Below are 143,457 nucleotides of genomic sequence, written 5' to 3' on the forward strand. Positions count from 1 at the left end.
CAAATGAGAGGGAAGAGCTTCACCAAGAGGGACAGACAGGAGGCACTCAGAGAATAGAGGGACCAGCTTGTCCTGGCCCTAAACCTGAAAGTGCCATGGCTCTTCAACCCGTGGAAACCAGGACGGGGTGGGTCACTCTACTAGGGAAGCAGATGATATTTCGGCAGCAGCTGCGCCTCCTGCCTAGCGTGCTGATTCAACATTGGTGGCCCTGGCCCCTCTCCCCATGGCAGTCAGAGCTGGGAATGGGGGGCTCTGTCCACTTTTCCAGTTGAGGCTTCACTGTGACCTTGAGCATCTACCCCAGGGGAATGCTCTGTCCCTCCAGGGGCAGGCGGAGTTGGATGGCAGTACCAGCTACAATAGGCAGAAGCCCAGGGGAAAACCTGCCACCGAGCCTTAACTGCTAAGTTTGATCTGTGCCTGCAGCATGCAGAGCCACCGCCCGGCTGTAGGTTTGTCTTGTATATGGCGATGCGCTTTGGTTTTATTTTGTTTGGTTGATGAGCTTTTTCACTGCAGTCACCCAGTGACTGTGCTCCTCTGTGCTCCCACGTGGGGATGTGCCCCCTACGGACAGTCTGCAGACATGACAAGCTATTTCCTCCGATGGACAAGAATTCACAAGAGAACTTGATCAGCTCTAACAGACATTTCTGGGCTGATAGGGGACATGTGAATACAGACAGGCTGTTAGATGGCACCCATTGTGTTAGGTGTGACCATGGGGTGTGGTCAGAGAGGACAATGCCCTGATTTTTCGGAGATATGTACTGAAATATTTAGGGATACTTACCATATTATCTGTAATTTATAATAATTCTGCAAAAATCGGTAAAGTACTATAAAGGCAAAAGTGTCCAAAGGCATACCAATCAGAGCTCTGTGTGTTGGAGAGGGTCCCCCACCTGTAACGGGAAAGAGGATGAAGGTTGTAATGGTAATCTGGGAACATGAAGCAATGGCTCATGTTCGGCCTGTTTATAATGAAGGACCAGGAGAGTGTCTGATTTTTAATTTAACCTTTCATCCAAAAGGCAGTTTAGATGTTAAAGTCTTTACAATTGTTTGAAGCCCAAAGGCATATAAAGCTTGTCTATGCACAGTACCTTTTAGGGAACACAGGCCTGGGAGCAGGAGGGGGGCTGGGAGCCCAGGGCCATCATGCACCAGTGTGTGACCGTGAGCAGGTCACAGAACCTCGTGGCGACTCGGGCTTTTCCTCTGTGAAATGGAGTTAATAACGCCTTCGTTGCAAAGCTGTGAGGGGGAGATGCTGTGAATGGGGAGCTTGCCTGGGCACATTAGATGACCAATAAACAAAACAGCCTCCTGTGGAGGAGGAAGGAAATCTGATTTTGTTCAATGTCCAAAATTTCCAAACAAAGAGCCCCCAGAGAGACCTAACCAGCAAGTTTAGTATTGACCTTTCATGCCCATGCCCTTGGGATACACGCATTGACACATTGAATTCATAGTTATGGAAACCCAGAGCTGGCCTGGGCGTTCTGTGTCATAGGAAATAGTTCAGGGACTAGTTACCTTAGGAGAAAAATGGTGTGTAAAGGGAAATCAATATAAGCAGATTTCCATTGTTCAGTTAGTCCAACCTGTGGTCATATACAAAGGAAATTACACTTATAACTAATGTAAGTTGACATTCATGTTTCTCCCATTGTAATCTTTAGCCTTATAAAAGTGACTCCATTTATCAAACAGATACTATAGGCCAAGCAGAACAGATGTAATTAATTTTTATCTTCAGCACAGGCTAACGAAGTAGCTATTATTATTGAATTACCCCCACTTAACAAAAATAATAGCGATCAGAGGTGAAGTCTCGTGCTGGGAGGTGTCTCATTAAAGTCCCAACACGGCCTTTAATGAGAAGCTTTACAATCTTGCCACCACCAGCTTGTTCCCCTGCCCCCCCCCGGAAGCCCACAAGCCATAGGACAGGGACAGGGACTCCAGTCCTCCTGGGCACGTGGGAGGGATGATAGAAGCAAGCACACTGGATCCTGAGGATTAAATGAGCGAACGCGCTAATACGTGCAAAGTATTCAGAGCAGCTTCTGGCCAGTATTATATAACATAAGGCTGGCATGTTTAACTAGCTCAACCTAGCCGCTGACACTTCAGTGGCATCACTGTATCACTAGTGTCACTAGTGACACTGCGTCACTAGTGAATAAACTCAGCCAGTGGCCCCTCCCATTGCTCACTAGATGTCACTAGCAAGAGAGGGCCGGACATGGGCTTCTGGCCCTGAAGGCCGTCTCTCAGCCCCAGCATTGCTCCTGGGTGGCCTCCTCTCAAGCTTCTCTCTGCCCACCAGGATGCTCAGGACCTGCCACGTCCCTCTGTCTGGGCGCCACCTGCCAGGTTATCAGATCTGTGAAGCTTGTCAGGCCAGGAGTTCAAAACACTTATTTTCGGGATTGATGGTGTTTTGTGACCCAGAGAGTGGACTTTATCACCTGTGAGGAAGGCACTTCTGTGGCTGAGGATACTTTGCCAGGTGGAGTTCAGCCAGAAACTCCTGAGGATAAACCAGGGTGGACATGTTCCGCTGTAGGCAGAGAAATACACATCAGTCCCCTCCCACATACATGCCGGACATCCACAATGGACGGACTTCCGTTGGTTTAGGGTCTGTGTGTTTTTTTTAATGCTTGTTTATTTGCGCACGGCACCAGGATTTCAGGCTGCATTGGAATGTCACGTGTGAGGGTGGTTGTGCATTGCAATGTCACAAAACACGGAAGAGACAAAAAGAGAAAAGGGGGGCTTTGTTCTAACACAGGCATAAGAACACAGCTCGTCCATCATTCATTCACTTGCTCCTCTGTGCATTCAGCAAAAGTTCACAGGCTTCTACATTGCACCAGGCTCTGTGTGATGCGTGAGGATGGATGGATGAGCACGACGGGGTCCCTGCACTCTGGGAGTGGGGATGGTTGATCAGAGATCGTGCCTGACCTTGGGTGGGTACCACCTCCTTGTCCTGGACTCGCTTTTAACCCTGGCTGGATGGAATTGGGGCCTACCCTCGGGGCTTATAGTTATACATCCCTTGGAGCCGGTGAGGCAGCTGAGACCTTCCTGGGAGTAGACCGTCTCCCAGACTCCTGAAGTTCCACAACGCTCCCTCCCAGCTCCTCCTTGCTGACAGATACTCTGAGAAGTTGCAAGCCCAGCCACTCCAAGAAATTCACATTCTCACTCCTATTCTCTCTCTCTTCTCCTCCTCTCCCACTAAAGAATGAATGATGTATCCCATAGGTACATAGAATTACAGAGAGAACATTCAACCTAATATATCCTCGCTCTGTTATGTTTGCGCTTATTTACTCTCTGTGCTCATCACTTGCTATTAACACTCATATTCATTATAGCTTATTCCATGAAGAAGGGGGAGAAATATGAGTTGCTGTTGATAAGGGAAACATGGCCCTTTTACTTAGCTTGAAACACAATCACATAATGAGCATTCGTTGTGGGCCTGCTCTGAGCGCTCACCTGGATGCCGTGAAGGACGCAGATCAAAGTCGGCCCTGAGCTCCGGTCTCGCTGGCTGGCCCAGGACCCAGCCAGCAGCCCCAGGCTGAGGGATAATCTAGCCTTCAGTCAAAGCAGGTCCCCAGCAGGCTCTGCACCCACCCTTTCCATCCTGATCAATCCCCCCCCCCATCTCAGCTGCACTTTCTGATTGGTCCCTGGTCCAAAGCAGAACCCTGTAACACAGCGTGTGGGGTGGCTGTTTTGCCTTGGGGTGTGTTTATGACATAGTTCTATCAGTGACCGTGTCAAAAATGGAAAGTGATTGCCGTGCATTCCCAAGTATTATGCAAGGCACACATTTCCAGTCTTTCTTTCTTGTCCGTTCCCCGCCCCCTTCTGCTTCATCCTCCTTTGTCAGGAGGACAGTTTAGTTTTTTTCCTTTTCTGTATTGTCGAAACTGCTTTGGAAGCATGCTCTCTTACGGAGTGGTGTTTTCTACCAATCTAGAATAGGGTTTGTCTCTACAGATATAGTCTCTGCTTTGGGAAAGTCATTTTAAAGTAGGTTAACGCTATTAACGTGATTTATGTTCTGTGTACTATCGGGTAGTGAGAGAAGGGCCAGAAACTCATCTCAGCTGTCCCTCTGCAGTTGGAGGGGAGGGAAGTGGGGCTGCTGAGACGCCGAGCTGCTCCTGTCTGGGGGTGTGTGGGGGTGTGGTTTTTATTTTAGGCGGTCTGAGTTTGTAGGATGGCAGAAATTTCCAGCACTTACTGAGGTGTGGCCCTAACTTCTCTGAGCCTCGGTTCTCTTGTCTGTAGACTGGGCATGGCCATTCTTGCTGTAACCAGGAGACCTTAGCAGACAACGGGCAGGACACCAAGAGCTGTTTAAACTTGAGTGAGAAAAGCCTAAAAAGAAATTGGACTGCTCTGGGCTCAGCCTCCTTTCTCCTGGGTCAATGGTGTCCCACTGTGGTGTCACTTGAGGCTGGATAACTGAGAAGGGAGCATGCGTACTGTGGGAACATGGTCTTCGAGTCTCCCGGAGGCCGGAGGATTGGCCTGCACCCCTGTGGGTGGGGCTGAGGTTCCCGCTGTCAGTCATTTTGAAAAGAGGCCGGTCCAGGTGGGTCCAGGAATGAACACTCAGGAGATGAGGCTTAGACACAGCTAAAAGAGGGAAGGAAACCCCAACTTTTCATCTCCATCCACCCAGGACCCACTTTGGGACACTGGGGAGCTTCCAGTTGTCAGAGGGTTGGGGTTACCATGGAGAGGCAGACTGATGAGTTATTCTCTGTGCTGTAACCACGCCCCTCCCCACCCCGCCATTGCCCACAAACCTCCCCTGCATCTCCTGCCTGCTGCAAATGAGGAGTGTAATTGTGGGGAACCACAGGGAAGAGTGTTCTCCAACTACTGTCCCCCTGTGCCTCATTGAGCGCCCCCTTCCTTGTTCATTGTCAGCCACTTTCTTTTCTTTTTTTTAATTCATGGTTATAATATAATCCACTCTTAAAAGGTAGTTTCCATCACTTTCATTTAAACTGCCTCTCCCCGCCCACTTTTGAAGGTCAGTCTCATCCTCCTATGAGAACGCTTTATGTTGCTGGAGCAGGAGGGAAGACTCATTTCTCACTTGTACATAATACTCCCCCTTGCCCTAGGGTGGTGGTGGGGTGGGTGTGAGGGGGATTCGGGAGACTGGAGAAGAGACAGCCCCCTGAGTGACTGCCCCTGGGGTGGTGGCTCGCTCCTTCCTTTAATCATTTTGCTGATTTTGCTTGTGTCTCTTACCCCTAAATATTTTCATGCACATTTTCCCAGAACTAAGACATCCCCTTACCTGGCCAAAATGCAGTGATCAAACTCAAGATATATTTAACAGGGATCCAGTGTCATTACCAAACTCGAGTCCACATTCAGATTTCACCCATCGTCTCCAGTGTCTTTTCTCCTTCTGTCTACAACTGCCCTTCAGCTTCATGTACCACTGGACATCGACATTTTTGAAGAATACAGACCAATTATTTTGTAGGACATTCCTTGGGTTAGTTTGGTGTTCCCTCGTGATTAGATCCAGGTGATGCATTTTCAGCAGGACACTGCAGAAGTGCCCCTTGCTGCTCAGCACGTACCTGCCAGCTGTTTGTGAATACTGTCTATATGAATTTGGCCAAATGCTCTAAGAGTATATAAGCAGTAAGTCTTTCAAAAATATTTCCAGACTTCAGATTGACCCCAACACCCATTCTGAAAAATGCGTGTAAACCTTAGAGGCAGAGGAGAAGTTACAGCTATAAATGCAGAGTGTAATAATCATCGCGATAATGGTCACTTTGATTTTTGTTGTCTGTCTAAGGCAAGCACTTTATTTTCATTCGGTCTAGCCATTTGAGAGATTAGAATGTTCGCACTGGTGACGGACAGGAAAAGCGTCATTCGAGTGCTAAAGGCTGTTTAATTTCAAGGCACCTGCTGTCCGGAGCGGAGGAAGTGCCATGCTCTTCATTCTCTGTCTTTTCATCTCAGTTCCGAGGGGAAGTGTTTCCGTGAGCACCCTCGAGCGGCCGCTGGCCGACCCTCTGAGAGGCAGAGGACTTGTTCAGAGTTAGCAGCAAACCATGACAATCTCTTTCAATGAAACGATGTCCCTACTGCGAGATGTGACACCAGCAACCCCGACTGTTTCTGCCATTCTCCTGTTTCTCTTGTTGAAGGAACAGCTGACAACACAGGATCCGGGGCAGCTGAGCAACTGACAAATTGTGAGAAACGATACTTCTAATCAATCACTTGCCTCAAGTCATGAAAGCCATTATTTGGTTTATAGTTACCCAGACATAATACCATTGAGGAGCCTGCTTTCATCACAGGCATCCAGTAATGTCTATGTTTTTTCTTCTTATGTATAGTAAAAAAAAAAAAGTCTAAAAGTGATGCACTTTACACATAGAGACCCAGACGGGCTTAAAGAAAAAGGATAGAAAAAGATAACCAGGCAAAGCACGAGCCTAAGGAAGCAGGTGTGGCTACATTAATACCAGTCAAAATAAATTTCAAGGGAAAGCCTATAAGCAGAGACAAAAATAATAATAAAGGAACATTTTATAGTGATAAAAGTGTCCATTGATAAAGGCGTCCGTGGATCTGGATGGATAACAACACAAAATGTATATGGTCTTCAAAATCAGATCAAAATATATAGAGAATTTCAAAGTTTATGAAGAAAAAAAGTAAGTGTTAAAGAGAGAGCTACATATCTGTTGAAGATTTTTAACACCTTTCTCTCAGTAACTGACAGAAAAGTAGGCCAAAAATATCATGAGGATGTTGACGATCTGACATTCTCCACACACCTGACCTTCTTGGCATTTCCTGGACAATGGCAGACTACACATCCACTTTTCAAGAATACATGGAGCATGCACTAGAGAGACAATATGCTGAGCCACAAAGTATATCGGTAAATTTCAAAATATTGAAATCTTTAAAAATGTGTTATTGAATCACAGCGAGGTTCACTTGGAACAATAAGATATCTAGAAAGTCTCCAAATGTTTGGAAATCAAACAACACACTAATTTTTTTTAATCCTCACCTAAGGATATATTTATTGATTTTTAGAGAGAAAGGGGGAGAGAGAGAGCAAGAAGAGAGGAACATCAGTGTGAGAGAGAAACATGAACTGGTTGCTTCCGGTACACACCCAGATGGGGGATTGAACTCGAAACCTACATATGTTCCCTGACTGGGATCAAACCCACAACTTTTTTTGGTGTACAGGACAACATTCTCATCAACCGAGCCACCAGCCAGGGCAACAACACGGTTCTAAATGGTGTATAAGTCAGAGAAAAAATCCTAAGTGATAAGAAAACATTTGCAATAAAAACAAAGCAGAGAAATTTATTGCTGTAAATCTCAGATTGTTGATTAAAAATCTTCCTGTTGAACACAAGTTTCTACATTATGAAACTAGAAATATGTGGGTAAGTTAAAGCCAAAATATATAGAAAAGAAGAAAGAACTCAGGATCAGAGCCTGAATTGAAGAAGTAGAAATGGGATAGTAGAAAGTAGGATAATGGGGAAGATTAAGAAAGACAATAGCCAATTCTTTGAAGAAACTGGTAACATTGATAATCCCTTAGCAAGACTGATTTTATCAGTCGGGGTCAATCAGAGAATCCGAGCCAATATGAGTGATAGAGAATATGAAGTACAGAAATTTGACCTTATACAATTGGGGGGGTTGGTTAAACAGTCCACGTGAAGCAGTTGCTTCAGTGACAGGACTTCGGTTGGGAATGACAAGGGCAAACAAAATGGGAGAAACCAGGACGCACAAGAAGGACCAGCCAGAACGCAGGAGACTGCTCTGGGACCTGTGTTGGTCTTTCACCACCGCTAGCAGCCAGCTTCAGAGTCTCCAAGTTACGTGCTGGTGCACTTGCCAAGCAACCGCAAAAACACCTGGTCCTACAGGTCTGGCCACTGCCCCCTCCCGTAAGGGCAGCCCACAGAGCATGAGCGTACAGCCCCCCAGCAGCACCTGCCCACCCGCGAGCTGGGCAGCGCTTCCCTTCTGCTATCCAGCTCTCTTGTTCATTTTTGTTGGGCCCAACCAACAGGGAAGGAACTTCTGGGAAATGGAGTTTTGCTTGGGCAGGAAGATACAGGACGTATTCTCACTCACTGAGAAAGGAAAGCGAGAAGACACAAATTACCAGTACCAGGATTGAAGGAGGGGCTACTGCTACAGATCCGATAGGCATTTTTTAAACAGGCCAGGTTTCTTTGTTGCTTACCCTCACCATTTCTTGGTTGTGTGTGCTCCCAGGAAAAAGAGTTACTTTAGAAAAGAAAAAAAAAAGGCATAGAATTATCCACCCTTCCCAGTTCCTTGCTGAGTGAAATATTTCAATGTATTAAAGCAAAAAGATGTTCTCCAGATTAATTAAAGCATCAGGATTTACTTTGCAAAAGAATTATTCAGGCAGCAGAACATGGACTTGTTTCGTGGAAGATCATTTCATTGACAAGTTCAAGGGCAAGCACAAAGCAAGTGGAAATCGATTTAGCTGCTACACGTAAAGATGGGTGAGAAGTGGAAAGAAATTTTCTGAAAGGAAAATTGACAAGCAGAGCTGGGCATAACCTGAAGACCTATTTGTCACCCAAAGTGGGCATCTTGGTACATGTTCCACCTCCTTTGTTTTCTGATCATACTGATTCTAGGCTTTTCGAGGTCAGGAGTGTATGACAGGACATTGTTCACTATGCAGCTTTTTGAGAATAGTAGTGGAGCGGGGCTTGTGAACTGGGTTTCTGCTTCCTCTGCCCACACAGGGAGAACAGAACCCATAGGAGTTATTGGCTTTCCTAGAAGTAGAGGAGAACCCCAGCGGGACATTGGTTGCCTACAACTCAGCGTGTGCTGGAAGGTCGTGAGGGGAAGGGTGAGCAAAGACTTGATCCAGGTCCTACTGCCTCTGCCGCAGGTGAGAAAATGCATCTGATCGACCAGTTCACACTGGAATATGGAGGCGCCTGCTCGGAATTCTTACCTTTTAAAAAAGATACCTGGATTTGCCAGGAAATTCCATACTGTTTTCCACAGTGGCTGTACCAGTCTGCATTCCCACCAACAGTGCACTGGGGTTCCCTTTTCACCACAACCTCACCAGCACTTCTTGTTTGTTGATTTGTTTGTTGACATTTTTATGGTGGCTATTCTGACCAGTGAGAAGTGGTATCTCACTGTGGTTTTAATTTGCATCTCTCTGATGGCTAATGATGCTGAGGACAGCGTGCATGAATCTGGAGAGCATTATGCTAAGTGAAGTAAGCCAGGCGGTGAAAGACAAATACCATATAATCTCTCCTATAAGTGGAAACTAATCAATGAAACAAACAAACAAGCAAAATATAATCAGAGGCGTTGAAATAAAGAGCAAATTGACAGTAACCAGAGGGGAGGTGGGAGGAGATTGTGGGGGGAAAAGGGGAAGGATCGTCAAGGAACATGTATAAAGGACACAGGGACAAAGCCAAAGGGGGGTGGAAGGTGGGAGGTGGGGATGGCTGTGTGTGTGTGGTGGCGGGGGGGGGGGGGGAATGGAGACAACTGTCGAACCAAAATAAAAGAAAGGAGAAAGAAAATACAATATAATATAATAAAATAACATAAAAATAATTTGTGATAATTGCAACAAAAGAATAGAAAAGACACCTGGAGAAATCAACCAGAGTATGAATTTGTAATGGAGATATTTCAGCCCCCGGGGAGGCTGGGTTAGGAGAGATTTGGGCACCAAATCTCTCCCAACACAGAGAATTTTCAGACTAAATCCTTACTGTCTCCCTCCAGATTTGTGGAGTGAGGCTACTGAGTGCCAACTCTCTCGTGGGCAGGTGGGTTAAATCCTGTCCTGACTAGAAGCTTGGTAGCATTAGCTTCCTGGTTGTCGGTTGTTTTTTTTTTTTTATAATTTCCAACAAAAGCCACGGCTGCTGAGCCCAGATAGACCCAGGATGCCAGTGGCCAGCCCGACATCGTCTGCTAGTACATCTCCCGGCCTCGGGCAGAACTTGTGGGAGGGCATTGTTCAAACAGAGTTCTGAAGACGTCTCCCAAGGAAGGAGCTTCCCTGCGGTCACTGCAGCCTCAGGTCATCACCTTGAGAAGACAGTTTATCACAGATTGAAAGACGCTGGAGAGGGTCCCCGGAAGTACAGGCCAAGGAGAGATGGGTGAGGGTGTGAACACTACTGAGAACCCACCAGACAAGACCTTCAACTTTAAAGCCTGGCAGCTTGATTTTTTATTGAGACTTTTTATTCAGTGAAATCTACATTTCGGGGGTTTTACTTCATGCCGTTCCACTCACTGGTTTTGGTATCTACTTGTGCCAATTGCTACCACTATACCATTTAAAAAAAAAAAAAAAAGCTGTTCTACTAAAAGGATTGTATAATGTAAATGCATCTTATCTCATATCGTCTCATTTCTTCTGCGGAGATGGGCACCAGAGAAGAGGGAGACACAACTAGTCAGTGAAACCCAGCGATGCCCAGGCCGGAAGCGGATCTGAGCAGTGAGCTGGGGAGCATTATGAAGCTGGGGTGCACCTGGGGCCCTGTGTTTATTCTCATGCAGCCAGTGCTCGCTCAGCAGGCACCAAGCGCCGCCCCTTCCGGACTTTCCACAGTCTAGGCAGGATCTGCGGAGGGTCCGGGACAGCAGCCCCCAGCTTCCCAGAGACGGTGGAGCCGTCGTTCCCACTCGAAACTCTGTGCTTCTGCTGCTTTTACCAGACTCACAGTCATGACAACCTCGGGTGAACCATTATTTCCTGAAGTTCTTTCAGTAAATGCTGGTAACTATTACCATCTCCTCCACAGCATTCTATTCTGAAAATAATGGTCACAGAAAAGCATCAGATGCAAAATGAAGCAAAAACTGTTCTTACTAAATGTGATTAAAAGACTTGGGTGAAGAGCAAAGACTGTGTGCTCCGGTGGTTCTGCAGACCAAGCTGGCAGGGAAGCGCCTCTGATTTCTTGCCGTGCAGTGGGGCGAGTCCACCGTGTGCAAGCAAGGGCTGTTAAAACAAGAAAGGGATTTGAAATGGCTGTGCCCACTGGTCACCATCTGGATTTCGGGCCTCCAGGCCACTAGGTGGGGCTGTGTTGGGGGGTCCAGGGGGTGGGCAGACCCCAGAGCTCCAGTTCCCCACCCTGACTTCAAATAGATGGGGCTTGTTTCATTTGTGCTACGGATCTGAACCCCCCAGGGAATTCTGTAGATGAAAAGGACTCCATAACTTTGAAAGTAATTGAGAACCCCTCGCCCATGCCCACTCCAGCGTGCTGGAGAGCCTGGCCGATGAAGTCTTTTCTTTGGGGACAAAATAGTTTGAAATGGCAAACATTGTAACGAATAGCAAAGTAAGGCCTGGGTTGTGAACGACACTATTATTTTATGTTGATTCCTTCTTTCTAAAATCTTCAATCAAGGATATGTTTATTGATGAGAGAGAGAGGGAGAGAGACAGACAGACATTGATGTGAGACAGACACAGCAATTGGTCACCTTCCGTATACACCTTAACCAGGGATCGGACCCACAACCGAGGTATGTGCCCGGAGTGGGGATCTTACCCGCACACTTTCGGTGTAAAAGATGATGCTCCAACCACCTGAGCCACCTGGTCAGGGCTACGTTGGTTTCCTTTGTTCTGGTACCTGGTGCGGCTTCTCAGCCCCAGAGGGTTGTACAGAGGCAATGGGCCCCAGCAACAGGGGGAGGGCGATTCCTCCTTGCCTGTGATTCCTCCCCCTCTCCCACCCCACATGGTGTGCTGGGGAAGCTGAGCCAGCCACACCCAGCCAGCTGGAGATACTCTCAGACACTCTAGTCCACATTTCTATGCAGGACAGTAAGCTTAGCTCTGAAAAAGAGACACTCCTGGTTGGGTAGCACACTGCCGTTATTGCTGCCATAACCCAGGATTCAGGGGATGGAACCTCTCGACAATTTTGTTTCTCATTCTTTTTCTCAATTCATGAAACAGTAAAGGATGGTTTAGGGAAAAGTTGACAAGAATATGCATGGAATGGATATTGCAAAATATTTTCTTTATGAATAGATAAGGCCGTTTTGGGGCAGATCCCATAAAGCCATGATTCCTGGGTGTCTACCAGGATGGAGTGATGCCTAGGATTGAGAGATGGAGCTGCCCAACCCTCCAGAAGACACCGGGGCCTGTACAGAAATTGGGAACAAGCTGCCATTTACTGAATATTTAGCAAAAGACAGGGCTTCTGTAAATGGCATCTCTAATTCTCAAAAGAGTCTTTTAAGTTAAGTATTCTCATTTTACACACAGGAGGCTGAGGCTCAGTGAAGTTAATTTCCAAGCCCTTAAGCTTTCAAATCCAGATCTGCCCAACCTGTTCCTTTGCTGCTTCCCATACAGCTGTTTGCACACCCCCAGTAACAGGGAACTCACTGCCCCCCTTCAACACAGCTGTGCACTGGGCCACTCTGACAAATGAGAAACACTTGCTGAGCTCTTCTGCCCTCTTGTATTTATGCCTCTTTACCCGGAGCCTTACCTCCCTATTTTTCTACCATAAATGATTGCTTTATTTCAAAGTATATAAAAGAAAATTAGTAGAACGATCGAAGTTTCGGAGTAATCAGGTTGATGTATACCAAACGCATTTACTATGTAACCAAAGATGCCAGCCCTGGTGTGTCTTCTCCCTTCCCAGTTCTCAGACCTCTCAGAGAAACTCTCTGGAAGCAAACGTGTTTTATAGCTGAGATGGATGCCACTGTGGCTGGCATTGATTTTTGAAAGGCAGCCAGTTAGGAGCATCTTTAATGACCTTGTCCCAGGAGTTACATTTGAATTAACCAGGGTTTTGGTTTCTCTTCTGGGACACGTTTTCAGCTGATTTCTACTGATTATATGAGGCTCACTAGACAAATGTGCTTCTAAGCAATAACTGACGCATCTTTAGTGTAGAGGGTTCGATCAGAAGAGCATAAAATGTTTTCGTGGCCTGTACTGTTGACAGCAGTGGTTTACAGAAAGGATGGCTGTGTCGCAGGGGACATCTGGCAATGTCTGCAGGCATTTTTGGACATTTTCAGCTGTCACAATTGGGAAGGTGGGGTGCTCTTGGCATCTGACGGGTGGAGGCCGGGGATGATGTTAAACAGCCATAGTCCTCAGAAGAGGCCCCCGCAGAGAAACATCTGCCTTGATACGTGAGTAGAACCGAGGTTGGAAACCCCCAACCTGTAACAATAACCCCCAAAATGCAAACAGTAAGAGGAAAAAAATGGTTATTGCTTTCACAGTACAGAAAATAATTTATAGTAATTTCACATTGGTGCCCGCCTTCATATCCAGAATCACTTGAAATGAATGAATGGGTCATAACTTAATCAAAAACCACAACTTCAGCAGAATAGTCAGTATTCACTGGAAACATTTCCAGCCCTTTTTCTGTAGAAATTACGAACAATAACCCACTGTGCCGTGTTTCTGGGAGGCAGAGAGCTTAATTCTCAGATTTCTCAAAGGCAAATGGACAGACAAATTCAGGGGTAACATGGTTCATGTCTCCCTGGCATGAAGGTTTTACCAGGAGATTCATTATTATACATGAAAATAGACACCTCAAACAGACCTAAGAAAGTGCCCAATAATATTTAAACCCTTAATAACAAGCCCTAAAATAGTTATGCCACAGTCAATTCAATCCCAGATTTAGTCATTCTTTTCTAATCAAACATAATTATGTGAATTAAGCACTCTTAATAATCTCTGCAAATTAGATTGCGGTATTGCACCTGGGGCTTTCTCCGTTACCAGCAGAACAGCAACTCCGAGAAGCAGGATTGTCGAGTGAGTTCTGAAATGAGACTAGAGGAAATGAGAACAGGGATGGAGGAAAGAAAAATGGGCGAAACAGTCTCCCATGAACTAAAACCGAGTGGAAGAAAAGAGACATGTAGACCAAAATCTGGGGTAGAGTACTCCTCCCTTCGGTGGTGAGAGGAGACGACTTTTTCAGCGTTCAAAGGACAGCAAGGCAACCTTACTGAAAACAAACCTCTACTGAATAATTAGAGATAGGAGGGCAAGTAGTTTTTTTTTTTTTTAAAAAAGGCAGGCACAATGTCACCGAGAATTTCTCTGATAGATAATCGGATTTATTTTTCTGAGTTACGTGGAAGCAAGACCAGCTAGAACTCCATCCTTCTGTAAAACTAAGTTAAAAAATTACACACACACACACACACACACACACACACACACACGTACGTTTCAGAAGCAAGGGACCTCTCTGAATTTACGGTGTAAGGAGATACACTTTAAGAATTTAATACAATGCTGGTCCAGCAATGACTTCCCACATTGAATAAAATGAAACTCAAGGAAAAAATCACACCAAATTAATCTCGTTAGAGCACACATTTGATTTACTCCCTTTCTGCATCACAATGAATTCAAAAGCCAGCGCAGGCCCTCCACGAAGCTAAGGTCCACCCTCCCGTCCCACCCTGCCTGCTCCCCCCCACCTCTCGTCCGCTGGCCTATAGGTGCTGTCCTACGAAACTCTGTCCCTGAACTGTGGCCACGCTCGCTCTGGTCCTGCGCTTTCCTCTCCTGATAGATGCTCTTGAGGTTCTTCCGTCTGGATAGCCAGGAAGGCCAGCTGCTTCGAGCACCCCTAAAACACCACCCGAGGCCACTGGGTAAACCCAGGCTGGATGACAGTCCCCAGAGCACCAGAGTCCCCTTGCAGAAGTGGACTCACTCTCTCATACTGAGCCCAGGCCCTGGGCCCCCCACACGCCGCCACCCAGTGTCTTCCACCAGAAGGAAACAGGTAACATCTTGCCACACGTCTGGCCTCTAAACTCTCTCGGAAATGGAACATTGCAAAGGCAGCCAAGTCCCACAGGTGCCTCTTGTGTCTTTCCTCCCTGCCCTTCCTTAAAGGGACCCACTGTTCAGAAGTCAGGAAGAAAGATCTAGAAACTGGTTTTCCCTCGCTTACCCTGGGCTTTAATGTCTCCCTCTTCCTGGGCTCTTCATGGAGAGTGGCAGTGGGCCCTGTGGGCAGAGTCTTAATAGCAAAATACCCAAATCCACAGAGATGGAGAGTTGATGAATGGTTCCCAGGGATCAGGGGAAGGCGGTAGTGCAGAGTGACTGCTAATGGGGACAGAGCTTTTTTTGGGAGGATGAAAATGTCCTGGAGTTAGTGGCGATGCTTGCACATCTCAATACACTAAAACCCACTGAACCGTACACTTTAAAGGGCTGAGTCGTATGGCGTAAGAATTATTTAATAAAAATAGAAGATAGATATAGATGGTAGATAGATAGATGGTAGGTAGGTAGGTAGGTAGGTAGGTAGATAGATGACCATAGATACATAGATGATAGATAGATAGATAGATAGATAGATAGATAGATAGATAGATAGATGAAAAGCCCAAGCGGCTTTGCATGATGCAGCGGAACCAGAGAGTAACATGGTGCCTCCAAGTCGACTGTGTTCCTTCTCGCATGGTGGCTCTTGGCCACCTCTGCTCCTGGCCCTTCTCAGCGTTGCCTCGGTGACTCTCTCCTTCACGCAGGAGAGAAAAGTGAACATGCACGGCAGGGAGGGGTGTGTCACTGGAGAACCCAGCGTGGTGGCGCTGTTTCCGCTGGGTTGGCTTCCAACAGCGGGTGGTCGCTAATGGGAGAAAAAAGCATGCGGTAGTGGTTTCGAAACCAGAGAATGCAAAGGCAGACATTTGTTAATAATCACTCATCACGTACAGCTGGTACAGAGTGACAGACCAGTGTGAGGACTCACGCCATGGGGCAAACGTGAAGGACCCACAGAAAATGTCCAATGGGAAACTCCTTTAAATGTCAACAGAAAGATGTGGCCGGGGTCCCCAGAACTCAGAAGCTGAGTTCAGAGGTGACTTTGCACCTGTCTGGTTCTCTAATCGCACCTCTACAGGGCACTACAGACCTCGGTTCTTCCACCCATACAGTAGGTTTCTTGGTTGCCACGGACCCTTCCTGATGTTTTCATTAAAACCAGAGAGATGGTCATTAAGGACTGGGCTTGAATTGCCCACCAGTCGAGCTGGTGGGAGCTCAGAGATGACTACAGTCGATTTAGAAAAACACAACCACTGTGGCATCTCTTATGTGCCCGCATGTAGAGTAACATTCGTACCCACGACACATGCTTTGATTCCAACAGGACGGGCTTTCAGCTCCTGCCAGCTGAGGTCCCGAGGGCTGATGTCCCAGCCCCTTCCTTCCTCATCCTGGTTGACTCGGCTGACCAGCAGGTCCTGTGGGGAGGTCCATAAACCAAGCACAGGTCACTCTGGAGGATGCCTGCAGTGTTACAGGTATGCTCCGAATCAGAGGGGCAGGGTCGCCTGGGGCAGGGGACAAAGGTGGAAAGGTGACTGAGTTGCCCTGAGAATGGGTGACAGGAGGCAGAAAGCTGCCTTGCACACCGGCCCCCCAGGGCCTCTCTTTCACACTCTGGGAGGCCGGCTCAACTCCACGGTTTCTGGCTGCACCACGGACCAGGGTGCCCATCCGATGGGTTTATAGCCTGCCGCTCACTGCTCTGCCACACGTGCCATCCACGAACAGAAGGGAAAGTGCTTTAGCTGGGGAGAGGGGGGAGCTCAGCGTCTGTGGCAGGAAAAGCGGAAAGCAGTGGAGGAGAAAACTCCATTACGAACTGTCTGAGGAGCTGGCTCATCCATCTTCCTCTCCTGGCTGCCCATGAGCGACACCGGCCCACAGCGGCCACCTTCTCCGAAGGCAAAGCAAACACAGGGCACTCATTACCCTCTTTCAATCACAGAAGTAAGGGGGTGGGCGATAAAACACCGCCTCATGCTCACAACCTAACTTTCACTTTATCAGCGTCGTGTCCTCTGGGTGGGGGGGCTGGGGGAGGCGCAGTCCCCCCCAAGGCCTCGGCCCTGGTTGTAGGCCCTGTACTTCTCACAAACATGTCCGATCGCCCTGGCCAGCTTTCCATCATCAGCCTCGACACAGCCAGGCACTTTAGCGCTCCGGACTTCTCCACTGCCCAAATGTCGGCCATGGGCATCCTAAAACCCATGTGCTTTAAGTAGGGGATTTGATTTCGAGGTCAAAAGAGAAACAAGAAACACAATCCCAAGATAAGAACGAAGCCAGCGACAGTGTCTGGTTTTACTGCTGGCCGTCTGTGTTTATTTCCCCAGAGAGGGAGCACTGTGCGGGGACCCCCTTAAGCACGCTGTCCCGTCCACTGGTGAGTCACGGCAGATTGTGAGATGGGTCACAGGCAATTACTACCACTAATTAAAGTCTGTGAGTAAATCTCTTTTCTATTAAAATAGGATGTGTCCAAAGCACACTTGTAAGGAAGTTACTTTCCCTCGCTCACATTCTGACACACTCTCTCGAGTGGAAGAAAAAGAGGGTGAAGAGCAGACAGGGCTCCCAGAACCCGCCAACCACCTCGGCCCCATCTCTGCCCAGAGCACACCTGGACTGGTGCCCTGCTCAGCATTAAGACGGTTAGATATGGTTGTAGTAAAGACGTTCTGTAGGGTTTCCTGGAAATCTGGTTACACTCACGGGGCTGTATTTAGAATGTGACACCACCTGTCTCCTGTCTTAGGGACAGAAAGAGTTGGGCTCTGATCCCCGGTCTCCCGACTTGCTTTGCTCCCCAGAGGCACCAGCCTCTCTGTGTCTCAGTTTACACCCCCAAAACGACAGGACACATGGCCTCCCTCACAGGGTGCTCGCCAAAATGAAACGGACTACAGGAGAGTCTCAACTTGCCCAAGTTCAAATGATGGACATTCAAAACCAGCTTGAAATCCTGGGGCAGAATAGAAGGTTTTCTTCTCTGCTTCACACCAACAGATGGCGCTAGGTGCCACTGGCATGGAGGACAGAGGGTCCCGGAGCAGCCTTTGGCAACCTAAATGTTTGGAGCTCTTGGAGGAAAGTACCCCTTTGCGTGGGGAGAGTTCAAAGCCATGGCCAAGATGTATATAGCAGCCTGTCACCTGCATGGCTGGGCTGGCCGCTGGCATGAGCATGGTTTTGCCAGCGAACTCAGTAGTAGAGGTGCCGTTCACCCAAGGTTTGTGCTTGTCAAGGAATAATTGTCTCCTATCCCAGAGTCTTGGTCTATAGAAAAAATGTCTGGTCACCCTACTCAGTGGGGCACTGGAGAAGCCACTCATTTTGGAGTCAGCATGTGATGGCTGGTGCCAGGACTGCACTTTGCACTCTTGGCTAATCCCACACTGTGTCAGAGGGAGCAAAACAGCATGATTACTCTATCCTGACTTAGAGTCTGAGTGGCAGTTTATGCAGTACTGGGGATCTCAGACTCAGCACTGTCGACATCCAGGGCTGGGTAGTTCTTTGTCGGGTAAGATGCTTAGCAGCGTCCCTGGCCTCTATGCCCTAGATGCCCATAGCAACCTCCCCCTGCCCCTCCGCCTGACTTATCACAGCCAAAAATATCTCCAGAGATTGTCAAATGTCTATGGGAGGTAAAATTGCTTCTGTTTGAGAGCCACCGACATGGTACTTCTTGCAGAAGGATTTAGTGTACTGTATAGATAGATTCAGCCTCTGGCAGTCAGGGTACCTAAAATCGCACCGGAAATCAAGGGTTGAGAAACGTACCTTTAGGGTTTGGAAGAACATGGTGGTCACGAACTCAAAATTTAGAGTCAGAAACACTTGGATTTGCATGTGGCTCTGTCACTTATTTGCATAGCCTTGTGCACGTTGCTCAATCTTTCTGAGCCTGTCTTTCACCTGTAAAATGGGTAAAAAAATTATTCCTACCTCCCAAAACGGTTATGAGCATTGAGATAAGACATAGGAAGCATTTTAATGTGGCTGGAGTTGTAACAGGCACCCAGCAATAGTGTAACAGTGATGATGGTGGTTGATGGTGTCGCTGCTAGTTAGACTTTGGGCAGAACCACGTGGTGGCTGAACGGGCTGCTATGTTTCAAAAGTTACCGTGGGCGAGTCAAGTTGCTCCAGAACAGGCCTCTTGAAAAATCGTGGTGCATGGCCTACAAATATTTGGAGCTGTCCTACAGTTCTGCTGGCAGCCTGCCTCCCTGGTATCTAATTTGGCACACAAGTGGGCACATGTTGACTGTATCACAGATTCTTGAGAACTGTGGCGGTTTTTATGACTCCAGAGAGCCTGGCCTGACCTCTGTGGTACCACCCACCTCTCCTAATGTCTAACCTGAGCTCCACCCAGGGGGATAGATAGTCGCTGCCTGGCTTAGGAGCCCAGGACTAAAATGTGTCCACATGTTGTTACACACGATGCTGACCCATGTTCCCACGGACGGTCCCTTGGTGTCAAAGTCTCCTCCAGACTGTGAAATGCCAAGGGGACGTGAGCCGTCATGGTCCTGGGCTGTTCCCCGAAACTCGGTCTATAAGGACCAAGCAAGAGCTACACTTTTCTTCCAGAGGAGCTGGAATTAGTCTGTTGGGGCTGTGTGGGGAGGGACTGGGGGCGGAGATGTGGGAAGGGAAGAGAGGGCCAGAGAGAGGAGTGGAGGCAGGGCAGGGAGAGAAGTCAGTGAGGGGGCTGGGGAGTGAAGGAAGAGCCTGAGGACAGCCCCTGGGGGCGGATGACCGCTTTAGGGAAGCTTGATGTCAATTTTTGAGTTACCTTCCTTGTCACCCCCTGACTTTATCCGTCAAGTTGATTCTTAGTAACTGCCGTGCAAGTGGAGTTCAAGTGGAAAAAATAAAATGAAACAGGAACCGCTGTGTTCCAAACAGACAAGTGGGAAGATCAGTGCGTGGTCAGCAGGAACCCAGGGAAACATGGCCGCCTGGGCCCCCGGGCCCATCAGCGATTCTCAGTAATCGTGGGAAAGACTTTGGATCTGGGGACTCAGTGGTGATCTCATCTAAACCACAAGGGTGGCAAGGTCCCACCTGCCATCAGAATCACATGCCACAGCCACCCTGTCCCCCTACACCTCTTTACTGTCACTTTCGAGTGGACTCTCTAATCACTTTATTTACATGTGACAGAGAAGGGCCCCCGGGTGTGAATTATCTTCAGGGGTTACCCTCCATGACCCTCCCGCAGTCCAGCCGTCTCCCAGAGCGGAGCCGGGGCAGAGGCCCGGGAGAGGGCGCACTGAAGCCTGAGTGGGCGGTGATTTACGTCGGGTCGGTGGGAACTGCAGCACCAATGTGTGGTTGCACGCGGCTGCTGGGAGAGGGAAGTTGGGGAGAGACTAACGAGTTTTGGGGGGAAGGGGGCCAATGACATTCTTCTGGAAAGAGAAGATCTTTTTTTCTTAATGCACAGAAGTTTTCAGCTTGACTGTGTCCATGGCCGCACCAGAACCCGGCACTGTGGCCAGGAGGTGGAGCACGCTGATTGGCCGAGGCCTGAGTCACATACCCGCCCACTGCAGTCATTCTGGGGGGATACAGGCAGAGGGGGCTGGCAACCTCAGGCAAACCGCAGCAGCGAGATTGGGAGGGGAGTGGGTTGTGGGGGTTCCCGTGGAGGAATAAGAAGCTGGAGTGGGTATCAACCAAGCAAAAACAACACTCGTTGGGTTAACTAGCTTGAGTAAGTCTCTGTGCCTTCGTTCCCCATCTGTAAAATGAGCGTGATATTCATACACGTTTTCATCTGCCGTGGTTTCAGTTACCTGCAATCACCTGTGCTCAGAAAATAGTAAATGGAAAATTCCGGAAAGAAACAATTCATAACTTTTAAATTGCACGCTGTTCTTTCTGAGTAGCGTGATGGAATCGTGTGCTGTTTAGCTCCATCCCGCCTGGGACGTGAACCGACCCTGTGACCAGCATCTCCGGGCTGTGCATGCTCCCTGCTGTTAGTCACTTAGTGGCCATTTCCCTCTGGTTGCATTCAAACAACCCTTCTGTTACTTAATAAGGCCCCAAAGCAGAAATGCTGATGCTGGCAATTCAGATACACCAAAGAGAGGCGGTCAAGTGCTTTCTTTAAGTGAAAAGGTGTCTATATCTGGGAAATGACACAGTATATGTAGGGTTTGGTACTAACTGCCATTTCGGGCACCCACTGGGGGTCTGGGAACACCCCCTCCGTGGATGAGGGGCACTACCCCTGCCTTCCCAGGTGGTCGCAAGGATTACGTGAGTTACAGGATATAAACCCCTTAGAACCTAGCGAGCACGTGCAGTGTTGACTACCGTTATTGTTATTATTTGCAGCAGCATCTGTCCTTAGATTTCTATAATCGGCTTCTTCGGTTATTCACTTCCTCACCAGAGTGAATCCTTCTTTAATTGGCAGTGATTTTTGAACGCTCTTTAGCAGCCGTCAGTCAGCTCTTGCTTTCCTGCCTAACATGATGGTAAAGCAATTTGTAAACTTCCACAAATGATTGAAGTAATAATGACAGTAGCCCTAGTAATTGCTATAAGATTACTAGGATGGAGCGATACTCCCTGCCTGGCTTTCTTCTAAGTCTAAATTTCAGGCATTCTGGGGCTAAAGGGTTCTTGCCACCAGAATCCAGAACCACGTGGAAGGGAATATTTCTGATCGGACATCGAAGGGCCTAGATGCTGGCTGTCCCTGCCATCTCCTGGAGATTCATACTGTCCCTGAGAACAGGGGTCATTGGCGGTTCTCTCAGATACCAAAGCCCCTTCTCCCCAGTGGGTACTCATGCCAGAGAAAAAAGGCAGAGCTCCAGGTCTGTACATGTCACATTGTATTAGTGCTCATTTCTAGAGACAAATGGCTCTGATAAATACCCGGAAAGCCTTCTGATACCTAGACAGCCAGCCGAAAACATGTAAATTGAATTTCACATTCAGAGCAAAAATCCGTCTTTATAATGTGGTCCCAAAGGAATCCACACAATTTTGTGTGAATGGTCTCTGGGCTACGATTATGATTGCTTTGGTAGAAGGGGCGACGGGGAGGATGATTTTATTAGCTTTGTCAGCTTTGGCACAGGTGAGGTTATGACGGGAATTAGCAACCCTGTGGACTATGAAGGAAATAAGTAAATATTGTAATATAATATGGAAGACCTTTCAATAAGACCCAGCATGAATAATCCACTACTTTGATTATGATGTGCTTATGGTTGAAAGTCAAATCTCTGGAAAAAAATAGCCCTGCTTATTATTAAGAGAGAAAAACCTATGTATCAAATTTCCAAAGTCTGGTGTGTACGGGTGCGGCCAACCTCAAGACCCAGGCAGTATGGGGGCCTTCTCAGGCAGGTTCTGGGGGCTGGGGCAGAAGTGGCTTCCAGCTCCCCAGTCCTTACCCTCTGTCCAGATCTGCCATCTCTCCTAGTGGTGCAGGGAGGACAGGAGGCGAGGAACTCCCCATCTGTCAATGCCCTCATAGAGGTGTCGGGGAAGCTACGGCAGGGCTGGCAGAGAGGGGCATGTGGTTTGCACCACAGCGGGGCTGAGCGGGTCCTCAGCCTGCTGCCTCCATCACCCCTCACACACGGGGAGAGTGGGAGAGCGTCTCTAACCTGCTGCCAACTCCATCCCTAGCAAACTAGTTTACAGCTAGCGAACTCTATCCCTCACTTACTAGGGGACTTTGGGCAAGTTATGTTATTTTAGCGTAACAACTGAGACCCAGTTGCCTGTTCTGTAAAACTGGGATGCCTGCTCGTAAAGTGCGGTGAGGATGAAATGAAATGACAAACTTGAGCGCTGAGTACAGCTCCTAGCTCATGAGAATCACCCCCACCCCTCTCTTCCTTTCACACTTAGAAGGAAGAGATTCTCAATTCCTCTTTAAACAGCAATAACAAACTATCGAACACTACAAATTCTTATTTGTTGTGGGATTTATAATATGTGAGAAGAACAATTCATTTAAAGAGAACCACACTCAATTTTTCTTACCTCTGGTTTTCTGTGTGACCTTCAATAAGCCTCTCAGCTGGTCCGATTCCTGGTTGTCTGGACAGGTTGGTCCTCACAGTGGCTTCCAACTCCGTGGTTTGTTGAGTGACTTTCCCACACAACCGAGGCTATGGGGAGTGGACCTTTCAGAGATTGCTTGCCTGAATCCCTTCTTTTTCCAGAAATATCTCTGATGCAGACACCGTGTCATTATGGATGAAATGAGACACTCACACGGGCTACCGAGTCCGGTGGAGGAAAAGGGACAGCGTGGCTTTTCTCTCAAGGGGAGCAAAAGCCACTGCCCTTTATTGGGTTTCTCGGCACATTAACTGATGGTCCTCATTTACTATGCACAGGTTGCTTTAGGTGGTTACCTTTTACAGAAAACAAAGGAGCCCATGCTGCTAATCACATCACAGAAGAGGGATATTTGCAAATGAAAAGGCAAAAGTGGTCGAACTGGTCACACTGGTCCTTGGAAGGTTTAGCATGGATTTTAGGAAGTTACTTTGCAGTAAGTGTTTGCCACAAATTCTGCTGATGGAGTTTTTAGCAAAAAGCAGACTCAGAGAGGCTTAGGCATATTTCAGGATTAGGATTCCCCACAGGAGAACCTATCCGTGGGCGTGGGTCCTGTGCATCTCCAAGTGGGACCTGGGCCCATGCCACACAGAATAGTCTCCTACCTGTCTCCCCTGCCCATGTTATTACAGAGCCTGGCTACCACTGGCCAGAGGCAACTTTTCCAGGTGCTTGACCTGAATGACTGAATCAGAGTTTTTCTCCATGAGTTGTTTTGGAATTGGGAGACGATGATGAATAGCTCTCAAAAGCTTCTAGCAGGTATCTTGCCAACCATTTGGTGGAAGACAGACTATGAGGAGAAAAAGCCAATACACAGAGAGACCAGAGAACAAAGATTCAGGGAGAGTCTGGAGTCTAGTCCGCACTTTACTTTCTCATATCAGTTGTCTCTGGTGCCCACCTGCCCCCGTCTCCCCCCTGCAGCTTGGATGTTTCATCCCTTGGACTCCATGAGCCAACGAATTCTCTTTTTGCCAAAGCTAGTTTGAGTTGTGTTTCTGTCACTTGCAACCAAAAATCCTGACTTGGCGTACGATTTTTATTTGGTCCAAACATCCCTCATGTTTATTTGGAATGACATGGCTGTCTTTTATTATTATTATTATATGAACATTCAACATGTTACCTGTCCCCTGAACAAATTTTAAGTACACAATGCAGTTAACTATAGACAGAATGTTGTACAACTGATCTCTAGAACTTATCTTGCATAACTAAAACTTCATGCAACTCCCCATTTTCCTCGACCCCCAGTCCCTGATAATCAACATTCCACTTTCTGATTCTCTGAGTCTGACTATGTTAGGTTCCTCATAGAAGTAGAGTCAGGCAGTGTCTGTCCTTCTGTGACTCTCGTAAAGTTGCAGGATACAAAACTAACTCACGAAAATCAGTTGCATTTCTATACACTAACAACAAACTATGTGAAAAGACAATTAGAAAAGAAATTGCATTTATAATAGCACCAAAAGGAAGGAAATCCTGAGGAATAAATTTAACGAAGGATGTGAAAGTTTTGGTACACTGAAAACTACAAAATATTGATAAAAAAAATCAAAAAAGACACAAACAAATGAGAAGACGTCCCATATTCATGGATTGGAAGCATTAATACAGCTAAAATGTTCATACTGCTTTGAGCGATCTACAGAGTTAATGCAATTCCTATCAAAATCTTAATAGCATTTTTTAAAGGTTTTTTTTTTTTTTAAAGATTTTATTTATTTATCTTTAGAGGGGAAGGGAAGGAGAGAAGGCAAGAAATATCAATGTGTGGTTGCCTCTCATGTGTCCCCTGCTGGGAACTGGCCTGTAACCCAGGCATGTGCCCTGACTGGGAGTCGAACCTCGATCATCTGGTTCACAGGCCCATGCTCAATCCACTGAGCTACACCAGCCAGGAGCATTTTTTACAGAAATAGAAAGAAATTTACAATTCATATGGAACCATAAAGGATCCTGAATAGCCAAATCAGTCCCGAGAAAGAACAAAAATGGATCATCACACTTCCTGATTTCAAAATATATTGCAAAGCTACAGTAATTATAACAGTATATCTCAGGAATAAAGACATAGTTAGACAAGTAGAACAAGATAGAAGGGCCCAGAAGTAAATCTACACGTATATAGTCAACTGATCTTTGACAGGTTTGCCGAGAATATGCAATGGGTAGTCTCTTCGACAAGTGCTATTGAGAAGACTGGATACCCACATGCAAAACGACAGTGTACTCCTGTTTTATAGATACATAAATATTAATTCAAAATGGATTAGAGATTTAAGGCCCAAAAAGAGGTGGAAGGCCCCAAACTATAAAAATCTTAGAAAAGCATGGGCAGAAACCATCAAAACATTGGTCTTGGCAATTATTTTATGGATATGATACCAAAGCATAGGTGACAAAAGCTAAAATAGCCAAACAGAACTGTGTCAAACTAACAATCTTCTGTGCAGAAAAAGAAACAAACAACAGAGTGGAAAAAAAACACCTATGGAACAGGAGAAACTATTTGAAAACTGTATATCTAATCAAGGGTTAAGTTCCAAAATATATAAGGATCTCCTATAACTCAATAACAAAAATATTAATAACCTGATTTCAAAAATGCGCTAAAGACTCAACTAGACATTTCACCAAAGAAGGCATCCAAATGGCCAACCTGTGTATGGAAAGATGGTCAGCATTATTAATCATTGCAAGTCAAAATCACAACAAGATATCTCATACACAGTAGGAGGACTATTGCTGAAAAAAAAAAAAGGCAGCCAGCATTGTTGTAGACTGCCCTGCCTGGTTCTCATCCATGGCACATGGGGGCACCATGCGAAGAAAGTCGCCCCCACACAGCGATGCTGAGGGTGTGCAGAAATTGGAGTCCTTGGAACCCTTGTACACTGTTGGTGGGATGGCATGGTTTTGAATATTTTATTGAACATATTATTTTCCTACCCTTGAAATTCAGCTCTGTTGCAACATGCTGTTATCTCAGGGGAAAACTAGGAGCTCCTGATAGCATGTAATCTGGAAATTTCAGGCCCAGTAGACATTCTTTCCATGAGGGTCTGAAAGAGAAGGACCACATGAGAGAGCAAGTCATCACCAGCACAGCAGGGTGGAAGGATGGGCTGCCTGGAGTCCCTCGGAATTTGCTGTTTTCCGTTATTGTCCCCAAGGGTATAGTTTATTAGAGGGCAGAGGAAGAAGTCAGTGCTGACTTTGGGCTCCGGAGTTCCTCATTTTGCCATGGCTGGGCAGGGGTGGCTCAGCCCTGAGGTGGAAATTGAGTGTTTTCTGAAGCCTGGAAGACTCAACATTTCTCCAAAAAAAAAAGTACCAAGAGGAGTCTTGTTTCCCAGGCAACAGCTTTTAAATTGCTGTCTTCCAGCTGGCTCCTCACAAATTAACCATGAATATAAATAAATGAAAGTGCTCCTCCAGGTAAGTGTGGCTGTGGCTGTCCTGTTCTGCCCATTGGGACTACAGAGAAGAAATCAAAACCAGAATGCGGTCTTAAGAAAATCAATGGCACGACTCAATGCTAAGAGCCCCGACTATGGCTGACTGGTGGTCATTCTGGTCAAAACTCAGTCTGTCAAACTGGCTCTGCAGAAACACAACCTACCTACACAGGAGCCCGGTGCTTTCTGATAGAAGGCAGTGTGTGGCTCCCACTCTGGGTGCGGTCCTGACAGCGGGCCTGGACTGCTCACCAGCTCTTAACAGAGAACACCTTCAGGTACTGCTTGCAACAATATTTGTTATACTTTTGAAGTGTGTATTATGTTCAGTGTTGAAGCAAGTCAATTTGCATGCTTTAGGCTGCAGCAACAGAAAACCAGCTCAAATTGGATGAAACTAGAAACCCATTGCTCACAAAAGCAGAAGTCCAATGACAGGGAGGGCTTCGGGTTGGTCGATGTCATGGGGCTCTTGATATAACGGGGGTCCAGGCTTTTTCCGTGACTCTGCTCTGCTGTTTAGAGTCAACTGCATTTTCAAGCTGCTTTTCCTCCTGGCCATGGGGTAGCTTCTAGCAGCAATTAGGGCTACATCCCCCCTCATTCCCATTCAGCAAGAAAAAGGGAGAGTTACATCTGGAGGCCTTGCAGAGCAAGGGAAGACATTCGCAGAAATTTTCAGCAAAACACTTCTCATGTCCTATTAGCCAGAAGTGTATCTCATGTCAATTCCTGAACCAACCCCTGGCGAAGAGGAAAGGACCTCACCTGGACTGATTAAGGTCATGTCCAGAGCCAAGGGTGGTAAAGACAGAGACAACTTCTGTTGAGGTCTAAGAATCATTTGGGAAGAGGAAGATAGCGGAGTCAAGTCTGAGCTATTAGATGAGACACAGGGAAATCCATGGCTAAGCAGACAAGTATTTAGCTAATGTTAACCAGCTAAAAGTTTGATAGCCTCCTTTCCTATCTAGGTTGCATTTCCAACACTAATACTCTTCTAATTCAATTCTTCAACTTCCACATCTCTAACTACCATGGATGGAATATTTGTGTCCCCTCAAAATTCATATGTGAAATCCTAACCCCCAATTGGTTGGTATTAGGAGGTCAAGCCTCTGGGATATGACTGGGTCATGATTAGGTCTTGAGGGTGGAGTCCTCACAAATGGGGTTAGTGCCCATATGAGAAGAGACACTGGAGAGCTTGCCCACTTTCTGCTTTCAGCCCCATGAGCACACAGTGGGACAGCAACAATCCAGGACTTCTTCTCTCTAGAGATGACCTTGGCACTGCCCTTGCTGACTGCACAATTTGATAGTAGCAGCAACCGAATCTAAACCCCTCATAAGGGTTTAATAATCTGGCAGTAGGTTGACTGCACCATACTCTTCCCAGCATGGAAGGGCAGAGTTTTCCTTCTGTGTTAGGATTTGCACTCCTGCCTGTCCTGCTTTTGTTCGCACCAGCTTGCATGGCTAACCAGATGCATCGGGGTGGCCCCTAGAACATTACTTTTGTTCCAGGAGCTTCCTTCTTGGGGAAGTAAGTGTCCCTGGGAGACATGGCTCTTAGGAGCCTGTCATCCAATTACAACCCAGGGTTCCGCTAGTTTAGAGAGATCGCAGCTGGGAATGATATCAGGCTGAAACATAAGAAAATTATGATATTCAGCCATTTTCGACCTGCCTAAATGGCAATTTCACATGGTTCAACCCAGCCCCTGGTGGGGTTTTGGTATGCCTTTTCTACAAGTGTGCAGTACTGCCCTTTGGGTTATGAGAGGGACTAGAAGTGTTAGACAGGAGCTATTTTTTTTTAATGTGGAAGCAGGGGAGAAGCATTCAGGGGCACCCAGAGAACAGATCATTGTAGATAGTCACCATCGTTTACTGTCTAGCATCCAAACACGCTTTGTGTCAGGAATACCAACCTCACAACCAAGGACAGCCAAGCAGATGTTTCTGTCTGGGACTTCGAACCTCCAAAGAGTTAGACATTCAGAGAATTTTTTTCATGGTGGTTGTTGGGGGGCCCATGGGTGAGTCCAGAGCAGGGACCAGGATGTCCAGAGGTGGTGGCGGGGCCAGAAGCAAGGAGGGTCCAGCTGGGAGCAGTGCAGTGCTGAGCAGGTTCCTGGCATCGTCCTGGTTAAGCTTCATCTCCCTTTCATTTCCGTTCAAACATGACTTTCCATTCTTCCCGCTGAGTGTAAGTTTCCAAACACTATTAGAACAAACGCCTTTTCTGGTTAACTAGGGTAAGTTCTGTTGTTTGCAACTCAAAATGTTAGTAGGGACACTGTCTTTGACCAAAGGCCTTCCAGTAGTTTCTAGATAATAGTATTTGTCAGGTTCGGTATTTTCTTTGTGGGGTTTTTTTTTTTTTGGACAATAAAAGACTTCACTTGTAAAATAGTCCAGGTCAGCAGTGGGCAGGAAGGCAGAGAAGGGCATATATATTTCTTTGATTTAGTCCTCCTTTATTTTTTGTGTTTTTAGATCATTTTAAAATGTATTATTGTATCAATTTATATTTTTCAGAAAAAATCCATTTCATTTAGCTTTTCAAATTTATAATATACAAATATGTAGGATACATTAAATTTTTAAAAAATATTTTATTGCCTTAGCTCCATGTTTCTAATATTGTGGATTTAAAAAATATTTTTAAAAAAGATTTACTGGGGGATAATCTATATTGTAGTTTTGAAGAGAAGGGTGCTTTGAATTATTAACTGTACTCTTGTTTTCTGCTATTTTTCTCCTGCCTTCATTACATCCCTTTATTCAGTGGGATGAATTTATGTTTCTTTTCTAATGTCCTAGACAAAATGCTTGATTTGGTCCTTTTTCTTTTTTTGTATCCCTAAAAGCTTTTAAGGGAATTAATCTGGTTCAGTTCAATGAACACGTGTTCAGGGCCTGCTGGGTGACAGGCAGGGTGACAGACAGGCAGAAGAGGGCACAAGGTGTGTGAGACGTGCTTCTGTGTCCCCACACAGTCTGGAGAAGCAAATGGGCACAGTTAAAGGTGCTTTTAAGCAATATGAATGTCGTAGTTGTCTTTAGATGAGACTAATACTGACTTTTTGTCTCATACACTTTTGCATCTGCAATATTTCAATGACATATGTTAAATTTTACTCACAAACACGTATTACTCATATAATCAGAACACAGAAAATAAATGTTTTTTTTAAAGAAAAAAACATGACATAATAGAAGAAGTGCTTATTTAGCCTTGAATCTGGAGTTTTTTAGAAAGACCTCCCAGAACAGACACCAGATCTGAGTTTTAATGAAGAGGAAGAGCCAGACAAAGAAAGAAAGGAAAAAACAACCCAGGTACAGGAAACAGCACAAACAAAAGTGGGAGGAAAGAGGCTTTACCCCCACTGACTGATTCATTGCTGTAGCCTCAGAAATCCCCTGGGCAGGTGGACTCCAGCGGAGCCCCCAGCACGAGCCTAACTGGTGCTCTGTGAACGTGACATTGAGAATGAAGTTAGGGTGGAGGAGAAGGGCAGTAGTCAGGGGAGAGCACCATTGCCTGGAAGACAGATTTCAACCAGGTGGCCCTTCTCTGTGGTTTTAAAAGCATAAAGGGAAATTTCCACTGCACCTGACACGCTCTGTTCTAGAAAAATAGGTACAGTTCAGGGACAGACAATTTCCCCACAGTTTAAAAACTGATGTGTTATTACGACTTTCTTAAATCACTGACATTTGTAATGCGGTACCTACTATTATCTCCCGTTGTAGATTAATGGGCCCTAGTGCAAATTCTCCTGTACCAACGAAGCCCTGGCACGAACGTATTACCATGTGAAGACTGTTCGTATGGACCAAACAAAGCAGAGAAACAATGGGCCCCGCAATCATAGACACCACAAAGGTCTTTGATAATCGCAGCTCCACCGGCCCCCTCTGCCCTGGCTTTTAGCAGCGACACAGCTTCTACTTCCTGAGCCCCAGCGAGTGCTCAGCCAGGACACACAAGATGCCGAACAGGGACATTTTAACACCACTGCCATTTTACTGGATGGCACGTTATGGTAGGAACTAAAGTACTTTTTATATAAATTGCTTATTGGTGATTTTATATATTTATATACACATATAAATCATACACATTGTACATGTGATCAGAAATATGAATTTCCACTTACTGTACTGTTCTCAATAAACAACTTTGTTATTCAGCTCACCAAGTTTTATAGAATGTCCCTTTCTACAACTATGCAAGGATCCAAGTTTCCCTTTTAAAATATCTGATTCCTTCAGGGAATTAACTTTTATAACCACTATGTTCCGACATGAGGAAGACTAATGACTGTTTTCTTTCTCTACTTCTATTGCAATCCTTCATGCAAATGAGACAGATGTAAGGAACTTGGCACATAGCAAAGTCAGGAATGACTTTCTTAATTAATTTGGCTGGAAACCCCTGGGTATTAACTTCACCCTTAACAGAGCATCCTTCAGAGGTAGGAGCCAAATTCCCAGGAATCAGCTTATTTGGCAACTACAGACTAGATCTGGCTTGAATAGAGGCACGAGTCTGGTTGCAGCCCCTGGCCACCCAGAACAGCTTCCCAGGTGTGGGACTAAATGAATTGTAATGGACCAGACAAGGGGGACCAGACCAGGGTCCTGCCAGGGGCCATGTAGTTAGTGAGTACGGATTTTGTGAGATAGCTCTTGCTGCAGCCCAGGCCCCCGTGGGAATGGGAATAGGCCAGTGAGAGGAGGAGGAGGATCAGAGGAAAGGGGGCATGATGCCTCCCAGGCCTGGCACCGGGCTCAGCTTCAAATTTGGAATCACCTGGGGATTTCAGAAAGGGCTCCTTTTCTTCATCTTCTGTGGCCGACACCTGGCCTAGAGTCAGATGTGATTTGACTAATACAGGACATCACGATGTTGAATGGTGGTCTGGTAGGCAAGTGATGAAAGATGCTTTCACTGTATGAAAAGGGAATAGAGTGGGCAGTGCTTATTAGTCCATTAAAAATGTTAAATTTCTGTACTTCCAAAAAATTCACAAAATAAAGGGGAGATTAAATTAAGAAAATATTTGCAAATGCTTACATCTGATTATTGAGTGGGGAAGAGGAGAGTAAAAATAGTTCTTATAGTATGTCCTCAGTTTATAAAAAAATAAAACGTACATTTTTAAGAGGAAGACAGTCGTTTGGAAGATGGTAGAGGAGTAAATGGAAGCTATACTAACCTCCTCCCAGGATCAATCTGGAATTACAGCTAAATTGTAGGGAAGTCATCCTGAATGACCAACTGAGTGGTGTGTAAGCTGAGCTGCTGATTACAGACTGAGGCTATATTACTGGTTAGTTCAACAACTAATGCAGAAAATGCAAAGAAGCCGCCAAACCGGGAGGACCAAGGAACTGACCTCGAATGAAAGAACAAGAGAATTCTCCAGAAGAAGAAGTAGATGAAGTGTAAGCAAGCAACTTGTCAGGTAGTTTAGAGTAATGACTATAAGGATACTCAGCAGCATGAAAAAAGACATAGAAACTACAGAAAAGGATGAGTCAGAAATAAAGAATTGCAACAGCTGAAGTAAATAATACACTGAAAAAACACACAGTAGGTTAGATGAAGCAGAGGTGATTTGAACGAGTGATTCGGAAGACAAGGTAGGAAAAAAAAACACCCTGGCTGAGCAGCAAAAAGAAAAAAAGAATTTTAAAAAATGAGGAGAGCTTAAGAAATGTTTTAGACAACATGAAGTGTAACGACATCTGCATCATGGGAATACCAGAAGGAGAAAAGAGTGAGCAAGGAATTGAGAACCTATTTGAAGAAATAATGACCCAAAACTTCCATAATCTGGTGAAGTCAAAAGATACACAAGTCCAGGAAGCACGGAGAGTCCCAAACAAGTTGGAGCCAAACAGGCCCACACTGAAACACATCATAATTAAAATTACAAGACTTGCTCTGGCTGGTGTAGCTCAGTGGATTGAGTGTGGGCTGTTAACCAAAGGGTTGTTGGTTCAATTCCAGTCAGGGCACATGCCTGGGTTGTGGGCCAGGTCCCAAGTGGGGGCCACGTGAGGGGTAACCACACATTGATGTTTCTCTCTCTCTCCTTCTCCCTCTCTTCCCCTCTCTCTAAAAATAAAGAAAGCCTTTTAAAAAATGACAAGACTTAATGACAAGGAGAGAATATAAAAGCTACAAGAGAAAAGCAGGGAGTTAACTACAAGGGAGCATCAGTTAGACTGGCATCTGATTACTCAACAGAAACATTTCAGTCCAGAATGTAGTGGCGTGAAATATTCAAGGTGACGAAAAGCAAGGACCTACGGCCAAGGCTGCTTTACCCAACAAGGCTATCATTTAAAATCAAAGGAGAGTTAAGAAGCTCCCCAGACAAAAAAAACCCTAAAGGATTTGTTAGCAGCAAACTAGTACTGAAACAAGTGTTAAAGGACTTGCTTTAAGAAAAAGAAGAAAAAGAAAGAAAGAAAAAACAGAGGAAAATAGTCTTAAGAATAAAAGGTCACTAAATATGTATCTGTCAATAATCACCTTAAGTGTAAATGGCTTCCATGCTCCAAACAAGAGACATAGGGCGGCTGAATGGATAAGAAAACAAGACGCATATATGTGCTTCCCCAAGAGACCCATCTCAGATCAAAAGAAACACACAGACTAAAAGCAAAGGGATGGAAAAAGGTATTTCGTGCAAATGGAAAGGAAAGAAAGGTTGGGGTAGCAGTATTTATATTTGACAAAATATACTTTAAACCAAGGCTATAGTAAGAGACAAAGGACACTACATAGTGATAAAGGGAGTGATCCAAGAAGGTGATATAACCCTAGTAAACATTTATGCACCCAACATAGGAGCACCTAAATATGTGAAGCAAATCCTGATGGACATAAAGGGAGAGACTGACAGAAATGCAGTCATAGTTGGGGATTTTAACACCCATTGACTTCAGCGGATAGATCTTCCAGACAGAAAATCAACAAGGAGACAGTGGCCTTAACCGACACACTAGATCAAATGGATTTAATTGATGCCTTCAGAGCATTTCATCCCAAAGCACCAGAACATACGTACTTTTCAAGTGCACATGGAACATTTTATAGGAGAGACCATATGTTAGGACACAAAACAAATCTCAATAAATTTAAGAAGATTGAAATCATATCAAACATCTTCTTTGACCACAATGCTATGAAACTAGAAGTCAGTCGCAAGGCAAACACTGAAAAACATGCAAAGACATGGAAGCTAAATAACATGTTATTAAACAATGAATGGATCAACAAGAAGAAATAAATAGAAGAAGATACAAATGAGTGGAAGCATATACCGTGTTCATGGGTAGGAAGAATTAACATCATTAAAATGTTCATACTACCCAAAGCAATCTATAGATTCAATGCAATTCCTATCAAGATTCCAATGATGTATTTTACAGAACTGGAACAAATATTCTGAAAATTTATGTGGAACCACAAAAGGCCCTGCATAGCAACAGCAATCCTGAGAGACAAAGTTGGAGGAATCATGCTAATATCAAATTATACCATAATAATCAAAACAGCATGTTACTGGCATAAAAGCAGACACATAGATCAATGTAACAGAATAGACAGCCCCAAAATAAACCCACACCTTTATAGTCAATTAATATTTGATAGAGGAAGCAAGCACATACAATGGGGTAAAGAGAGTTTATTCAATAAACGGTGTTGGGAAAATTGAACAGATATATGCAAACAAATAAAACTACACCTTCTTACACCACACAGAATAAATTCAAAATGGATGAAAGACTTAAATGTTAGACCCAAAGCCATAAAAATCATAGAAGAACACATAGGCAGCAAAATCTTGGACATTTCTCATAGCAATTTTTTAAATCAGATATATCTCCCCAGGCAGGGAAACAAAAATAAATAAATACCTGAATGGAACTACATCAAACTAAAAAGGTTTTTGTGCATCATGGAGCAAGGAAATCATCAACAAAATAAAAAGACAATCCACACAATGGAAGAACATATTCACTGGTACATCTGATAAGGGGTTAATACCCAAAATTTATAAGGAACTTACAAAACTCAGCACCAAAGCACCAAACCACCCACATGAAAAATGGGTGAAGGACTGAATAGACACTTCTCCGAAGAGGACACACAGAAGGCCAATAGACATATGAAAAGATGCTCAATATCACTAATCATCAGAGAAATGCAAATTAAAACCACAATGAGATATCATCTCACACCTGTCAGAATGGCTATCATAAATAAATCAACACACAACAAGCGCTGATGAGGATGTGGAGAAAGGGGAACACTTTTGCACTCACTGTTGGTGGGAATGCAGATTGGTTCAGCCACTATGGAAAGCAGTGCGGAGGTACCTCAAAAAGGTAAAAATGGATCTGCCTTGTGACCCAGCGATCCCATTTCTGGGAGTATATCCAAAGGAACCCAAAACACTAATTTGAAAGAACATAAGCATCCCTGTGTTCATTGCAGCATTATTTACAATCTCCAAGATATGAAAACAGCCCTGATGTTTATCAGTAGATGAGTGGGTAAAACAACGGGACATTTACACAATGGAATACTACTTGGCCATAAAAAATAAGAAAATTTTTACCTTTTGTGACCTGGAGAACATTATACTAAGTGAAATGGGCCAGTCAGAGAAAGACAAGTACCATATAATTTCACTCATATGTGAAATCCAAGGAACAAGCTGAACTAACAATTAAAATGAGGACAGACTCATACACAGAGAGCAGAACGACAGCTGGGAGGAGGGAAGGGATGATGGATTGAACAAAAAGGAAAAAGGACTCACAGGCCTGGACAACAGTGTGGTGATTGTGGGGGGGAAGGGGTCATAGGGGGACTAAATGTTAACAGGAAAAAATGCAGTAAAAATTATATTTTAAAAAATAAAAGGAAGACAGTCATTTAAAAGAAGCCAATTTTACTACTCATCATGTAATTACATTTTTTTCTATTCATGCTTTTCTGAAACCTCCATATTTTCTGCAGTAAGCATTCATTTATTTTGTAATTTAAAAATTAATAAAAATAGTTATACTCCTGCAAATTAGTTTTAATAAATAATAGAATTAAAACCAACTATAAGCACAAGGACTTTACTATAGCTTTATCTTTGTTATTCAAAAAATTGAAATTAGCTTAAATATCGGGCAACAGTGGAATAGCTAAATAACATATATATTCCCTCTACCAAATATTATGAAGTCATTCAAATGATAATTATGATGACCATATAAATATTATAAATGTGATTATGATAGAATGTTCAAAGACAAGATGAACAAGATGTATGTGTGTTCTGCAGCTATATAAAATGTATCTTCATTTGGTAAGAACTGGGAGAAATGTATAACTATAAAAATAATTACATCAGCAAGTGAAGAGTATGGATAGACTTTTTAAATTCTTACATTATTCTACATATTTCTTTTTTTAAGTTTTAAAAAAAAATTTTAATCCCCACTTGAAAATATTTATTGATTTTGGAGAGAGAGAAACATTGATTGGTTCCCTCACATGTGCGCCCTGACTAGGGATTGAAACCAAAACCTAGGTTTGTGCCCTGATCAGAAATTGAACCAGCAACCTTTTAGTGTATAGGACGATGCTCCAACCAACTGAGCCACCAGGCTGAGCTCTTCATATTTCAAAAAAGTCAAATGAGGTGGTTCTGAGCTTGCACTTGGAGCATAGGTCAAGGGCACTGTGAGCTCCCTGCTTTGTCTTACGCTGGTGTCTGGGCCTCTGGATTCAGTCTGCCCACACTCAAACCTTGTTGTAGGGCAGGTCTGAATTACAAGCCAGTAATCTTGAATTATGTATTAAAAGCATGAGTCAGTCATCTACCCTAGGTAGAAACACAAGTACGGCACTCGGAGATTCAAAGTAACAGTGGAGAATTGGCATTTATTTTAATCACCACCACTGGTGGATCCTGTGAAAAACCAGACAGTGGAATCCTTAAACCTGTTAGTGTGTCTCACAGTCTCTTTCCATCAAAGTCTTGCTAAGAAAGAGAAGTCAATAGAATCATTCCTTCCCTATGACATCATGACCGCGCACCAAATATGACCTGGTTAGGTTCATCTAGTTTATGAAGTGCTGTCCATGGGTACAATAGGATGGCACTGTTTATTTGGACGAATAAAATTCTGAAGAAGAAACCGGATAAGAAAGTCCTCTAGTTTATTCCTCCTTGAGAAAACGGTAGTTGGAAAAGCACACACCGACAGAAGCTAAGTGGCCCTAGGAATGAGATACGCTGGCAGGCCAATTATGGGGGCCATCTGGAAAGAGAGAAAGGACCAGAATGGGTGACTGAGCGGTGAAGGGGCTGAGCTGACTCCTGGTCCTCAATACCCAGGACAACGACTGCACTGGAGAGTCTCACATGCCATGTTTTTATCCCCCAAATTTGTCCAAAGTCGCAGAGTTTGGGTGGCAGAGCCAGACCAGGACTCTTGCCTGCCTGTCCAATGGCAATGCCCTCACCATTTCTAGCAGCACCTAACTGTCTCTCTGCACACAGAGGGTATAAGTGGGGCACGCTCTTCACTAGCCCTGCTCTGGAGAAATCCACTTCATCATGGCTACTTTTCCTACGTCCTTTAGCCTAATAGACTTCAATTACTGTGTCGTAACCTGCAGTGACTGAACCATTGCAATATCATAATTACCTAAGATAAGGAGAGACATAGGAGTAGCCAATAATAACTCCAGCTGATGATTAGCTACAAGGAATAAGGTGTGGGCAGAAGGCGTTTAAGGACAAACCCATGGAAAGTTAAGTACATGCCAAGTCTAGGTTGTCCACCCAGGATTCCTTCAACGGTAACCCCCTGCACTGCCAGCTGCGCCTGACACATTTCTGGGTGCATTTCCTTTAAAATGTTTTGACTCCACGAAGCGTGCATCCTGATCCCCATTTCACCCCCTGTGGGAGTTCCCCAACCACTCCTCAGTCTCACATGAGAGAAGCCTTGTGTTCTGGACAGAGCCCTGGCTTTGGCGTGAGAAAAGGCACTGGAGGTTCCTCTCTGTCACTGGCTAGAAGTGTGATCTTGGCTAGTCACCCACCACTTCTGAGGTTGAATTCTTTCACCTAGAATGTGGGCTTAGCAGCGCCCCCCACTGGCAAAAAGAGGGTTTGGGTTGGACCTCAAATGCTGTTTACATCATCTAGGACTGACTAATTTAAAATACTGTGGTTATAAGGAAGCTTATCTAACAAGTGAGGCAAATATCTTGGTACATATTGATGCTGGAGGGGTGGGAGGCTGAGCAATCAACATCAGGACAAGGTTTTGGGTGAAGACACAGCCTGAGAAGCAAGGCTCAGGGACCCAAGCCTGGGAGCAACATGAGACCACACCGTCCTGAAAGGTGCAGCCCCTGTCCTTGAAACGCTGACCCTGCAGCCCCAGAGGTGAGCCCCACGCAGCTGCTGCTGAAATAAGCAGGATGCGACCGGGAGGGTGGCGGAGCCTGCCCACAGCTCCTTGGGGAGCACAGGTTGGGGCCTGCTTGGTTGGTAGTCAGACAGTCCGTGCTTTTGGCTGTGGGAGGACAGCCCAACTTTTTAAAAAAACATATTTTCTTGTTCATTGCATAGTTAAAACAGATATTTAAGCATACAGAGTGTTATAAGTTATTTTACCCTAGCAAAACAGCAAGTCTCAGGAATAAAATAATAACATCACTTCTATTCAGATGATAGGCTTTTACTGCTACATCAGACCAAGCAGGCAAGTTCAGTCCCATCACAGGTAGTTCATCTTTGGTTCACATTGAAAGATTCCTGTCTAGTAAAAGCACATCTCTCTGGCCACATAAGTCCTCTCGTGTTTCTTATTTTCTGTCAGAATCACAGCAGAGGTGTATTAATGCACAGTCTCTCCATCTGGTTGGAGAGACTTTGTTTCACAGTAAAGATGGGGAATGCTACAGCCGCTTCCTGCTTGGCTTCAGTAACACTGGTTATTTCTGGCACTATTGGTAGCTCTAAGTTGCAGTAAAATGCAGATAATTTCTCTAGGTCAAGCATCTTATTTTTGGAGAAATAAATTTCATGGTTCTTCTTTTAAAATTATAGTTGACATAGGACACTATGTTAGCTTCGGGTGTGCAACATGGCGATTCAACATTTATATTATGATGTGAGCCTCACTATAATTCTAATAACATCTGTCACCATACAAAGTTATTACGATACTGTTGACTATTTTCCCTAGGCTGTCTGTCACATCCCTGTAAAGTGAAGGGGAATAAGAGGTATAAACCTCCAGTTACTTAAAAAAAGAAAAGTCGGCCTGACTTTTTAGAAAGAGCTGAGTTAGCCTCTCCAGGACAAGCTCAGCACGGTGGGTCCAGAACTGTGACTCTCCAACCCTGCCTGGTGATCTGGTTGTAGCCCCTAACTTAAGCCTTTGTTTTAAAGCTGGTGCTGCAGTTTTAGTGTCTTGGTGACGGATGCAGCAAATTCAACTCCACTATTACCCAAATCCTCACCACTTCTTCTCCTGTAGGCCACACCTTAAAAAGGGAAGATCCTTCTTCATGTTCCAGATGGGATAGCTTAGAGAGGCCAGTGCCTTTTGTGAACATAGGAGCCACAGCTCTGCTGGTGAATAGTAAGGTATTGTAGTGCAGGAGCTCCAAACTATGAAGCTGCTTAAGTGTTCATGATACTCTCAAAAAATACCCCACCTGGTGGACTAGCTGATGTGGACATGCTCTCTATCATTCACTATACAGGAGAGTGCACCCATGGGGGGGGGTTGGCGTGCGAGAGAGAGAGAGAGAGAGAGAGAGATCACATCTCCTTCGGTCTGAGGACCTTATAAGGGGGTCCCAGACAAAGGGGGCAAGTGTCCTATGTGTGACTTCTAAACTACAGTACTTCAGCATGTATGTGTAGCAAGAAGCAGTCACAGGAGAAGAAGCTGCTCCCAAAAAGGAGATAAGGAGGGAGTTAAATCCATTTCTAAAACAATACACGTTCCTTCTGGCCAGTGGCCATGTGCATTGACCCCACAGGTATTTAGGAATCTAAGCGCTGTGTTAAGCTCTGCCTATAAATTGTCTAATGTAATGCATTTAATCCTCCAGACTGCTGTCCCAACCCCTGCTAGTCATCCATCATTGCCTTGAGTACTAAACATCCATGTCCTCAAGGTAGCTTTCAGATTTACACTGATTAATCCTTCTTCCTCCAAGGGGGTTAGATTCTGCCCTACTGCTTCCGTGAGCTTCTGTGCTGACTCTTCATTGTCACCTTATGCCTGATTGACCTCATTCTTATGGCCATTTAAAACTCCAACACTATCAGTCATTTCTGAGGACCAGAAGGGGCACTAGATGTTGGGGAGAAAGGAAGATTGGCCTTTTTTTTTCCCCCTGACAGAACTTCTAAGCCTCCTACAGTATTTATTCTCCTATATCACAGCTGCCTAAAAATGTGTTAGTTTCCCCTGCTAGACAGGCATCTCTTCAGATAACATAACAGCTGAACATAACAGATACTAATGTAGGGTATAAATATGGAAATAGCACGGAACAGCACAGGGGAGTGATTTCCCAGAGGTTATTACACCACACTTCCACTTACATCTCATTGGTCAGCATTTAGTCTCATGGCCTGATCTAGTTGCCAGAGAAACTGGGATATCTTTTCATTTAATGATGTGACAATGTACCCAGACACAAATTGTGGTTATGTTCTGATGAAGAAGGGGAGGATGAATTTGGGGAGCCAATTAACAATCATTGTCAAAAGAGACATCAAAGATTTTTAATAAGTGAGTGATAAATTTAGACCTGTGGATATGCACATCTCTAGTGGCCAGGAAAGCAACAGTTGGGAGGAATGTGGTGCCAGGAAGGTGGCACCACAAGGGCAGGGAAGCAGCAACAGTGTGAGGTTGCTAGAGAGCAAGTAAGGGCCAAAACGTGTCTATTGCCTTTAACAACTAGGTGGATATTGCAGATGATCTTTGAGAAAGCTGTTTCGTAAGAGCGATAAGGTGGACACAAAGACCTGGGGTGACAAAATTACCAACATTTTGTCCCTTTTGTTGATCGAGGAACTAAATGTATTAGAGGAGAAACACCTGCAGAAATCATTGTTGGAAAGCACGGGGAGGGAGGGATCGAGTCTGACTAAGCAGAGCTGCAGAGCAGAAACTTCAAAAGAAAACGATTCTAAGAGGCAAACGGGCCCTTGGTCTTGGGAACAACACTATCTTTTTTTCCCCAAGTATTTCCAAAACCGGGTATAGAGTGTACTCATACTGGAAAATCTTCACAGTCGAGCCATCAATCTCATTCGCTTTCTCCATTCCATCCAATTAATCCCGTTTATTTATATACTCTATGAAGTGAATGAGGACAGAGACTTGCCTCTTCTTCCTCGCGACACCCCCAGGCCAGCAACGGTATCTCGCATTGGCAGTTGCCCTAAGTTAATTAACTAAAGGGAGAAGGGCTAATAGAGACATTTTAGCACTTATTTTCAGGATTTCCAGCAAGGTACAGAGGCCTGCGCAGTGTCAGTCTGAAAGAAACAGACACGACTGGAGGGGAGCACGGGCCTGTATGCACTATGGCGGAGCCACCGGCGCGGCGGAACCCTGAAGGAGGAGGTACCGGGAGTAGAGAAACAAAGTCAGGGAAAATCACGAGCCGGGAACCTTGCATGCCGCGGAACCAAACAGCGGTGCGCACGGAGCCACCCGGACTGTGTTTGGAACGGAAGTGCAGTGGCCGCCGCTTCCGGATTGCCTGTCGGCTTAAAGGGTCGGGTTTAGCCGCAGCGATGTTGCCGTTCGCGGTGAACTGCAAGGTGTCGGCCCGCACCCTCACCGGGGCCCTCAACGCCCACAACAAGGCGGCGGTGGACTGGTGAGGGCGCCGGGCTGCGAGGCCGCCAGGGCTCGGCAGGAGTGTGCGAGGGGAAGGGGGAACAAGAGGTTTCACCCCCTGACTAGTGTGGCCTCGCCAAGACTGGGTGCCGCCCTCACGTTATAGAGATGTTCTTTTAAATACTGGGTTTTTGTTTTTGCTATAAAAGTAGTAAATACCTCGTGTGGGAACGTGCCGTGTGCCAATATATTTGCCCTCTTTCTCGCATCTTTGTTTCTCTGCTGATTTCCCTACACCTTCCTCAAACATCCTATTTCGTTCTCTGCCTCTCCAGGCTTCTCTCCCTCCACTGTTAGTGCCCGTGACCGCTCTGTCTTCCCCCTTCACTCTTACGTTTGTCCCTTACCTTGACTCATTCGACAGTGTGCCATCCTGTGCTAGGCACCTGTTCTCTCACCTTCATTTCACTTTTACCTCTTTCCTGTAAAATAATACTGCAGCTTTGGAAATTAATAATTAGACTGATGGAGAGCAGAAATCTATAGCTGTGGCTGCTGGGAATTTTGGTAAGCGGACTGGCGCCTCCTGCCCAGTGTTTGTCTTGTTACCTGGTTGGAAGGACCAGGGCTGATGGTAGACGTATGCAACATGATCTCAGGCACTTGGTGGATGCTCAGGAATCGAAGTTGAGCAATTCGAGGAGTAGGCCTTCAAAGACAAAGAGAGGACAGGAGATGTTTTATACTTTCTCAAGACTCTATATGCGTATCTCTTACAACCTTTTTGACCCAAATGAAAAGTGAATTTCGACAGGCATTTTTTTAGCTTAACTACACCCTTTATTGAAATAATTAAAATGCTGATCTTTGAGCTTAAGAGTAATTTTACTAGGTTTAAGAATAATTTTACTAGTGGTAGTACATATTAGGTAGATTTATCATTTATTTAGGATGCCTCTTGGCAAGAGGCCTCTTGGTTTGTTTTACTTAAATTTTAACATTGCTGTTTTGTTAGGGGCTGGCAAGGTTTAATTGCTTATGGATGTCATTCGCTCGTGGTAGTGATTGATCCCAGTACTGCCCAAACTCTTCAAGTTTTAGAAAAGCATAAAGCTGATGTTGTCAAGGTAAGTCAGATTCCACTTTGGCCCGATAATATATTGTCTGTTCTAAAGTAGCACTAGACTCTCATTAAGTCGTGTATAAATGTTGGGTAGCTTATAACAATATCTTTTTGGGGTTGACCTATTATTTTCATTCACACAACTTAACATAGATCCAGGATGAGTTATTAAGTGTTAGTTCGTAGGTTATTTTAAAGCTGATAAAAGAAACACCAATTCTATACTATTTGCTGGACCATTCATTCATTGTTAGTTTTGAGCACTTAGCATGTTCTGAAGAAAAAGAGTTGAAAGCTGTCAAGCAATTCATTGTCTAGTGAGGAAGAATGGAAACACAGATACAGTGTGGTAAGTGAGACTTGTGTAATGTGCCCTGAGAAGACAAAGGGGCGACCTGTTACCTAATTGTAGGGATCTGGGGAGGATCACAGAAGTTTTTGTTTTAGGAACTGGGAAACCGTAGGTAGCTAAATGAAAGATTGGGGAGAGCAGCACAGGAACAAGGAAGAAGACACACAAAGGTAAGCAGTACGTACAAGGCGGCTAAAAGACAGGATACACCTGCAGGGTGATAAAGGAGGAGGCAGCCAGAGACATTCACCTGCCATGAAAGTGTTGTAAGATTATGAAAAAATTGGTTTTTAGGTAGGAGATTGATAGGGTCATATCTGCATATTAGAAAAACTAGCATCAGTGCAGGATCCATTGGAGAAAGGCAATTCTAGGCAGTGAGAACATGCAGCAGATGTTTGCAGTAATTTTGGCAGGAAATTCTAAGGGCCCAAAATAAAGTTGAGGCATGAAGGAGTCTTATTTAGGAGCTGCTTAAAGAGATAAACTTGATAGCTTTACAGTAATCACTTTTAAGGGGAAGTCAGAGAATAGAATGGTTCCGAAGTTTCTGAGTTACAGTGATAAGCTGAGTGTGTGTAAAATCAGTGAATTTAAGTTTTTAACACAAAATCTGAGCTGCTTCAGGCAACTGAATTATAGTGATCTGAAATTTTAGGAGAGTGGAAATAGCTTTGGGGTCTTTATTTATTTATTTTTGATGACAGCTTTGACATATTCTTATCATAAAATTAACTCATTTAAAGGGTAGAATTCCATGGTTTTTAGTATTGTCACAGAGCTGTGTGGCCATCACTACAGTCTCCTAACTCCACAAAGAAACCTGAAACCTGTAACCTGTACCTATTAACAGTCATCGCCTTCTCCCTGCCACCCCAGCCTTTCCCCGTCCCCTTCATCTTTAGGCAACCACCAATCTACTTTTTGTCCTATAGACTCACCTGTTCTGCACATTTCATATAAATAAAATTATACAGTATGTGCCCAGCTCTTCCATGTTTTCAGGGTTTAGCCATGTGGTATCATGTGTCAGTACCTTGTTACTTTCTATTGTTGAATAATATTCCACTTTATGGGTAAACCACGTTTCTTTATTGATGGACTTTTTAGGTATTATGAATAGTGCTGTTTTGAATATTTCTGTATTTTTTTGTGTGTGAACCTGTGCTTTCATTTCTCTTGGGTGTAGAATTGCTGACTCATGTGGTAACTGTGTCTGACTTTTGAGGAACTGCTAGACTCTTTCCAAAGAGGCCTCACCATTTTACATTCCTGTTTGCTGTGTACCAAGATTCCAGTTTGTCTGTACCCTCACCAGCACTTGTCATGAACTATCCGGTTGGTTATAGCCATTCTAGTGCTCTGGTTTGCATTTTCTCGGATGCTAATGATGTTGAGCATCTTTTCATGTGCTTATTGGCCATTTGTATATCTTCTTTGAGAAATGTCAGTCCTTTGCCTATTTCTGAATTGCATTGTCTTTTTTATTATTGAGTTGTGAGGGTTCTTCATGTCTTCTGGATACAAGTTTCTTATCAGATATGTGGTTAGCAAATATTTTCTTTCACTCTGTGAGTTGTCTTTCACTTTTTTGAAGATGTCCTATGAAACATAAAAGTTTTTAGTTTTGATGTATTTCATTTTATCTATATTTTTTGCTATATTCAAGAAACCATTGCTTTTTACAATTTCAGAAAGATTTATACCTTTGTTTTCTTCTAAGAATTTTATAGTTTTAGTGCCTTCATTTAGGTTCCTGACCCATTCTGAGGATACACAAACAAACACACATATAATGAACTAAGGAAAAATACTATTGATTTTTGTATATTGACCTGTATCCTGTAATCCTGCTAAGATGATTAGATCTAGTAGTTTGGGGAGGAATTTTTGTGTATACAATCATGTGATCATCAGGTAACAGTTTCATTTTTTTTTTTATTGATAATCTGTGTCTTCTATTTTTTTTTCTTGCCATAGTGCATTGTTTAGGACCTCTACTGCAGTGACTAGGAATGGTGAGAGGATATTCGTGTCCTATTCCAGAACCTAGGAGGAAAACATTCAGTCTTTTCCTATTAAGTCTGATGTTAGGGTTAGGTTTTTTTGGGCTTTGTTTCCTTTTTTTTTTTAAGAAAATATCATATACTCTCTCTCTTGCTCCCTTTGTCCCTCCTTTATGTCTTTTTGGCATTTCTGGAGTTTTTATTTGTGTACATCCAAGTTTCAGTCTGGTAATACATTCCATATAAAAATATCCTTAAAGTTCTTGAGGTATATATCTAATATTGGTTGATTCTCTAAGCTTTTATGTGCCTGAAAATGTATTTCACTAATTGTTTTCTGTGTGGTACTTTAAAAATATACTCTGCTATCTTCAAGTTTGCATAATTTGTGATGAGAGATTCTTTCTTTGTTTCTCTGTATGTAGTGTATCTGTACTCATCTGCTGCCTTTAGGATTTTCTCCTGGTTTTTGGTTTTCAGCAGTTTGGTTATGATGTGTCTAGGTGATTTAAAAAAAAATATATATATATATATATACACACACTGCTTGGAGTTTAGCACTATTCAAGCACTATATGATTATATACATATGTAAATATATATATACAAAGGTGTAACATTGAAGAAGGCAGTGATTTCTTAAATACAGCAAAAAAAAAAAGAAAAAGAAAAAATAGATAAATTGGACTACATCAAAATTTAAAACTTCTGTGCTTCATAGGATACCCAAAAAGTGAGATATTGGAAATGTGCCCAAGGCCTGCACGATCCTGCCCCACGGAGCTTATAATTCATGGGTTAGTGATAGGTTAACACAAAGTAAATAAAATAATTACAGATTGTTGTGTGGTGAATGTTTTGAAGCGAACAAGCAGGATGCTGAGCAGGGGAGAGCAGAGGTTGTGGCCTGGGAAGGCCTTGGCTCAGGGCGTTTTATTCCCGACTCTGTATTTGATGCTTAGGGTTAACCTGATTTGCACTGGAATTTTTACGTTTTTTCTTTTGAGGATTCTGTTCTTATGATGTTGCTGAAGGTATAAAGCGTACTTTTTTTTTTTTAAGAGAAAAATAACATTGTTTCTAATTTTATGAAAGAGGGACAGCCAGAGTTTTTTGTTTGATTTTGTTTTTTCCTACTTTTCTCTCAGCAAGGTTTTTACAGCTCTTATTTGTCTCCTTTTAATTTAGAGAATAAAATACAGAAAATACTCTACTTAGCGATTTGGGACTTTAGATGTTCTGTCATAATTAGATTTCATTATTGTAACATTGGAATGATCACGTGTTAATACCAATGATCATTACCATTTCATGATATGGTACTCTGGGGCTTTTACCAGAATTTACTGGAATATTAAGGCTGTGCATCATTTCTCATATTTTAAAAGCAGGAACATAGTGATATTTTAAATATTTTCATTGCAACTTTAAAATCATAAATAATAAAAATGTCGAACTTTCAAGATGGAAACCATTTTCCTGTTTTTTAAAAAATATTTTTGTAATGTAAATATAGAATGTAGTATGGGTTTGGGTTGATGTTTTATGAAAATGATGGTCAATTTCATTCAGTACAAGTATTAACCTGATTTGATTTCTTCTCGTTATTAGGTTAAGTGGGCTAGAGAAAATTATCACCATAACCTTGGCTCACCATACTCCTTGCGCCTTGCTTCTGCTGATGTCAATGGCAAAATCATTGTTTGGGATGTGGCAGCAGGAATTGCTCAGTGTGAGATCCAGGAACATGCCAAGCCTATTCAGGGTGAGGACTGTCTGCTCTGCTGTTTGTTTGAATACATTTACTCTCAGAGTAGGTTTTTTCCCCTATTCATTTAATTTCATTGCTTCCCAGTTAACTCTTGATTCTGTTTAGCCTGTTCTACTGATCTGAATCTAGTTTTGTGTTTTTTTTAAAATCCTTATTAATGTACTTCTGGGCATATTTCCGCATTTCTCAGCTGACTTGAGTTTTGGTAAAATGCATTAATTTCAACATCAGCCTTGGTAAAGCTTGATGAGAAAAATTAAGCTGTTATAAACAATCTTGTAAATTAAGCTAAAATATAAGTAAACGTGGCCAAACTGCTATTTTGCATTAGCTCTCAGTGCTTACTCTACAGTAATTGAGATTGATCTTGATCATTTGTTTACATGTTTATTGACCTAAAACCAATACAATATTTTTGGACTCAAGGCTTTGACTGAGTGGCTATTTTGTATTAGTGAAGTTTTAAGATGACTGTTTAAAAAATATCTATTGAGTATTTACTATGTACTAGGCACTGAACTAGATGTTTATGCTCTTTATTGTTGTGAAATAAAATGAAATTACAAAGTCCCATTAGGTAATTCTATAAAAACACTGGGACAGTCTTTGACATAAAATTTTAAGTATTGATTACTGCAAATAGCCTTGTGTTTTCTTTCTCTTTATTTTATTTATCTTTAGAGGGAAGGGAGGGAAGGGCAGAGGAAGAGAAATATCCATGTGTGGTTGCCTCTCGAGCGCCCCCTACTAAGGACCTGGCTCACAACCCAGGCATGTGCCCTGGCTGGGAATCGAACCGGTAACTCTGGTTTGCAGGCCACACTCAATCCACTGAACCACACCAGCCAGCGTGCCTTGTATTTTCTTTGAAGTAATATTTTATATTTCTTGCAAATTTTGACTTTGAGATTCTAATGTCCACAGAGCTCATTTTTATATAAAATTAATTTCCTGTGCAATCGTGACACATATGTAACTTTGAGGGGAAAGAAACAGACTTTAAGGATTGTGTTAAAAAAAAAAGAGAGAGAGAAAAAGAAAACCCCCCAAACAACTAAATACCAAGGACGTGTTATCCAAGCCCCTCTGACGTGGATGGTCTCTGAACTCTGTCTCTGCTCTTGACAGACGTCCAGTGGTTGTGGAGTCAGGATGCTTCCCGGGACCTGCTGCTCGCCATCCACCCGCCAAATTACATCGTGCTCTGGAACGCAGACACGGGCACCAAGCTGTGGAAGAAGAGCTACGCGGACAACATCCTGTCTTTCTCTTTCGATCCTTTTGATCCTTCCCGTCTAACTTGTGAGTAATGGTTTCTTGTGGGACATGCGTTGAAGTAGTTATAATATAGTTAACTCTGTATACATAAGTTACACATACAGCATGTGTATCTGTAATGTTAAAACAACTGAGCGGAGTGGAGAGCTGCATCTTGAAGCTCCTAATTCAGCTCCTGCAGCTCCTAATACGATAATAAATCATAGCCCATAGCGTTGTCCAGTGTTCTGATGCTTAGACATTTGAACCAGCAAGCTGGGCCTTCACTGTGTTGAATTTGTGAGTAGAATTAGATCAGCCAGGGAGAGGGAGTTGCTGTGCTCTCCTAACTCAGACTTAATTAAATTTGGCTTTCTGGAACATCCAGACCACCCGAGTTAAGGGTTTCATTTAATCTGGCCAAACTCAGTTTTTCCTTTTTAAAGGAAAAGGCTCTAATTCATGCCATGTGTTTTGAGTGCCGCGACCAGATGCATGTGAGGGGCAGAAGAAGCCCAAGGGGGTTTTTTCCTTGCAGAGGCCGTTTCTGGCAGTGCACTTTTTTGATGCTTTACTGAGCTATTCATCTAAAAATTAGCTTTGTTTTTAGACAGATGTTTTTATGACTACATTGTTTAGAAAATACTTTTATTCAGTCATCCAACAGATGCTTCTTGAACTATTAGTGTATGTCGGGTGTGTTCAGGGACCTAGACTCCATCAGTGAAATAGGAAAAGGATCCCTGCCCTCGTCCCATGTGCATTCCCGTGACAGGGAGTCAGGCCCTGCTCGGAGCACAGCGAATGATAAGTTCTAGAATAGGAAGATGTTGCGAGTGGTATTAAGAAGGTGAAACGGTAAAGAAACGGGAGAAGGGGCGCGTGGGAGAGCGGGCAGGCGGTTGTGTTAGCAGGCCGCCGTGGGCGCGCCAGTGTGTCGTAGGTAGAGAGAACCCGACGTCCTGGGGTGCGGGCTGATGCTCAGGAAGGGAAAGGGAGTGCATGGCGACCGAGTAGCTCTTGCTAATCATAAAAAATTCATACCGTCAGCTCAAATGTTTGAACTTAGCTAAGTGTGATATGCAGAGCTTATATACATATGGGATTTTTTTCTTCTGTGAATTTCATATTCGGTAAAATATTTAGATTTTGAAGTTATGGAATATAATGAGGGAAGGTTTTTTCATGAAAGTCCGTGCACTGAATTATTTGGAAGAACAAACATTTGTTCTTTCTGCCAGTAACCTTCTGGTATCTTTTTAATATTAAACATTAATTTAGAAGGCTGAGCTAGAAGGCCTCTGATGAATTACAGTGGACCACCTGTTTCCCTTCAGTTCGGAGAACATTCCCATTATGTTACTACTGCGAAGCACTGCCAGTTTTATATTATCATTAAAAGTAGCATTACCTTGCTGTCAAAATTGTATCGGAAAAAACCGCTAAACTCGATTGAACTTTCATTAGCGGTTTGCTTCTCTCCATGTAGTACTCACCAGCGAGGGCATTGTGTTCATCTCAGACTTCTCCCCGTCCAAGCCTCCCTCGGGCCCGGGGAAGAAGGTCTACATATCCAGCCCACACTCGAGCCCCGCTCACAACAAGCTGGCCGCAGCCACGGGGGCAAAGAAGGCTCTTAATAAAGTCAGAGTCTTAATCACTCAGGAGAAACCTAGGTACGTACAAGTGTAAAGCTAACAACATTCGACTGTTTATCATCTGTTCTTGGGAAAAAATCAATTTCGAACCTGTGCTAAGATTGATTTTCTTCTTCTTCTCACCCTTTCTCATTTCTGCTTTCGAATTTAGAAATAGATTTCTGTCTTTTGACAAAAATGCCCTTTTTGTCACCTCCTGCAAAGGGAGACGTAGCATTTAGTGCGGCTCCTTCGTTTCCACTGATTGTGCCAAGCTCCCTGCACTGATTTTTTACAGATTAAAAATTTTGATTTTTGATTTTTACTTTTGAAAATATGAGATGAACATTCTAATATTGCGGCTACTGAATATATTCAGAATTTGAGGACAACATGTCGATTTTCATTTTAAATATGTACATTTACCTGACTTGGGTGCTGTGTAGTCCCTTTAGCTGTAAAATATGGGTATTTTTCGTATGCATGTAAAGATGTTTCTCATACTGGTAAGGGCAAGGGCTGCAGGGGATTCAGAAATTCTTTCCTCTTGCTCAGATTTCACTCCCCAGGCTCTAAAGTAGTGTGTGGAGGGATGTCACGGAGCCGCTGCAGCCTACGTGCTCACCGTAGTTGCTGGTGCTCGGTAAGCATTCGTTCTGTGAATGCTGGTGTCGTTCACATCAGAAGTTGCAACTTAAAATTTTATTGTAAGGAATTTTATGCTTTAGAAATAGATTTCTGTCTTTTTCCTAGAGACGTGATAGTTCTTAAATTTTTATTGCTTCGGCAGGTTTTTTTTTTTGGCATTTATTTTGAAAGAGCCATTGCTTTTAATATGCTAAGTTTATTTTATCTAGACTTGTGAGTAATTACCTGAAAAATATATGGTAAAATATAAATTGTCCTACAAATACATTTTTAATTTATATATAAATATTGTTTTTATATATTAACCATAGGGTGGTTAATATGTAAAACTTTTAATATATAAAAGTTCACTAATTTATTTCCCACCCCATGCCAAAATAATTTTAAGATTTCTCCTTAAATATCTTTTTTCCCTTTCTTTTTTGTTTATTTTTTAATTTTTTAAAAATGTAATCTTTATTGTATTTTTTTTTCCATTACCATGCTCCTTAAGTATCTTAAGAGTACTATTTATTTTTCATTGATTCTCTCATAAATAAATAATTATTTTGTGGTCTGAAGAGTTGTATACATTGTGATTTACATATGTTACATTTTCTCTCATGTGAATTGTGTGTTCACCTTGAGTTTGGGGGCAGTGAATTGTTAATCCCTCCAAACAGAACGACTCTGGGAGTTTTCACACACATCATCACAGTCCTCACGCTGCAGTCCCCGTTCTGTGAACGAGGAAGTTGTGCCCCGGGTTGTTTCCAATACCGCCCAGCTCCCCCAGACGGGAGACGGCAGGGGCGGGCTTTCAGTGCGGTCCACATCCCTCCCTCGTCCTCTGATGTCATTGTACTTTAAATTTCAAAACCTTTTAATAATATTATTATGTAAAAAATAGAACACAATTATATGTCCATTCCTATTGAAGTATATTATACAAAGGTTGTGACTAAATATTTGCAATAGTCACAAATTGCTGAAATGATTTTTGAGATTCTGGTAGTCTTTTTCAATTCTCATAGTTTAATATATTTTATTTACACAGAAGAAGATACTATGCTAAGTGAGTAAATGCCCTACTTTGTGTGGAAGGCGGTTTCAGACAGCTTGCAGGGAGACAGCCTGCAGGGAGATGAAGGCGGGCAGGGGAGGTGCCTTTCGCACAGCCCGCCCCGCGGTGCCCCACGCATCCTGAACGCTTTGTTTTAGCCCAGAGTCCTGATGTCACAGTCTGTTTAGCACTTCTAGGTGCAAAATAAAGGTAACATCACTATCTTACGAAGGGTCTAGCTTACCGTAGACTTGTCATTTTACCCGTCGTCTTACTCTTAACTATTTTACTTTAAATTTTTCAAAAACTTAGAAACACCATCTCACTCAACCTGTACTATATTATTGTCATAATTTAGGTTTTGGCATGTAGTAGAGGTCTAAGTTTGAAACAGTAGCCCTTGTAGATCATTTCATAAACAGTTACCATTCTCACTGACTTTTTATGCGGGAAGTATAAAACTCAAGTCTTTATTAGCTTTTTCTGATGTGAATAAAATCTTTGACTCATTTCTCAATACCTAAAGTAAATGTTTGCTTTTTTTCAGTGCTGAATTCGTAACTCTCAATGATTGCCTTCAGTTGGCATACTTGCCTTTCAAAAGGAATCACATGTTGCTACTCTATCCTCGAGAGATTTTGATCCTTGACCTTGAAGTGAATCAGACAGTGGGTGTGATTGCAATAGAGCGAACAGGAGTTCCATTTCTGCAGGTATGGACAGTTTATAAATTCCATCCCAGAAGTTAATTATGAATGTTTTAGGGAGAAAACTATAATCATGCAGAAGTCCTTAGTTCGACTTTCTCTTTTCTATTTATTTAAAAAGCAATGTTATTTTATATGTATATATAAAAAAATTTTTACACTCTTGTTTGGTTTGATTTACCCTAGAAATTCTGACTAACCTGGAGATACTTACGGAATTATTTAAGTTACATGGATAAAGACAAATTTTTTTTATTATAAATGGATTTTTAAGTGTTTATTTAGTTTTAAAACTTGGGTATTATGTGATATATTTGTTTTGTCCTTTTTGCCTATATTCTCTAAGTATGAGCTTATGAATTTCACAGTATATACTCTAATGTATTGTGTTTTAAAAAATAAATGAATCATCTATTTGAAGGTAATACCCTGCTTTCAACGTGATGGTTTGTTTTGCCTACATGAAAATGGTTGTATAACTTTACGTGTTCGAAGATCTTATAATAGTGTTTTCACCACTTCAAATGAGGAATTAGGTGAGTTTATATCTCACAATAATGTTCATTATATTTTCTTCAGGATTATTTTATAAAGCAAACACCAGCCAAATCATAGAGTCAGTGATAATCCTGGCCCTGAAAAAGTAGAATATGGTTATAATATGGGATATTAAGAAAAAAAAAACCACAAGCCCTAGAATAATCTCTTGGTGTTGTAATAGTGCCCCTCTTACATACAACAAAGAAAGTGATACATTGTAACTCCCTCTTGATTGTGTCCAGGGGCCGAGCAGTGCTACCTTTTGTGAATTTTCCTTTAGTGCGAGCCCAGCCTCATCATTACGCCTCCTTGACTCTTCCTCTGTGTTAGGGTTTCCACTGTTGAGTGACCTCGGCCAGTAAGTCTCCAGGTCATTCTGTCGTCAGTGTCAGTCTAACCCTGGAGAATACAAACAATGTTTTGGGAAATAAAATGTTGGTAGAGTTGAAAGTGGCTTTCACATCTTGGGTAAAGCACATTTGTTTTCAGGCTCACCGTAGACCGACCTCTGTGAACTGTGCTGTTCATTACTTAATTGTGCGTCACTGCTTAAAGCGTTTATTTTAGAAATGTTAAAAAAACAGGCTATCTTGAGTATATTCAATAGTTGTTATTTTGGAAATTAAACTTGGTGTAGACAATCACTGAAGTAATTATACTTTGAAGAAATTAGTGATAATTGTAGACAGGGAAGCCATTGTTGACAAATATTCCGTTGCTGAAGGAATGATCACCATTTCAGTTGAGGTTTTATTTAAAGAGGAAGAAATACTAGTGGTGTCGCTGCGGTTGCACCGATACTGAGGAAAACCAATGCTGTGTCCAGACCCAGATCCTGTCCAGGAGCTTACCTACGATTTACGAAGCCAGTGCGATGCCATCAGGGTGACGAAGACTGTCCGTCCCTTCAGCATGGTGTGCTGTCCTGTCAATGAGAACGCAGCTGCCCTCGTAGTGAGCGACGGAAGGGTCATGATCTGGGAACTGAAGTCTGCTGTTTGTCATCGAAGCTCACGGAACAGGTACGTCGGTCAGTGGGGTCGTCTGTGCGTGAGAATTCAGACCTCGGGTCACTGGAGGGTTGTGTCACCCTGCTGGAGCTGTCTCGCCTGCTGGTGGGGGAACAGCGTGCTGTGACCTGCAGTTAGGAGTTCGTCAGTCACTCTCGTGTGATGCGGATTTACGTGTGTCCTGTCTTTGCAGCAGCGCCGGGGTGTCACCGCTGTACTCTCCCGTGTCCTTCTGCGGGATCCCTGGAGGGGGGCTGCAGAAGAGACTCCCAGACCTGTCCTTGGACAGCATGATCGGTATGCGTGCCTTCTTTTCTCTGACTTTCATGGCAGGTCGTTGAAGGGCGAGGTCTGTAGAGTCGCCGATTTGCAGTCATTCTAAAGTCCACGTTAACACTTGAGAGAACTCAAGTGTAGAGAGCACAGAGCCTTGTACACTCTAGATACGCAGTACGTACTTACGAAGGAGTAATGCAGTCGCTGAGCAGTATTAGGGAGAAGCGTTTTAACTTTTTTTTTTAAGATTTTATTCATCTTTAGAGAGGAAGGGAAGGAAGAGAAGGAGAGAAACATCAATGTATGGTTGCCTCTCATGCGTCCCCTGCTGGGAACTGGCCTGCAACCCAGGCATGTGCCCTGACTGGGAATCAAACTGCGATCGTGTGGTTCGCAGGCCCATGCTCAATCCACTGAGCTGTGCCAGCCAGGGCGTGTTCTAACTTTTTGGCATGAATTGTCTTGTTTACATGTTGGCGATTCTTTCTTTCAACAGATAATAATTTGCAAATAAAATATTGCTTTCAACTCAATTATTATAGGGCCAGTGTATATTAAAGAAAGAATGAAGATTTGCAATTTCTAATATTATACAACTAGAAATTGTAAATATGCCAAGCAATTTTTATATCAAATTTTTTTGAAATTGTGGCTATGGTTTATAAAGAATTGTTCTGAATCATTATTTGTTCTTCCATAATGTAATTTAAAATTGATATTTTTAGTAAGTTATTTTGTTTAAATGGTTGATAGATGATATATAAGAAAGATATTAATCTTTTAAATCAGATGACATTATTGAGTGCTTATTACTATGTTAAGTGCTGAGCTAAATGCTTTGTATATTACCTCAAACAATCTTGCAAGATATATAATATTATTATTTCCACTTTGTGGGAACTGAGACCCAGAGAGATTTAAAAAAATACTTGCTCAAAACCACACAACCAGTAAATAGAAGAGCCAGAATGTGAATCCGTTCACCCAAGTCTGGAACCTGCCCTTGGCTATGGCCTCCAGTCCTGGCTACTCCTCCGGGGGCTTAGGCAAGACCTGACCTTGCCAGGCCTTGGTTTTCGCATGATCCCTGTAAGTTGTAAAATCCTTTTGCTCAATGACACTAACTTTTATATTTAAAATTATTTCTCTTTACCTTCCAGACATAAGTCCATATAAGGAAGTTTAGACACATACTTCTGCAAAATACATCTTATCAGTAACACAGTTATCTGAGTTAATTGACCTTGTCTGCACTTGATAAAAAAATGAAATTGAAAAGAATTACAAACACACACAAGCACAGAACTAATCAGTAATATGAAACGTTGAAATTTTATGCTTTTTAGGTATCTAAGTAAAATAAATTACATTTTAAAAAAGATTTTTAAAATTACTTTTAGAGAGGGGGGAGGGAGGGAGAAAGGGTGACAAATATTGATGTGTGAAACACCAGTTGAAACATTAATTGGTTGCCTCCTGCACGCTCCCAACCAGTGACCTGGCCTGCAGTCTAGGCACGAGCCCTGACCAGGAATTGAACCACTGACCTTTCGGTTCACAGGCCAGTGCTCAGTCCACTGAGCCACACCAGCCTGGGCTAAATTACATGGCAAAACAGTTTTTGAGAATGTAGTTGATTTAAAAGTATTATACAGATGGGGCTTTGTCATTTAAAAACATTTTAATTAAAACTTTTAATGAAACTTTTAATTTGAAATTTGCTATGTACTTAGTTGAAAGCAACTATGTGATAGTTGAAAGCAACTCAGTTAAATAAGAGTCCTTATTTATAACAGTATCCATTGGGTGAAAGCTGCTGTTTATTACGGCCTAACCGGCTCTACTTGTGAATGGCCTCTGTGGAAGACGCTTGAACCAAAACACGGCAGTTCTCAGGAATCAACTTTGAGACGCTGAGGGTTGGCAAACATGAGCCTACCTGTTGAACTTCCCGTTCCTTTAGACCCCATCTTTTATAACCAGAGATTGATATTAATTGTAGGATTGATCCTAAGGGGTCATTTTATTTGCATTAAATAGATGACCATTTTTTTCTGTATATCTTATGGATTTTAAAATAACTTTACAGCCTCAAAAGATTATAGTCAGAGTCCCATCACCCACTCTGGTAACTATTTATATTTTTCCCTTTGTACATTTGTATGCGGATACATTATATACACTCACATATAGTTTATTATGTATTTTTGACTGTTGAATCCCAGTAGTCAGAAGTGATTTATAGGAAGAAAAAATTGTATACCCTTATTAGTAAATGGTGTTGATTTTGTTGTATTTTTCATGTTTACATTTTGTTACATTGATTTTTACTGGAGTCATCTTTTTAGTTTGAGACTTGATAACCTAAGTATGAATATTATATCTGAAAGTTATGCCATTTAATACTTAACTCTCGACAGTTACAGGTTGTATTTGATATATAATTTTACATATTTATGTATAACACATTTAACTTTAAAGCTTAATTTTATAATTGTATAGACACAGTAAGATTTCTTATTAGAAATCTGAATGAGTCCTTGAACCTGTTGTTTGCAATTGCCAGTTCTGTGTGCACTTGACAAAGTGCACCAGTTGAAAGTGTGGTGTCACGCCCTGGTTGGTGTGGTTCAGTGGACTGAGCGCCGGCCTGTGAACCAAAGGGTTGCTGGTTCAATTGCGAGTCAGGGCATATGCCTGGGTTATGAGCCAGGTCCCCAGTAGGGGGTGCAGAAGAGGCAACCACACATCAATGTTTCTCTCCCTCTCTTTCCCCTTCCCTTCCCCTCTCAGTGAATGAATGAATGAATGAATGAATGAATGAAAGTAACGCTTTACAAAGTGCTGCAACGTCCCACTCCATGGAAACTGCCCGCTAACCCAAGTCCTCTGGTTTGTCTTTGGTGCCATAATACCAGGAACTTTGGCTGTGTGTGTCAGCTGAGGGTTGGCAAACATGAGCCTACCTGTTGAACTTCCCGTTCCTTTAGACCCCATCTTCCTGAGACAGGAAGTGTGTCTCAGAAGACAGAGGTTAGCAATTCTGGAGAGCAATATTCTGGAGTAATGTAACTTGTGAGATGTCAGACAGGCATGTAAGTCCCACAGCCAAGTACAGAGCCGTTGTGTAGCTGCAGCCCCACAGTGCTCCGCTCCACTGGCTTGACCCGAACATGCTTTCCCAGGCCTGAAAAGGATTCCCACCGAGAAGGTTTTTTAGATTTGAATATCAGCATACATTATAATGAATATATTGATGTTTCTGATTACCAATCAGGGCAGAGTGCCATTGCGGGAGAAGAGCACCCTCAGGACTCCCTCCTGCAGGAAGTGCACCTCAAGTTCCTGCTCACGGGGCTGCTGTCTGGACTGCCCGCACCGCAGTTCACTGTGCGCATGTGCCCGCCGCTGACCACCAAGAACATCAAGATGTACCAGCCGCTGCTTGCTGTTGGTGAGTGTCCCGCCTGGTTTGAAAAAATTCTTCACACGTGCCCTACATTTTGTAAGACTTGCAGCTTTGCAGTTGCTAGAAAGTTCTCTTTATCTTTAAGAAGAAAGAGGAAGAGGCTATGTTAAATCATGTAATACCCACCTTAAAATATTCTTCCTTTTTCTTCTGTCCTTTGAGTCCACCCATCTTTCTGTTTGTTTATTTTTAATCACAATGATAATTCGCCCACCGAGGCGGCACAGTGGAGACCCTGACGCCACAGGTCCTCTTCTGAAACGCCAGGGGACAGTCCTTGTGTGGTGCAGAATCTGGGCTCCTCGTCTTTCCTTGGACCGCCCAGGCTCTTTCTGCGCCAGTTCCTTTGCACTGGGTGTTTGCTGACTGGTAGCACAGTTGTAGTTCGTGGTTTAGTGACAGCAATGTTCGTTTGCTAAAATTGTATGTTAAAAATTGTTTAAAGTGTCTGGGGTCTCTGTCAGCTGAAATTTGCCTCTTAGGTTGACATTACATATTTTTATGTTGTAGATAGAAAAATAAGTCTGGGTTTTAACTTGCTGTCACATTAATTTTATAATAAGATGAGTAACCTGATTTCCTTTGTAGAAAAATTTAATTTGCTATTACATGTAGAGGTTAAAATTCATTTCTCAGAAATTTCAAAAAACAGTATCTTGCTTGAAATTGTCAACATTTTTAAAAAGATGCTGGTTTTTGGCTTCTGGCTTCCTCCCAGGGTTTATAAACATGTGACTTGTGATATTGTTTTTCTAAAATGAGAACTTAAGTTTGCTGCTGGCGTGTCTGAGTTATGCTAGTGTGTCAGCTCAGGGCGCACCTGTGAGCAGCCATGGCTCATTTGAACGTTATACACCAGGATTCTTTTTCCCCCAGGGCCTTATTTTATTACTATCTTCTGCAGGTGATTTGAATTTTAACATTCAATAGTCCAAGTGTACATACGGACTAAATAGTAATCATTATATGTCCAGATTTATATAAATCAAATACGTTTCATTTTTGCTACAGAATCTACTGATTCATATTAAACTTCTTAAGGAGATTTTAATTAGGATTTGTCAATGTACAATATCTGTACATGGTCAGTGTATTTAATTTGCCTATTAGGACTCTGTCAATTTCTTGGAGAAAATTATTTCTTGGGCCAGCTAGATAATAAGAACTAAGTCAGGGTCTGAGATTTCTGTTGTAGAATAAGCTATATTGTAGTGGTATGTAATGAATATCAAGTCATTTATTGTATTTAGTATAGTAACAGAGTACAACCAAGTAATGTAAAGTGTACCTCTGCGGAGTCACTAGTGAAGGGGAGCAGCGTCCGTCTGGGGGCTGCTGCTCCTCGGGGTCCTCCTAGATGTTAGGGGGACCTAACACCGGCTCAGCATCAGCAGATTGCAGAATGTGGAAATTATTTGGTCGTTATGAAGATCGGGTAGCCGAAGAGTTTTAGTAATTCTTTAGATACTTTCTCGGTGCTAGAAAAGTATTGTTGTGGCACAGATGATAAGTGGAAACAAGTGTAATGCTCTGTTTTCTCTAGAACAGTTTTACAGTGTTTCTGAAGCTTAATTCAACAAGTAAGCTAAAACTGAAATTTGCCTGCCATTTTTACTTCTATTATTATTATCATTATGTTTTATTGTTATTTCTACATTTATTGCTTTGTATGAATTCATTAATCACTTTAAGTCATGTGCAGTGAGAAAGTGATTGTTTGATGTGTTATACTGGTCACTTTTCTTGCTTAAGTTACAAAACAGTTTAAGGTTTGAAACATTACTTTCTCAAGAATGGCCATGTCCCTTCTAATTAAATTTTAGACACACTACCTGAGATCATAAGTGTTAGGCAAAATAATAACTATAAGCCATAATTACAGTAATAAGTGAAATAGTAATAATCATGTACTTTGTGCCAGGTACTGTACTAAGAGTCTATGTTCTCATTTCATCTCCAACAGATAGGTTTTCTGTTACACCCATGTTTAAAGGATAGGAATGACAGATTTAGCATGGTCAAGTTCGAGTTTAAGGGCAGAACCAGGGCTTGGACTCAAGCTTCTTTGACTGAAAAATCCAGTTAGTCATTATACTTGACTGTCTCTTTGTGATTTATTTAATATAAAAGACAAAACCAAACCACAGTCTTTGTAAAGAAAATAAAGAAAAACAGAAAAATCTGGTCAATGCGTTCTGCTAGGAGTCCTTTTTGAAGACTAGTTACAATCAACATTCCAGATTTCAAAAAGTGTAAACTCCCCTGTATGAAAAAGCCTAGGAAAGTGCTTCTTAAAATTGTGTGTGTTGTTAGGTTTTGAAATTTTTCTGTGAAAATCTATCTTTTGACTTACATATGATCTCAGAGCACATGAGATCAGGCTCATTTTTGGTAAAAGGAGAATTTGGTCTTTTTTATCACATAGCTTTGGTCCTTTTTATAAGAGACAAATGTTGTAAAATGATTAAAGTCTCGAGGTAAGACTTGTGTGGGGAAGATTGGGAACCCCCTTACACGTACTCCTCCGCCGTTTTCACAGGTACGAGTAACGGCTCCGTCCTGGTGTACCACCTCGCCAGCGGGCTGCTGCACAAGGAGTTAAGCATCCACTCGTGTGAAGTGAGGTGAGTATGTCACTGTGTCTCCGACATCAACGTCACAAACCCACGTGGCGTAGACTGTCCTCCACTGAACGCTCTGCAGTGGTGACTGTCCGACTGGAGACAGTAGTAAACATTCATGTCCAGCTGCCGGCTCCGCTGATCGAGGATGAGTGCTGACTGTCTGCCTCTTCTAAAGGGCACTATGCAGCGGAGAGTTTCTTCCTCCCTTTTATTGCTGCATCTTAATTGGTTTCTCCTAAGATTCAGGCTGTTTTCTTACTGGAAATCTTTGTTTCCTTGTTCAGGTTTGTTTGGTTTGTTTTTCATTTCTGTAAAGATCCCTCAGTAGGACCGCTTATCAAAATTGAATACAATCATTTTAATAATTAATCTCATTTATTTCTTTGTTTAAGCACCATCAGAAAAGGGCCAAGACTGCCTAGCATTCATTTTTTCATTTTCAGATGGGATCTTTGTTATGAATATGCAGACACACGTGAGGGAGGGCTAAAGTGACAGAGGAATGCCTCTTCCTCCCCATTGTCAAGTGCGCCCATGTCTTCCCAGGGCCTTATGTTGCTGTCTATGTGGCTCTTTCCTTTTATGCCTGAGCGAGGATGGACTGTGCAGTTACACATGTGTAATGTAAAGTCATTAAATGGCCACTACTTTTTGATGATAGGCCATTTTGTCCTCTGTACATTATATTAAGATAGGTCCCATGTATATGTTAGAATTCTTAGTGAACTTATAGGACACCTTCCCCTTGAGTAAATGCGTTGTCTGAACAGGCGAGGGTTAACCCTTTAAGGATCGCAGCTCCTGATTGGGGTGGGAGTCTCTGAGGGGTTACACGGCCTCGTGCCTTGCGGTGCATGGCCTTGTGGTGCGTCGTTGTGCCTGCAGCCCGGTCACTGCCTATCCCCTCCCAGTGCTGTGCTCCCGCAGTGTCTCCCAGTCACGCAGACATGGAGGAGCATTTTCCAAAGCGGTGGGCTTCTGAGGCGCAGTGATGTGGCTCATTTTCTTCTTTCCTGGCCGCAGCCCTGCTGCTGCTGCTGCTGGTGCCGTCTCTCTCCCTTTCTTTCTTTCCCACCGGCATTTCTCCGCCTGCCCTCATCCTTGCCGTTGGTGTGTGGCGTTTCCGCTTCCGGCTTGACACCAACCAGTCAGAACTTTCCGGTGAGTCGGTCCCTGTTCTCACTTCGCCTGCATCACCGTATTGACTCTGCTGCAGTTGTGTGCAGGAGGCGCCGCGATTGCCAGTTTACAGCAGGAGCAGCTGAGTGGTGTGGACTAATCTGAAAAGCTGGTGGAATTCCGTCGAGGCCTTTTAGGCTTCAGAGTCGAGTTCTTATACTCATGGCAGGTGCACGTAGACTAGAGGAAGCATTTTGACAGTAAGATAGAAATTTGAGTGAACTGGATTCACGTTAGGAACTCATACTACATGCTTCTGGAAAATCAAGCAAATTTAAATTTTTTCTGAATGCTGAAGTTTTTTAGTAAAGACAGGAGCTCATTTATCAGTGAGTTATTCGTTTCTTTGTTTTTTAAAATTGGGGTGCCGTTGGTTATTAGGATCATGTAGGTTTAAAGTATACATGTCTGTGATACATGATCTGAACATTGCATTGTGTGCCCACCACCCAAAGTGGAATCTTACGTTTCTTAAAGTAATATTTCTCACCCTGGCTCAGGTCATGATGTCACAGAACATGGGACTCACACACGCTGTAATGGTATTTGTTATTGAGTAACACTGGGTGTCTCTGTAAACTGTTACCCAGGAAACCACATAACTCGGAGGGACCACTCCTGGGACGGGCTGGTGTGAATGATCGTACAAATATGCTCCCTTTTTTGTATGAATTTTCCCTCTTAATTGCCATTTTGAAAATAATTTACCTTTTATATTCAGAGGTGGTACCTAAGAAGATGCTAAAATCCTGCTTTCTTTGTCAATTAATGCAGTTATGGTGTTATAATTAAAAGTCATTGTGAAAATTTCACAGATGTGTTATCAAAACTGCCGAGCTTATTAGCAGCAAACCCAGTACATTCCAGATATTCACATGCATATTAAAGGCCAGCTTTCAGAAAGTTGCTTTTCTGCCTGCACTAAATGTGTTGTTTAAAACCACTTGATGTTAAACACTTGAATCCTATGCACGCACATGGTCAGGGACTGCCTAGTGCAAACAGCTGCATCTGCTGTGGGTTTTTAAAACCACGATGTTTTCACCAGTTACGCTTTACAACTAAGTATTGAGTGGCTTCCGTATGTCTGCAGACATCTTTAAGTCTTATAATCTGTTGCAAGACACCTAGAAGTAGATGGAGTGATCCATGTAGGTTTTCTTAGATTATTAGTTGGTGTCTGTGTCCAGTAGACTAGATTTAATAATATAACCCAATACTGTTTCCAGTATTGGAAATTATTAGAACAGTAGTTTATATGGTATGAGAACATTGATTGGCTCAGTATTGCTTTGAGTAAATTTGAGTGATTTGTGGAAAGAAAATGATCTCTATTTTGTCTGTCCATAAATTTGCAGAAGTTAGTTTTATGCAACCCTAGAACTTTGAGGCCTTTCAGGAAGTGCGTGCCCCCAGCCACCCAGCGCCGAGAAGTAGGTTCTGTAGCGTCCCCAGGGAGGCCGGTAGGCCCAGCTTGGGCGCCTGCAGGGGTCAGAGCCCCCGACACCCACGGACAAGGTGGCAGCTGTTCAATACTTAGAAACCCTACAGAAGAATCTAGATTGAGTCAGAAAATGAGCTGCTGTTCTTCTGAGGTTTTTGTAGAGCTCAGTGCAGAGTTTAAACCTAAAGAGTAACTTTCTAATCCGTAGAGCACTGTGGTGCTTAGCTGTGTTTGAAAAGAGTTTTCTTTCTTTCTTTTGAGAAATAATCCCTTCTTATCGAATCTACTTTGAAGTCCAGCTTGATCTTTATTTTCTTCGGTTAATCAGGAGGCATCGGACGGATGCCCAAGCCGCTGCTGGGACCTGCTCAGGACGACATGCTGTCTGGGGTGCAGATGAGCAGCCCCCCCAAGTTCTATATTCTGGACCCCGGGCCACCTTACTAACAGTGGGAAAGGCACTTGGGGACTGTGTGTGGCACTGATGACCGCAGGAGACAATGCTGGGCTTTTCTCAGCATCGTTTCTCGGACCCGACGGAACCCACTAGTGCCTGTCAGGTGCCTGAGGAGACGGGACACAGCGCCCCCTTCTCAGGGAGCACAGTCTGTCCGGGCCGGCCCATCACACCGTCTCCTTAGCCGTGCAGGCTGTCAGGCAAAACCCCGTTTGCCCTTTGGAGCCAGCTTGAATGCTCTTGGAAACCTTGCCTGGCCCCCGAGATAAGATTTCCTGGGGGCTTTCTCATGAAGTCTTATCTCGGAAGCTCCTGTTGAACTCTGCACCATGCTCTTTCGTAATAGGTAAGGGAGGATGCAGTTGTATCATCTCTTCCGCTAGATTATAAACTGCAGAAGGACGGAAATTACGTGATCTTATCCACAGCTGTGCTCCCAGTGCCTCACACAGCCACTGGCGTTTCTGGGTGCTTCATGGGTGCATTTCTAAAACTAAGGGACAGAAAAGGGAGGACGGAATTGTTAGTGTCGGGACACAGTGGCGTCACCACCAGGTGGGAGCAGTTAGTAGTTCGCACAGCAAGACCGGGAGGGTGTGTCTTAAGGTTTCTGTGGGGTTAAGGTTTCTTTTTAATTTTTTTTTAAAGATTTTCTTAATTTCTAGAGAGAGGGGAAGGGAGCGGGTAGGAGAAGGAGAGAAACAATACACTTGTATTGTTTTCTTGAGATTGGTTTCCTTTCATATGCACCTGAACCTGCAACCCAAGCATGCCCCTGACTGGGAATTGAACCAGCGACCTTCTGCTTTGCAGGACCACGCCCAACCAACTGAGCCACACCGGTCAGGGCTGTGGTCTTAGGGTTTCTTAATGTCTGACTGAAAGTGTCGGGTTTATAGAAAGAGCAGAGTAAGTCTGACATGATTCTTCTGTCCTTTTGTTCACTCTGAGTAGAAAACTTCATGAGTGACATGTTAGGGCGAGGCGAACCACAGACCCAGGGACTTTTCCAGTGAATAACTAAATTGTGTCGTGTTCACTATAGGTGTGGTTTGAGTTTAGCAAATGGGGAGGTCTCACGAGGAAACAGGGCTTGAGTTAGAGGTTGACAGAGAGCGGTCGTGGTAACCATGAAAATTCCCACTGCACGCAGTGTCTGCTCTGGGACGGGCAGTCCGAGTTCACTCAGCGTCGTCCTTGCACAGCAGACAAGGAAAGGCGAAGAGAGACCCACGGGAGCTGGGCCTCACCCTCCAGTAGTAACTGGAGGGGGCAGAGAGAGGTCACTGCAGGCTTGCGGATTCTCGAGGGCACTCAGATTTAAGCAGCCTTATCTGAGTGTTTGGACAGTTTTACATTTAAAGAATTATAACCCTTGATAACTACAGCAGTTCCCTACTATTGCAAATACTATTTTCCGTTTGCTTGGGTTTGCCTTTGCCACTTTGAGGAAAGACAAGTAAGCGGATACACAAGGGTCAGTGGGGAAAGTTACTGTGGGTACAATAGCAGACAGGGTCCAGTTGATCGAGAGGGAAGTCTGGTTAGGTGGGATGAGACAGACGGCCCTGCGGCCTCGAAGGTCACTTACAGGAGTTTGGATGTGATGCAGGAAGCCACTGTATCTTGTTGGCAAACGAGAGACATGTTCAGTATTTGAAGCTAAATTGAGCAGTTGCATTCAAATTGGAGTAGAAGTGGATGAATTAGATCAGGCGCTGGAAAACATTTTCTGTAAAGGACCAGAGAGTACACATTTTGCAGGCCATAGCATTTCTGTCCCAGCTCTTCAGCTCTGCTGTTGTATCGAGAAAGCAGCTGTAGACACTTAAAAATAGCAGTCCCATCAGCGCTGACGAGCAGCCACAATAGAACGGAGGCTTAGCTTTCCCTCCCCGCCAGCCTCTGTTACCGTGTGCTTGGTGCAGGGTGGTGTGCGGTGCTTCTCACTTCCTCTTGTGACTCTGATGGCCGCTTGGCCGTTGTGCCTTCCCTCTCCCGTTCTCCACAAGCCGTGGTGGTGACCACTGTCCAGTTACTTCACTGGGAAACAGGTGGACTTGCCTCCTGCCGCTCCCCTGCAGGGGCTCCCGGGGCACTGGGGTGGTAGTCACTGTCTTGTCCTTGGTCTTTTCCTTTGAGACTTTTCTCTCATCGTGATACCCTTTGAACTCTGAACCACTTCCAGCCTCACGGCCCAGTTTGTATTGTTTTCTTCAGGAATTTCTGCTCCCTAACTAAGAATTCTGATAAAATTGGATGAAATTCCTAAGTGTACTCAACTTTAAGAAGTCTGCTTAGAATATTTCTGTACCACTCAGTTGTAAGCAGTGGAGTTCTCAGAAACCGCTGTGATGCGGCCCTCCCCTTCGCCAGATTTTAAGTTATTTAGTGCTGCTGCAAATACTGATAACTAAACTATCTTGTTGTCATTGTTTGGAGGTAAAGTTGGAGCTACACTAGAAATAATTTCATAGACGTTGGAAATATATGGAATATAGTCTCAAATAAAGGTCATGTTAGTATTATTTCTTAAGGAACTTGTGTATTTAGGTCTTAGGGAACACTTAGTTTTCAAATACATTTTTCAGACTAAAAAGATGCTAATCTTGGTTTAATTTTTCACGACAGAGGCATTGAATGGACAAGCTTGACTGGCTTTCTTTCTTTCGCCACCTCAACGCCTAACAACGTGGGCTTGGTGAGGAATGAGCTTCAGCTGGTCGACCTCCCAACAGGTTCGTGTGTTTGGACAGTGAAGGACTGTTTGTCACATTGATCGAAGACTTTGTCGTTTGTGAGCACGTCCTCAAGGACTTCTTTCACTGCTCTTGTATTCTGTGTTTGTATGTCGGTGTGTTCATATCCGGTTGTGCATTAGGTGTCCTAGAAAAGGCTCAGTCCTGTCTGCATGCGAATTGTGCTGACCCGAGTGTGCGGTAAATGGAGCACCGTGGGCCTGAACAGCCAGGTGCATGAGTAAACACCGTAGCACTTCTTCTTTCGGGTGCATTGTTGTGCATAACCAAAGCACAGTTTAAAGTAAAGCTTCGTAGTTCAACTTTGTGAGATTCTGTTTCAAGATACTGACTTTATAGGGAACCCTGAAGAAACTTATAGGTAAGGGTTATTTTTAAGTGCTCAAATTTAAAACTTTGATAGTTTCTGGTTGACTGAATACGGAAAGTTAACTTGGGAGTTTAAAGATTTTACAATAGGAAACTTCCATTAGAGTAACTTGTTTAGAATTGTTAAAACCGTATAACCCAAAGAGTTTTGAAATGAAAAACTTGAAAATAGAGTAAGGCGAAGAGTTCAAATTATGTTATAGCACATGCATTGACTTCAAGTAAAATTTTTTTTTACAAAATTATGGTTTCTTTAAAATGGTGTGTAGCAGTATGAACGTATGTAGATGGTTTTAACCAATAGATGTGTGTGTGTGTGAAGTATATTGTTGCTTCTTTATATTCTCCATATGTATCTACAAGACATAATTAAGAACAACTGACATGCTTATCGAAGTATGTTACGAAACCTCTAGGAATCGGCTCCACCTCTACAGACCAGTGTCGCTCTAGTTTCACTGGACGTGACCTCTGTCCCACATTCCTGATTTGCCAGCAGACTGGCCTCTCTGGTTGCACAGTAGCCCAGAGGTGAAATGGTGTTCTCTAGTCATTTACAAAAAGGACCAAACAAAAAAAACCTGTTTATTTTTATCAGCTGAATCTCAGGACTTAGATAAATCTGTCTTTTACAGTCCATTTTGGAGGAACAGATGTCTAAGTAAGAGTTACTGACTTTTTAAAGTGTGACAGGAATGCATAGATTGCAGACTCTAATAGCTGTGCCTTGTAAGGCGGGCGGCGGACTAGCACCCACCCCTCCAAGGCGGGAGGGGACAGCAGTGAGCTCCGTATCATGACAAGTAACCGTACATAACAGGCAGATATTTGAATATAAGTAATATATTATTGTTCTTTAACTTGTAGTACTTTTGAGAATACTTTCTGAATTTTGGTTATTAGAAACAGAAGCAAACAAGAATGAACGGGAGAGTAGAGGGTTGGCCCTGATCAAATCACGTTTGTGTAGCTCTTGTTTTATTATGTGATCTGTGTGCTGTTTTTTCACATTTTCTTTAATGTTTACAATTAAAGGGAGGAGCATTGCTTTTCGAGGTGAACGAGGCAATGATGAATCACCCATCGAAATGATTAAAGTATCTCATTTGAAGTAAGTGTCAACCTAAAAAAAATGTGTGGTGTTATCACAGTGGAATCTCAAGGTTTCTTTTTTCATCTTTAGAAAAGTGAGAATATGCTAAAATCCATATAGAACTTCTCAATGTTAGCAAATGGTGATATACGGCCATATCAGAGATAAAATAATTTGCCCTGACCGGTGTGGCTCAGTTGATTGAACATTGTCCTGAAAAGCAAAAGGTCTCTGGTTTGATTCCTGGTCAGGGTACATGCCTGGGTTGTGGGCCAGGGTTGTGGGCCAGGTCCCGGTTGGGGGCAGGTGAGAGGCAGCAGGCTGATGTTTCTCTCCCTCTCTTTCTCCCTCCCTAACCCTCTCTCTAAAACTAAATAAATAAAGTGGTTTTTTAAAGAAGAGAATTTAATTGTGAAATTAAGTTGCTATCTCTTTCAATTCTCCACTTCTACAAAGATGAGGCTGCTTTTGTACTGATCTTGTCTCATTAGATTGGTAAAACCAGTAACCCTGTTTGGTTCTATAGCTTATTGACATAAATCCTATCACCCACTAAGAAAATGCTATTTGTTAAACGATGATATTCTCACATACTTCCACCTAGGATGGTTTTATAAAGTAAAAGAATTTCTTTTATTTATTTATAATTAATACTGATTTAAGCGCAGAAGGTTTCTGAGGTTTTGTTCCTCAGAAACAAATGAGTATACATGGAAGACAGGATTATTAAAAATAAGGACTAAATGAAAACCAATCAAAAGATTAAAGAAGGAAGTAGTAAGCTCTCTAAAATAGTTTTCAAAATTACTTTATCTGGGATCTTTGCATTTCCATGTAAAATACAGTTTATCAGGTTAGCCAGGAAAGCTCCCTATGGGCTTGCGTTTATCTGAAGGTCACTGTCGGGAAGGGCTGACGTCTTAAAGTTTTGTGATTCATGAAAATGGTGTACCTATCTACTTAGGTCTGCTTTAATTTCTTTCAAAAATTCTTGGTAGTTTTCAGTGTATAGGTTTTACAAAATCATTTGTTAATGTTTTTTTCTGTGATGCTATATAAATGGTATTTTTCCTTTTTAATTTCAATTTTCAATTATTCACTACTTGTATACTGAAATAATTTATTGATAACAATTGTGACCACACTAAACTTAATTCTAGTGGCATTTTTATTGATTCCTTAGAATTTTCTATGTAGAAAATTTTCCAGTTGTGTTGCTTGCCAGTAGAGATGTCTGTGTCTTTTTTGGGGGCGCCTGGAGGCCTTTTCCCCCACTCCCCCACACTGACTGGGCCCTCCAGTGCAGGTCTGGGGGGCGCCTGGAGGCCTTTTCTCCCGCTCCCCCACACTGACTGGGCCCGCCAGTGCAGGATCGGAATAGAGGCGATGGGAGCTGCTGTCTTTGCTCCATTCCTGGATCTGATGGAGAAAGCATTTCTCTTTCAGCATTAAACGTAATGTTGACCATGGTATTTTCTGTAGATGCTCTTTATTAAATGAAGGAAATTTTCTATTTTTAGTTTACTGAAATTTTGTGTCCTTGAATAGGCATTGAATTTTGGCAGATTCTTTTTTTGTCATTTTTGTGTTTATTTATTTGTTTATTTTTTTAATATATTATTTTATTTTATTGATTATGCCATTACAGTTGTTCTATTCCCCCCTTCATTCCCCTCCACCCTGCACACCCCTCCCCCACCATTCCCCCCTTTAGTTCATGAACACGTCTCAAGTTCTTTAGATTCTGTATTTCCCCTATTATTCTTACCCTCCCCCCTATCTATATTCTATCTACTGTCTATGCTACTTATTTTCTGTACCTTCTCCCCTCTTCTCCTTCTCCCACTCCCCTGTTGCTAACCCTCCATGTGATCTTCATTTGTTCACACCTGATCTAGCTGTCCTCTTAATTTACTTTTGTTTTAGGTGTGGTTGTTAATAACTGTGAGTTTGCTGTCCTTTCACTGTTCATGTTTCTTTAATTTCTTTTTCTTAGGTAAGTCCCTTTAACATTTCATATAATAAGGGCTTGGTGATGATGAACTCCTTGAATTTGATCTTATCTGAGAAGCACTTTATCTGTCCTTCCATTCTAAATGAAAGTTTTGCTGGATAGAGCAATCTTGGTTGTAGGTCTTTGGTTTTCATGACTTGGAATACTTCTTTCCAGCCCCTTCTTGCCTGTAAGGTCTCTTTTGAGAAATCCGCTGACAGTCTGATGGGGACTCCTTTGTAGGTGACTGTCGCCTTATCTCTTGCTGCTTCTAGGATTCTCTCCTTCATTTTAATCTTGGCTAATGTAATGATGATGTGCCTTGGTGTGTTCCTTCTTGGGTCCAACTTCTTTGGGACTCTCTGAGCTTCCTGGATTTCCTGGAAGTCTATTTCCTTTGCCAGATTGGGGAAATTCTCCTTTATTATTTGTTCAAATAAGTTTTCCACTGGTGGCTGTGCCTTTCCCCCTTCTGGTACCCCTATAATTCGGATGTTGGACCATTTAAAGATGTCCTGGAGGTTCCTAAGACTCTCTTCATTTCCTTGAATTCTTGCTTCTGCACTGTTTTCTGTTTGGCCATTATTTGCTTTCTTCTTGTCCACTCCATTGATTTGAGTCCCAGTTTCCTTTTCATTGCTATTGGTTTCCTGTGCAATTCCATTCATTTCAATTAGTTTCGCCTTCATATGTTTGTCTAATTTGTGGGTATAATCAACCAGTTCTGTGAGGATCCTGATCACCAGTGTTTTAAACTGTGCGTCTGAGAGTTTTGCTATTTCTTCATCGCTTAGATTTATAGGCTCTGGGGCTTTGAGATCTTCTTGAGCCATTTTTGGTCTGTTTGCGCCCGTTAAGTATGAGGAGTGGAGACTTGGACTCCCAGGTTGCTGGGTTGTGACTCTGTATGTGGAGGCGGGGTCAGAGCGGGGAAATGGCGGCCCCCTCTGCTGTTTCTCGCAGCTGGGTGAAGAGCAGAGCCTAGGGTTGTTCACCGGGACAGGGCCACTTAGGTCGCTGGATTATGACACTGTATGCGGAGGCGGGATTAGAGTGGGGAAGTGGTGGCGCCCTCCGCTGCCGCTTGCCGCTGGGGCTGCTGGCTCTCATCCAATTGCTCACTCCCTCGCTCGTCTATCCACACACGAATGCGTGACCACAGTCAACCCGCAGCCCTGCTCTCTCGCTGTTTCCCCGCAGTTGCTTGCTGAGTTGCCCACCAGGTCCAACCCTGCGCCTGGATTCCGCACACATGAGTCCGTCTGACCGAGTTTTCCTGTGCTACCCGCTCTGCCAGCTGCTGGTTTCAACCCTCTTACCAGTCAGGCTGAAGAATTTGTTGTTATCAGACTTCCGAAAAGTTCAATTTTCTGTGTTCTGGCTGTGTTTTCTGTTGCTATTATTTAGTTGTCTCTAAACTTGGTTGTGTGAGGAAGCATGGCGTCTCTACCTATGCCTCCATCTTGGCGGAAGTCTTCAGAGTCAATCACTTCTTTCTTAATTAGGAAATTCACCAGGGAACCCATCTGGGCCTAGAATTTTCTTTATGGAAAAGTTTTTAAGTATAAATTCAGTTTCTTTCATGGATATAGAGCTCTGGGTTAGATATACCCTGAAGAGCTCTATTATTTATGAAATAAATTGAATATAATTTATATAATTTTTTTCGGTGAGCTTAGTAGTTGGTGTCTTTCAAGTAATCTGTTCACTTCATTGAAGTTGTTGAATTTATACATATAAACTTGTTCATAATATTCTCTTATTCTTTTAATGTCTGTAATCTGAGTGATGTTTTCATTTCTGTTATCAATAATTGTGTTGATCAATTTTATTGATGTTTTCAGATCAATATAAAGAAACCTGTTTGGATTAGTTTTTCTTTGATTTCTATTTTCTGTTTCACTGATTGTGGTGCTTGTCTTTTTTTTCCTTTTGCTTTCTTTGGATTTAATACATTCTTATTTTTCTTAAGGTAGAACCTTAGATTATTGAATTAAGGTCTTTCTTTAAAGAAAGATTTAATATAAGAATTTAATACTGTAGTAAGCACTATTTTTCCTGTACCCTACATTTTTTTGATATGGTGAATTTTAATTTACTATATAATACTTTTAAATTTTCATAGAATCTTTATTAGGTACATTGTTTAATTTCACAACATTAGAAGATTTACCAGATATTTTCCTCTTACATTCTAGTTTCTGTGAGCATCCGAGAGTATATTTTATATTATTCCAGTCCTTTTAAATTCATGTAATTGTTATGGCCCGGAATGTGTGGTATGTCCTAATGAATGTTCCATGTGCACTTGAGAAGGTTGCGTGTTCTTCTGTTGTTGAGTAGAACGTTCTGCAAATGTTGGTTTGCTGTGGTTTATGGTTCTCCTTCCTGATTTTGTGTCTGCTTTTCTCTCTCTCACTAAAAGGTAAATGGGTGTTGACATTTTGAACTTTGTGGGTTTATTTCTCTTTTGATGATCTCAAGTTCTTTGGGTATTTTAAACCTCTGCTATTAGGTTCATAATATTTAGTCTTGTTACATCCTTTTGATTAGTTGATTTATTGACCATTGTGAAATGATCATTACCTCTTTGTTTTTGGTAAAATTCTTTGTTCAACAGTCAGTCTGATTTGTCTGTTAAGTATAGCTGCTCCAGCTTTCTATAATTAGTGTATCTAATTTATTTCCAGCTTTCTCTAGATTAGTGTTGACATGGTGTATCTTTTTCAGCCTTTTACTTGTAACTTACCTGTGTGTTTATATTTCAAGTTAATTTCTTGTAGGCATATAATTGGGGCTTATTTTTCTACTTGCTCTGACTATCTCTGTTTCTAATTGCAGTATTTAAATTATTTATATTAATATAGTTATCACTGTGGCTTATGTTTAAATTGACCATCTTGCTAGTTTTTTTTCATTTTAAATGAAAGAACATAGTTTTTATTTATCAGGCTTAATTTCTAATATGCAAAATAGCAATTGTTATAATCCATATAAACAAAATTGTTTGCAGGAGGTCCACAATGATTTTTTTTAAATGCAAAGGAGCCCTGAGACTAAAAAATTTGAGAATTGCTCAAACGTTTTGGACTCTGGTCTCTTCTCTTCCGGTCAGCCTTGCCTGCTAAATTAATAAATTTAAAACAGCTGATCACATCATCCCCCTGCTGTAAAACCTTTAGAGACCCACTGGTCTACAGAATTAATTTCTGCACACCCTAGCCTGGCGTCTCAGATCTTTTATGAAGTGATCCGAAATTCTCATTTTATCTTCATTCTCATGCTGGTTGCTCTCACTCCGCGTTTCAGATGGTGCGTTAGTTCCCCCCCGCCCACCAAACACCCTGTGTTGTTTCCTGTCTTTTGCCATTTGTCATATTTGTAACTCTGCCTAGAATGCCACTTTTCTGTTTTCAAAATAAATCTCCTATAATGAATCTTTATAGCATGTACCAGATTCTGTCTTACATTGGTTATTTACACACAAGCTTTTAGATGTCTTTATATCAGTTATAATAAAAATGTGTCATTGCATTCAAGTAATCCATCATGACTTACAAAATTCTTTCATGTGTGCTGCCCCTTTTATTTTATCCTTATAGCATCCAGTGAGGTAGGTAAGATAGGTTTTAACACCGTTTTAAAGATAAATAGTGTAAAGTTCAAAAAGGTCACATGGTTTGTCTGAGGCCACATAATCTAATTATCAAGCGGCAGACTTGGTCCTGAGCAGGAGAATCAAGGTCCTTTGATGCACTGCATACCAGGATCTTCCTCCTCTGTCACATGTTCTTCATATCAGCGTGATGGAAAGTTTATGTAATTTTTCACTTAACTTTTACCCTACCCTGCCCTCGACCCATCCAGGTGGGTGGTGGTAATCCTCATGTCCCGAATGAGAAAGCATCCTCGGGAGGAGGGAACTAATTTGTGGCCCTGAAATGCGAACTGATTTCTGATTCTCTTGAGCTGAGTGTCTTGCCTGATGGGGCTGTGCGGCCCTCAAAGGTCGTCTTGGAGCTTTGCCTTCTGGTGACTGTTGATCACGAGGGCCACGAGATAGTTTAAATTGTCTTTGTTTACAGTGAGTCACCTGAGGTGTTTGACTTACTGAACTTTTTACTCGTACTACGCATGGTGGAAATTTTGCACAAAGGGGCTTATTTAGTAATTTTGTTTATTTTAGGCAGTATTTGGCAGTCGTATTCAAAGATAAACCCCTGGAATTGTGGGATGTTAGGACTTGTACCATTCTCAGAGAAATGTCCAAAAACTTCCCTGGAATAACTGCTTTGGTAAGTTATAGTTTAAAAAGTAAACAGTTTAGTTGTGTGTGTGTGTGTGTGTGTGTGTGTATGTAGTGAATAAGTTTCTTTACCTTGAATTGAAATCGTTGCTGCCATGTATTTGCTTGTTGAAAACGTGCGTTCAGAGAAGACGATCTAAGTAGACAGAGCTGACTCTCACTCCTGGATGCGTTCAGCTGATACTACGGGAGTGCAGTTCCGATTCAGGTTTTATTTAGACGGTTTGAAGAGTGTGATAAGCACACTCTAAAATGTTTATCTAAGACTAAAGGTCATAATAGCTAAGTGAACCTTGAAAAAAAGAAGAGTAAAGTGGGAGATGGGGGTTGGGCCCATTCTGCATGAGGTAGTACAGTTGACAAAACCAGAGAAATAAGAGCAGTGTTGTATTGGCTCAAAACAGGAAATGAACCAGTGTCATAAAGAGCTCATTAGCAGACCCCTGAATATTTGGGTAGTTAATATACAGTCAAGGAGCACATATATGGGGGGGTTGGGGAGGACTGTCGTGTGAGAAGAGTATTGGGGAAACTCTTGCCTTACAGAGAAAAATACTGGATCTCTACGTAATGTATTCAGAGGTGGGCTCCACAGGATTAAAGACCTAAATGTAAAAAAGTAAAGCTATAAACTTATGTAATCAAATGTAGAAGAATATTTGTGTTGTAGGGGCAGGATGGGACATCAGAAAATCAACCCAAAAGGCCCCCCAAAATTAATGTGTTTAATTAGGTCACGATTGGTACTTTCTTTTCAATGATGGACACCAATATCAATGTTGAATATGCAAGAGAAGTTGGAGATAGAAAGTTTCCCATACCCGAGACGGTCAGGGGACTGACACCTCAAGGGGACTGGCGTTATGGGAGCCCCTGCCCGTGAATAGTGGAAAGACAGGAACCCAATGGAAAGATGGGCCACGTGTGTGATCTGTTAGTGAGTGCCAGAGAAACCTGACAGGCCAACACGCAGTAAAGATAAGTCCAACTCATCAGTCCGTAGGGGTGTGAGATGTGAAATAAGCATGATACGTCTTTTAGACTAGCGCGAGCTGGAGGGCCAGCCAGACAGCAGCAGACTCGGGGGTCTCGTGGCCGGTCCGAACCCTCACGCACTGCTGGCAGGAGTGTGGCCCAGGGAGGCCGTCCAGCTGCTCCTGGGCAAACACGGCCTCCGCTGTGCCGCAGCCCTCCAGCTCCTGGTTGGGAGGGGACTTCCGTCAGGGTGCTGCTGCAGTGTCCTTTGTCGTGAGGGGAGTTTGGAGGCGATCTGGGCGTGCTTTGCTGAGAGGGCAGACTGGAGATTGGTGGGCGCACGTGTGGGACGTGACGCTGTGTAGAAACAGTAGACATGGGACTTAGACGCACTGTGCCGAGCGAAAAGAGTTCGAAACAGATGCAGCAGACCACACAGTACCATCTGTGAAAGTTACCAGTACACGCATGTAAAATAACTGCATGGTAAGAGTGTGCACATCTGAGAGGGTGTTAGATAAGTGCATTAAAGTCAGTGGGCACGTAAAGGGATCAATAGAGGAAATGAGGGTTCGAGGTGGACCTGTGGGTGACAATGGCAGTGACTGTAGAACATGATCGTCTCGCCCTGGGCCCTGAGGGGGTGGGGGTGGGGGGAGGGAATAGAAGATGCCATCACTGAAGGTACTGTTTTCATTTTGTAAAAAAACGTAAAGTACCAGAATGTTAGACTTTGGGGAAATTTGCCATTGAAGCCTTCTATCTTAAGCTCTAACTAAAATGTATTCATTCAGCCTTTCTATAAAAAGATAAATTCTAAGAACAAATGGTAAATTCATGCGTAACAGTAGTAAGTGAAGCTGAGCAGTGGCAAGTGTGCCCAGATGTTCTAGAAGGAAGGAGACCGAGCACTTCCAGGTGTGTCTGTCTTTGCTTCACAGGAGTGGTCACCGTCGCACAACCTGAAGAGCCTGCGAAAGAAGCAGCTGGCCACCCGCGAGGCCATGGCCCGCCAGACCGTGGTCTCGGACACAGAGCTGAGCATCGCCGAGTCGTCCGTGATCAGGTGCGGCACGCCCTTTCCTGCGGCCTCATGTGCAGTGCCCATGTCGTGGCTGGGAGCTCAACGGGTGTCATCCGAAGGCATCTCTAGAAGCGGGTTGCACTCTGGTTTCGAACATACTTTGGTATTTTCGTGCACGCCCGCATCACCGAAGAACTCATTTAACTATCGTGTTGCTTAGTGCAGCCAGTACTTACACCAGGGATCTCCAGCCGGTGGGCCACAGGAGTTCCCAGAGTGTGTGATACCTGACTGTAGTCAGGGGCACAGGCCTCTTTTCCCTTAGACTGTCAAAGAAGTGACAACAGCCAACACAACGGTAGCCGTATGGTGTGAATGAATCAAAATATACCTATTTCTTTTGACACATCGGCAAACAATATAATGTATTTTTTGATGTGCTACAGAATTTTAGTAATTAGTTTCTGTGTGCCTTGAGATGAAAAAAGTTGAAAACCACTGACTTATGCAGTAACAGCCATTAGTGAAATGATCGCTCTGTGCCGTAAACTTGAACTTCTGAAATTCAAAGAGACGTAACACTGAATGTACAGAGAGAGCATATTGTCACTTATGCACACCAAAGAAAATATATTGAGAATTTGAAATTTATGTATTGTTCCCACCCCCACCAATCTACAAGGAAAAGCCGCCCCAGAGAAGGACGGTGAGCACAGGGCCTCCCTTCTGCCTGGGAGAGGGCAGGGCAGCACGTTCCCCTGGGCGGGGCGGGCGCGCGCTCGTGGTGGTGGTTTGGGGGTGGCCGCAGTTTTCCTTGGACTCGCCTCAGCCTTTTTTATGGTTTTGGACCTCCTGTTAATGCATCTGTATGTGGGGTGAGTGAATTATGGGTGTCATTCTAGGGAAATGAAATATTTTTGTCGTATTTCTATCCTGAAGCCTGTTGCAGGAAGCGGAGAGTAAGTCGGAACTCAGTCAGAACATCTCCGCGCGAGAGCACTTCGTGTTCACCGACGGCGACGGCCAGGTGCACCACTTCACGGTGGAGGGGAGCTCGGTGCGGGACAGCGCTCGCATTCCGCCCGACGTGAGTCACATCGCCGATAGCAGTTCCTATCACAGATCGTGTTGGTTCCATTTCCAGTGAAGCCACGCTGAGGTTGGAGAGCTATTTCAGAAAAGTCTAATGTGAATAAACCGTAGTATTTAACGAGGTAGCATTATTGACTAAACTTGTTCCTTGCTGCTACAGCATTGTAACTGCTTTGATTAAATGCTTACCATGTGCTACTCATTTTTATCCCCATAATAATCGTGAGAAATTTTTGCATTTTTTTTTTCTATGAGAAAACCGAGGCTCCCCAGCTCAGTGACATGGCAGCTTTAAATTCGGGTGTCTGTGGCTCCAGATCGCTCCTCTCTCCATGACAGGCGTTGCCCTGAAGGGTTTGGTTTACAGTCTAGAATCATTTATGGGAGATGGTGATCAGGTTGCAGGTGTGATAGTGTCATTAACACTCACTGATTTATGTTCATTCTCTAATGGCCTTGTGGACCCTCCGCCTGAGGTCTCGTAGCGAATAATTTGTGCCAGTATGTACTTCACAGGCTGTTTTTAACAGACGGGCTAAGGAGATGTGTTTGCTAACCAATATTGCCATAATGGTTAAGTGGAGGCGTGAGATGATTTCTTAAGATATATGTATATATTTTAAACTGTCATCAAAAATGGCATGTTTCAGCCATGTGCCAGCCCCCGTGTTTTACAGGAGGCCAGGGGTCCCTTGAGGTTGAGTCAGGATGTTGGCTGGGCCGGGAGGGTCCAGGGCTAAGGTGCTCGAATAGGTGGGCAGCGCACTTTAATGCTGGCCTCGGGCCCTCCTCACGGGCGTTCTCTGCAGGACTGTCCCAGTGTCCTCACAATCCGGCAGCTGGCTTCACCCAGGGTGTGCGGGTCAAGACAGTGAGGCAGAGCCAGCTGCAAACTGCGCTGTTTTGGGACTTCGTTTTAGAAGTCACACTCCGCCATTCGTACAGCGTGCTGCTGGTTGGCAGGCCGCCTGCTCACTGTGGGCGGTGACTGCCAGGGGACATGATGAGGGCAGCGCACGGGGCCTCTCGGAGCGGCTTCTGCACCTTCCTGATGAACGCGTGCCGGAGAGTGGAAGGCGTCCGCACAGCCTTCACCCCCAAAAACAGAAGCTAGCCACGAAAGTGCCCCTCAGCCTGCAGTTCCATTCACACTGCTGTGTGGAGTGAATCCTGCCCGAGGCGTAGTTCGTTTGGAGCCATCTCTAGTGTGGCCAAAATTTTCACTGGTTTGAAAGGTTGAAAACTAATAATGCAAGTGTGAAAGATTGGTATTAGTTATGACCGTTAATCTCGGAAAGGAGCCTGACTTGCGGGCACGTGGCAGCGTGGGGGAGCCGGCCTTTGGAAAGTCCGTTTCCTTCCTCACGTGCGAAGCCGCTCCTTTGGAACCCAGCGGGCCCACCAGGCTCCTCCAGTGCCACTCGAAACAGCTCAGTGACTTGCGAGATGCCAGTTCCCCTTCCTTCACTCCCAAAAAGTTTAACGTTTTTGGATGTTGACACTGGTTTTCCTTTTTATGAGGGCATCTTGCAGGATGATAATTGTGCCGTAGAGTTTTTAAAGTTCTCTCCCTCTTTGGGGAGGTCTGAAGTCAGGACCAGCAGGTGTGTTCCGCCTACCTGGTCCTTTTATTCTGCAGCTGAACCCCCTTCCACAGAGAGCGACCGGCCTAATAAGGAGTAAGGGTACAGCCTCCAGTGAAATTAGTACGTATTTTAGAGTAGGTGCCCAGGGCACCTTTGTCATTCTAAGCTGATAGTACTGATTTCTGGGTAAATTTAAACTATGATTTTTTTAGGAATTTGAAAGTAAGATTATAAAATGTGGCCCCAGCTGGTGTGGCCCAGTGGATTGAGCGCCAGCCCGCTAACCAGTCATCTGTTTGATTTTCCCAGTCAGGGCACATGCCTGGGTTGTGGGCCAGGTCTCCAGTAGGGGGCGCATGAGAGGCAAGCCCACATTGATGTTTCTCTCCCTCTCTTTCTCCCGTCCCTTCTCTAAAAATAATAAAATTTTTTTAAAAATGCAAGTCTTCAAGACTAATATTTAAAGGCAAATTCTTAAACATGTTAATATGGTCAGGAGAACAGAAATAAGATCTTGGAGTGTTGAGTCATAGTATACAGAAGTCTATTTACTTAACATTCTTTTCATTACTGAATTTGTTGAAACACTCAGTTGTAACCTAGTGTTTCTTTTGCTCCGTGACCCAGTTAGGGCTCCTGCAGTGTTTGGTGTGTGTGCCCGTGTGTTAACAGTGTCTCTGGCAGCCCCGGAGCTTCCCCGCTCCTTCCTGTGGCTGCCGTGAGGATGAAGTACGTGGATTTTTATATCAGTCTGTAAATGCAAAAGTAAGATTTTTTTAATAAGTAGAGAAGTAATGGAGCAATAATACTACTTAATAGCAAAGGGGTATTGACTCTTTACTGTGTGATAGGCATTGTTTTAAGGCCTTTACCTGTATAATTTTATAATGCTAACGGGAACCCCTCAAGTTTCACGAGCTTACCCTGCTTTACTGATGATAAAATCCGAGACCCAGGAAGGTTAAGTGAACGTCCCCAAATCACACAACAAATTACGTGGTAAAGTTCGGATCCGAGCCCAGGCAGCTGACCCCACGGCCCGGGCTCCTCGGCGTCTGTCGTTGCAGCAGCAGCCCCTCTCCGCCCACCTCGGCGTTCACGCCGCAGTGCCGCGTGCGGCCTTAGCTTCACGTGTCCGTATGCAACCTCTTCACAGAGCTTTCTGTGTGTTCAGATTGTGTGGGTGTCTGGGGCAGAGGCACAGTGTCTCTGTACCTCCGTCGTCCCAGAACGAGGTTATGGCTGAAGCTCGGATCCTCATTTCAGTGGGAAGTGCCGCACGGTCGTCAAAAAACAGCTCTGAGTTCCCCTAGCATAGATCTATTTGTCCTTTCACTGGGAGAGAGAAGTTGGAGACAGGAGTTCTTTGGTCAGGGTTTTCTTTCCTTCTCTCTCTCTCTCTTTACATCTCTTACTCTTCCTTACGGTATTTCTTTCTGAAGAGACATCCATTCTGTATGAATCTCGTTCAGAGAACTTAATGTCTGTCAAGCTGGAACCTCCTGTTTCTTCATGGTTGAGACTGATACGCTGGGGGGCTGTTGCAGTGTCCAGAGTCCGTTAGTGCTTGATTGCATTCATAATAACGCAGAGCCATTTACAGTTAAGTTTTATTAAAGTATCTTTATTATTAAGTAAAAGCATTGCTCTGTTACGACAGGTTGTAAGTCGTGAAATTTATGTGTGTTTGTTGCTGTTCTTCTCCAGGGAAGTATGGGTAGCATTACCTGCATCGCTTGGAAAGGTGATATGTTAGTTCTTGGAGATATGGATGGAAACCTAAATTTTTGGGATTTGAAAGGCAGAGTATCCAGGTATGAGTTAAGAAAGCAGTCTTGTTACTTGGTTTTTTAAAGAGTAACCTCCTACTACGGGTCTCTTGTCACTGAGCTTGGGAGGCAGGGCCTGGGCCTCAGTCCGAGCTCTGGGTCACTCCCATCTGCATATGCCCCACACAGAAATGCCGGGATGCCATCCCAGAGGCTGTTAAAGGGCAGCCCCTGTGTGGGATGGGCCCCGCCCCAGAGGGCGAAGCGCTTCCCCCTTCACCAGAGCGTGCCAAAGTGGAAACGGAAAGAGACATGGGGCGTAGTTTCTGTGACGAGAGCTTGCTCTGCTTCACCCTGCCGCTCCGGTTTCTGTTTGTCTGTCCGCAGAGGGATTCCGACACACCGCAGCTGGGTGAGGAAGATCCGGTTCGCTCCCGGTAAAGGAAACCAGAAGTTAATAGCGATGTACAACGATGGAGCTGAAGTGTGGGACGCGAAGGAGGTGGGCCCAGCTCCCCGTGCGCTCGCTGCCAGTGAGGCTGCTCCCTCGCGTTGCCCGGGGAAACCGCCTGTCAGACTTACAGAGACTTTGTCCTTCCGAAACTCTTTTACAGTATTTCTGTTCCAAGGCTGACGGCTCAACATGTTTTTAAATGTTATGTCTATCTTTGGGGCCTGGAAGTGCAGTGTGCTTTTGAGTGTGGGTAGACTCCAGTTTTGAACTTGTCCCGGGCCTTCGCCACGGACACCGTCCTCTTCAACTGTCACCCGGAAGGATGCACGTCTTCCTTTTCTCTCTGAATCTGACAGCTGTGTTCACTCTTGAAGGTGCAGATGGTGAGCAGTTTAAGAAGTGGGAGAAACGTGACCTTCCGGATACTGGACGTGGACTGGTGCACGTCTGATAAAGTGATCTTGGCCTCAGACGACGGCTGCATCCGAGTCCTCGAGATGTCCATGAAGTCCGCGTGCTTCAGAATGGACGAGCAGGAGCTGACCGGTACGGGAATCTCGTGACAGGCGCTTCGAAGTCTGTCTTTGTTTTGTACGAGGTGCTCTCCTCTGGGGAGAGAGCAGCTTCTGTTCCTTCGGTCCTTGCTTTCTAAGACCCGAATTTAAGGAATTGAAGCCTCCATGTTTTTACTGCTGAGATGCTGGGCTCTTGTAGTTGGAGATGTCAGTCACACCCGACTCCGTTTTGGCGAGTGCCCTTTCTCTGACCCGTTTCTGAGTGCCTTTTCCAAAGATCAGAGAAGTTTGCATTCATAAAGATGGCTTACTCAGAATTTAGAACTCATCAGGGAACGCTAATCTGGGGATAAGATGCCGCTGGCTTTTTAGTAATGAGCCTTACATCGTTCGCAACCATCTGTCGCTGAAGAGTCGCTTTGGAGAGTGTTCTGGGTGTTGGCAGTTTTGGTGCCTGTCTCACGACTTGTTAAATGGCCAGTCAGAACAAAATTAGGTGACTGTTCTATCTTAGCGTTTATTATATATTTAAGGTTGTGTTTTTACCAGAATGTAAAGTGTTTTAGTAAAAATAACCTCTTAGGTGACTTTAAGAAAAGAATGAGAAGATTGAATATACCATCTCTGGGTTCAAAGGCAGCTCTTGTCTGATGGAATTCAGTGTCTGTCCTTGCAGGATACTTCTGGGTAGAGGCACATTCCGATCCTCACTGGAGGGAAGCAGGAGGCGCGCTACACCAAGTGTTCTCTAAGCATGCCTCTGGTGCACCCTCCAGGCTGTCTGGTCTGTAAAAAATTCCTACGAGACTTGTTTAGTCGTGGACTGAGTTGCAGCACAGAAGTCCAGCCCTGAGAATCGTCTGCACCTTTGTAGAGCCCATCTTTGGCACATGCAGCGACAGTACTGTTTTGAACACCTGCTCCTTAGTGTCTTGTTCTTGCCTGAGGCACTTCCAGGTTGCTGCTCAGTGCTGGCCGGGCTGCCTCGAATCAGGTGCACTTCCGTTTCTGTCACTGCCGCACCTCTGCCCCTGTATCTGGGCACCAGCACTTCTTACCGAGTAGCCATGATGCCACCTGGTGAAGCCAGAAGCTGAGTGTTGCATTCTCTGCGTGTCCCTGAGACACTTGCCAGCTCTGCAGAGACCCCAGGACATCCCCCCAGGGAAGGGGGGGCTTTGCCATTACTTTTCGACCTAATGGTATAAGGAAATTGAGGTCACTTCCAGGATGATTTGTCTGTTAACTTAGTTACTAGTTCTAGGTAAAGGACTGCAAGAATATAATCTTTGACCTTTAATTTAACATTCGATTCTAAAAATCTCCAAAGCCAAGGTAGCTCATTCTTAAATTAACTGACTACAAAATTAGAGCCCATCATTAACCCCTATTCAGTAACAGTTACATAATACCACCTGGGACATCTAGCCTGCAGCCAGATTTTAGATTGCATTTTTCTTTTAAAGTTTTCCTAATATTAAAATAGTAATAATTTTTAATTAATCACTATTGGGACAGCCTTAGCCAGAAAGGGGAAAAAAATTAAGTAGTAGTGGGGAAAGGTCAATAAAGTTGTGCATACAGCGTACAAATTAAACTCAAAACTCAGAATAGCACTTGACAAATGTTGAAGAATAAAAACTGGTGATGGTGTAAACCTGGAATAGGAAATATGCTTATTTCGTCCTGTAAAAATGTGTTTGATAGAATATATTTCTGTTGAGGGGAATTAGAAATATATAATTTGGACGTACTGGTGTCAGGGATAAAAGTAAAATCACTTTAGGTCAGAGGCATTGATATGTCATATTTAACGTATTTCTTCTGTTCTCCACGATAACAAGTGGAGAATGTCAAAAATGACCAATGGTTTGAATCCTTTTTTTTAGAGCAACTTAGGTAGTCCCGTTCCTCCACCCCCTCTTCATCTACACATGTCGGACGCCCCTCACCCCAAGTCAAGGGGGCGGTCAGACGTGTGGAAGATTGGGGTCCCCATTTTTGAGTTGGAGAATCCTTCTTGCCTGTTGCCTTATTATCAGGGGCATAAAATGGCATAAAAACTCTTAACATTCTTTTTAGCAGCATCGAAAGGAGTCCACGAGCATGAGACTTCTTTAGTAACATTCTAGTCTGATGATTTCCACACGCTTCCCGTAACGTCGACACGGTGTCAGCGGCTTTTCCGTCTGACTTCGTCCCCCACTGTCGCCCCACTGCCGAGCACACTGTGAGCACGTGCAAAAAGAAGCGTCCTAGAACCAGGTGTCCGCCAAACCTTTCCTCCTCGCCTGCCCCAGCGTTCCACGTCCTCTGTAGCTGTTTTCACTTGGGGCATTTGGGGAGTCGCGGCGTGGAGTGTGGGGAGTCGGGTGCTCAGGAGCTCGAGGTGTGCGCAGCAGTCTGTGTGGTGAGCAGTGTCCCGCCCAGAGTGTCGGTGATGTCACCTGTCTTCCTGTGTCCCCTCTTCCTCCCGCTGAGTCCCAGTGAACACAGTCACCAAAGCAGGGTCCTGTCACTCCTGGACTGCCTGCTCACCTGGACGTTTGCTGCCCCCAAGTGGTGCCATAGTTTTTCTGCTGCTTTCTTCTTGGCTCTTTTGTGCCTGGTTTCCTGCATCGGTCAGCATGTGTCTCTGATGACGGTCCTATAGCTGCGGGGCAGACCCGGCACACTGCGTCTAAGAGAAGTGGCAAGGTGCGCACTGCCTCCCCATTCTCATGGGTAGTTTCTAGAAGGGAGTGAGCTCTTGCAGGGGAGCGATCGTGGGAGGCGATCGAGTTTACTTTCAGTTTGTTCATGCACATGGGCTGCTGTAAATGCTGTTTTGCGTTGGACACGTTTATCCTTCCGTTCACCCAGACTTGGTGGGTGCCGTTGTGCTCACCTTCTGTAAACACCCCGCGGGGCTGCTCTCCTCCACACGGAGCCTCGTGTCACCGAGTTTGTCCACTGGTTGAGAAAATTCCACGTGGCTTCCACGTGGGGCTGGAGACACTCCTTGAACCATTCCCTGTTTAATTTGTGGTGTTAATGTTCTGTTCCCTGATATTTACTATTTCCAAACATTCTGTGACTTGGAGCCAGCAGCTACTACTGTTTGAAAGCCAGAGGGGCTGACTGGAACACTGGAGAATTACAAGCTCGCCATCCTCTAGGGTGGATGGCAGGTGCGTCGAGTGAACCGCCGCTCATCCCTTCCAGTGCAGGCTCTAACGGTTCACTAGACAGGTAGGTAGGCTTGTTCTTCCTGGAACCCTCCTTCCCTTGTAACTAGGCATGTAGGAAACGGTAGATTTGAGTAAGTGGAACGGTTTTTTAAACTGTCACAGCCAAAGAAACTGTAAACAAAGCAAAATACTAATGATAACCTGGTGAACGTGTCTGCAAGTCATTAACTGGTCGTCCACCGTGGGGGGCAGCAGCTACGCAAACGGCCCCAATCCTATGAGATGGCGTTCAACTTTATTCATGAGAAAGATGCAGTTTAAAACTGCACTACGAAACCTTTTCTCACCTGTCCGATTAGCAAAAACCCAGCAGTTTAGAAACACATCCGTGAGGGAAGCAGCTGCCCCGACACTGCCCGTGGAGGGGCAGTCCGAGTGCCGCAGGGCAAAGTGGCGGCACTGACGGCAGCGCTGCTCAAAAAGTCACCACTTCATGGGACTATTCCTAAAAAAATGGAAGTGGGCGAGAAGGGGGGGCTCATGTTTATAGAACAATGCCAGTTGCTGGATGTGGACAGAATGATAGAAGATCACCAGTTTGTACCTTCTCTTAATGATGCAAACGAGAATCATTAGTAGGTGTCAGTCACTGGCAGGAAGATTTTTGGAACAGGAAATTCAGCCGCATAGCATCTCCCCATCATCTTACTAATTCTGAAGAGAAGAAGTACCTGGACTAGAGAGAGCTCTGAGGAACCCCCCTTAACTAGGTAGGTGATCAGATTCAGTGTGATGGGAGGGGACCAGCTAACACACTCCTTCGGGTGGGGTGCGGTGGGAGGCACCCACCATCCCCTGCGTTCAAGATGTTGAACTTGGGTCTGATGCTCAACACACACAAATTGGAATGTAGGCCATCCCCCAAGACAGCTGGCTCTTTGAAAATGAAGGCATCACGTAAGGTCAGAAGCAAAGTGGGAGGCTGTCCTGGAGCAGAGCAGACTGGGAAAACCACGAGGGCCCGTGTGGGCAGGGCCTGGCCTGGGCCTCAGCTCCTTGGAAAGAGTGGGGCCACCAGTGTTCTCACGCGTGACAGAGGACTTTAGAATATGGGTTGCACTGTAAGTGATTTTATTGAATCAAATCAATGCTAAAACTCTGGGCTGTGAAAAAAGTAATATTAGAAATATTCTTGACCACTTTCCAACTCTGAAATTGAAAAGTCCACAGAAAAGACTTTATCTATGACTTAATTTATACTTAACTATATAGAGTGAAGTGTTCGAAAGCAGGTCTGTCCAATGGAAATATAACATGGGCCATGAATGTAAGTTTCAATTTTCTAGTACCACATTTAAAAGGTAAAAAGAAACAGATGAAATTGATTTTAATAAAAATTTTATTTAAGCCAGTATATTCAAAATTTTACCATTTTAATATAAAATCAGTATTAAAAATTACTAAGGTGATATTTTACTTTTCTTAGTCTTCAAAATCCACCATGTATTTTCATTTAGAGGATATCTCGATTCAGGGGACAAATTTTCAGCAGAAATATTTGAGTTTTATCTAGGTTTTATAAAATTTACAACTGAGAAAGTAGTCACATACCAGGTTCTTCCAAATATTCTTAAACATCATCCAAGTATTAGTTTTTAATTTAAATTAATGAAAATTAAATAAGATAAAAGTTCATTTCTTCCATTGCACTGGCCATACCTCCTGGGCCCAGTGGCGACACGGGACTAGAGGCCCTTGTGTTGGGCAGCGCAGCATCTGGTCTGTGTGGTCACTTACCTGCGGCAACAGTTGCAGATTTGTGTGATTTCATGTAAGTTACCTGTCCAAGGGATCTGTGGGAGGAAGCCACTGGTGGATGCGGGAGCAGCGGGGTTGAGGCTGAGTCTGGAAGCCGGTGGAGCCCAGAGAACGGTGTCTGAGACCCCGAGTCTGAGTCTGGCAGTGTGGCCGTGGGGAGTCAGCCCAGTGGTCTGGTGTTGGAGCCTTTGGTCTTCTGCTGCTGTGCCCTGGAACGTCTTGGAAATCAGTGAGCCAACTGCGGCTGCATGTGGGGGGTTCTAGGAAGACAGCGCTTTTGTTCAAGGGTGGTCCTTACAAGTGATACCTAAGACTACACTCGATCGGAGTCGGCCTGATCCCTTTTGAAATGTTCAGGGCTGATGAGCGTGTTAGTTTAATGGTCTCAGAGAAGCAAAGATGTCGAATGGTGTAAGATGGTACTGATAAGTATGGTTGTCATTACAGGGTACTTTAAAATGGTTAGCGGTCCTGGTTATCTGTTGAATTGTTGCACTGAATCTCTTACTCAAGCAGGATTGTTGTTATTTACCAGACAGGACACCTAGATCTTTATAAGGGGGAGAACAGTATATTAGTCCTTTGAATGAAGAGAATCTCACCCCTCTTCAGTGTCTTAGAAGTGATCGCATTGGCCACACGCTCTCACTTACCACGAGATTTCTACTTAGTTCTTTGCTGACTTGTCTAGCAGAAGCTTCAGAGCAGATCAACATTTCGCTTTCGTCTAGAGCCGGTGTGGTGTCCGTACCTCCTCATCCCAAGGGCCTCCCTCGCCTTGAAAGCGTTCTTGCTACACCAGCCATGGAATGGGCAGTATTCCTTGGATGTTTCTCATGTGTAAGTTTTTCTGTTTTCCTTTTTTAATTTCCTTGGGGGTGGAGGACACCCACGAACATCAGCAGGGTCTGCACTCCAGGACTTAAAGGGATTGGAATATTGAAACCAAGCTGAGGCAGAGACTAGACGCATTGAGAGAAGCGCCAGTCCAGGGCACACTCCCAGCCCTCCGGGGCCCTCATGGAGTGCGAGCTGGGCAGCTGGGGGCACACACCTGCTCTGGGCCCGCCATGTGGTCACCTTGTAGCCTGAGTGTGGCGTGATGATGAGGGTGCAGAGGGCCAGCGGAGGCCGAGAGGAATTTGGGGGCAGGCTTGAATCTTTTAAAAAGCACCAAGAATGGGCCTTCTTCAGAGGTATTTTATGTTTCATAAAGCTCAGAGCCTGCCTCATTGCCAAAGTGAATTCACAGAAACTGTCACTGGCAATTGTTAAGTAAACCCACAGGCTCTGAGCCCGTGCCACGTGGCGTGCCCAGGTGGGCATGCGACGGAGGATGAAAGATAACGCAGGCCGAGTCTGTGCTCCGTGGAGCACCGCCGCGGGGGAGTGAAGGCGCATTTGGCGGAGCAGAGCCCTTCGGTCATCCGCGTTCCTCATGAACGTGACCGAGCCTAATGGCTCCAGGAGCCCGCTGGTAAAGTTTACGGTTTCTTGAAAGTCAGAGACTTTCTTAACTCATTTCCTGTTACGACCGATTAAGAAAGAAGCAGGCGTTAGCGGTGGTTGGCAGGCTCCTGAGTAGACCTGCTGTTCAGGTCTGCAACTGGGTTTTCAACCGAGGACTGCGAAGAGGTGACAATTAACGCGGCTTTGTTTCTGCTGAAAAAGTAAGTGGTTGTAAGCGAAGAGTAATGAACTTACTCAAAATCTTTCCTGTACAGTGATTATCCAGAAAACGAAGAAATAAAGAATCTCCTGCAAGAGCAGTTGAATTCGTTGTCTAAGTAAGCACTCTACTTATGTTTTATTAGAAGATAATATGAGAAAGGAAAATACAATAATTTGGGCTGTTTAAGATGAAAATAAGTTGTGTTTTAGAAAACATCTGTGGCCCAAGGAGAGGGCCACAGAGGCTTGCGTCCCTGGGGAATCTGTGTGTGGTTACTTCATAGTCCCACTGACGGAGCCTCTGTCTCCAGCAAGTGCCTGAGTGTCCGATGGCTCTGGCCTCCTGTCTGGGCTGGAGCAGCGCTGGGGAGCGAGCATCCTCCCAGCTCAGCCTGCCCCCACCATGAATCCCCTGCGCGCCTGCGTGAGGACACACACAGGCGGTCCCTTCTGCCAGCCTCCTGCCTCCGAAGTGGGCACTCCACACAGGGCCTGCACAGCTCTGGCAAGGAGGTCAATATGCCACCTGAGCCAGGAGCACTTAGAAGTATACGTTAGGAAAGGCATCGCAAAGGGGTTCTGAGTGAAACATGACAGAGTTTTGTTTTACATGTGATTATGATACTTCATACGTTATCCATAGTAGAATGCTTTGTTGATGTCAGATTCAAAATAATTACTTGATTGTTTTCTCTATATAAAGGTTAACATTTGTGTTTCAATAAAAAAGAATACATTTAAAGAATATCTGTCCTTCCCCCTCCCCCTAATTTACGAATATTCTCTATTTGACTATTTTAGAAATATCAGTATATAAAAACACAGCCTTTCTTCCTTAAATATTTTATTTCAGGAGTAACTTCAAGAGTAAATTCTGAATGCAGCTTCTTTAAGGAGTTACTGTTCCTGCTGATTAGCAAAGTCATTTCATCAGCAGTGACATTCTCGTTCCTGTGGTTAGTTAGGCAGCTGTTCGTATTTTCGAGAGTCTGAGTCGGAGTGTGGTGAGAACGTCGGCCACAGCCGGAGCCTTGCAGCCCCGGGGTGGCTTCTCCAACCGGGGCTGTAGGAGCTTCTGTAGGGTCAGGGGCACGGCAGAGGGACGTGTCCCGTGAGTTCAACTCCACGCCCTTCGAGCGGAGTTGTCCGTTTCTGAGCATATTGACTCATCTCCCCGCGTTACTGTTCACTGAAAATGCCCTTCTTGCCTTGTCTGGGTTCCCGTCTGCAGTGACGTAAAGAGCCTCTTGCTGGATCCAGAATTCACCCTCCTGCAAAGATGCCTGCTTGTTTCCAGGTAACACTTTCGGAAGCATTCTGTGTAAGAGACAGAGAATTTCTGGTTAACGCGTTTCTCTTATTACAGATCATTAGTTAAGATCAGACTCTTTTAGATTTTAGAAAACATTTTAGTTTAACTTTTAATATGCCAATTTTGAAAGTAATAACAGAAATAGAAAAAATTATAATTAATGTGAGACCTGTGCCTTCTCAGTTGAAGATTTCTTCCTACAGACAGCTCTTTAAATGTGTGTTTCAGAGTATCAGCTGTAGAGGCGTGTCCTTAAATGTACCAGTAAGCTGTGTTTAGACTCAGTAACCTGTACTTTCACGGCGCAGACGGCTGTCAGTTCTGAAAGACACATTTCCTCCCAGAGAATAAACTGTGAGCTGACCCCACCCCTCGAGTGGCTGGTCACCCAGTGCTTCTTCCTTCCTGTGGGGCAGGGCTCAGAACGGAGGTGTGCTGATGGCCCAGGCTGCCAGCCTGTGGCATCGCCCTCGCCACAGAGTGGAGGGCGTCTGGGCCGCAGGGGCACACCGCGGCCCGGCCCCCGGGCCGTTGGAGCCCCAGTAACAGGGCTGGAAAAGGCGCCGCGTTACCACTCTCCTGGCTGGCTCCAGCCCGGCCGCACCCGTGGCTCAGCGGCAGCGCCGCGCCCCAGCATTCAGGCCCTCCGAGAGCGCCTGTGTGGGTCCGCGCAGTGGCAGCTTTGGTCTCCCCTTCTCAGGCTGTACGGCGACGAGTCGGAGCTGCACTTCTGGACCGTGGCTGCGCACTACCTGCACAGCCTGTCCCCCGCGCGGGCGGCCAGCACGCCGGCTGGGAAGGAGGCTGCTCCGCGAGACCCAGTGAACGACCCGCTGGACATATGCTACGACATCCTCTGTGAGAACGCCTATTTTCAGGTGCTGTGCTTCGTACACGGAAACCTCGGGGCTGTCGTTCTGATTGCTTTCGTGTCCGTACGTGGACTCAACTTGGGCAGCATGGGAACTAAGTCAAGGTCCACATAACGGAGATGAGTCCCTTCGCACACTTGCATGAGAAAGACCTGACTCAGGACTTGAAAAGTTTATAAACGTTTACTGAGTTTTTTTAATGCACATTGAAATTTTATGATTAGCAGTCTTTATTTTCTTCTTTACCTAAAAATTTTAACTTAGGTTTATTTTAATTCTCTTTTATCATTTTCTATAAATAACAAATATTTCTTTCACTGGGCTTGTGAATTTTCTATTTTATATATAAAAAGGTAGCTTCAAAACTTTTTAATCTATAGTATGAAGGGGGACCCCCCAAAACCCAGAATTTACTTATAAGAATTGTGTATTTATTCAGACACGTTTAAACTTGTCGCTTTCAAAGTCCTCTGCATCCTGCACCTACAGAGTTTTCCCACTGCTCAAGACAGTTTGAACGCAGCGATTTTGATGCCTTTTAGTGTTTCTGCCGTTTTTTGTTTTACCTCTCCATCAGCAAAATGTTTCCCTTTGAGGACTTTTTCCACTTGGGGAAACAAAACAAAACAAAAAAAGTTGCTTGGGGCAAGATCAAGTGAATAGGGAGAGTGGGGCATAGGTCATGGTTTTGTTCAAAAACTGCCGACCACTCAGAGCAGTGTGGGCAGGTGCACCTGTAAACCACCCATCGTGAAACGGGCAAGTGCACTGAGTCTTCAAAAAAAATTCACTGAAGCCGAATGCAGCCTCTCACAACAATGCCAGCTGGTACCCTGATCCAGATGGGTTCCTACACTTGCCTAGTGAGGGAACCCTGTCACACAAGGGGCCTGCCCTCTACAAGATAATTCCATTGTTTTTGGTGGGTGGCCCCCTCACAAATTCCGTATATATAGGGGTTTTCATTCAGCTTCAAGCGAGTCCCAGCTTCTGTAAGGGGGCAAACCTGTATGCAAATGATAACACACTTCAGCCTTTTTTCTTTTCAAATTCTTACTAAACTGTTGGATTGATGTAAAGTTGGTTGATAACCTTACAAATCAAAATAATGTTTATTCAAATGACAGTAAGTATAGTGAAATTTAAATAATTCAAAAGTCTTATAACCCAGGCCTAATTTTTTTTTTCCTACTCTAGAAATTTCAGCTGGAAAGGGTTAATCTGCAGGAAGTGAAACGGACAACTTATGATCACACGCGGAAATGTACAGACCAGCTACTTCTCTTGGGTCAAGTATGTCAACTTCTATAACTCTTGTGGAGTTATTAGTGGATTAGTGTTTCAGAGCATCACATCTCTCTCTCTCACACACACAGGCACGCACGCAACATAATGCTTCTCTAAAAGTATAAGTATGAATTTCGGTTTCTCCCAAAATAAAACTGGCAGATCTTCTAGGAAAGCAGAAACACATGGCATGTTAACCAGCTTGTAGTTCCGGCCTCCGTAATGCCGAGTGAGGCCCAGTCTGGTGCTGTGCCTGCGTCTCTGAACCGATGGGTGCAGCGCTGTAACAAGTGACCCCAGCTGGGGCTGGAGGTCTGTGCCAAGGGCAGCGAGGCCCTTCCCTTTGGTTTTCGTGTGTGTCAGCAGAGCATTCGTGAGTGGTTTCTGAAAATGGAAGTCTTCCTCCAGCTGTGACTTCCAGGGCCCCAAATGATGAATTAAAAGGCTGCGTTGGAGGAACAGAGTGAGAAGGACTGCTTCTTTATCAGACAGACAGGGCGGTGCAGCTGCTGCTGGAGACCAGCGCGGACAACCAGCATTACTACTGCGACTCACTGAAAGCCTGTTTGGTCACCACTGTCACCTCGTCGGGCCCCTCCCAGAGCACCATTAAGCTGGTGGCCACCAACATGATCGCCAATGGCAAGCTGGCAGGTGAGGCCCGCTTCCAGCAGCGGGTTTGGCAGTTGGGGGTGTTGCTTTCCTTTGTGTGGGTGCTGGAGAGAGCAAGGATGATTATCGCCAGCTCTTTACAAGGTAACTGTACTCTAATCCTCTAAACCAGAACACTTTTTTTTTAAGAGTGAAAGGGGCACTATTAATAAATGCCAAGAAATAGGCATAAATTGGACAAACTTGGGCAAACTGAAATGATGAAAACCAGGGAGCGAGGTAGGCTTCACCTGTTTATTTTTGGGACTTCAGTGTGCTTCCTACGTGGTTGCTCGAGTGGCAGCATCGCCGAGCTCTGTCCTAATGTTTTATGTTAAACTGTAAGTCAGGAGCGTGTCCAGCAGGTAAGAGCACAGGACTCCATGAGGTCAGGGCGAGGTTGCTGTCAGCAACTCGTCCGAGAGCGTGCTGCGGTGTCACGGGACTGCCGCTGTCTTGTCTCCCAGAGGGTGTGCAGCTGCTCTGCCTGATAGACAAAGCTGCGGACGCCTGCCGCTACCTGCAGACCTATGGCGAATGGAGCCGCGCGGCGTGGCTGGCCAAGGTAGGTGATCCCGGCCAGGGCCCGGCATTCAGGGTGAGAGTTTCAACCCTGAGCTTTTCACTCAGGAGTTAGCACTGGGGGCTGCAGAGCCGCTTTTGCAAATACTCTCTCCTAACGCTCATCCTCCTGTTCTTTATGCGCATCGGTTACACTGCTTCTGTTTGACAGATGCAACTTCCATTGGTAGTGATTTCTCGAAAGCGGCTGCCTCCTCTCCCTGCTGGGGTGTGAGCCCAGACCACAGCCCAGGGGTGCCACCTGGTCCCCGGGGTCCCTCAGGCCTGGGTCCTCATCACTCCTGGCCCCGGTCGGCTGCAGCTGCAGCGCCCGGGCAGTGTGCTCACAGAGCAAAGCCTGGCGTTTGCCTCCCAGGAGCAGGTCCCGTGTGGGTGAGTTTTTCACACGTGCACAGTGCAGGTGTCTTTGTCTTTAACACGGGCGTCCTTCTCAGGTCCGCTTGAACTCCGAAGAGTGCGCCGACGTCCTGAAGCGGTGGGTTGACCACCTCTGCTCTCCCCAAGTCAACCGGAAGTCGAAGGCCCTGCTGGTCCTCCTCTCCCTGGGCTGCTTTTCCGGCGTGGCCGAGATGCTTCACAGGTCCAGCTGCGGCCCCGCCTGATCACCTCTCGCTCGCGCGTGTTGCCCGGAGCACAGGGAGAAGCGTGTGTTCTAGCCTAAGAAACTAGCAGGAGAGGAACAGTCTGTGCTTCTCTCTCTGTTTGCTTGAGGGGCTGTGAGAGATTCCTGCCTACGCGCAGGTGGGACGGAGCAGGTGCCGGTCTGGAAAGAACGGGCCTTCAGAGAGGCGGGATGGCTCAGCTGAGAGGGCAGCCGTGGGGGGGTGGAGGGGGGCTCGGGCAGCGGGGTCTTCCCTGGAACTCTCGAAGAGGGATGCCCGTGACCTAGTATGGGACACGTGACTTATTTAAAAGTAAGGAAGGTAAATAAATAGATTAAGTGTGGCAAAGATGACTTCTTAAATGCGGACACTGGGCACATGCCTGCTTGTCCTGCCTCGGAAGATTTCTGTGTATTTTAGCTGCTCCACATTTTTTGGGCATTAATGAGAGAGCGTGGGCCTCGGGACCCGAATGTGCTGCCCTGCTTCCCTGCGCAGGCCAGGACATAGAGAGGTGCTGGCGTAACTCACGTAGCACTTGGGTTTCCAGGGAAGATGTGTGTCAGTCTTTGCGTAGAACTACACTCTCGGACGGTTCTACCGCCAGACGCGCCACCGCACAGCGCCTGACTGCTGTCTCCTCTCTCTGCCGCGCAGCATGAGGCACTTCGACCGGGCGGCCTTATTCGTGGAAGCTTGTCTCAAGTACGGTGCGATCGACGTCAGCGAGGACGCAGATATCCTTTGCCAGGGTGCTGTCGGGAGGGGAAGCAGGGCACTGGGTGGGCTCTAGAGTCCCTCTTGGCCGTGCTGTTGGGGCAGGAGCTGCGTGACGTGGAGAAAGGCCCCCGTCCTGATTGTCCAAAGCCAAGAGAGGGGGAAGGTGGCAGGGGGAGAAACAGCGCACTGGGAATAAACTGACATGTTTATTTGGAAAATACTTACACGAGTAAGTAAAGAAGACTGGTCATCAGCCATAGTGACAGTCTAACGTGGGATAAGACGGCACTTCCAAGAGATGGGCCTCGGGCCCTTCTGTGACGGGACCGTTGTCTCTCTTCCCGAGGTCAGTTGAGTCACCTGCTTTTCTTCCACAAGAATGGGCTTGAGGTCACAACTCCTGCTTCCTTCCTGTGCAGACCTGCCTGGTCTCCTCGCACGTTTTCTGTACATTTTTGTCACGGAAATTCAAACTAAACAAACCTACTCGGGGTCATGTATCGGTATCGGCCAAGCTGGCTGTGGCCCGGAGGAGCCGTTTTGACTCAGGACAAGGTGGCGCGCGGGGCCACCTAGAAACCCGGAGCGCGGCTGCCCGGAGCTCCCACGAGGGCCAGGCTTTGTAAGTAGAACCCTTCACGAGGCCAGACACGGAGACAGCACGTTCCTCGTCTGCTGTCATTCTGGTTGTCGCTTGCAGGTCGTGCGAGACCCGGGGGTGTCAGTTGGGTCCTCTGGGGGAGGGCAGAGCTTTGGGCTCCAATGTCCTGAGGCCACAGATGGGGCGTCACCGCCCCCAAGCCAGGCACGGCCCCTCTCTCTCGCCTGTGGGAGCCTGGGTGGCGGGGAGTCAGGCCCTTGCCGCCCCTCTGCTCCTTAACTGTGCTTCACAGAGACTCACCTCCGCCATATACACCGATTACGCCCGAAGTCTGAAGAACCTCGGTTTCAAACAGGGAGCAGTTCTTTTTGCTTCGAAGGCTGGAGCTGCCGGCAGAGACCTGCTGAGTGAGCTGCAGTCCCCCAAACAGGAACTGGCTGAGGAATGACCGGCGAACATGTGCCAGGAACTCCCACCTCCGGCCAGGCAAGGTGGCCGGTGGGCCGCCCGTGGTCCCAGTCGCAGCCCAGACGGATGGAGACTCGGTCCAATCCCAGGGCCTTGACCTGTGTTACCGCACTTCAAAGGCCCTGCGTGGACGCCATCACGCCCGGGGCTCATTTTGTGTCCTGTGTTCATCTCAGGGGACATGAACGCCCCAGATTTCCAAAGTGTAGAACATTCTGTACTTTTGGAGAGAGAGTTTGTCTTTAGAAATAGTTTAAATTGTTTTTAAACTGAAAATTCAAGTGACTGAATTTCTTTTCATACTGATGAAATTTAAAGGTATTTGAAAATCTGTAGCAAAAAAGTTTGAGAGCCCTGTTCTCTGGTATGTGCCATGCCTGTGTTTGTTTACAGTCATTTCAGATACAGGCAGAAACACCACAGCAGTAAAGGTGACGGACCAGAGTATCCTTGTTTCCTGACCTGGGGGACACACCACTGTTCCCCCGAGTTTGCGCACTGGCCACATTTTGTAATTTCGGGCTCATAGGGAAATACTAAGCTTCACGTTTTGTTGTGGGGTCTTTGATCTTTTGAATTTTCATTCCTTCTGTGATGTATTACACTAACCCCCTTTTTGAAATCTTTGTGCTTTAATTTTCTGTCTTTGTGGTCTTAATGAGATGTGACTTATAAATTATCGGCTGAGAATTTAGACGTCTGTAACTTACGGAAATGATAAATAAAAAGGAAATTCCAGCCGGGCCTCGTGTTCTCTTACTGTGCGTGGGCTGGGTGCTGTGGGGGCGGGGATGGGGGTCCTCACTGCCGCTGCCTGTCCCCCAAAGGCCGGGCCGCTCCCCGAACCCGAGAGACCAGGCCGTGGGAGCGCGGAGGGTGCGCATAGGACAGGACCGGGCCCTGCACCCGAGCAGGCCCGCCCGTGGGTCCCGAGGGCAGGGTTCAGCTGTGGCTCTCACAAGTGAGACGGGGAAGTGGCATTGTGTTCCCCCCACCCAGGTGCCCGGGGTGGCACACGTCCGCCCGGCGGGAGGTGGGGTTTTCAGGGACACTGCTCACCTGTACCTGCCTCCTCGGCGTGGAGCCGGGTCCCAGGTGGGTCTGTCCCAGGACTGCCTGTTTCGGGGCCGCGCTGTGGCTGAGCGACCGGGAGGAAATCCAGGGTTCTGCCGTCGGGGCTGTGACTGGCTGGGTTTACTTGCCTGTTCTCTGCCTGCGCGGGTTGCAGCGGAATTTCTCAAGGCCATGGGCAAACACAGCTCTCCTTACGTTATTTGAATAATGGTCCAGATACAGTTCATTTATTCGCCAACTAAAGGAAACAAGAATCCCGGTCTTAGTAAGCAGGGAGGAAAACAAAATTGTATCCCACGGTAGGGTATTTAAAAAACTAAATACACTTTGGACTTGAGGCCAAGTGACGCAGGTAGCCGTGCACTGGCTGGCTGTGGGGCGAGGGGGCGGCCCGCTGGGCGGAGAGGCGAGACCCTGGATCTTTGTTCTTCCCTACCGGGTAAAGGCCGGTCAGTGTCAGTTCCAAGGGCAAGTCCCATTCGCTGTGTGTCGCTGGGCACTCAAGTAGCAGGGCGTCTAGTTCTCTCCTAGTAGACCTCAGGGCAGCATCCGAAGGAGCTGAGAGACCCTCAAGGGGACCGGTCAGGAATTCTCTACAGAACCGAGTCTCACGTGCAGACAAACTCACTTGTGCTTACTGCCGGGACGCCGCGTCCTGCAGGACAGGGTTGTGGTTCCGGGAACCATGGGCCCTGCGGTCGCCTGTGAGTCTCACTCACTGTCAGCTGCAGCAACTGGGATAAAGCGTCAGGGCGCAAACCCATAACAGTGCTGCAGCCAGGACCTTGGCAAGGCAGAGACCAGAACGTCCCAGGAGCCAGTGGGGCTGCTGGTGTGGAAGCCCGCTTGCGATTGGTCAGGCTCACTCAAAACAGCACGTGATGAAAGAACTTTCTGATTAAAATGCAAATTCACGTTCAATTGATCCCACCTGTGCCGGGCCTCTTCCAGAAGGAGAGAAGCAGCTGGCGTCGGAATGGGCCTCTGCCGGAACGGCTGGGCTCTAAGGAGACGGGTCGGCCCAGTAGGACCTCGGGGGAGGCTGTCCCCCTGCCTTGCCTTACAGGGTCCCTCCCTCAGGTGCTCCGCCAGCCACGCAGGACCTACAGAAACAACCCCACTCACCTCCCCCCACTCACCTCCCCCCACTGGGAAGATCTTCAGCCACTCTCAGGCGAGTCCCGAGACCATTCCGGGCATCTTTCTTCAGTGTTTGCCTTTCAGGCACAGGCCCCCGCCCCCGTGGCAGTGGGCCTGGGAAGCCACACGCGTGCGTCCGTGTGCTAGCCAGGCTGACCCTGTCTTGTTCCCGGTGGTCCTGAGGTCAAAGGCACCAACAGACGATAGAAAACCTTACATCCAAGAGCTGTTTTCAGCTTCAGAACATTTCTAAGCACATCTCAATTTTAATCCACATGTCTCCTAAAATTCTGCTACAAGACTCTCACGGTATTTTAATCTGCCCTCTGCCATCTCTGTGAAGCCGCACGCTCCGGGCAGCGCGGGAGAGGAGAAATGGCTACGTCCTCAGAGGGAGGCCCTGGTTGCTGAATCGAATCCCTGAAGATCCCACTCAGGGTCTCTGGGCCCCACGATGCCAGCCGCGATCGGTCCCACATGGGGGACCAGGGAGTGGAACAGCAACCAGGAGGGACGAGTGGACACGTCTGCGATGGGATCGGATGAAAACGCTCCGGGAGGAAATGGACAAACCGTGTGTTCTCACAGGCATGTTGAGGAAGCCACGAGGCCCAGGAAACAAGACCTCCTCGGGCCGATTTGGGGGAACGACGCCGGCTGCCTGGGGAAGAACCGCCTGCCTGACCACCTTTAGTTCTCCGCCCCTTCCGTGTGGTTTCCCGCCTGTCAGTGGGGAGCTGAACAGAGCCACAGGCCTCTGCTCATCTTAAATTACTTATCTCGGCCAAAAGTAGCCCAAGGAAAATACACCTTGGCCCTTAAAGAGCCAGCAACCCGGCCCGGAGGACAGTATCCACGCCTGTGCTTCTGGAAGGGCCGTCGCGCGTTCCGGGGTCCGCTGGAGCCACACGGGCTGAGCCATCAGCCAAGCCCCGGGCTGCCCTCTCCGCCGAAGCGAACCCACTCAGCACTGAACTCCCGTGCCCCGGACGTGGGACTGAGAATGAGTGGGGCTTGCAACAGCCTGTCACCGCTTCGGCTGCCTGACCCTGGGCAGGTTGTCACCTGAGCCTCATTTACAAAATAATGAGGACACTGTCACCTCCTGTGGTGGTTGAGAGAAGAAGGTGACAGATGTCAGATGCAAGGGCTTGTTGTCACTCTAGAGGACTCCACGATCCTGAGTAGTTATTCAGGGACGTGCTGGTCTGTCACCTGGCTGCTCCTTGGATAATGGAGGAGTGTCAGCTTTCACGACAGCCTGGGTCACAGGTGGAGCTGGGATTAGAGCAGGGAGGGAGGGAGAGAGGGACGTAATTTTCTAAAAAAACTGAAAATGGATCTGCCTTTTGACCCAGCAATTCCACTGCTAGGATTATATCCTAAGAACCCTGAAACACCAATCCAAAAGAACCTATGCACCCCAATGTTCATAGCAGCACAATTTACAATAGCCAAGAGATGGAAGCAACCTAGGTACCCATCAGTAAATGAATGGATCCAAAAACTATGGCGCATTTACATGATGGAATTCTATGCAGCAGAAAGAAGGAGCTCCTACCCTTTGCAACAGCATGGATGGAACTGTAAAGCATTATGCTGAGCGAAATAAACCAGGTGGTGAAAGACAAATACCGTATGATCTCACCTTTAACAGGAAGCTAAACAACAAAACAAACAAGTAAAATGTAACCAAAGACACTGAAATAGAGAACAGGCAGAGTCTCCGCCCACCTGAGACAAAACCACCTTCCTGCAGCCCAGCCCTGGCCACCTCCACATCCCTCCCCACGGGGACCTTCTTCCAGGGACGCCATGCCAGTGGGAGGCATGAGGGACACTGGACATGAAGACAGCAGGCCGGTGTGCGTCAGTGAGGCGGCCACAGCACTGGAGACCGAGTGACCAGGGAGCAGCCTGCAGGGACGGAGGGGGGCGGTCAGCGGTGGGTGGCCGATAAAGAAGAGACCTTCCAGCAGAACGGACAGCCTGACTGACGAGGGGGACTGACCATATTTGGTCTGAGTTTGGGGAGGCTGGGCTCTACCTGGGGACTGCGGGGAGGCAGGTGGGCTCTGTGTGATGCCTTCAGGCCCCGAGCCTGGTCCCCAGGAGCAGGGGGGTGAGAGCACATGAACAATTCCCTTCATTTCTGACAACCAGATGCATCTGCCCTCGAGGCCACAGGCCCAGTCGGGGCAGCTATGAACCGATTTATCTGCCAAACTGGAACGGGGTCCACCCTTCGGTGTGGGGGGTTCTCCTTCCGTATTAAAACCCTTGATAAGTGCTGGTGCTCATTTTCTGTCCTTATTTTCCTCTTAAATGAACAGCAGCTGCCTTGGGGGAACTGAAACAGGCCCGTCGGCTGGAAACCCAAATACTGGCCCACAGTGTCCCCTCCATCCCTTGGTCAAGGACTTCGGAACACGGCGCCTTCCTTTCCGGCTGCCTCCGAGGTGGCTCCGTCTCCAGTTCCGAGGCCAGCAGACAGCAGCGCAGCGGCCGGTGCCTCACGCCAACCGGGCCTCTGCGGCCACCAGCTGTCCGAATCCTGGCCTCCGGGCTGCTACCATTGAGGGTTTGGTCTGCGGGGAAGGCCCGGTGGAGTAAATTCAAAGAATTAACCTCCAACACCCTCAAGGGCCCCACTGTTAGGACCAAAGATGAGCAGAAATTAAAACTAGGCAGGGCCTACAGTTGCACTGGCCGTGGGATGCTGCCCGCACTTTGGGAGGGTTGGGGGGGCGCAGACGGTGAGGGGGCCCCGGAGAGGCTGCTCCCTTGGTTTGCGTGGGCCTCGGGGCCCACCTCTCCCCTCCTCCCCTCCCCCCGCCTCTCCTCTCCTCTTCTCTCCCTCTTTCCTCTCAATCACAGCAACGTGGCAGCTGGCCTCCCAGGTGTAACGGCCCGTGGAGCCCCTTGCCCCTCAAGGCCTGTAGAATACGAGAAGAAGCAAGACGCAGCTAACACGGAGTGGCCTGAGCTCGCTGCTCGGTGCCCAGGAGGGGCCGGCGAAGGCTGACCCATGAGCCAAACAAGACCAGCTCCCGTGCAAAGACACAGCGAGGGCGCTGCTTGCTCCCGCCTTCAGAGAACATGCCCGGGAATCGGGGGAAACTCCCTTTGGGGGCCTGGGTCCGCCCGAGCCAGGGCCGCTTTCTCCCTCCGGTCATCGGACTGGCGCCAGGTCAGCGGCAGTGTGTAGGCCGGAAACCGTGAGCGGCTGAGACAACCTGCTTTTCAAACACGAGTGGGAGTGGGGCTGTGAGTTTGGGGGTGAGAGGCCAGGGGCTTGTTGCCAAGTACCTGGATGCTCAGCGAGTCTCAGGGCTGCATGGGCCCTCGAGCTCCTGGACCTTCAGACAGGTCACGGTTGAACCCAGCTCGTCCTGGGAAAGAAAAGCCCCACAGCCACCCTCCCACAGCCTGTCAGGGACACGCACGTCCCCTGTGCCTAGGACAAGGGCACCGGATCCTGCCGGCATTGCTGACTGTCCTGTAGGGGTTGAATGGCATCCCCTTCAAAAGAATGTTCCATCCGAAAGCATGGATAGGACCCGACTTGGAAACAGGCTCTTTGCAGCGTCATTAGTAACGACCTTGAGATGAAGCCATTGATCCAGTGACTGGTGTCTTCGTAAACAAAGGACAGGACACGGACAGAGAACAGGTGGCCATGTGGACAGAGATTGGTATGACGCAGGGTCAAGCCAGGGACACCAAAGATCCACGGAAGCCACCAGAAGTTAGGAGAGAGGAAGGCTTCGCCCCTGCAGCCCTCAGAGAAGGGGCGGCCCCGCCAACCCTCTGAGTTTGGACACCTGGCCTCCAGAACTGAGCATAAATGTCTACTGTTCCAAGCCACCAAGTTCTCGGTAAGTTGTTAATGGCAGCCTGAAGAGACCAACACACCTCCAGGGACCAAAAATGAAGACCCAGGTTGCCTCTGGGCCTTCAGGTGGTGGGGTGACCCCCACTCTCCGCCCGGAACAACAGGAACCCAACTTGACTCCCCCGTCGGCCCCTGGCCGAGGGCAGCCAGGGGGCACCCTCGCTCACATCTGTTTCACTCAGTCCATTCTCTCTGGGAAGGACCCACTTTTCTAGAAGAAAGGGACGGCTTTCAGTGGCACCTGTGGACCCGGAAATTGCCGTTTCAATCAGATTTGCACTCAAGGCTCTGGGCTGCCGGTCCCGCCCTGTTCAAGTGCCCGCACGCTTTGCTGGGTCTCCTCCTGCCGACAGCAGAGAAGCGTGGGCGCCAGCGCTTCCTATACCCACAGCCCAAGAAAGTCCCACTTGGCCATCAAAGCCCCCCAGCCCCCCACCGTGGGCTGGGGATCATGCCAGAGCCAGGGATGCGGGGCGGCTTTAGCTTTTCGAGCTTCTGAAGCCAAGAATCCCTTTTCCCAGTACATCCTACTAATCTGTGTTCCTCGGAACTGCTGCATCCGGTGAAATATCAATACATATTTGTAAATGCGTTACAGCCAGATACATGTTGGAACTACCCAAACACACGGAGTCGAGTGCAGGCCTTCTCAGGGCCTCACTAAGCCAGACACAAGGTGTGCTTGTCCAAGTGAACGGCCCGTATTTGGGATTCCCGCACCGACTTACTCACAGGTCCCCCGTGTTCAGCCTGCTCCTAGCGGACTGTGCCTTTGACCTTCAGTGTTGAAGACGTTCCTTCCTCCCACGCAGCTCGGACCTTCCCAAATAAAAAGCAAAAACAACGTTGTCCTATTCCTGCATTTTTCATGTCTTACTTTAATTTTAAAGCTGCACATGTGATAAGAGAGTCTGTTCTCCCCCCCCCCCCCCCCCCCCCCCCCGGCTTCCGTTTCCAATGAGACAGCAAAGGGTCCCGCCTAGACTAGTGCCTCAGAAGGCCCGGGGGCTGCTGAGCCTCTGAGCCCGAGCCCCGCCAGGCGGCCCGAGAAGCTGCCTTCCCAGCCAGTCCCTGGTGACACCCATGCTGCCGGCCCAGGCACCCTCTTTGTAGGGTCCACGAGCCACGAGACTTGCTGCGTGGCCCAGATGAAATCACTGCCCATTCCGAGCCTCAGGTTCCCTGCAAGTAAAGAGAACCCCTTAGAAGGCGGTTCTGTGTGTGGAGCCTGGCGCCGGGCCCTGCGTTGGTGTGCCCCAGCCTGCGCCCGACAGCAGGGGGCAGCAGAGACTGGGAAACCCAGTCTCCTCGGGCAGCTCAGCGCAGTGCTGGGGCTCGGTTCTCGGAATCTCAGTCTTTTGATTGAACAAGCAGCTTTCTGGCAACTGTGCTCCAAAGCCACTGGCCCGAGGAGCAAGAAATTTCCAAACCCGTTGGGGCTCTCTTCCGCAGCTGGGAGGAGAGGACTGACGCCTGACATGGAAGTTGATTCGTCAGAGTCACATACTCTGAAGAGGCCTTGACAGCCCTTCTGCACACAGGGAAACTGAGGCCTGCAGAGGGAAGCCGTGGCCCAGGGTCGCAGGTCGGCGGCAGGCTCAGCCCTTCCCCCACCGCACTGTAGGCTTTCCTTTTCTTCCTAGGGGAGAATCAGGCCGGGGCCTTGCAGACTAGCTTTCTTCCAGGGGTCTCTGGGCAGGGTGGTGCTCCAGAGGAGGCCCTGGGGGTCAGGGGTAAGGGAGGGACATGAGTGTTTCCCAGACGGTCCACGTGAGTTTAGAGCCCCCTCCATGTGCAGCTGGGAAAGGGAGTTCCCTCCAGATATTTGACCCCAGGGTCCCCAAACTCTTTAGCGCCAGTGGGTAATTCCCTGTCTGAGCCGCTTCGGCCTGTCTTCAGACGGAGAACCCTGCCCCTTCTCCAGGTGTGCCGTGTTGCCATGGAGGGCCCACAGTGGTGGTTCCCACACTTCCACGCACCCGAGTCACCCGAGGGGGGAAGAGGCAAAAGAGAGTTTCCAAGCCCCGCCCCTTCCCCAAGCTCTGCCCCCAGGACCCCATTCATCAGGTCTGGGGGTCAGGTCTGGGTGAAGACAGGAAAAAGGGCATGACCAAATTGGAAATTCCCCCCAGTCTCTGTGCCAGGAACCACCCCCCCACCCCCCAAGGAGGAGGACTGGTACAGCTGGCGACCCTCCAGCTGCCCCCTTGCTCCCTAACGTCCCGCAGGCCCAGAGCAAGGGCAAAAGTGGGCGCTCCCTACTGTGTGTCTTTCACTAAAGTGTTTTTCGTCAAAATAACAAGCTGCTCAATAGAACATGGGTTACTTTTCTACCTTAGTAAATACACCTTCCCCCTCATCTGGAAGGCCAGGTCTGAATTCAGAAACCTTGGAAGTTGCTGTCAGAGTCCAGGCAGGGCAGAGAGAGATCGGCCGGGGCCCCCCACTTTGGAGGTGCACCCCAACTTTACCAGGGCCGTGTGCACCCCCAGCTCCATGTGTCCAAGTTCTCTCCACGCCCACATTTCCAGCCTGCCGTCACCCACAGGAGAGAGGCCGCCCAGACCCGCATGGCTCAGGGCCCCTGGTACTCAAGATGGACTCGGAGAGAAGACCGGACACAGGACTCAGGAGGCACGTCCGGCCCCAGGGGGCACTTCTTCCCACAGATGGGGCCTGGCCCCAGGGCAGAGCGGGTCTCACCCTCCTGTGGGGTCTCCTCCAGGACGGCCTCACGGGCAGCAAAGCCGACTGCTCTGCCCTTGGAAGACCTGGTGCTCCGTGCTGACCACTGTGCTCTTCCTCGTCACGTGGCCTCTCCCCTGTGCTCCCCGGGACCCCTGCCAGGGCCCATGTGCCTGCACCAGGCCCAGGTTTGCCTGCTATGGAAGCAGACACTAAAACATAGCGGATTCAGGCAGAATTCTCAGTTCCTTCCAAGAGAACACAGAGGCAGGGCCGGAGGCTGTTGGGGGCCCGTGGGGCAGTAGGGAGTCTCTAGGAGGGGCTTCAGGGGGCAGGACCATGGGATGCCATCCACCCCTTCCCTCGCTGTAGGAGGTTGTCAGAGGGCCCTTGGAGGGAAGCCCGACCCACCTGCCACTTCCAAGGGGACAGTGGGCGCAGGGGACTTGGCCACTGAAGGCTTTCTCGAACCTTGGGGCAGCCTGACAGGATGGGGAGAGCAGCCATCCAGGGCCGAGCAGGCTGCCTGGAGGTGGGGCTGTAGGAGGGCCCGCCACTCAGTGGGAAGGTGCAGACGGCTGCCGGGACAGGCCCAGCGCCTCGGGGGCCGGTGGGCCAGCTGCAGCGTCCTCTTGGGGGGGGGGGAGAGGGGTGTGTGAGACAGAAGGCTGTCAAAATGCAGCTTTCTGGGCCCCATGCCACCCCTTCTGAGTCATCGGAGCTGGGAATCTACCTTTTAATAACAAGTCCCTTCCAAAGAATTTAGTTCACACGAAAGTATAAAAAGCACCACTTGGAAACATTTTTCCATCTATCTAGTCAACAGACATCTGCAGATCATCCCCTCCCTCGGTACTTTCTAATTCCTGTTTCCTGTGGCAAAAAAAAATTCCTCCTCTCTCCAGGCAGATTCCCCCTCTTCACTGTTCTCCCTGAAATCTCACCTCCTTGGAACACTTTTTCCAAAACAGCTGCCACCTCCAGGCCCTCTCCACCACATCCCTTAGTGCTTGTTGGGCTTTACCACAGGCACACACTAGCTCATTTGTGTCTGTATTTCACTCATTGCTGTGTCTCCCACTCTAGAATATAAGCAAGGCCCACCCAAGGCAAGGGCCTGATACCCTGTGTTGCTGGCACATAATAGGCTCCACGTATATTTGTTGAATGATGCGTGAGGCCACTTCTCATAGTAGGACAACGGGGCAGGCGTCTGCTGGAGAAAGAAGACGTTTGAAACAAGGGAAGGTGTGGGTGGCGGGAAGACCCAGCATGGCTGCCTGCCAGCTTCTCTCCAGGGACCCTCACCTATGAAAGGCAGAGAGGAGGAGAGGCCGAGAGAGCTCACCAGCGGGCCTCCTCCCCCAGGAGGGAGGATTCAGGGCTCAACACGCTTCCTGGGGCCGGGTCTGTACAGGCAGGAGGAAGCAGCCGCTCGGCTCCCAGGCTGCGCCAGCCCGAGGCCCGGCGGTTTGCAGGAGCCTCCCCAGAACCTGCTTGTGCGAACTCGCCCGGCTGGCACGCACGGACTGTGTTTTGGCTGCCTTGTTAGGAGATTAAGCTTTCTTTTAAAAAAACAAAAAAAAAGTCTTTAGCAAAGGCTCGACTAGAGCTGACCCCTGAGGAGGCGGCAGCAATAACTGATGGGCACTATATTCATCTAATTAATCTTCTTGTCAACAGAGTTGTTCGTTGCCGGTGCCAGCTCTGACGTCACCCCGCAAGCTTGCCACACTGGTTTGTACCCAACTACAAAGGCCACCTCTGACCCAGCCCTGAGCTCCCAGCCGCACCCCCAAACACCGCCCGTGGGGCCCTGGCTGGGCTGGGAACCGGCGGTGGGAACGGAGGTGCCCCGTGCCTGCTAGCTCGGGGCGGGGCCGTGGGGGCCCACAGCTTGAATGGAAGGTGGGTAGGGACTTGGAAGGAGTCTCGTTCCCAAACAGGACTCAGAGATGCTGAGCGTTTTCTGCTGCTTGAGCTCTGGGAGGTTCCATTCCACAGGGCAGATTGCTGCTGTCATAGCTGGTTGGCCCTAAGTGACAAGTTCCTCCAGGACCCAAGCGGGCATGTAACTGAGTCTGACGGGGCTCAGGAACTGGGGGAGGGGGCGCTCGGACCGTGGTCCTGGGCAGGAGACTGGGATTTTCAGACTGTGCTGGTCTGTGAGCCAAGTTCTGCCCCCTGGCAGGCACGTCTTACCTCTGCATGTGGCTTCTTAATGTCGAGGGTCATATCCCAGACTGCCCCTTTGAACTCAGGACTTTCCTCTGGTTTTACTGTCAGCACACATCACCCTGTTGATTTTTAAAAAAGATTTTTAATAGAGAGAGGAGGAGGAAGGGAGAGAGACAAGAACATCAGCCCTTCATTTCGCCCATGCATGCACTCATTGGTTGATTCCCATATGGTTCTTGCATTTGCCCTAACCAGGAATTGAACCCCCAACCAGGTGTATCAGGATGATGCTCTAATCCACTGAGCTCCCGTCCAGGGCCACACTGTGGGCTTTTTTTGCAAAACCTTCAGTGCCATCCACACTCATCCTGTTTATTTATTATTTATTTTCTGCTCACTACCAGCTTCTTAATCAAGAGATCCGTGCACAAAATATAGGCGCCTCGTGATTTGGATGGGGAAGCGTTTATAGCATTACTTGCACTAACTTCTAACAGAAATTAAAAGTTTCTGTTTTATATATATAACACATCGCAGTGGCTGCAACTTTGTTGCCAACAGAAATCACAGCTCTTTTTGTATCACAAGGCAGTTGGTGCAGTTACTCGTCTGTGCTCATCCCTGTTTGAGAGGACGTAGTTAGTAACGTGCTGGTCCGTAGCTCTGTTATAACATAGTAACAAAGAACATGACCATGTCACAGTTTTAGAAATATCTTGCCTGTGATTGCTTTATAGTACCTATGCATCTCAATGTGTTTTCAAACAGTGTGAGCAAGGGGCCCAGGAGCCTCCCCTGACCATCTTTCACCCACCCCAGTATTACCAGCACCTGCCTCAGGTCCCGGCACGCAGCGGGCGCTTATTACACGTTTGCTGACTGACTGAAAGAACCAGCCATAAAGTGAATGAATGGTGGCATGCGCCTTAATATGACCTATGCTGTACGCCTGAAACGAATGTAACTGTTGCATGTCAACTATAGTTGAAAAACTTATTTCTAAATTCCAGAAAATAACACGATCTTGCCCGGGTTTGGGAACCCGTGTATCCCCAAAGACGCAGAAGGTTCTGGGACCCTTCACTGGATGCACTTTCTCCACAACAAACCCACGGGCCCACCAGGAGAGGCTGGGGGCCTTGCTGCCTCCTTCGAGTTCAGGGATGACCAAGGAGTCCCCGCCAAGCAGGGTCCCACCGGGCCCTTCCCTTTTCCGTGCTGCTACACGCTGCCCGCACCCTAAGCTACAGACTAGGGATGTTCCCAGAAGTCCTTTCACACCCCCGCCTTTTGCCCAACTCACTCTAGCGGTGAAGGTCGGAGCCTTCGACTGAACTTCCCTATCTGGCCACGTGATGGCGCTGTGTCCCTGACTGTGGAGGCTCCGCGCGTCTCACGGCTGCCCAGGCTGAGGTTAATCAGCAGCGAGTCAGTTACCCATCAGTTGGCCATCAGTTACTCAGCTCCACGGGCCTGGAAATCATCTCCCGCTGGAGAGAGGAGAGAGGCCGGGTTCTTGCAGCCGGGGGGTGGGGTGGGGGGGGGGGGGGGATGAAACCCCAGGAGCCTGTCTTTGAGAGCCATAGCCTAGAGGTCAAGTGCCCGGTCCTGAGAACTAGATGGACTTGAATTCTAATTCCATCACTGCCTTTCTGCCACCATGTTTCTCTTTTGCAAAATAAGGATAGGAATGGTCCTGCCAGTTAGTTGGGTTGAAAACGATGATGCTGGAAAAAGGATCACCTTGGCACAGAGCCCTGCGACCCGGTGCACTGTGGGACTGAGCACCGTCACCCCTTCTGACTGCAGCCATACCAGCCTGTCGTTGGCATCAGCAAAGGAGACAGCGTCCACCCCGCATAGCTGCAGAGCTGAATGAAAAGCACGACAGCTCGTACCAGTCTTGGCACACTGGAAAAGCCAAGGACAGCTAGTGGGCCCTCATATCGTTCTTCCGCGCAATACGCACAGGTAGGCGGAGACCAAGGCAGCCTGCTGCCGCTATACTGTCAGCCCAGGGCCAGGGGTTCATGCCAGGAGAAGGGGGCCCCACTATGCCTGGCTCTCCAGTTTCCTGGAGAGAGCTTAGGCAGTGGGGATTACTACTTTTAGAAGGTTTACTCTTGGAAAACTGGTTTCTGCTCAGAAGAAAGTAGCTTGGGAGATCCAAGAGGCCCCACTGAAACCCAGGGAGGTGTTTTGAGACAGAGCAAGACACAGTCTTGCTTGCCCTTGAGGCTGTGCTGGACTGGTCCTAGGGCCAGGGTCCTTCCCTCACCCCCAACCCTCCCCCTCTCCCCCCTGCAGTGCCAGGGTGCAGGGCCCCTCCTGGCCTGTCCCTGTGTGTGGTCACTGGGGCATGCAGGCTCGAGCCGGCCCACTCTGAGTCAGCCAGGGCCCAGGGTGTCCATCCACAATGAAGAGACTCAGGTCAAGAATGGGAATTCCTGTGGTTCCCAGCCTAGGAAGGTTTCAGGTGGTAACTCCAGACAATCGGAGGCTGAGTGAGCCTGAAAGGGCCAGTGTTACTGTTTAAAGTGTTATCAGTTTAATGAACTGCTTACGAAGTGTTAAATGCAGGCGAGTGTAAACGCGCATCTGGGCTTGCGTTTTATTTGTAGACTTCAAACTGGGCGCTGGGCGTTTTGAAAAATGCCAATTAATGGTGTAAAATCAGAATTTTTTTTTTTTAAAACTCGGAATTTCTAATGGGGAGGAAGGGTTTTCATACTGCCTCCTTAAATGATCTCAAAACATATCCAAAACACCAAGGCATTTGCACAAAGACAACACAACCACAAAGACTTAAAAGATCTTGTTAAATAAATGGAAGAAGCAGTAATTTACTACTCTGTTCTGCACTGTTGCACAATTCGGTGTGTTTCTGCTGGAGGAAAGAACGAAGAGCTTAGCATCAGAGGTATTATCAACACTGATTTCCCAGAAGCTGCTCTAGAAAACTTGTCATTTCTGCCCATTTCTGGCCAGAAAACAGACGGTTCACGGGAAGACTGAGTACGCTTCCACGAGAAAAATTTTCTGGCTGCCCTTTGAAGCAATGAAGTTGGATTTGGAGCGAATGGAAACATTGTGAAAGTGCTTATTTTCTTCCAACATTTGTATTTTTCTTCCTTATTTCCTGTTAAATCGGCACTGCTCATTAGCAACCATATTTTTGCGTTACACACTCAGCAGAATTTTTGCTCTGTGACTGTATTCCAAATTAAACGTTTAAGTTTCCAGGGAAAGTGCAACAAATGTTTAAATCAGTCAGAACTTAAACTAATGAGAGAACGAGGGAAAAACACAACTTCCGTCTCCTGTACGACCACTGCTCTTTATCTGCTTCCCACTTTGGGAGCTCTTTTCTCTCTGGGGTCCTGAGAGGGCTGTTCACAAAGCAAGAAGTCTCAGGAAACACCGAGACGTCTGGACCTAGAGCTGTTGAAAAGTCTGCCCAACCCTGGTTTCGGGGAAAAACTCGGGCAGGGTGAGGCAGTCTGACAATCTGGATGGACTGTCCACAGCCAGTCACACCGTCGGAGCTGGGAAGGCGTCCAGTCTGGAAGCCTCATTTTGCAGATGGCGTGACAGCAGCGCACCCGAGATGATGCGGTGATAAAGCTCAGATCGAGCCCAAACTCTGTGCTCTGTGTTCTCTGATGAGCAGCCTCTTGTCTTGTGTAGGGGTCTCCCTGCCAGGGTGCAACGTAGCTCAATGCAAGTCATTGCTTTCTAGGTGAGAGCAAATGACACCTTAGTAAGAAGAGGGCAACCACAAGTCCATTTTCTTTCCGTGGGAAACTGGGTAGGGCCCAAGCTCCATCTCCATTCTGCCCTTGTCTGCTCCTCCATTCCAGAGCAAAAGGTGGAATGAGCACGGCAAAACCCAAAGGGCATCTTCTGGGGAACAGCCGCACACTGAACTCTGACCCCGAGACAGCAGGATGGCTGCTCAGATCGACAAGTATATTCTGGTGAGACGGGCAGTAGCTCCTTCTAAGGGCATTTTGACTCAGCCCAGAATGTTTGGAGAGAAGAAAAAGTGATATTAAAAATATTATACCATTGAGGAAAAACATACAAAATTTCAGTAGTCAAATGAAACCATGGACAGGTGGATCGCCACGCCAGGATGCCCGAGACACACACGCTAATCCAGTTAATGTAGATGATGCGTTAGTATGTGGTAAAGGTCCTCAAGGAAAGAGAGATTAGTCAGTAAATGATGTTAGGACCAACCATGTGGAAAATATTAAAGATAATCCCTAGCCCTCTCCATATACCAAAATAAATTCCACATGCATTTAACAGTGATACGCAAAAAATAACATAAAAAATAGGAGACATAAATAAATTTCAGATCTCAAGAAGAGGACTTTGTAGATATAAATGCTTAGAAATAGGTTAATAAATAAAAGATCACTTGGGCTGACCACAGAAACATGAAAAACTCTAGGTACCAGTAACATGGGGGAGATGTGTGTGCAAAAGACCACAAAGCATCAACCTTAGCTTAACAGGAAAAAGGCTGATGCAAAACCACGAGGAGAGTGGTCCGAGAGCAGTCCAACAATGCTAATGGGCAAAGACAAGTGAGAAAAATACCAATGTTCACGTTCGTGAATTAAACATGTAAATCAAGCCAAACGTGAACATCCCGTGAGGAGCTGTGAGCCACGCAGGTGCTGGTGGGAGGGCCCACCGACAGAAACCTTCTGGGGACCGGCCAGGTTCTTCGAGAACCGGGGCAGCCACATCTTTTCACTGGGTTTTCCTGCTTCTACAAATGCTCCCCAGTCGGATAAAACCAGAGACTTACTGAAAAGGTTTTCCACTTTCGGAGCTGCTTCAACATTTTGGGAGCTAGCCTGTCTGTCTGTACGTCCAGGAATTACAGTTGCTATCATCCACATGGTAGACTGGTACACAGCCATTGTTATTACTAGTGTATTGAGATTTAAGGAGATGAGGACATGACCATAATGTAATGCTAAGTGGAAACCTGTACATATTGTGTATGTATTTTTAAAAGACTGAAAAAAATACCCAGGAGTTTTCAGTAGGAACAGTAGGCATTGCGTCTAATTTTTCCTCCTTTCGTGTATTTTTCCATAATAAAATAGACATTAATTAATGATGGAAAACAAGTGGCTGAAAGTAACATGGTCGTTTTTGTTGGGCCCGTCACAGCCCACTGGTCACACCGGACACAGGGTGGAGCCGGGGGGAGGGCCTGTTGTCCCACAGAATCATAGCCGGGTTCTCACGAAGGAGGCCCGGCAGGCCCAGGGCCTCGGATGGCAGTCTGCTCCGCACTTGTCAAATCCCTCAGGGCAGGGCTGCCCGCACTTGTTCGGGACCCAAGGTCTCCCGAATCCCAAAGGGCCCTGGTCTCGCTCGCCCACAGCCTCTGCATCTCTACCCCTACGACGTGGGTATCATCTTCTGTATCAGGGGATGGTACTGCGAGACCAGGAGGCTCTGGAATTTTCCCTCAGGGGCCACAGCACATTTTCTAGACGGTCACTGGATGTGGCTACTCTCCCTCTGCTGAGCACCCATTCGATAAAAGAGGTCACACAGAGGGCACTGTGAGCCGAGTCCAGTAAACAAAGCGGATGACTCGGAAAACGGACAGCGGCCCCAGAAAGAGAGATGTTACAACAGTGATGGAGGCCGCTGTCACACGGGACCTCACCCAGGGCCTGAAGACATTTCCAAAGAAAGGAGGCCAGCGCCCTCCAGCCACACCTCGGGAACAGGTGCACAGAGCCTTCGAAGGGGCTCCTCTGAAGGGCGAGGTCTGGGCCCAGCTCACACCCGTGAGGTGTCTCCTTCCAAGCCTGCCCCGTTGCCTCGTGGCGCACGGCACTCTTCTGTGCAGCCATCGAACTGCCACAGGCGGAAGGCGAAGACAGTACGTCTTGGAGTGAGTGACTGACCTGTCATTCAGAGCAAAAACAAGGCAGCCCTGGTTCAACTAGGTCCTGAGGTGCTAGCTGGAGTCGGCCAGCCATGAAAGAGAGAACTTGACCCTTTCTCTTCAAAACCCCTTCAGGAAACCCCAATGTGTTTAGATGGGAGGGCTCGGATCACGTCATAAGAATGTCCTTTTTGTGTATGAGCTCATCTCCGTCCACAACCCCTAATCTCCCCCTCCCTGTGCATCCCCCTCCTGTATCCTTGCAGGCGATCATGGGGGTGGATGAGCAGGTGGGAACCACAGGTACTGCCCCGGTACCTGTGAGGCTTCTTCTGGGCCTGCAAGGCAGGCAGACCCAGATGGACCAGTCCCCGCATTTCTCCTGAGGCCACCACGTCTTACCTTTCAGTCCCCAGGCCCCACCTGACATAGCTCCTCAATCTGCCACTAGGTATGGAGCCCCCAGGGTCCTTATGCGTTTGCACTCTCCCACCAGGTGAAGCCTGCTCCCCACCTGTCCTCCCCAGACTGAGGAAGGGACTCAGCACACTCTTCAGCAGGGTCACGATTGTGGCCACGCAGATGCTCCCAGGGGACAGCGGTCGCTGCCTGCCCACTGTGCATCCTGGGGCCAGCCCCTCATGTTTCCCCACCGCTGTGCTGATAGGTGGGGCCACATAACAGGTTCTGGCCAATGGAGGTGAGAGGAAATGCCATATTGCTTTGGGGGTGAAGCATGAAATAGTGGGGTGAGGTGTGTGAGTGACCATGGGGAGCCCTGACTCCCTTCAACATCCCTCGGCCCCTGGTCACCCCATTTTGGGCGTGGAGTGAGCCTCTGTTCTGTTAAGGCACTTCAGTTTCAGGGTTCATTAGTTATTACAGTCTAGTGCAGCCTTACCTGACCAATGCGATGGTCTGGAACAGAAGACCAGGCATGTTCCTACACAAGTGGGCAGGTGGCTGAGCATGTCCATCTGAGCAGGGCGCCACGAGGGGGCCCAGGTGTGAGGAGCTATTCTACTGCTGGGAGGACGCGCTGCCTCAAGTTCGATTTGGGGAAAATTAAGGTGGGACTGGCAGTGGCCAACAAAGGACGTTTCCTTTGGACACAGTGGAAGCACGATAAGTATGTGCTACCTGACATGATTATTATGGGATGTACCTGGGATTGGCACGTACAGCAGCTGATGAGTGAGGCGGACACCTGGCGTTCCGCCCTGAGATGGAGATGCGACCACCCATGTGTACATGTGTGTGCATGTGTGTTTACATGCCTGTAAGGCCACAGGAGTTGAGAATATACCAAATAGGGGTGTTATAGCCCCATTTTGTAGTCGGCTACCCGGTGGCTCTACTCCAGAAGCCAATAGGAAATAGTGACTGATTTTTATAAACAGTAAATGACAAAAGCTGGAAAGTCAATCCCAAAAGGAAGAAAGCCAGTCATCTACCGAAATACTCGGCCACAAAGCACAGCTGTTGAGACTCGGATCTGACGCCTGGGCTGGGACCCTGGTGTCCGCCTCAGGTGTATGGCCCTGGGCCAGCCATCTAACCCCCGGGCGCCTGGGCTTCCTCATTGGGAGAAGATGTCATATTGTTGTTACAGGATTAAAAGTAATAACACTTCAAGGTCTGTATTAGGGTTCTGTTTAGCTGCTTGTAACCGAAAACAGTGGCTTAAAACAAAAGCGAGTTATTTCCTTCAGAAGGACCAGCACTAGGCGGTGCCCAGAGTCAGGGACCAGGCCTCTTCTGTGGACTTGTCGGTCTGTCTGTCGGTCTGTCGTGCTCAACGAGGCGCTTCCACCCCACAGCCCACGGTGGTCACTGGTGCCGCAGCTGGAAGGAAGGGCGGGTAGAGAAACTAGGGGCAAAAGGCCCAATCTGCTCAGCTCACTGACCGCGTCCCCAGTCCCGGGGCCACACCCGATGCAACCCTCTCTGTGAATCCACAAACAAGGGTCCACGGTGACGAGGCTGAACTTGCACCCGTGTCTCGTTAGTACCTGGAACGCTCTCAGGAGGAAAGCTGGTGCGCTCCTTCTGGAGGGCGGTGGGCTGGGTGTCCCCGAAGACCAGCTTGGAGAGTCCGACGTCTGAGAACTGCCCGGAGCAAATCGTCAGGCAAGTGAGTGAATATTTACGTGCATGGACGCTCATTGCAGAGTTGCCAATGAATATGGCAACATGATAATAGAATATGATGCAGCTGTGAAAAACAATGAATGATACATACTGGTTACCCCAGGTTCGTGAAATGTCATAAAGCGATACTATAGCTACAAAATACATGTACCACGGTCCTGTGGTACATATATATTCGTAAGGTACCATATTTGGGATTTGGATTATAGATTAATTTAATTGTATTCTTTGTACTTCTCAGTGTTTTCTAAATTTCTTTACAAAAAGAGCTACCTTTATAACCAGAAATGTATACTTTTTATAATGACCATGTTGGGGGAGGGGGCATTCTTAGTTCGTGCCAGGCACTGAGCTAAATTAACTCTTTTTTTTTAATCCTCACCTGACAATACGTTTACTGATTTTTAGAGAGGGAGGGAGGGAGAGAGAGAAACACTGATGTGATAGAGAAACATCGATTTGCTGCCTCCTGTATGCGCTGTCTGGGGATTGGACCTGCAGCCTTTTGGTGCAGGGGGTGACATTCCAACCAACTGAGCCACCCAGCCAGGGCCAAGTCCCTTAACTCTTAACTTTTTATTAGGATTCTACGAGGCTATAGTTGTTTATATTTTATAATTTGTAATAAAAACAGAGTCTCGGGATTCCCCGGCTTCACACTGCAGCAGGGGACGCCCTGGCGGGCCAGCTCCCCCCGACAGGCCTGGCTGCCACCCGGGGAACAGGCATCGTGGCTGGAGCCTCAGGAAAGTGCTGAGGCCTGGATCTTCCCAGCCAGGGCAGAATTCCTGGGGCTTGGCCATGGGGACAGGGTGAACAGATTCAGGCAGGAATTTTGTCTGTCTCCTTCTTTGTTTTTAAAAAAAATAACCACTGCCTAACCTGGGTGGAGCCCGGTTTTATCTGGTTTTCTTCAGACACTGAGCAAAGATGAGTTGCTGCTCCTTAGTTATGTATGTGGGGCCCTCTGGGCACCGGCATCTGGGGAGAACCTGTCCCGGCCCAGACCAGACTCGACTGTCAGCCGGGCCTATTCCTGCCCAGGGAAGAGCTTAACGGATGCAAGCTCATCGGCATGAGAGTTTCTCCTCGGGATTCATCCTTGGGAGTGAGGCTAAATCCCCAGCCTGGGCTTTTCTACAGTCAACACATCAAGAAACGAGCAAAGGTGGTCACAGGAACCAAAGCTGGGCTCCAGCCCTCTGTGCGTGGCACCCTTGCCCAGTACCAGCCTGAGGCTTGACAAGTTCTCAGCTTCTAGCTTTTTCCTTCTATTCCGCAACTTACAAATGGCAGAGGCTGCTGGATCTGAGGCCAGACAGCTTGGATGCAAGCTCCCACTGTGCATTTTGCCTGTGTGACCTTGAGTTAACTCTGTCTGGTCCTCAGTTTACCCATTTGAAAAATTAAGTTTAAACATCAGGTCATATTCTGCTTTGTTGGCTGTTTGTGAGAAGTCTCGGGGCAAGACCTGCATTTCCAGCCGGGACTGGCTCACCCTCAGCCTCCAGCCCACGGAGGGCAGCGTCTGCTACAGCAAACTCAAGAGTGGACTTCTTCGATGCCAAAACACCAGGATTAAAGGGCTACTGGATTTCCAGCATCAGAGAGCTTAACTGGGCTGCTTCTGTGGGCAGGGGCAAGGGCTACTTTCCAAAGTCATACCACACAGTGGTCCCCTGACCTACATAAAGCAAGTCAGGACCCCCTGGGGCCAGCCAATTGGAGCTCCTCAGGTCACATGGCAGAAGGAGGCTGAATTAGGCACAGTTTATGGGGTTTTTTTTTTCAGGGAGCTGGAGTCTCCAGGACCCGTGTAAATGTCAGTTTCATGGAAATCCATTCTAAAAGTCCCGGTCCACTCCATCATCTGCTCCCCCTTTTCCTCCCAGTTCTCCCAGAGTGCCTGAGGCGCTGCTGAGATCAGAGAGCATAATTACAAATGAACTGGGGCTCGGGGGGGGGGGGGGGGGGGAGGGCGGCTTACAGCTTAATTAGCTCCCGTCCCTGCACTGTCTCTGCTTCTGGGCCTCACACTTGGTGCAGGGGTCCCGGGTGCCAAAGAATTCAGAGTAGGAGCCTCCTGGCTTGTTAACGCGCTCGCCTCGGTCCCTCCTGACGCATCCAGGCTGCAATTAGGCCCAGCCGAGGAGAGGGAGAGGCCTGTGTGCATCCGGAGCTGGCGGGGGACCTGCCTGTCTGAGCCAGCCCGGAGGTGAGGCGCACCATGGAATGTGGAGTGGTGGCGGTCGCAGGAGCATGCACCTGCCTGGCCCAGCCCAGGTCAGGAGGCTTCAGGCTGCAGGTGTGTTTCCGGGGGCGTCTGGCAGGGCCCGCATGGAAGACACCTGGGGTTAGAGAGGCTCCTACACTGGGCGGGGGAGGGGGGCGGGGAGACAGAGACCGGGGCCTGGACTGTCTCTGGTGGGAGCCGCGGTGCTGGGGAACAGAGCTCCCCTCTTAGCACAAGCCAGGACCCCAGACAGAGCTCAGGGCTTGTAAGGTGTCTCAAAGAAGCAAGTGCACAGGCAGTCCTACCTGGAGGGCCCCTCTCAAAGGACAGTGCAAACCCCTGAGCTGATTTCTTGGTCTGCATGACTTCTTGGTAGCTTAAGGGCGGGCCTGTCTGAGTTCCCAGTCTGCCCTCCAGGGAACTGACGTCCCTCTCCCCTGGAGAGGCTGGAGCTGGGAGGAAGACTGCAGGTGGGAGGCGGGCAGGGGCAGCCAGGAGCTGAGCGTGGGGGGCTGTCCAAGAAGATAATGGAAGCAATGCCTCCCTGCTACCAGTCTCTCCGCCTCCGGCAACCCCAGCCCGAAAATCTCGAGGCACTGGGCTTACTGCCGACCCAGACCCCCCTCCTTCAAAGACAGGTTGGAAAAAGAAAATGGAAATGAATAGGTGTTCAATTATACATCTACAAAGCATAATATCACACCTAAAAGTCAACTGTCACGCTACTTTACTATTTACTTAAAAATGTGTTCCAATATTAGCCAGGGATGAATTTTAATCTGTTCGATAGAAAAGGAAATATGTTCCCCAAAAGTGAGTGCCCGGGGTACCACAGGCCCCATGGTTTTCGAGGGATGGCTGGACTGGGGCCTGACCTCAGTCTCCGGGGAAAACTTTGTCAAGGGGACCCTTTGAGCTCATACCTGACATCAGCAGGTTTCCCTGCACCTGGCAGGTTCCGGGGAGAACTGCACTGCAGACCTGGGGCTCTTTCCTTCCAAGCATGTGGAGGAGTGACAGCTAGCTTTCCATCAGCCGCCCCTGATCTCTGAGCAGCAGTTCTCTGCCCTGTTTGCTCTCCCAGACGGAGACACCCTTTGCACCATCTCCAGTTCAGAACCAGGCTGCACTTGGGTTCCGCTGGGAGGGAAAGGTGGCCCTGGGCACAGGGGCAGCCAGAGTGACTAGACACTCCCTGTATTTATATTTTAAACAAGCACTGACTAGACGCCGACCACATGGCTGGCAGGTGCTTTTTTTGAGGAGCTCAGAAGCCAGCAGGGAGACAGTCACAGCACCGGCGGGGGGGGGGGGGGGTGTGGCTCAGAACAGGGAATGCACAAAGAGCGCAGCAAGGTTTGGGGAACATGAGAGTCATTCTACCTAAAGGTCAGGAACCACACAAAGGGGACAACTGCCAGCTGGGCCTCCAATGAGGACAGGGTGTCTTTGGATCAAGCAGTGAGGGCCTGTGGATGAGAGGTCAGGGACTGGGATGGGGGCAGGTGGCTCCAGCTGGGGAGAAGGGACCCAGCATGCAGCCCAGAGAAAGTGAGGAGGTCCCACCTCGTCTACAGTGACTCCAGAAGGCGTGCAGAAGGGAATTTTTTTGGTTTCTGTGTGGCAAGGGGAGGCTGGAAGAGAGGGAAAAACAAACGGAGCCCTTTCCACTGAACACTCTGAGCGACATCATCATTACTTGTCAGTTACAGCCACGAATGGGTCACACCCACGAATGGGTCACAACCCTGGGCTATCTGTCTGCATACCCCACGGCTCCTGTACAGCTTTTCTATCCATAAACCAGAGATGTTTCCACTGAAGTGCGGGCTGGGTTTGGACCGAGATGCAGAGCCAGCCACAATCCTCCAGGCCTTGCTCCCCAAGGCGGGGTCCAGGCCCTGGCAGCATCAGCATCCCCTGGGAGCGTGTTAGAAATGCAGAATCTCAGGCTCCGCCCCAGACCCACTGGGTCAGATTTCCTAGCTCACCAGAGCCATGCTCTTCCGGAGGGTTCCTGGACCCTTAGTGGCCGCTACCTGGGGCACTGTGACCTCGAGGATGGACCCTTCCACCTTCAGGCTCAGCCCATGGAATTCGGGGGGGGGGGGGGGGCAAAACCAGGAATTATCTCCAGGTGCTAAACAAGGCTTCGGCTTCGGATTTCACTATTCCGGGCGGGAGGCCAGCCAGAAGGGGCTCAGTCACTCCCAGGCACACGGCGTCAGGAATCAAAACAACCCAGGAATGAAGGTGAGCTCATGCCGACGCCGGGCCGCCATAATTCATGCCATGGCACGTTACATGTGTTGCACTGAGGTGGCGGCTGCACAGGTGGAGTCACGCGCCCGTACCTGTCAGCACTTACATTATCCACGATTATCTGGATTTTCTTTCCCTTCTGCCCCAGAGGAGGGGCCGCCACACAGAGTGTAGCAGAGCCAAGTCGCCAGCCTCGCACTGGGAGAGAACTGTATCCAGAGACGCAAAGAATAGTCCACGTAACGTGCCGTGTGCGTGCAGTGTGCGTGCGTATGCGTGTGCGTGCGGTGTGCGTGCGCACGCACCTGCTTGTGCCCGTGCGTAGGGGGTGGGGCGGCTGCCATCCAAGCTCCTCGTTAAAGGAGAACAAGCACGTCCAGGAGAAGTGCTCTGCTTTTCCGCAGGTCACAGGGTGAGAAAAGCTCCTCGTCACATGCAGGGGCTTGAGCCTTTGAAAATAATAAAAAGGAAAAGTTTTGAATTAAAATTTATGGTTGAGCCGGCCTGTCTGGGAGAAGCGGACTTAGTGGGCACCGCTGACGCCAGCTAGGCTGCAGGGGCTGGGAGAAATTGGACACCAGCGTCCCTGTAACTGGGGCGGCGTCAACGACTCTTCCAGTGGCCAGCCTGCCAGTCCGTGCTCTAGCTGCACTTTGGACCCCCCTGGAAAGCCCTGAAAATGCCTGGGCCATGTTGCCCACCCAACCGCTCTGGATCTCTGAAGGAGGGGACCTCTCACTGAATTATTTGCGAAGCTCTCCAGGTGATTTTAATGTGACACCAGGGCCCAGAACCCCCTAGAGACTCCAGGGCTTAAGGATAGAGTAGGGGCTCCTCTTGCTGTCCCTCTCTTTCCCTATGCTGGGAGGGGCAGTAGACCTCACCCAGCAGTGGGTGCCCGAGGGGGCATCGAGCATCCAGAACTTGGAGAGTTTTATCCATCTGTGGGCCCAGAATAGATAGAGAGTCAGGGACATGGCATCAGTTCGGCGGCCAGCCCCATCCCACCCTGGCCCTGAGCAGCTGAACACTTCCATCTCCGTCTAGACAGCCATGGCAAAGAACCTGTGCACCCGAGGTCCTACTTCAACCTGCTAATGATGTAACTAATCACAAATGGCACGTCCTGAAACAACACCACGTTTTTATTGTATACATTCGTGGCTGAGACGTCGAACTTGGTCTTATGGGCTAAAAGCAGCTGTCATGGGGCCATATCCTCTCTGAAGGACAGAGGGACAATGTTTCCCCGACTTGACTGGTTTCTGGGGGCCGCCTGCATTTCCTGGTTCTCGGTCCCTTCCTCAGATAACTGATGTCTGCTCATCTCTTGTCTCCTCTGATCCGGCCCTTCCGTCTCCCTCATCGCAGACCTCCTTAGGATGAATTGCTGCAACAGGCTCATCTTCCCACCTGAAGATCCTTGACTTAATCATATCTGCAGAATTCTTTTTGCCAAGGAAGGTCACAGTCATAGGTACTGTGGATTACATGGTCCTCCACACCTTGACCACTGCCATGTGAATTAGATGTTCATTATGCCCATTCGGCGGATAAGAAAACTGATACCTGGAGAGGAAAGGTGAAACGATATTCCTGTCACTCTCTACCTTGTTGAAACAGCATCTAGCAGCCACCTCACAGGATCATCACCCATCTTGATCCTCTAGCCATGGGTATCCCCCTTCCCTCCATAAAGCACAAGGTGCCCCCTGCCCACCTTTGGGGCTGGTTATTCCTTACACCTTTGTGTTGGGCGGCTTCATGGGCACCCAGCTCCTCATACAAACTGGTGTTATGGAGACACCCATGGCCACAGCCAGGTCAGGCATGCATCGCTCCGGGGCCCAGGATGCCAGTCCTCACTGGGCGGTGCCTGCAGCTCTGGGCCTCTCCAATCCCCTGGCCTAGGCCAGTGCACACACAGGTGACACCACGTGCCTTTCCTCTGTGGCATTCATCAGAAGTCCACTGTCATTTACATACCTCTGTAATTAATCTCGGTCTTTCTCTGTCAGCTGTAAACTCCACAAGGACAGAGAATATGTTTATTTTAGCTCCCCAGGGCCTTGCAGAGTAAATGGCAGTTAGGGGATATTTAATAAAAATCTGTTAAATGAAAGAATGTTTTCCAGCACTGTAAGGCTTGCAGACTATAACTATGTCTTTGCCTTCTAGAAGCTGAAGTGGATTGATCAATGTTCTCATCTACTGCCTTCCCTGTAAGAGGACTACACATCTCCACGCATTGACATGTGACCCCTAGGGGACATTTGCAGGCTTGGCCGTGTGACATGCTTTGGCCAATGTACTACAAATGGATGTGACGGAAGCCATATCTGAGAAGCTTCAGGAGCAGTTGATAGCATGGCTCTGCCTCTCGTTCTTTTCGCTTTGCCGAGAGGACACAGCATCCTGACTGTAGGCTTCTCCTTCGGAGCACGTCCCAGGATTGGAAGATGTGTGGGGCAGAGCCACAGTGGCTACCTTGTAGCAATCCGCATGAGCAAGAATGAAGCTCTTGTTGCTCTCAGCCAATAAGAGTTGGGGATCCTTTTTGTTATCGTGGCATAACTTGAACTCCGACCAATACAGAAGTCTTCCTGACATCTCAGGTCACCTCCAGCTCTTTTCTTCTCAAATGGAGACCATGTTCTGCCACTACAAGCTCTGTGATCTTGAGAAGTCAGATAACATCTTTGGGCTTCAAACTTCCATACCCATAGATAAAGCTTTCTGATCAGTCATTCTGAAGAATTAGCCTGTTGTTGGACACTTGACCTCTGTCCTTAATAAGATATCTTTGCACAAGGTCACGTGGCACCAGGATGTCACCCATATTTTGTGTCTAAGAGCTATGTGTTCTTAGTTGATATTTCTAAATCTCACTTATTTTTAAAAGTGTTCTTCTCTGTAAAAGGAAAATGTGTCACACAGCCCCGGGGTATGTCCTGCAGCTCACAGTAGGCATTCAGTACATGCAAGTGCCCTCCCTTCCACCCACCATCTTGATCAGACAGCCCTGTGAGATGTGTGCCTCTTTGCACACCACATGCCCTGAAGCTGGGTGCTTCTGCAGGGAGTGGATACTAACATTTCTGATAAAACCCTACGGAATGTATGCAGATGTTCGTAACTTGATTCACAACAGTTCGGAAGGGGAAGCAGCCAGGTGTCCCTCAGTGACGACCAGGTGAACAGAACGTGGCGTGTCCATGCAGACCGATGCTGTTCAGCCATAGGAAGGAACAAAATACTGATCAATGCTGCAACACGGACGAACCTTGACAATATTACGCTAAATGAAAATGCAGTCGCAAACAGCCATGTATTCCACACCTCTTGTTTATATTAAACACCCCAAGTAGGCGAGTCCACAGCGACAGAAAGTCAATTCTTCATCGTCTAATCTTCTGGGAGCATGTAGGGGATGGAGGGGTTGGGCAGTGATGGCTAATGGGTATGAGGTTTTTTGGGCAAGTGATGAAAATTTTTCAAGTTAGATAGTGGTCATGGTTGAACAACTTTGTAAACATACTAAAGGACACTGTAGACTTTAAAATGTGAGTTGCATGGTATGTGAATTATATCTCAATATTTAAAAAAAAAAAGAACTTGCAGAGGGATACGAACAGATGGGTAGCCAGGGCTTGATGGCTCTGGGGAGGACATTGCCACGTCCATCCCTTTCCTCAGTCTTCTCGTGTTATTTTGTTTGGATCTCCTAAATCTCTCTTCTTTTCTGCTGATGCCACATGCCCAGACAAAGGGAACATTCTGCTTAGCTCGCATGTAATGGTTGAGATTTTTCAAATATCACTTTCTTTAAAGTTTTGAAAGGAGTGGAATGGGGATGAAAATGTGAATGAATGCTCAAAATATGAAGGAATTAAAGATGGCGGTGTTCCGGAGTTTCAGATTCCTCGCTCTGAAAAAGCCACGAGTACTGGCCAAGTCGTGGGTCTCGAGTGCTTCCTGGCCCTGGAGTCCCCTCTGGAAGCTCCGGCCAGCCTCCTGTATCCCTCCTTCCCCTCCGCCTTGGGCCTGCGCCCCAGCTGGTGGCACTCTGGCAAGAACAACTGACAATTAGGTAGTTGGGCTCCTCAGTGTAGAAAGCCACTCCCTTCCCCTCCAGATCCAGAGATCAAGGCCCTGGTGGGTGGAAAGAGCATGCAGAGACCCTCCACTCTTCCTTCCACACACCCCCGACCCCAGAGGAGAGGGCTGTTGCCCTGCAGTGCCCCATGAGCACATGCCCGTGGGCCCACCACCCAGGGCCCAGAAAGTGGTAGCTTCCCATTGCTCTGCAGGAGACTGCAGTTTTCTTTAATTTTTAGATTCCGAGATGACCGATCTGACGGTTAGCGTATCCTAGCAAAATGAAGACGCATAGGTAATTAACTCTTCCCGGCTTCTGCTCATGTGTTTTTAGATTTTAAGATTGGATAATAGCTTGCCTAGCCACATTTCGGGTTGTGTTTTGGATTTGCCTGAGCCCCGTCGGCCATCACTACAGACCAACTGGAGCCGATTAACCGGAAAACACCCACACAGAGAAGAGAGTGGGCCCCTCCAGGGGCAGTTACCCTGGTATGCGTGTGGGTTTCTGTCCTTTGCCAGTCTCCACTTCCCTCTGAGGGGGTGCTGGTGTCATCTAGAGAGAGTTGGTAACATGGGAACACGACTTGTCTCTCTGTGCATAGCTTTAGAAGCTTATTTACAAAGCCCTCCAGCCCCTGAGTTGAAAGGCTTCACCGAAAGACCTAAGACATGCTCAGAACGATTCAGGCCGCAGTCAATATTTATAACTTGGGGCTTCAGTTCAGGTGGCTTCATGAGACTATTTGAGCTCCACTTAATGTCTCTGCCCATTGATCATCCGCGGGAGCCCTTTGACCCGCTGGCCCCTCTCTCTCTAGTATATTGTGCAACTGGGAATACACTTGACTTTCAAAGGCTCAGCCTGGGCCATTCACAGGAAAATGTCTACCTCATTTTTAAGCCCTATCTTGTTCCCTTGCAGTCTGAATAAACATTATTCAATACCCAAAGTTACTTAAGCATTAATCATTTCCACCTGAAGGAGGAGGTGAGGGGAACAAAGATGTTACAGCACAAGAAGGTTGAAATTTAACCTCCACTGCTGGGTGCTTTCCAAGCTTCTTCAGATTAGTTCTTCAAAGAGGCCCCAGAGAGCTGATGTTACCTCTAGCTCACTGGCATTCTCTTTCTCCACTGGAACATGAAGCAAGTCCTCCCGGAAGCCCCACGTAGGTAGTAAACTCAGCTAGTAGGTCTGAGTATTTGCTCTCTCTCTCCTCTGGAGTAATTTCCACAAACCTTTGATATCCTGTTCTCGCTTCACTCCCCCTTTGGACAGGTTTCTGACCTAGCCCGTCACCATCTCTCCCTGCAATACACCTCCCAGTTCATGCGCTTCCTGTCTCTCTCTTCCTCCCTTCCTTCCTCTCTATCCAACCTCAGAAAACCAAATCACTCCATATAGAAAAATTGGCCTCTGCAATTTCCACTCTCTCTACTATCACTGACAGATGCCCACTCTGGGCTCTGAGATGCAGCAGTCCTACTATGTACAGCAGGGGGCAGTGGTTTTCCAGGTGTGGCCTCAGACCACATGCATTGGACTCACCTGGTGTTGCTGAGCATGGAGGCTCCCCGAACCTCACCCCATCTACTGAATTGGACTCTGGGGAGCTCACCAGTGAGCCATCTTCCAAGTGAAGTTGGGGGTCTACTATTACTGAGGGGGGAGCATGGCTTTGGACTCAGAAAAACCCTGGCTGCACCCTTGCTTTGCTCATTAGTAGTAGCCGCTTTATTGAGATATAAGGATATACCACGCAATTTGCCCATATACTTTGTATACGCGATTTCAGTAGTTTCTAGTAAACTCACAGAATTGTGCAATCAATAGAATAGCTTTGTTGTCTCAAAAGAAGAGAAGCCCTGTATCAGTTAGAAGTCCTGTATCAATTAGAAGTCACTCCGACTCATCCTTAACCTCTCAGCCCTAAGCAACCCCTAATCTGCTTTCTGTCTCTGAAAGTGCCCCTTCTGGATACTTTGTATCAATGGAAATATACAATAGGTAGCTGTTAAAACTACAAAACTATTAGAACATAACATATGGTCTTGGATTTATGAACAAATTCCTATATATGACCCAAAATAGCACAGTCAACAAAACAATAGATAAATTGAATTCCATCAAAATTACAAACTTCTGTCTATCAAAGAGCACTGGCGAGAAAGCAAAAGACACCTTCAGAGTGCAAGAATGTTTGCAAATCATATACCTGGTAAGACTCTAATATCCAGAGTGTACGCAAACCACTTCACAGTTCAATAATAAGGAGAGAACAACCGATTAATAAACAGGCAAAGGACTCAACTAGGCATTTGTCCAAAGAAGACATACAAATGGCCAACAAGCACATCCATGGTCATTGGGGAAAAGCAAATCAAAACTCAGTGAGACACCACTTCACACCCACTAGGACAGTTAGAATCAAAACCAAAGGAAAAGAACAAGTATCGGTCTGGATGTAGAGACAGTGGGACCCTCGTACATCGCCGATGGGAATTAAAATGGTGCAGCCATTCCATTAAATAAAACACCTTGGCAATTCCTCGGTAAGTAAAACAAAGAATTGCCATGTGACCCAGCAATTCTACTCCTAGGTATGGAACTAAAAGAATCGAACACAGGTGTTCACATACAAACTTGCACATGAATGCTTGTAAGTAGCATAATTCACAATTTCCAGCCAAAAGGTGGAAACGACTCAAATGTACATCAACAGATACATGGATAAACCAAATGTGGTATATCCATACAGTGGACTATTACTTGGCGATGAAAAGGCGTGAAGTTCTGACACATGCTATAACATGGATGAACCTTGAAAAATTATGTTAAGTGAAAGAAACCAGACATGGCCATGCATCATATGATTGCACTTATATGAAACGTCCAGAAAAGCCGAAACTGGGGGGAGATGAGAATGGGGTGTGACTGCTTAATGGGGACAGGGTTTCCTTTTGGGATACTGAAAACATTCTAGAACTGGGTCGTTGTGACAGTTGCACAACCCTCAAGGCCAGTGTACTGAAGGCCAATGAATGGCACCATTTAAAATGGTTTAAACGGTAAGTGTTGTGGTATGTGCATAGAAATTCCTTTTAAAATTACTCGAAGGGTAATTTTGAGGCTGCCGAGGCAGAGCCCCAGACTCTGTCGTCCTCCAGGAAGCTGCCACTCCTGCAGCTCAGCTGATCCCACCCGTGGTGGGGGCACCTGCTGTCCACCTCTGGGAGTCTCCTTCCTGCAAGAGCACTTCTTCTGCAAATGCAAATACACCTTCTGCAGAGGGAGGTCAGCGCATCTCAGAGGCCTCTGTGGACTGCAGTCTGGCATGGAGACCAGAGCAGATGGTTTGAGGCAAAGTTTCCAGAAGTTTCTCAAGCAACATCGGGGATAGACCTGAGGCCACCCCAGGGAATTTCTGACACCACCACTGGGGAGCTGACGGCCGGCTGTTTTGTATTCTCCTTCGGGGCTGGGGGCAAGTTAGCTGGTGACCTAACATTGGCCTAGACAACCTGCCCAGGGGAAGGACTATTGGGCCAGAGATGTGGCCTGGACAGAAGCTGAGAGGCAGCCCCTGGCCCAGGATCCAGCTTAACGAAAACCTCTGCCTTGTCTTCTAAGCTATGCTAGGATATTCCCTGGACTCTCTCCACCACTCAAGCACACCAGGCCCTCTCTGGCTGGTTGTCTGGGTGGAGGTCCCGGCTGCAGCCTGACATGGCTCCCCAGGTGACACCTTCTCAGTCACCCTGCTTCCCTGATTCGCACACTCAGAATGTCCAGAAATTCTCACTCCTCCCAGGCTCAAGTTCAGGCCAGTCTTCCTCAGTTTATAACCTCCTGTCCTTCACTCCGTCCTGGCCACCATTTTTTTTATGACTGTCATTTCTGACCTTAGTCAGTTGCATTTCTATTTCTTTGCTCCTGGGCTCTGAGGATCAGCCCCTCTTCATCACGCACGATCCTCCCAACCAGCTCCCATGTGAGCAGCAAGAGCCTGTTCTTAGATGTTCTCACAGCAGATAATTCGTGTCTACTGCAAAAGAGCCAATGAGAAGAGGCTACGGAGGGATTGGTTGTCTATTGTCCAGGACTGTTTATCACAATGTGACACAAAATTCAAGGTTCTTGCCAGCAGGGCTCTTTCCCAATGTGCCGGAGGGGGGGTACATTTCACATACCCAGGGAGGCCTCCAATTTATGAAGCTTTAAGACCAAAACAAGGTCAAAAGGAAAATTGGCTGACCCACTGTGAGTACAAAGTGATTTCAGCTAAAGTAGGTAGAGAACATGAAGATCACAGGGAATGGAATTTCAGATTTAGTGTCTGATGTTTCATCTCCTGAAAATGGGTGCCCTCCCAGGGTTTGATCCTGGCTTTCTGTGTTGTCTCTTTTGGAACTCACTGTGCAGAAGGTTCTGCACTAAGTTTTTACCTGACTGCTACAAATACTCTACTTGGAGGTCATAAGCACACTTCAAATGCAGTACATCTCTAATTTCATTCATTCATCCACTCACTCACTCATTCATTCACTGTGCTTCTCCTATCACCAGCATCTCCAAAGTTCTCTGCATCCTGACTTCCCGAACCCTTCCGATTCCCACTCCCAGGGGACCACCACCTCCCAGCTGCCTGCCAACCCCAGGAGATCTCTGCTTCTTGGTTCTCCCTGCTCCAGTCCACCCTGGACCCAGAGTCTAACTTCTCTGAAGCCCAGGTCCAAGCTATCAGTCCCTGCTATAAGCCTCCAATTTGTCATGAAAATTCCATTTCATTCATCCTACACCTGCTATTTCTGGACTGTCTGTTATATGTGGGGCATCGTGTTGGGGATTGGGATTATGACAGTGACTGAGACCCCTGGGGAGGGGTCTCAGGATCTCCCAGGGGAGACACCATGATATTGGTTACAGGGTGAGAAGTGCTCTAACAGGCAGGGAGGAAGAGGGTACTCTGGGGCCACAAATAAGGACGCATGCTCCAGCCTTGGTGGGTCAGGGAAGCCCCCCGATACTCCCAGAGCCCATCTAGATTCCCCAGCAAGGGTGAGAGGCTGTCCTAACCCGGCTTGGATTCCCTTTCTGGGGCTCCAGAGCCCCCACATGTCCCACGACGCACCCACAAAGGGCTCCCAAGTCGTCTGAAGAGGCCAGCACCCCTTCTGCTTCTATGCTTTTTTTTGTTCATTCTTCTTTCTCCCTGGATGGTCCTTGCCCCTCACCTTTATGTGTCAAACGAATGCTGACTCTTCAAGAGCCATAGAAACACCACCTCCTCCCTGAAGCCTCCCCTGGTTTCCGACTCACCGCCCTCATCTGTTCCTACATGCTGTACCGGAGTGGTCTGTATACGTCTTTGCAGTATCGAACTTGGAGGCAGTTGCCACATTTAGTTCATCTCTGAGAGCCCCGAAGAACCCGCCTGCCATAACGCCCTGCACTGAGGGGGGTGAAGGTGAGTGAAAGAAGGGGCAAACAAGGCTTCTTGTCTTGGCTACACAGAAACTCAAACGGGCCCCCCATGGTAGTGCTGGACGGCTGTGTGCTCTGCTCCTTGTACTGACACCCTCTGTCTGCTCCTCTGCTCCGGCATGAGTCCAGGAAGAAGTCCAGGGCAAGTCACATTTATCCACGTGTCCCTGGGGCCTGAGCATGCACCTGGAGGTCCACAGTACGCCTTCCCTGACTGGGACCGAGAGCAAGTAACTCAAACTCTTTTACTCCGAGATACACAATTTCCAATGTGCCCACGCTGACACTGCAGGAAAGTTCCTGCAAATACATGTACCCCCATCCCCCTCCCTCACACACTCGGGGAAGGAGCGCTCGCTTTTCTTCTGGGCTCATCGCTCTCTCTGCTTCTCAACCCGCGGGCCAGCCTTCCCCTCCTAACCTGCTTCTATTTGAACTGGCCGTCAGCCCAGTCCACTTGACCTTCCTTCCCGCCCCTCCCCGTGCGCTTGGGCCCCTCACCTCGGCATGGCGTTGGAGAAACTTGAAAAGGCTGGTCTCCTCCATCCTCTTTAATCAACTCCGGCCATCTGGGTCAGCGTTTGTATTTCGTGTTGTGAAGACGCTCTGCCTCGACTTTGGCCTGTGTTCGGGGAGGGGAGCGAGCCAGCCCTAGGGTTGTTGATGATGCTACGTTTTATTATGTGTGATGGTCACGGGTGACATGCCGTTGGCCCAGCTGGGGGCTCGGGGCTGGGAGCGGGAGAAGGACATGAAGGACCATAAAGTCACAGTGCAAAATATTTTTCAGGGAGACATCAAAGCCTTTTTCCATGGTGTCTTGCCTTGACCCCATTTCACACTGGCAACACACAAACGCAAACTGAAATAAAAATACCAGGCTGGCTCCACTTTGCCAGTTGGGCTGCTGGGCTAAGTGACCAATTTTATTAAAAGTCACTAAACACAAACATTCCAAGATTTATTTTCCTTGCTTATAATTTTTCTGCCTTTCCACTGGTGGGCTGTTGATTCCTAATAATTTGGTTGGAAAAAAATTCGCTCATACCAGTGGAGGTCTTACATGCCAAGCTGCAAACCAGAGCGCATTTTATTGCGGAATAAAACCCCTGGAAAACAGGCTCCAGGGGGGCCCGCTGACGGCAAGTTTACAAGCACAGCACAATCGACGCCATTATAATTAGTTCCCCCCAAAAGCCTTATTTTTTAGGGCAGAGAGCTGGATCTTTCTCTTTGCACATGAATATCTCCGGACTAGAGCAAAAACATTATGGAGGGTGAGTCACAGAGCAGCTCTGGGCTTTAAAGACTAACGCAGATCCTATAAATCTAACTCACATTCTTTTACTGGGAATGACTGACTTTTATGAAAACCGAGGACTGTAAATCAGAAACCTAAATAGCTTGCTTCGCAGCGGGTAAACACAGATTTATGTAGCGGCCGAGCCCTAACTTAACCCTTTCATGGAGCCACAGAGGGCCGTGGGGGTTGGGGAGGGCAGTACCTGTGCATTGGGGCCGCTTACGTCAGCACTGCTGTTTCTTGGTGAAAGCTGCCGTGTGGAGGGGAGACGTGCCACATTTCCAGCCGACGGGGGTGGGTGACACGAGGACCCTGTCTTTCTGCCGCCAAGCGTGCTTGCTACTAAGCCATCTCAGCTGGGTGCACACGGAGCAGCCAGGGGTTGGCTCCTGGTTATTTTGAAGATCAGGCCCCAGCGTGATGGGCACGCACAGGAGCTAACCTGGAAGGGGTTTCTGTGTGGGTGCCGGTGGGTGAGCCTGTCTGTGCCTGGACTTCTAGTCCCTCCAGGCCTGACCTTGTCTGAGGCACCAAATCCCCCTGGACCTCAGCCTTCTCATCTGCAAAATGATGCACCCCTCTGGTGCATCCATTGTAGGTAAGGGTTCGCCAGGACAGTTACAGAAGTTGCTGAGAACAAGGCTAGCTCATGATAAGCATTCAGTACATGTTACCCGGTGTTGGTGCTCTTGTTACCAGAACCACTGGCCACAGGACCAGGCTTCTCAAACAGTCACGTGCCCTCCAGTCACCTGGGAATCCAATTGAAGCTCAGATTCCCATCCAGTGCTCCTGAGAGTCCACATTTCCAACAAGGTCACAGGTGATGCTGATGCTGCTGGTCCCTAAACACCACGACCCCCGCCCCCACCTCCCACACCTTTGAGTAATTTAGGTACAGAATTCAGAATTGACCAACCATGCCCACATGCTTCTAATTCAGCGCTCAGTCCAACGCTTGGCCAGAAGACAGACAGATCAAGGGTTCTTCTCAGGGCTGATAGTTAGAGCCATCGAGGAAATCCTGAGCAAAGACACGGAGACCCAAATCCTCTCCAGGCCTGAGCTCGCAGTGCCATCCCGCGGGTCACAGTGGCCTGGGTTCCCGGGTCTCAACCCTCCCCGTCACCTCTCCAGTTCTCACCCCCACCCCTTCACCCCCACGCTTATCCCCGAGGGCAGCCCCCACCGCTGCCCACTCAGATCCCACCCTCCACCCTGGGCCTCTTGCTGTTTCTGTGTTCTGACACCACCTTTAAAGATAAACGGGACCCGCAGATCCCGGAAGAGAAAGGACAGGGGCATCTATCATTTTTATGTGGCATCTCAAAGGAAGAGGCTCCCAGGAGGCCCAGAGGCAAAGGCCGGCTGCCACCGGTTAATGGAGAACCCGTGATTTAATCATTAACGTTTAATACTAAAGCTGCCCAAGGAGGCCCCCAGAGTGGGCGGAGGGTGCCCAGTGGGGCTCTGACTCCTTTGGGGCTGGTGGGTCCCACGTGGGTCCGACTGTGTCAGGGCTCGCTTGGGCCTGGGCCACCTTGGCCTTGGGGCCCTCTGCCCACCCTTGCAGGTGAGGCTGTTTGCTGAAGCTGAGAGTGAGCAGATGAGTCCTTTCTGCTCCAAGCCCCAGAGAATCGAGGGAGGGTGGGGGCATCTAGGGGGCCCCAGCTGGGTTCCTCCCACAGGCTCACCCTGCCCCAGGAAGGTGGAGGCATTATTAGTATATTTTCTAGGCCAGATCTGAGATCCAGGTGAGTAAGCAGCCCAAAGCCGCACAGCTGGCTGGCCCAGTCCCGCACAGGCTGAGGCCCCCAAGGCCGCAGCTCCAGGAGCCATTCCTTTCCCAGAATGAGGGTTCAGCCCTGACATATGCTGGTCATCCCCACCCCCACTCATCCACCTGCCTCCCCCCCCCCCTGCACACACCATCAGCGTCCCCCCAGCCCTCCACCCTTATCTCATTTTAATCATTTACCTGGAGCTGGGAACCAGTGGCCTCCTCCAGTGTTTTCCCAAGTGCTTGGACAAAGCCTTGAAGTCACACCGCGAAAAACTCATTTCCTTTCCAACGCTCCTCCAAGCCTTCTGATGAGGAGGAGCAGGCCTGCGCCCCTCCGGAGACCCTGTCACACCCTCTTTTTAACAGCAGGGAGCAGACCCGAGTCCTGCGCCCACCTGGGTTTCTCCCTAGAATTTAAGAAGCACCACAGTGTGTTGAGTTTCTATTTACTTTTAACATTTTTTTCAATATTGAAGTTTAATACCATGAGTGGTGTTAAACTGGGTAAATTATCACAAACTGAACCACCTGTGGAATCAATGCTCAGATCAAGAAACAGAATTTGTTGATTCTGAATTCAGAAAACAGAACTTTCTGGGCTCCCAGCAGCCTCCGTCCCCTGTCCCTTTCCAGTGCCAGTTCCCCTGCTCCTCAAAGGGTGGCCCCTCTCCTGACCTCTAAGAGCCGAGGTCAGACTTGCCCGTTTTCACAGCAGCCGCAGACACGGAACCACCGGGCCAGCCAGCCTCTCTGGCTCAGCACTGTTTGTGAGGTTCCCCCACTGTCCCTGTGTGTGGCGGGGACTGTTCATTCTCATTGTTGACCAGCATTCCTCGTATTTATTTTTATGGTGACCCTCCTGTATAATACATGGATACTGGGTTCTCTGTTTACCTCTGTAGACACTTTTGAGAATCAGCAAAGAATAAAATAATAGACTTAATTTACAAATTAAATAACAGCCGGGGTGGAACGCGGATGTGGCAGAAATAGGGAAGAAGGTGCGCGAGTTTTTGAGAGGTGGGTATTTCAGATCCGCTAGCTCTGGGTGATTGCGTTTCTGACCTGCACCCATGCCCAGGGTGGGCCTGCTGGAGCTTCACAGACCCAGCGATAGGCACTCGGTGCTCAGCCGCCTTGCAGGCCAGGCCCCAGGGTGGCACGTCTCACTCAGGGCTCTTTAGGAAGACACAGGAGCCGACACAGCACTTGTGTCCGCTCTGGGACCTTTGTTGTCGCCCCTCCCTGCACTTGGGGCTGAACCTGCCCAAAGGCCCCCGGCTACTGGGGGCTGCTCACCCTCCTGCCTCCCTGTGAGAAAATGCCCCAGGAGGAGGTAAGATCTGTGGGGGGGTCAGAGCCCTGCAGGGGGCCTCTTGCCTCCAAGCAGGACTGAGGGAAACAGTCATAGCTGGTTTCGCCCTGGTGTCCCGCAGGGCTCTGTCTCTACCTGCAGCCCCTGCAGATCCCCTGGGAGGGTGAGAAGAGCCTGGACACAGGACTGCCGGATCCCCGGGGGCCTGGACGCAAAGGCTGCCTGGGAAAGCTGAGCCCTGGCAGGGCTCAGGTAGGTGTAGCTCGCCAGCCTTCCCTCCCAGGGGAGGAAAAGTCATTCATGAACCCTAAGCAGGAGGTGATACTGACTTGTTTACCTTCAGATAGTGCTTGCGGGGCCCTGTGGACTCATTAATCTTGGAGATGGGATCACCCCGCAGTAGACAGCTCACACTTGGGAGGCTGGGAAGAGCGGCCTCGGTTCTCTCCCGACAAACCCGACCTGGAATCCCGCTCCCCTGTCCCTTCTGCCGTGGGACCTGTCTCGAATCCCTTAACCCCTCTAACCCCTCTCAACCTTAACTTCCTGGTCTGTAATGGGAGGTGGTCACGTGCTGCTCTCGGGGAGGTGGTGAGAATTACACGGGCCATGGCCAGCCAAGCACCTCGAACCGAAGCCCAGTGAATGGTAGTGGTCTCCCTCGGGAAGAAAAGAGGAAGAGGGGGGAAATGTCCGACTTTGAAGCTCGATTTCTTTTTTACTGCGGTATAATTGACCTGCATTATATTAATTTCAGGTGTGCAACACAATGGCTTTGTATATATCGAGAAATGAGCACCACAGTTAGTTAACATCTGGCACCATACAGAGTCACAGAACTTTCTGGCCTCAGGCCCTCCTTCAGGGGAGCTCTGGTGGGAGGGCACCCCAGCAGCATCCCCCGACCCTTATTTCCCTTTTCCAGGTCTCTCCCAGGGCCCAGAGGGGCTATCCTTCTGGAGTGGTAACGAGAGGGGGTCTGACCAAACTGGCTGGGTGTGCAGTCAGGATTGACAAGCGGCCAAATCTGAGGATGGTCATTGAACCCCTATTTTGCTCCTATATTTATAAGATGAGGCCATTTTACTCAGTGCCCTGCCTTACGAGGTTACAGAAGATCGGGAATGCACAGGGAAGGCCTTGGCAAACCAATAGGCGCCAAATGGAGGAAAGGGGGCTGGTGCCCCCCGACACTCCAGTAGGTCATAAATGGCCTTGTAAGGGCTGTTTTTTTTTTTTTTAACTTCAGCCTCATTTTTGCTGACTTACATAATTTTACACACAGTTCAGTGCACTCTTTCTGACGTATCCTTCCAGGTACACAACTGTGCAGCCATCGCCACGATCAAGACACAGAACGAGTGAGCCAAAACATTTCCTCGGGCTCCTTTGTCGCCAGCCGCTCTCCCAGCCCCACCCTGTGGCAACCCCGGGGCTGTGTCTTTTCCTGCAGTTTCGCTCTCCCTTCCCTGTTACAAGAACGGGATCAGACAGAAGGGATCGTGCTATACAATTGGAGTAGATGTGGATGTTGCATAAATGGAGTCAGCTGGTAAACGCAGCCTTTGACACTGGCTTTTTGCACTTAGCAGTGTGCATTTGGCATCCATCCCAGTCGTCACGTCACCGACAGCCCATTGCTTTTCACTGATCAGCAGTGGTTTAGCGTATGGACGTACCACAGGATTTTCACCAGAGAAGGACATTTGGGTTATTTCCAGTTTGGGGTGATGACAAATGAAGCTGCTTTAATTTATGTCCTGGGTTTTGTGTGACAAACAGTTTCATTTAACCTTGGTAAACACCTAGGAACAGAATTGGTGGGTCACACAGGAAGATTTAACTTCATAAGAAACTGCCCCCCTACCAGTGATGCATGAGAATTCCAATTGCTTTGCAGCCTTGTCAACACTTGGCATTGTCCATAAGTTTTCTCTTTAGCTACTTCATAGGTGTGTATAGTCTTGTAGCGTATGGTTAGGGTGGTGGATTAGATCACTAGGGCAGCCATAACACAGGAGCTGAAACAATAGACATTTGTTTTCTCACAGTTCTGGGGCAGGAAGTTCGAGACAGAGGTGTCAAGAGCTTTGGTTTCTCCCGAGGCCTTGCTCCTTGGCTTGTAGACGGCCACCATCACATGTTTTCTTTCACTTTAAACATTTCTGGTGACTCTCCACATGTCCGAATCTCCTCTTCTTCTAAGGACACCGGCCACTGGATTAGAGCCTACCTTAAATGTCTGATTTTAACATAGTCACCTCTTTTAAGACCTTATCTCAAAATATGGTCAAACATTCAACTCCTGAGGGTTAGGGTTTCAACACAGAAATTTGACAGGGACGTCATTCAGCCCATCACAGGCGGCATAGACACATCACAGCCTAAGCACACAGTATGAGAACACAGTGAGCAAGTGGCCTGGGTATGGGGAGGGTGGAGGTGATTCCTCAAGTCTGTATGGTCCAGGCTGTGATCCATCGCCTTGGGGCACGATGCTGGATGCATCTTTCCACTGGAAATGTGAGAAAGGCATAGGCTAGAGAATTAGACCCCTGTTTCCTGGCCACTCAGCCTCAAGCAGGCTGCCTCTCAGCTAAGCCACATTTTCATCAAACTGTCCCAGATGGAAATTGGAACTGTCACACGGCCTGATGGTAAGGAGTTAAGGGGACAATTCACATGCAGGAGTTTCACAAGCTGAGATGTGTGAGAACCACAACTTCCTTCATTATTTTTGTTCCTGATTCATTTTTGCTTGTCTTTAGCTGAGCTGTAGGGAGACTTTTGGCATTTCCCCTACCTCCTGGGGTTGTGTTAAGGTCCAAGTGCTTAATAAGTGTCAGCAGTTGGATTCAAAGATTCTCGGTAAAATTGGCTACTGCAGACTCGAAGGTGCTTGTAGATTTGTACAGGATTAGAAAGCTGTCATGTGCAGAGTTTCCCGAATGGTCCCCTTTTCTCTAGGCTTCAGCCCAAGTCCCCTCCTCCACGTGTACCCCTCTAGCTCCTTCCAGACCTCTCGGTCCCTGCCCACATTTCCTGTGTCCCAGATTGGCAGCTGGCCATAAGCCCCGCCCTGACCTCTTGCCCCGCAGCGATTAACCTTCAGATTGGTGGAATGCAGAATGTTTGGCAAGCTCTGGGGACAGCCACAAGGAAACTATCTACCTGCACCCCGGAACCTCCCCCTGCAGAGAGGAGGCTCTGCCTCCATCCTGCATGGTGGCCACCTCCCAGTCCTGGAGGACTCGGCGTCCGCTGCAGAATTCACCAGCGTGTGAAGAGTTTACAACTAAGGAGGCTGTTTCCTTAGAAGGCGACCAGAATTTCTGTCTGTCCTCCAAGCAAGCCAAATCAGGGAGTGTCTTATTTCTCAAAGCTGCAGGAGCAAGAAATGGGAGTCAGAGCCAAGAGCTTGGCCCTGACCACCCTCTTGGACCGCGTGGCCACCGACTCCACACAAACGGCCCTCACCTTGCACCCCGAGCCTGCCAGGGCTGCATTCCTGGCCCCTGTAGTCAGCTCAGCCCGAGGTGGCAAAGTAAACACGCACTGTGCTCTGTAGAAAAGAGCTGCCTGGGACACGTGGGCCCAGACTTTATTAGAAGAAATGTGGTTGAAGCTATGACACCTTCCCCAAAGTTCCTACAACCACAGCCTTCGTGGCTGTGAGGTCCTCTCCAAGGCCACCTGCTCCCTTGCTCCTGAAGGGACCCTCTGCTCCAAGCAACCAGGCATTGTCACCGCCCACCAGCCTGGCCTTCTTCCTCCTCCCTGGCTCTGCTTACCCCCTCCCTCCATGCAACTCAACAAACCTCCCCCAGGCTGGACAACTGGGCCCTGGGCTGGGTAAGACTCAGGGACAACACTCCTCACAATTGGGGGGGTGGGGAGGCAGGGCCTTCCACAGCTCCAGCGTGAGGGCCAAGGTGGCTGGGGCGCAGGCCCTGGGAGAGAGCTGCGCCCAACCCAGGTTGGGGGAGAGGCAATCAGGAGAGGCTTCCTGAAGGAGGAGAGTTCTGAGCAGAACAGGAGGTTGGCCAAGCAGAGGGAGTTGAAGACACGTGGGTGGAGGGGATGGGATGAATGGAGGCCATGGTCTTCTCCATTGAGGAGACCATTCTTCCCTGAATCTTACCTTTCTGCCCAAACCAAATCACGCTTACTCCCACTGCTCCACAGAGCAATTTGCTCGTGTGTGTGTGTGTGTGTGTGTGTGTGTGTGTGTGTAGAGACAGAGAAGTAAGTCTATAGGTCCCTTCTACCCTGTGGATCCCCTCCTGCCCCCAGGCCTCTCTGTGAAAGCCCACATGGCTGCAGAGCCCTCAAGACATTGTACCCCCAACCAGCTGTGCTTCTTTGGCTGTAAATACACCCCTTGGGGCAGTGGGGGGGCTTTTCTCAGTCGACTGTGTGAAATGATGGATACATGCAAAGCATTTAGCAAGTGCCTGGCACCCGGAGAGTGCTAAACAAATGGTAGTGATTATTATTCCTGGAGCTCCGACAGTGCTGCGCCAAGGTGCTGGCCGGCATTCTGAAGGTCCCGGGGCACAGTGAGGAAAGCTCCCATTTGAGGACCAGGTCCTGGGCATGTCCTGCTCAGCTATGCCACCTCACACTGGTGCCCAGGAAGGCCTGGGTCTTCCGTGAAGTGGCCTCCCAGCCCCGAGGCTCTGGGAGCTCTCCCAGGACAGGGCTGTGTCTCACGGCTGCCTGCTCCACACTGACCCCATTGGCGCCCTGCTCTGGAAGCACAGACACTGGGCCCAGAGAGTCTGTGGCCTGTGGGCCCGGGGAGCTGCCTCCTCCCTGGCCAGGAGCCTCCCTGCCTCCTTTACACTGCAGCAATGCACGCCTGCTTAGCCCCTCCCGGCAGGCAGGGGTGTCCCCCCCCCCCGGGGGGCATTCTGGGATGCCTCCCACTTTGCCGATCAGCATCTCCGCAAACCCCGCCCAGCTGAGGAGCTGCCAGGCCCTTCAGGAGAGTCTGCAGCAGGTGGCACCTGGGGGGCGGTGTGGCGTGGGGGCTGGGCACACGTGCCAGGGTCTATATCCCAGCATCACCCTTCCAAGTCCCGAGACCTCGGGTGAGTCGCTCAGCCCCTCAGAGCCTCCATTTCCCATGTGTAAAATTGGGAAGATAATAAATAGTACTTGCTTCCCAATCCCCACCCCCCGGGCTGTGATTGGGAGAACTGTGTGGTTTGCCCTCAGCCCCGTGTGTGGCCAGTGTCAGGGAGAAGTAAACCCTTTATCAGAAGGACCATGTACGTGGTTAGACCCAAGTCCCCACTCCAGCCCCAGGAGCAGAGTAGTCAAGGCAGCCCACCTCCTGAATCAGGAGGCACAATTGTCCTTGTGGCATGGCCTGGGGCCCCGGAAGGTGAGAACCATGAAACAAGTCTAAGGGGAATGAGAGCCGGGCTATAGGAGGAAGGAAGGGTGCCAATGTAGGGTACAGGAGAGGAAGGGGGTACCCTCTGCAGGGTCAGCCCTGGAAAGGAGGGGTGTGTACTTGGCATGGTGAACGGGCCTGGCTGGGGTCTCCCTTGGGTCGGGGGGATCCCTGCGGGTCAGCAGCAGGACAGAGCAGAGAGGTGCTGGAGGAGGGCAGGAGCCATGCTACCTGGACGACAAGGTTGGAGGAAGCGGCCGGAGGCACGGCGGGCTGGAGCCCTATTCTATTGGATGCCCTGTGGGCTTGAGCGGCAACTCAGCTCAGCGTTTCTAAGGCGGTGTTCCTTCTGCATTTGGGATCATGGGGGAGGTGGGCCAAAGGTGGGCTGTGTTTGCCATCTGGGCAGGGAGACGGGGGCACAAATGCTCCTCTATTGGGATGGGATGGGAGCCGAGGACAGTGTTTGGCCACAGGCTCAGAGCTCCAAGGGCTGCAGGAGCCCTCGACTCCAGCCCAGCACCAGGCTGAGAGGGTGAGGCCACCCGGGGGGCTGGCGCTGGGAAGGAGGCCGGCCGAGCTGTCACAGGTGTGGTCAGAGCCACTGACCCATGAGGGGGCCGCTCTTTTCCTCTCTCCTGAAATTTCTGGGGGTGGGTGGGAAGTAGGCCATGTGAACGTGACTGGGGGAGCCAGGGAAGAGCAAGGGAGCTTCAGCATGAGGGGACGAAAGGAAGCCCCAGTCATCGGGGCCACATGGGGTTTTAGGCTGAACTCCTAGAGGCACCTTCGCCACCCTCTTCTGGATCCAGGATCTTGGGGGGACGGGAGCCAGCCAGGGATCCACATCCAGATCCTTGCCAGTGTGCTTCCACCGCGCACACAGTTTTCAATGAAATAAAGGGCTGGTGACGGAGGTGGCGGAGATGCGGTACAAGAGGTTGGGAAGCTTTAAGGATGTCAGGGTGTTTGCCTCCTCAAACTCTGGGTCACAGCTGAAATGCCACCTCCTTGAGGAAGCTTTCGCAGTGGCCAGTTTTTGCTATCGCTGAGCGCAGTCTATTTCTTCCAAGGCACCAATAACCACCTATCCTGACACTTTTGTTTGCTCACTTGTTCTCCAGAACAGAAGCTCCGTGAAGGCAGGGCCCAGTGTGCCTGTTCCCTGTTGCAACCTGAATAAACCACTGGAGAGCGCACAGGACACCAGGTTTCAAAGACAGGTGGGGGTCCTCAGGAGAAACAAGAGTGACATCAGCAGACAGGCGGATGCATGGACAGAGGCAGGCTCTGTGCCCGTGAACCTGGCAGCAGAGCAGGGGGAGTCCGGAGGCACCGAGACAAGCTCCTAGGTTAGCTCTGCCTCCAAAGGAGGATGTTCTCAGAGAGCAGGGCAGGGCCAAACAATGAGAAGAGACCTGAGAGTCTTCTAGACCACAGATTCCCAAACGGAAGCATGTGTGTTGCTGTGTGTGGTAGGGGAGGGGTCAGGGGTGCGGAGGGGGCTGCTGGTTCCCAGTCGTGGGCAAAGGCCGTGCCCTGTCCCCAGAGGGCAGGGAAGGGGCTGGGGTGGCACTCGGAGGAAGCAGTCGGGTGAAGGAACAGCATGTGCCTTAAGCTACCGCAGTTCTAAAAAGAACCAGAGGTGCAGATTTGCATCACTGAGCTTCACCCTGAGCCTCTGGGGTTGCAACTGGCTTCCAAATTGTGGGGCTTCGCCCAGGCCTGTCTGAAATCCCAAAGCAGAAGCGTGAGAGGCGAGGAACACTTGCCAAACGCTTTCTTGCTTTTCTGTTGCGGGGGTTGGGTGGGGGGATGGTGGGGGGGCAGTAGTTGTGTTTGCGGCCAGCCGTGCCTGTCATCCAGCTACTGTAATGATGCAGCAGCAGGTCCTTGTAAAGCTGATGTTCATTGTGAGTCCTCCCAGCACCTCCCAGGAGGCCTGTCAGGGTGGGGGCATGTCTGTGCCCCCCGGGCCACTTCCTGCTGCTGCTGGCGTCACAGCGGCCCAGCCCTGCCCCCAGGTCCCAAGAGTGACGTCCAGGGAAAGGAGCCAAAGGGGGAGTGAGGACGAACGTGGGGAACAGTCAGGGGCATGCGTCGCCCATGGAGCCACTGCATCCACTCAGAGGAGAACCCCCAGTCCCCAGGCCTCTCTGTCCTGGACTCCCCCAGGAGCGGCAGCCCCTCCTCTGAGCCTGGAACCAGGACGCTGCGTAGCCTCCCAGCGCTCTTGGCCTCCACGCTTCCCAGCCGTTTTTATGACTCTAAGTGACTGAAGCCTTGCCTTGGTCCAAGCAAAAAGCCTGGGAGCTGGGTCTTAAACAAGTCCCCTTGTCCCCGGCTGGCCTCAGTCACTTCCACCTCTGCAAGCGCACACTAGGCTTGCCTGCTAGCCCCTGGCTCCAGGTCGGAGACCCCCAGCGCCTGGCCCCTTCCCGCTCTCCCTCCCGTCCCCTGGAAAATGCAAACCTTCTGTGTCAGTCCCTGTGTAACAGGCAGACAAAAAAAGCATCGCTGTGGGTGGCTTCAGGAGAGTGCAGCTGCCAGGGCTGCCTGAGTTGACCCGGATCACGCACTTCTGCTGGGCAAGGATGGGCCTCGGCCTGGGCTGCTGCTCCGGGACATCGGGCGGGAAGCAAGGGACCTACCCCAAGCCTGTCTGTGTACCAGGCGTGAACACGTCTATCTCATCGACTCCTGAGGGGTGGACTCCATTGCTCCCTGTACAGGCGAGCAAACAGGAACACAACTTTCTTGGCCCCACCCTCGAGCAGGGCTGGAGCCAGGGTTTGAATGTGAGTTTGCCTGGTGCTTGCTTTTCTTTGCCAAGTAGTTGGGCTGCCCCATGGACCATTCTCCATCCATGGTAGCAGCTATTACTGTCATTCATGTCCTCCAGGTACATGATGGAATAAGCGACCACGGTAGAGAATCAGTGGAAGCAGGACTGTGGAGCATCTCGCTGGTGCCAGTTTTGGCCCCACCACGTGACTCCTGGGGCCAGCTGCCACCTCCCCGTGGGGCAGATTACCCCCCTCAGGACACTGCTCTCTGGCATCTCCTTCAGCCCCACCCACTCATGCCTTCACTTCACATCTCTGCTCCCAACCCTCGGGGCTCCTTGCTAAGCACATGGGCGTTTCTGGACCCTCTTTTGGTTCCGCAAGCTGAGTCTCGATCTTTGGCACTGGCTGATGCTGCCGAGGGGCTTCTCAGAGACGGGGAGCATCGCGTGCAGGTGTTCGTGCCTCCAGAGCCTGTTTGCAAGGCTGTCTGCTGAGCCTGCAGAGGCTCCAGTTCTATAAAACTACATCAGAGCCCAGGAATTTGGATCTTAACAGGCTCCCCAGGTGACGGGTGCTGGTGGTCCGGGCACTGCCCTCAGGGGGCTCTGAATGACATTGAGGCAAACTTTCCAAACACTTTCCGGAGGGAGGAGAGAACAGGCTTTGCAGAGGAGGTGGAAGAAACCACTTTGAGGTGTGGTGCAGGTGGGCAGGGGTGCCAGGAACTATAACACACACGGAGCTCCAACTAGGCGGCGGTGGTTTGAGGTATTTCATCATTTTGGGTTCTCACCAGAGGTCCAAAAGATAAACCCGAGTAGCCCTCTTCACGAGGAGGGAAACTGAGGCTCTGGGAGATTAAGAAACACACCCAAGGCTTCACAGGCTGTCAGGAACAGCCCTGCATTGGAAGCGTGTCTGGCTGACTCTGCAAGACTTCTTTGCAACTCTGGTGCTGCCAGTGGCTGAGCAGATACAGGGCCGTTATGAAGTGCCAGGCACACGTACGAGGTCAAGCTGAAGTCACAGGTGTGTGGAATTTACCAGGGCATACCTGTCCAATGAGTGAAGCATGAATGAGTGAATGAAAGAATCAATGAATGAACAAAAGTGCTTTGAGACTAGGGGACCCAGCTCAACAGGTTCCCTTGGTGACCTCATGCTGAAACTCCCCTCCCGTGGTTTCTTTCACCTGAAAGGTGACCCAGCAAAGTCTGCTCAATTGATAAGGCCTTGGGATACACCTGCACATTTTATCTGCAACCCAAATCCGAACAGGAAGCTGGGGCAGAAATAAGGCCCAGGAAGGCAATGCTGGGAATTAGCTGTTTGATTTGGTGTCTCCAATATCTGGTGAGTTCCTCCTAAGTGCCGAGCTCCAGGCTGGGCCCTGAGGACAAAGCAGGAAACCAATCCGGCCCTTGGTGGGCTTGTAGTCCCCTGGGACTCAAGAGGCTGAGGCTGTCACTGCAGCTGGGATGAGCGACGTGGAAAGGGCTTTGCAGTGAACCTCCCTGGGGCAGAGGCCTTTAAGCTGGGACCACAGAGTCTGGAATGGAAGGATACAACCCCTTCCTGCCATAACCAGCCCAGGGCAAGGCAAGGCTTGTCCTCTGGTTTTCCTGTTCCTGGTCTCAGTGGCGCTCCACAAGCCACTGCTCACCACCGGAGGTCACCTCTCTGCACCTGTTCCCACCTTGACCTCAGCTTTGCCTCCGGGAGCAGTGGCCCAGCCCCTGCCTCTCCCTGAGCCTCCTGCCTGCCTTCCCCTCACTGGGTCGGACAGTGTGTGAAAGTCTCCTGTACCAGCCTGCTAGCTGGTTCTAAGTTTCCAAGAATTTTTGTGAGCTGGCTAAGAAAATTCATACTGAATATTAAGTTATACATACAGGTAAATATAGTATGGTCCAAGGTAATGAGTACTCAAGACTCATTACTTCCCAGCTATTGCACGTGTCATGCTCTTGAGGATATTTACATGTCCTATCTGTGTGGTGAAAACACCCCTTAGCATCTCCGTCTAGCCTGGTGCTCAGGGACACCACCTTGGTGGCCGGCAGTGGCCGTGGTAGGAGCATTTGCACCACAGGAGTTGGTGTGAGTTACTGCTTTGGTATTTTGGTCCTGATTTAAGAAAGTGATGGAGAAATGTTAATAATACAGTTAAACATGAAAAAATGTGTTGTATGGAGCAATTACATTGTAGATACTACCAAAGGGTCGAGGAAATATTCTTATAGTATTACCAAACTATTATCTGAATTAGCAAAGAAGGCACTCACATCACTGATAAATGAGTGAAGTTCCAACATCCATCTTCCTTGTTCCACTTTTGTCTTAGAAACACACCTGCCCACACGTGTTTGTTGGAAGTACACTTTGATCCACGAGGTGAGCAACACTGCTGATTTGAACTGTAGTCAAGCATTTATTCAGAGTCTGATATTCTGACACTGCTGAGTTGCAAGTTATGAACACTGTGGATTTTGCGAGAAATAGGAAGTCGCAGCACTGAAGTTAACGGTGTGTGGAACTCACAATTAAGATGGTTTGAAGATTTCATTATCTGTCAACTGTGGGCTGTAATCCTCGACTGATAACACAGTGCTGGGCACGCGTACCTTTCTTGGAGGGCTGGGCTGCCTTTAGCCCCCGCGTTCTCTGCCACAGCCCGCGGTGTTTGGAGAGTTCCAGCCATTGGTTATCTTACTTGAGGAGCGACTCCCCTGCCAAGCAGTTCTCAGTCCCTTTCCAGTTGTTCCTGCCGTGGAGTCACAAAACAAGTTTTCAGTTTGAAGCAAGATGTCCCTTTCCCCCACTCAAAACATTTACAAAGAAAAACAGGAAGCATAACTAACACCTTCAGGAGAAGTACCTCCGTGAGGCCTTTGGGGAAGGGCTGCTGCACATGCCCAAACCTGACGCACCCTGGACACGGGCTTTGCATGGCCATCCTTTGCCCCTGACCCGAGGGACTCCGGCCCAGAAGTCTGCAGTGCTGGTACTGCGCCCCAGACT

The 143,457-nt window shown here is 47.5% G+C and overlaps 1 protein-coding gene and 1 long non-coding RNA gene across 3 annotated transcripts; one reads left to right on the forward strand and one right to left on the reverse strand.

Moving 5' to 3' along the window:
- The first annotated feature begins 41,397 nt into the window (after positions 1–41,397).
- On the forward strand, positions 41,398–95,462 carry WDR11 (WD repeat domain 11). Of its 2 annotated transcripts, none has more exons than XM_053668476.1 (29): positions 41,398–41,527; positions 42,503–42,614; positions 46,580–46,733; positions 47,868–48,041; positions 49,486–49,672; positions 51,871–52,036; positions 52,452–52,566; positions 53,397–53,592; positions 53,774–53,877; positions 57,134–57,310; positions 59,865–59,949; positions 65,661–65,767; positions 67,193–67,268; positions 73,430–73,538; positions 75,466–75,590; positions 76,488–76,635; positions 79,934–80,040; positions 80,383–80,497; positions 80,824–80,995; positions 86,684–86,792; positions 87,677–87,739; positions 88,855–88,920; positions 89,636–89,813; positions 91,005–91,100; positions 91,583–91,748; positions 92,213–92,310; positions 92,762–92,907; positions 93,587–93,666; positions 94,541–95,462. In XM_053668476.1, exons 1-29 carry the CDS (start codon positions 41,442–41,444, stop codon positions 94,696–94,698), a joined length of 3,675 nt encoding a protein of 1,224 aa, XP_053524451.1. In that variant the 5' UTR covers positions 41,398–41,441; the 3' UTR covers positions 94,699–95,462. The 2 variants fall into 2 exon arrangements, with proteins under 2 accessions (XP_053524451.1, XP_053524452.1); XM_053668477.1 differs by having other exon boundaries at positions 53,777–53,877.
- On the reverse strand, positions 87,811–118,485 carry LOC119063497 (uncharacterized). The gene is made up of 6 exons (XR_005085190.2): positions 118,369–118,485; positions 113,629–113,831; positions 105,715–105,809; positions 101,560–101,646; positions 95,778–96,030; positions 87,811–88,940 (listed from the first exon to the last, which is right to left on the reverse strand). It is a non-coding gene; the product is annotated as an uncharacterized LOC119063497 (long non-coding RNA).
- Positions 118,486–143,457: the final 24,972 nt, after the last annotated feature.

This window comes from Artibeus jamaicensis, unplaced genomic scaffold (genome assembly GCF_021234435.1).
Source record: "Artibeus jamaicensis isolate MK-2021 breed Jamaican fruit bat unplaced genomic scaffold, CSHL_Jam_final contig_490, whole genome shotgun sequence".
Taxonomy (NCBI): domain Eukaryota; kingdom Metazoa; phylum Chordata; class Mammalia; order Chiroptera; family Phyllostomidae; genus Artibeus; species Artibeus jamaicensis.

What these genes read in the sequence shown, in the direction of transcription:
- WDR11 (XM_053668476.1), top strand. Translation starts at nt 41,442, where the DNA reads ATGTTGCCGTTCGCGGTGAACTGCAAGGTGTCGGCCCGCACCCTCACC. An exon ending in ATAAAGCTGATGTTGTCAAG is followed by an intron (nt 42,615 to 46,579) that starts GTAAGTCAGATT and finishes TCTCGTTATTAG; the next exon opens with GTTAAGTGGGCTAGAGAAAA. An exon ending in CATCGAAGCTCACGGAACAG is followed by an intron (nt 53,593 to 53,773) that starts GTACGTCGGTCA and finishes CTGTCTTTGCAG; the next exon opens with CAGCGCCGGGGTGTCACCGC.